Below are 144,179 nucleotides of genomic sequence, written 5' to 3'. Positions count from 1 at the left end.
AAAACATGATCTAACTACACCACGGAATACTACTCAGCCATAAGGAAGGATGAAATGCAGCCTTTTTCCACAAAATAATTGGAGTTTGAGAGAATTGTTTGCAGTAAAGCACAAAATAATTGGAGTTTGAGAGAACTGTTTGCAGTAAAGCAAGCAAGAATGATAAACCAAATAGTGAACTTTTATATAGCAGACAATTGGATACCAAAACACTTTTAAATACTAGTGGTCATAAATTAACATCCTGAGGACTCTGAGGTAAAGAGCGGAGGCGGGATAGGGAATGGAAACAGTCGATATAAGAAATGGTGGTGAAAAATAAAGAAAAATAAAAATAAAAAGAGGATGGTCTGTGAGATGACCCCTTTGCTCTAACTAAGCACATGCCAGGTACTTAAGCATGTAAGCACAGTAGCTAATCTTGAACTAATTTACAGGTGGAGCCCAGTGAGGGAGCAGATTACAGGGAAAAGAATGGTCCCAATTAGGAGGAGTTCACAATGAAGAGAAATTTTAGGCATTATTAGATGAGATGATTTTTGCTCCCATCATGAGTTTTTTCACAAGTCCCGAAGCAGTCACTTAACACTATAATTGCAGTTAGATTCAGCATAAGTTACAAAGCATGAAGTCTAGCCTTTTATTCAGTGCTAGAACATATACCCTGAACAATGGAATTATATTAAAAAGATATAACTCATAGAAAAATGAAGGTGGATTTTGCCAAAAAAAAAAAGGGTAAGTTTGTTCATTCTGCTTCTTTGCCTGCATATTGTATCTACAAAATGCAAAATTCCAAATGTATATTAGACTGGGAAATCTGTTTTCCTACAGTTTATAATCTTGAGGATTCTAAACTAGCATTGATAGATTATGATCTGCCATTAATAGACATTGCCTGGCCTACATAGCTTCCAGTTATTAAAACTATAAACTGGATCACCAAACATTTTTCCTTTTAAAGTGCATTTTTTGTAAAACATTTACTTATTACAACTAAATTCAGAACAGAAAACAGAAGACACAGTCAATAAATAATAAGCAAGAAACAATGTGTAATTAATGTAATATAACAAAATTAGGAAACTTTACAATTGGTCAAGACCTTATGCTACTTTTATTATTAAAAATAAAAATTACTGTTACTTATAATAGTGAAGGAAAAAATTCTGTCATAGGCAGTGTGATTGTACCCTAAGGATAAGTTCATTTTTAAGATAATGGGTACAGTTATAATTCAACACTAAATTTTTACGTTCTTGAAAAATTGCCCATTTCTCAGTTCAGGTGGTAGAAAGAATTGGGTGCTTATGAAATCATTAATAATGATGATGTAAAGTTAGAACGATTATAACATAGAAAACATTTATTCAGCCCTTGCTTTCAACAACTATATTTTTTGATACATCATTACAGAGTTTTATATAATACATAAAAACTTAATATATTGCATGAGAAACTTCATTATCAGCTAACGCCTATTATGCATGTGGTAAAAGCATTATTCATACAACCTGGCTTAACATTTATCTATAATTATTTGTAATTGATAGGAACAAATTTTCAATATGCATCCTTGAATACAAATCTAGATTCTCAGTTCCAAAGAGATAAATGGGAATAAACAAAGGTTGATGTATGATTAAAATATGTTAAATTCATCATATTGTAATCATATTTTATCTATTCTGCTTAATATTTCCATGTGAATATTCATTGAGGATTATTAACAAAGCTCTAGATGTAATCGAAGATTGATATAAAAAAAAAAAAATCAACCAATCCCTTCTCTGCAATGCTGCCTCCAATTTATAATACAGCTTTGAAAAAATCGGCCATTTAACCCAGTTAACCACAAATAGTTTTTAGTCTCAATATTTAAACAAAATAGGTTTAAGTTAAAAGGCAAGTTTTAAAGAATTAATACATACACATACACATGAGTGTGTACATCTTGAGGCTATAGGAATATAGTTAAGTGACTGAATTCATTGCTCCTTCAAATGTAAACTACATGCAAACACACACACACTCATACTCAAACACACACATACAACTTTCAGCATTCTTTATTTGTAAATTAGAGTCCATTAGCCCACATAAGAATATGATCATAATGGTTAAAAGCTCATACTTCTGAGTTGCTATAAGAAACATTAATGTTTAATATGTTTGCATGAATGTGTAGGTAGCATTACATCAATGTTTTTATCATTTGGAATATATACTCACAACATTTGCCCTTCTGGGATTTGCTCATCTCACTAAGAAGATGGTTTAAATTTCTCCTCCAATGTCATAGCACAACTGAAGTTCCATGCTTACAATAAGTCAATGGCAAAACCATCAAGAAAGAGAAGACAAAACAGTCAATAGAAGGAAACACATAAAGCAAACTTGACAAAACTTCAGCTCTAAGGAAATATGCTCATATTATTTATTTTATAAAATATATTGAATTAAATATAATAATTAAAATGATACTTAAATATAATAAGAGTAGAAATTGTCTGAAAACTTTTATGAGGATGCTTATATAAAAAGTATAGAAAGGATGGGCCTCCCCGGTGGCGCAGCGGTTGAGCGCTGGGTTGCGAAGCTGCCCACAGCTTCTGCAGCGCCAGTTCGATCCCTGGCTGCTCCCCGGCCACCGGAGGAGGGTCCCACAAGGCGCACAGACCTCTCCTGCCGCCCGCTGCTCCCCTCAGCAGTGTGCTTCAGTCCTTCTGCCTGCTCTGCTCCCCGCTCTGGCTCTGGTGAATTCTCTCACCCTCCCGCGCTTCTGACTGTACCCAGTGCTTGTATAAATAAATAAATAAATAAATAAATAAATAAATATTAAAAAAAAAGTATAGAAAGGAGCTATAAAAATGATCACAGAAAAATAGCGAAAGTTGAAGAACATGACAAAGAGCAATGCAAGTCTAATGAGAAAAGAGGTAAACTGAAATCATAACTATATTTGAGATTTTTTTATTAATCCTTGATATATATTTCTATCCCTCTCTTTTTATTTAATTACTCAATTACAATTAATTACATATTATATTTTAGAATTACAACTTACTAATGTTTGCCTTAAATTTATTCACTTATAATAGCTATGAGCTGTATCATAATGGGGAAGGCAGTCTGGCTCTATTTTTTTAACTAAACTTACTAGGCAATGACTAGCATTTCCAGTTACTGTTATTTACTGCAATAGATAGAGGACATGGTTATTCAAAATCTTAAGATTCCTTTCAGACTGTCCTATCTCTGTAAAAAACTGAGTCCAAAAAGCTGTTACTAGCTTTGTTTACAAAGCATTTGTGTGGGTCTCGGGAAATATTTTTCCTTTTTTGTTCTATAAAACATGTTGGTTGGAATAGCATATTTTTGCTCCTTTTGTTCTTGGGCCCATGATTCTTTGAAAATTTCATCATCATAAATAATTTGATTTTATCACCCCTTCCATCAAAGTCAAATTATTTTTTATGAGGTTCTCAGAAAGTTCTTACCTTTACAAACAATTTTTGTTTTATTTCTCGTTAATATCTTTCATATCCACTCCATTTAAGCCAAGTGAATTGGGTTTTAATCCATTGCCATCTATGACCATCTTTACCTTTTCTTATGCCCTGCCAGTTTCTGAGAACTAAACAACTTTCTCTTTGCCAATACATGTCAGTCATTTCATTAAAATTCAAGAGTAATCTAGATTTGCATGAAAAAACATCTTGCTGTTTCCTCACTCAGCTTTTATCATAGTGCTCTCTCCATTTCAAGGAAAAAACGAATGTCAGCTCAGTAGCATTTGCTATATCAATAAATTGTGATTAAAGTATTTTTTTTTAGATCCTTCCAATTTAAGCACGTACAGAGACATGTGCGAACTAAAATGCAGGCCCATGGAAGTAGTAATTTTCAGTTTTGTTCACTTATTTACCCCAAGTCTGTAGATCAGAGTCTGGGAACTGGTATAAAATCATGTTTTTTCTGTTTCTTTCCTGTCCCTCTCTCCCTCTCTTCCTCTTCTTTCTTGCCTTCCCTCTATTAAATAGCAACATATTATTATATTCTGTTTGGTACATTACATTTTGCCACAAAACAAAATCTTGAAATCTCTCCATATAGGTCAATACAACATTATTTTAATACTTTTAAAAAGTATATTGTATTGCACTGTTGTTATGTACCGTATCATTTACTAAATTTTGTATAAATTAATATTCTAAGCAATGGTAACGTACTGCATGACTGAATAAGTTCATAAAATGTATTCCTAGAAGGGCCTCCCCAGTGGTGCAGCAGTTGAGGGCTGGGTTGTGAAGCTGCCCGCAGCCTCTGCAGTTCTGGTTCGATCCCCGGCCACTGGGCCAGGGTCCCACATGGCACGCAGACCTCTCCTGCCGCCCGCTGCTCCCCTCAGCAGTGTACTTAATCGGTCTGCCTGTTCTATTCCCTGTTCTGGCTCTGGTGAATTCTCTCACCCTCCTGCACTTCTGACTGTACCCAGTGCTTGTATAAATAAATAAATAAATCTTTTAAAAAAATATTCCTAGAAGTGGAGTCCATAGGACAAACTATATATATACACACACACACACATATAAACACACACAAAGTGTGTATACACCCACACATATATACACACATGCATGTACACACTAAATTTCAGCCAGTGTAGCAATTTCAGTAAAGATTTACCCAGTTCATATACACCATCAATGTATTGATATGTCTTATTTTTAAATGTTTTCACCTATTCTGTTATCTGCAAACTTTCTAATTTTTACCAATACAAGTGGTAGAAAGGGGTTTTTATTAGGATTTTAGGCTTTATACTCTTATTACAGTTGAAGTTGAAATACATAATATGTTGAAGACTATTTCTGGTCCTTTTTATGTTTTGCCTTTATCTCCATTTTTCTACTGAATGTTTCAATGTTTTATTGATTTTAGTTCCTCTTTAGATAGGAAAAATAGTCCTTTGTGATTTAATAAATCATTTTTCCTCTGTTTGCCATTTATATTTTGAATTGTTTGCTTTTTTCCCTCCGGGGATTATATTTATGCAAAGTTTATACCAATAACTATTTTACACCCATTTCTACATCAGTAAAAATAATGTCCGGCATCTTCTTTGAGTGTATAGCTGGTATAGTTCTTCACAAATTTTAGATTAATTTTACAGAAATTCATTTTGAATGAAAATTATTTTGGAAAATCTTTGAAGGATGAGCAATTCATAATGAAATTTGCACTTTTGAGAAGTTTGTTGAGTGGCAGTATAATAATCAAGTCAATGTGAATAGTCAAGTAAAAGTAATTAAAATGGAACCCTAAGTTACCCTAATGAGAATAGACACACAATTTTGTCTGGGAATCTGTCATATTTGGGGAACTGTATTTCCTCATAGTAATCATATCCATGGTTATAGAAACAAATGAGTAAACAATAGTAGATATATCACAAAGTGAATTGAATCTTTTCCCTATTTGTTCTGCAATTTAAAAGAAAGAGGTCTGCTTTGTATTGACTACTTTCTGTATTAAAGACTACCAAGCTTGAGAGCATCTTGTGATGACCATTTCTCATAATCTCCCCATGGGGACTGGAAAACTAAAAAATCTAGTTATTTGTATGAACATAGAATTAAGTATAATTAAAAAGAGATAGATTGATTTAGAAACATTGTGGACTAAATTAGCAAAACTGCCCTACTCCACCACACAAATACAGATATTTTGAATAAATTATATAATTTTGTAAATAGGTAACTTTAAGATCTAGCATATGCATAAATACATAGCTTTTGATTCTCTATTTTTTCCTGAAGGTAGAAATTATTTTAAAATATTCTGTAGGAAAATTATCTCACAAAGATTTTATTTTAATTGATACAAAATATTCAGAAAATTTCTATATAGGAATTATATTCATTGCAGATGTACAAAATAATAGATCAAGGATCATCATAAAGAAAGAAGTTATTATCTATAAGAGGAGGGATTAGTTAGTAAAACAAATTTCTTAACTATCAGAGTCTACTTATTAAAAACAATCAACAACAATAAATATCACTTTAGTAGAAAACGTTCCAAAACTTAAAAACAGGAGAAAAAAGGTTATTAAGGCAAAATAAGTGCTGTTTAAAACATTCAAATGAGAAAAATGCAATATAAACTTATGGAAGTAAGCAACAAAATAAACATACAGTACAGAATGAATTACACATTAGGATCTTCAGACTCAAAATGAGAAATAACACTTTAATAGAAGAAAAATAATGTCAGTAGATATTCAATTTAAACAAAATTTTTGCTCTTTGATATCACCAATGATTTGGATGATGTTTATCAGCTAACCAAATTGCTAAAATTGGCTTGTGGGTATTCTATTTCTTTGGTTGACTTAGAACCAACTCTTCTAAATAAATAAATTTAACCAGTTGTATTTTCATTACTACAGCTAAATTTAGATAAATCATATTGAGAATATTCTTATATTTACATCCCTTAAAGTGGATCAAATATGAGAACATATTAGAAAGAACTCTAAACTTAATGAAATTAGCATCAAAAAATTTGTATTCAAATTGTAGAGCCATTATTTCACAGCTTAACTGAAACTGTAAAATACGCCATCTGTTCAGTCTACATTACATGTTTAAATGCATTATATATCTAAGATATCTGTGAATATTTAATGCATGCATAAACCTATGTATGTTTGAGAGTACAAGGGAGGCAATTGCAGGAACAATGATGGAATGAGAGAATTTGCATAAAGATTATCATTAACCAGATTTTGTTTTTTCTGAGGACATTGGAAAATAGCATGTGAACACAGTCAAAAGTTTCTGTATCCCAAAAGCTACAGATAAATTTGCTCTTGGCACTTAAAAATATACATGCTATAGTTAGGAGAAAGTTGTCAGTGTTCAAGTTAGAGCTAGGCAGTTCATATTTTCTAGATACAATCATCACATACCACATTATTTGTACTTGAAAATCTAGTTATAAATTCTGAAATAAATTTATAAACTTTGTTTTACTAACTTTTCATCTAAGAAAAAAAATACACTCCTAATCTTTCTTATAATTTCTACTGAAAGAAACATATAATAATTTCCTGAAAACAAAACACCACTTTAATCAATAAATATTCATTGAGCATCGAGCATTTGTTACCATATGAGAAACAAGAAATACAACACAATCTTACAGGTGAAAGTCCTTGCTCATATAGAATTTTCCTTATACCATGCTTGGAAGGAAGAAAAAACTTAGCAAATATTTCCTATGCCATTGTTTCACATATATTGTGAGTAAAATAAAATTGAAGTGAGGGGATAGAGGGTGATGAAGTAAGAAGTACTACTTTAGATGATATGGTTTTGGAAGTCCTTTCTGATGAGGTGATACTTTGTCAGAAGCAAAATGAGAAATTAGGCAAAACAGATATCTTGGGGAAAGAAGTTTGGGGATAAAGAATATTCCACAAATAATTATTGAACACCAACTGATTGTACCATCCCATTGATGGTAGTGTTACGGTGCTTGCCTGTAGTCCAGTTTTGGAGATAAGTTACACCATGGAAAGATATTCATTATCACAAATGGCTGGGTAACTCGCTGAGGAAAAGTTTTACAGTCTATGAGGTCTACATCATTTCTACAGAATAGAAACTTTTCCACATTATGGCTCAGGAAAAGTTTTGAAAGGAAACACATGTTCCTTTTTCACTTCTGAAACTCATGGCGAGTGCCTTTCACTTACCAAATATTCAAAGGAGCTTTCTCTATGGATGGATGAAAAAGAAAAATGTGATAATTTCTTTAAAAGTACATCATGGTAGCTGGTAAGAAAGTAATCAATTATTCCAATAGATGAAAAACAGCAAAGTGATGGAGGGCATAAGCAGGTGTCATCGATGTGAGAAACAGACAGACACATTGAGAAAAGACTTAATCCAGCATTCAGTGATATCCATGATGTGATCATTGGACATTATTAGTGGGCAGGAATATAATGAAGGTTAAAATAAATCAACACGGTTTAAATTTATCTTGCATTTATATGGGCATTAAAGTGGCAGCTACACAAGGGTGAGCATATAATTAGCTATAAATCTGAAATAAAGATATAGCACAACACAAGTGCTTATTGTAATAATCTAATTGTTATCAATTTTAGTTTGATTTAAAAGTAGTAAATAATCAAATAATTAAGACTCGAATTATCTTTGGCTATTCCAAATACTCTTGCCAAAATCACAGAATTTTTGAAATGAACGTATAATGAGTCAAAATTATTACTGATACATTATAATATACATTTATTATCATGGAATTTTCACAAATGAAATTCACCTTTCATTTAATTTATATTATCATTGTTATGAAGCTTGTTCTGTGTAAAGAGACATTACATAATGTATTTCCTTTACTGATTATAAGTACTTTGATAAAAATAAGTAAGTTAAGTATCTCCTTTATTAAATAATTTTTATTTCAAATAAATATTTTAAATGATTCAAATATCTTTGCTCACAGGTACTCTAATAGCTGAAATCAGATGTTCTTAATACACTGGCAGAAAACAAAACCTTAAAATGTATAAGCATTCAGAAAATTTCATCAGCTGGCTCTCAAAATGTATTCGATAAATACACTTGTGGTTACAATAATTTAAATTGTTTCCTAAACACTAGATAAGAATGATATTAAAATGTAACATTAACTATTCAGAATGCTTGTCTACTTAGAGGAGGGAAAACTTCACTATCCAAAAGTTAGATAATAGTTTAAGAGATTTGGCTAGAAGAGCACAGTGGGTAAATTCACATTTGTGAAATTCTCTGTGGTCACTGTTGTATAACTAAGCAGTTCTGTATTCTGGCTGATTCCAGTTCTGCCTTGCAAACAAGTGCACAACTGGGAATTACAGCTTATCTGGTACATTAGGGAAATTTCAAGAAAACTTCTTCCCCATATTTTAACTGACAATGGAAGATAAAGACTGTCATCTGGATGTCATGCTAGATTGGAAGTATCTATTGTTCCAAGCACAGACAAGACAAGTTAGTCCTAGTGTTAAAGAAACTAAATCTCTGCAGGAGACTGTGTTCTTTTTCTTCATGTTATAAACTGTTTTAAGATCCTGGCATCCATCAGCTCTAAAATGAACATCATAAAGTCTACACTATTTTTAGCTTGGAGAACTCTGAATAAATGAATAGAGCTTCGTGTGATTTTTGAACAGTATGCCTTTTAATGTAAAATATTTATAAGTGATTTTGACAAGGATTCTTTTAAAACAAAAAAATGTTAATTATGGCTTTAAATAAAGTTTCTTAGAATATGGTAGTCAAATGATATACATAAATCTTTTTATAATTAATTTAATGACATTAAAGAATAGAATCTAACAAACCTATACCAAAATTAAAACAAACAACAGAAACTTAAATAATGTAGTACAATCACTGCTGTAGAATGAGAGCTTTTATTTATTTGATTTGTGCCCAATGCAATACAAGAATATGGAATATTTTTCATGAGAATAACAAAAGTAATACCCCTTTCAAATATTTCTAATAATGAAATGATAGTACATCAGTCAAAAAATTAACTATATGACAACAAAAAAAAATAAAGATGATTTCGTTAAAAAAATTCAGTGTATAAAATTCTTAAACATTTTTCACCTAAAATATAGCCATCAAATAAAAAAAGTGTCATTTAACCTGAAAGAATAATATTCATTATTTTACTTTCCCCTGCATTTACATCATCACTTAAAAAAATCATTGGATTCTGATAATTTGAAATTTAGAAAATGTGCAAGATTTCCTTCATAAAAAATTAAAATATTCCTGATGATTTCATATTTTATTTTAATTGGATATAAAATCGCATGCCAAAAATAAAAGCAATAATACGAATATAATTGAAATAAGCTATTATTTTCTTTTTATGCACTGTTAGGTTATTACATTTCTTTTATTGGTTATAAAATGAGTGATTGATAAATAATATATAAATGCTTGTGATCATAGAAAAGATATGTCAAAATGTCATAGGTGCTGAAAAGGTAATGACAGAAAGCAGAAAAAATATATCAAATCTCAGTTTTGCTGCTTTACTTAAAGACTGAAATCCTAAAAGTTTTTGTTGAACATGAATCTGCCTCTCACAGTTTTGAAAGCATTTGACATTTCTTTTTTTTATAATTTCTTTGTTTTTAAAGATTTATTTATTTATATAAGAACTGGGATACAGGCTAGATGCACGGGAGGGTGAGAGGATTCACCAGAGACAGAGCGGAACAGAACAGGCAGACTGATGAAATACACTGCTGAGGCGAGCAGTGGGTGAGACAGGAGAGGTCTGCTGCGCTATGTGGGATTCTCACCGGCTGGCCAGGATTGAACCAGTGCTGCAGAGGCTGTGGATAGCTTCACAGTGTGGCGCTCAGCTCAACTGCCTGCTCCACCAGGGAGGCCCAGCATTTGACATTTCCTGTGACTTTTAGTACATCAACATTTTAAAAATATTGCTCCCTGAAGAAATTACATAGGTGATTTCTCAGTATAAAACAATATCTTCATGGATGACCCAAACATATTGCTATATAAACTTGTTACTTTCAATATAAATAAATTTATCATGAAGAAAGTCCAAAATCTACTCTTATAATATGTAAGCATGTCAACTATTTTATTGTTTCATTATAGAAAGAGATTTTCTAAAGTTTGAAATGGAAAACTAAGTTTTCTAAACATCAGTTAGATCATTTCGAACACTCAAATTGCTTTGAGACAGGATGTCTTTATTTTAGGATGTTATTTTTAATAGAACATTTAATTTCACACAGTAATTTCTAATTGAACTATAAACAAATAAATTAATCTCTTTATATCATTATGAAATATATTTTGTGGAACTGTTCAGTTTTAGTCATTTTTGTGTTTAGAATTTTAGAAAGTTTGGGGCATCCCTGGTGGTGCAAGGGGTTAAGATGCAACCTATGAGGCAATCCACAGCCTCCGCAGCACAAGTTCAATCCCTAGCCAGGGAGCTACCCACATGGCACAGCAGACCTCTCCTGACTCACCAGCTGCTCTTCTCAGCAGTGTATTTCAGTCAATCCATCTGTTCTGTTCCCTACTGTCTCTGGTGAATCCTCTCAACTCCCACACCTCTGGCCTGTACCCCAGTTCTTGTATGCATAAATAAATAAATCTTTTAAAAAATAATTTTAGAAAGTTTGACTTTATATTATTTTTTTGTTGAAATTACAAAAGTTGAAATAGTAAAGAGAAGAAACTTCAATATACACATAGACACACACGTACAAAACTATATCCTTTAAAATTCTGGTATTTAGAAATTATAGTGAAAACCAGAAATTTTCTTATGCTAAACATTTATTTTGTATGGAAATTGTTTTCAGATCAAGTAATCTGAGTACCAGGGCTGAAAAAAAATTGAGATATTTGAATACAGAAGTCAAATACCTTCCTACTTTCCTTCCGATCTTTCATTGTGGCCTGTCTCCCTGCTTTCCTGCCTTCTTCTACCCCTCATTCCTTCCTTTCTCTCTCCCTTCCTTCCTTCCCAGCTTCCTTCCCCTCCCCTTTCCTTTTCAACATATTCTCCATGAATATCTATGTGATCCTATCCTCTGAAATATTAGTACTGAAATAGTAAGGCACAGGTTTGATTCTAAAAAGGCAGTGATCTACAAGAAGAATATAAAAACAAATTATAGAGATACAATATAGATGTAAATAAACTACCTAATATACATAATCATGTTAAGGCTGTAAGAAGATTCTCAATGGACCAGAAAAAAAAAACTTCACATTCAGCCTGTGATATAATCCTATCTGAGAATAAGGAGTATGAGTAAAACCACTCTAAATGTCTCACATTAGTGGTAGCAATAAGATAGACTACAATCTATTTAGTGCTCACTATGTACTGAATCTGAGAGATTTTAAATATATCCTTAAAAGTGTATGAGTTAGGTACACTGCCCTTTTCCTGCTACAGCAAGAGCAGCAAAGAGAAATTTTATATTGTGATCATGATAACACAGTTAATAAAAGATAGAGCTGAGAACAAGAACTGAAACCAAGTAATCTGCTTAATTTCATTGACCATGTGCCTTACTAATACACAGCTCAGGATACTATTGCCTAGTTTCTATAGAAACAAACAAAAAAAATGAAAATTTTCTTTTGACATCCCAAATTCAGAAGAACATAACTTTTTACAAGGAGATTAATGTTTAATTTGCTAGTCTTATACTGAGAAAGTTATGTACCATATACATATAAAATCTCTTAGAGATAAAGTTCTCTGATCAAAATATATTTATTGAGCATGTGCTATATTCCAGGCATTGTTGTAGGTTTTCAGGATATACTAAGGAATGAAAACAGACATACTTGTCCTTGTGAAACTTACATTGTAAAAAAAAAATCACTTTCTAGTTAGCCTGTATTACAGATAAAAAGAAAGTGACTGATCATGATCAAAATGATACTTGCTTATTATATAAATATTCCAAAATTATGAGTCTTAAAACAAAAGGAGACATTAGCATATGTTCTTTGTTAGTAACAATCAATTATATTTGCTAATAGTTTCCCAGAACCTTAAGATAACTGTTAAATTGCATGAACTCAATTACTACTTAAGTAATTTTGAACAGATAAAAAGCATTTTCAAGCTTTGAAGCCACAAATCTGACTTTATCCCACAAATACATGCCCCACAACTTTTTAAAACCACCTCTTAGTTATCTGCACAAACAAATCAATCAGGTTTGTTTGTAGCTGTGTCTCCACATTTGTAACTTATCTCCTTGTTTCTACTTAGTGGTTGAGTCATCACCATAAGACAAGAACAAATAGCACATAGAACTGACGTAATGGTATTGGATGACAAGTTACATAAAAAGATTTATGTACTTTTCAAGCTAATTAGGTGACCAGATTTTGATAATTGAACAGTGATATGACTCACATACTGGAGGTTAAAATTAAGCTAGAGTGTTACAAATATTTTTTTTTTTTTAATTGCATTTTAAAAGCCCAAAGGACTCGTGTGAATTTGATTGATTCTGGGCTTTTGTTTTAAGCAACAAGGTATGCAAACTGCAGGTTGCCCTTCGATCACAGTGTTTATAATTTTCCAACCTAATTCATGCTACTCTATAGAGCCCTAAGGTGACAATTATTTCTGAATTCATTAGTAAATGGAAGTTTGGTATGATGACAAAACCCAAAGAACTGTGTGTGTGTTTTTTTTCCTGGCTGCCTGAAGAATCCCTCATGGCTGATAATAATATGTCACCTCTAATCCTATTTCCTATTTCTAAAATATATTTTCATTAACCCACATTGTATACTGCACCCTTCATCTAACATAGGGTTTACTTTGTTTCTGCTGTAATTTTGAATGACTTCATGATAAGCTAAAGTGATGGGATGGATTATGCTAATAGTTTGCAAAAAGAAGGGAAAACTCATTCTAGATAATTTTACTGAAAAAAAAATCCTATCTGATTTTAAGTGAATTTCCCTCAAATTTCCTAATATACCAGTATGTCATGGAGGAGGATGATCATGGTGTCATATGATATAACAATAATTTCCTCAACAAGATAGGAAAACAGATGAAAGATTCACCCAATTGTTACTTCATCAATCATTTCTGTTATAAATGACATTACTTAGATTGACATTTCACATTGGGTCCTAGCAGAAAAGAAATATCACAACATGGAAATTTTGTGTTTGTGTGTGTGTGTGTGTGTGTGTATACTGCAGCAGTTATTCAAGGGCATGCATATTCAGGAAGTACTGTCAGAAAACTTACCTAGTAAAGAAAGAAGGCTCAGTGTAGGAAGTTTGTGCCAAACTACCCAATTTAAATTCAGCCAGTCAGCAAACAGGAATACCTGTCAGACTGCAAGGGATTTTTTGCTTTCCCTGGACAAACAGTGCTATTCTTCTGTTATAAATGACATTACTTAGCTTGACATAACAAGAGCTTTAAACAAGGAAGTTAGAGGAAGAAGCATTTCTTTGATTAATGAGGAAATTGAAACAAGGTAAGATGGTTGAAAAGAGAGGAAAAAAACCACTAGAATAGCTCATTGATATGAGCAACAGATTGACATACACAGGAAACACTGTGATGGAGAAAGTGGAGAAATGCAGTGTGTAGCTATCTCAGTAACCCAAGTGTACACTTTTGTGGAGAAATCTCATTCTGGATGGAAAAAAAAAAAGAAAGAGAGAGAGAGAAAGGAACTAAAGCTGGTTTATTTAATAGCCCGATTGAAGTGCTTTAAAATTATCCATTTTTTAAAACTAATTAGGAATTGGTTTACACAACTGTTCAAGTTTCAGGAATTTAGTTTTACACCTCAATATATGTATACTTCATATTACACCCCCATCAATATTCCATTACCATACTCACAATCAATTTGACACTTTCTACCCATTCTGCCCACCTTTTGTCCTTACCCTCTGGGAATTATCATTTTGTTGTCAGAATTTAAGAGTTTATTTTTTCCTTTTTGTTTTTTTGTTAATTTTTTATTAATTGTAAACAACAAAAGATCATAGATCTCAACTATTTTAAGTTTTTCTTTATTAATACTGATGATATCAATGTTGGCCTTAATCAAGCATTTGTTATGTCCCATATATTGTACATATCTGTATGTACATAGGTGTCTATAATGTGGGCATTAAACTTATGATAGATGTATGGAATCTAAAACTTACAGAGGTTGTTACATCCCAAAATCATATAGCTAGCGACTTACACAAGTCTGGCAAATCTGTGTCTAGACTTCTCATTTTCAATCATCTTACTGGCAAATGTACATTTATATTATTGGGGTAATCCCATCATTTATCAGTATCATTACAAAACTAATATGCAAATCATCTGTTTCTGAAAATTTAATCTTTCAGCTTAAGATAAGTTTTCCCTTAGGGTTTTCTTCTCATACTTTAATAAACATTTCTCATTACCAAAAATCAGACAGCTAGTCACATTTGGGAGATTGCTCTGAAGGCCTTCACCTCCTATGATGGAAGCTCATTGTGCTTCACAATAGGTGGACATTATTTACTGCTAAATTACCATGGAATTGCTACAGCATCACGTATTATAGTCACATTAAAGTCAAATGAGCTCATCGTGATTAATATAACTACGTGAATGCCAAAGAAATTAATAGTGATTATCTACTCATTGTAAAGGGTGACTGATAATTAGTGTTATTACACAAAAAAGGTACATTTTAAGCAATCATCATCATGCATTCCTTTAGTACCATTACAATGTTGATCAGAATGAGCTCATTTGGCAATCATACAGTCAGAACATATAAGCCCGCCAAGAGTCTGTGGTCTCAGGTTTGAATAAAGAATAATTCTATTAAGTTTTTGGAATTATATTCCAAAATAGAATACATATATATGTGTGTTCTATAATGTGTACATATATATATATATGCACACATCCACACACAAATATGGATATAAACATAAATATATATAACAATTTTCTGAAAATAAAATTTTCAAAATGTATGATCACAAATGGCATACTTTGTTTTTTATTTACTACAAGACTTAGACACAGCTACAAATTCATAGTTTAAGATATAAAGGCTAAACATAAACTCTAAAATATAAACTCTCTAATATTTTGTGATTCATTTTGATGCCCATTTATTTATAGTTCTGTATCATATTAGACAGCAGTATCTGCATTAAAGATGTAAGAAGATATGAGTAAAATAAGCATGTGTGTGAGATGTAGAACAATGAGAATCTCCAAAATATAAGGAAATGGACTTCCAATGTTAGAATGAAATGTTTATTTTTTGTTGTTTATCTTGATCAAGATAATGAATGGGATATTTAACTTACCTCTCAGCTACTGTGACCTATTGGAAGAGACTAAGAGAATGACATTTACTTAGGAAAAAAAATGACACTTAAGTGAGTGGATCAGAAAAAAACAGTCTTTCAGATTATAAGTGTATCACCTTCTTGATCAAGTATGTATATATTTTTAATTGTGGTAAAGAACACACAATAGGAAATGTACTCTACTGATAAAAGTTTAAGTGTGCAATAAAGTATTGCTAACTATATGCATATTATTGTACAGCAGATATCTAAAACTGTGGTAAATTCCAAATGAACAAATTTTATATGTTCTTGGTTGTGTAATTTATGAAATTTTCCAAGGGTAATTATGTCAGTGAGACTGAGTTGACTGTAGTTTTTAATTAATTCAGTCACCTATGAATCATGAAAGCCAGGAAGTAAAACATGCACCTTGTTTAAGAGATAAAGTCCTAAGGTTTACAGAACTTAACACTCATCACAAAGTTCATTTCCGTGAGTCCTCACCACAAGTGAAATGTAGCTGTTCTACTTTGCTCTCCTCAAAATCATTATTGATAAAGGAAACTATTAAGGGGCACCAAAACAGACATGTATTTGCTGAATAACTGGACTCTTCAGGCAAAATATTATTTCTGAATGTGACATGATCTTCACTAGTCAATTTGAAAACTTCTGCTGTCTTTAAGAGAGGAATGTCCCTAAGAGAATATCTGTTGCATAATACAGAGTTAGCCCAGGCAGTGTCGGAGGAAGGGGCAGAGTCTTAAAATTTCAAGATATTGTTGTAACCACCAATGTACAAATCAACTATAATATATATTTATTTTTGAGGGGACTGAATTCAACTAATCAGTGTTAGTTTTCACCTATTTTATTTTTTATTTTATTTTTTTTATAATTTTTTAAAGATTTATTTATTTATTTATACAAGCACTGGGGTACAGTCAGAAGTACTGGAGGGTGAAAGAATTCACCAGAGCCAGAGTGGAGAGCAGAACAGGCAGACTGATGAAGTGCACTGCTGAGGGGAGCAGTGGGCAGCAGGAGAGGTCTGCATGACATGTGGGACCCTCTTCCGGTGGCCAGGGAGCAGCTGGGGATCAAACCGGCACTGCAGAGGCTGCAGGCAGCTTTGCAACCCAGCAGTCAACCGCTGCGCCATGGGGGAGGCCCAGTTTTCACCTAATTTAAATCATTCCATTCTAAGAATTACTTATGACAAATGACAAATACAATATGAAGTTCTGCAAAATTCTGGTTGGAAAATGAGTCCTGGAATATAAAAGGAGTCCAATGCATATCTAAAAGTCAGTTCTGCCTCTTTCACAGGACCTTTGGGAGACTACTCAATTTCTCTATGACTCAGTTTCTTCTCTCTAAAAATGGGCAGAGCATCAAGTAATTTTAACGACAGAGGTTTTTTTGTATGCTGAATATAAAGTTCTAGGAACATATGCTTGTTCTTATTACTCATGCAAACTTAATGTCAATCCTTTTATTGAATGGCCATCTAAACTGGGAGGGGGGAGGATCAGTGAATTATTCTTTAATGAAATCCAGTTTCACAGCCCCAATTACAATTTTATTAAAGGCAGTCATACCTGTTTTAGCTGTGAATGTCATCTATGGCTGTGTTCTTTCAAAGGCTCATTGAGATGTTCTTGCAGAGATCTTATGACCTACAAAACTGAAAACAAATACTTTCTGCATCTAGACAGAGAAACTTTGCTAGTCCCTAAACTTCTGTGGAGGTTGATATTGGGTGGGCCTTCATAAAAGCTTTATATTGGGTACTGCAGATATATTGTTATTAGTTCAAACTCTCAGGAAACCATAAAACAGAAGAAATCTAAGTGAAGGAAAATACATTACTTTAAGATGGAATGTTCCAAATAATATATTAATGTAAAAAATCATAGAAATAATCCTTCTAGTCTCCAATACTAATTATAGCTCTAGCTTCATCTAACCCTTCCTTTCATGTAATCAAGGATATGATATCACTAGAAAATCTGTCATTGCTTGAATAAAGCATATCACTTTCCTTCACTCTTTGAATCTATTTTTGAGGTTCTATCTACTCTTAATGTCCTCTGTCTTCCCCATCTGTCACATAACTAACAGGCAGAAGGACCAGGATTGGAGCTCTCATATGTGAGTCTTCAAGTCCTAAGATTTTTCCACTATACCAAGCTGCCCATCTTCTATACTGGACAATGGGCTTCATTCAATTATTGCACACATACACACAAAATAACTTTTTTTATGTGTGTGTTTTCTACAGTTCTACAAAGTGTTGCACAAACTTGTATATATACACAAACACATAGATATGCATGTATATATATCCTGAATATACATAAAATATTTACAATATAAATATATAATATATATTGCAAATATATAATGTGTGCCACTTATATGCACTTACTAGTATAAAAGTAAATGCATATATCACCTATTATGTGCCTTTATTATCCCAACATTATTCCAGGCATTGGGAATACAGCAATGGCAATTTTAGATATTAAGCAGTGCCAAAAATTCAGTGTTATGTGGAACATTAAGGAGCAACTGCCAATCTAAGCAAACTATCCCATTTAATGTCCCATTTAAAAGGTGACAGTGGACCAAAATCTGGCAGAGGGAAATCAATAATTTCAGGCTTTCTTTGAAGATTATGATCCAGGCAGAGTTAAGGGCAGGTGTGAGTGGGGCTGGAGTGTTATATGAACATGAAGGTTAGCATGGCTGGAGATTATTGAGTGAGGGGAGAAATTGGGGAACACGGACACAGAGCTATAATGGCCATTTGAAAGATTTGGGGCATTACTGTTAATGAAAAGAAAAATCATTGTAGGGGTATGAACTTAATTATGGTCACTGTTGTATGCACATGTAATAAATGTGCTTCTAATTTCTAATTATACTAATTAGAAATGTCTGTTACCCTTCACATGTAACATTTCAGACATGTTTCATAATTCTATTTTATCATGGTGGGCATGTCATATTTGCTATATACTATGCCTATTTGTCTTCACAAAGTTGTTGATACTTTTATGCTATAACTACCCATACTCTATTTTTTTCATTTGATGTTCATATTCACTCATGATACAATTTAAGTAGACAGACACTATTTTTCATATCTTCTTGACTGGTAAGCTTACTTTTGAAAATCTATAGGAAACAATATTTGAAAATGAATTTTTGTGGACATTAAGGATTTGGATATCTATTTTAATATCATGACATTTCTTCATAGGGAAGGTATATTCCTTTCATAAAGATTGCATTTGAACTTGTGAAGGATAGAAAGGAACAAAACATTCAGTGTATTCCATCTTTTCTATGTCAACACAGTTTTCAACATAGTTATGTTAATTTAACACAGAAATTTTATGATGATGGAGCATTGTTTGTTAAAATGCTTTTTGTTTCATTTTATGTCATTTTCCTGTTATTTCCCCTAATGAGATTTTTCAGCACATTTGGTTCAAAAATTTAAAATCTTGTTTCCTATGATTCAGCTTGCCTTATAGAATTTTCAATTGTGAATGCATTATGCCTATATATTTCTGCTTTGAATCTCACAAAGTAGTTTATTCTAACATTGGTCCAGACTTTATTTTCAAACTAATTTTTTGATCAAAATAAAAAGAATTATTTAAAACTCATGGTTGAAGTGTATTCTGGCTAGACATGTGGCATATTACATATTATCGATATTCTTCCATTGCTTCACTCACTATTAGTTTAATTGAACATAGTTATTAATATTCTAAAAGTGAAATATGAATTAAAAAGTTTAAATTATTATTGATAAAACTAAAAAAAGAGCAATCCTAGCAAAATTAGCAGTTAATCTGATCCAAGCAAAAATAGTTTCTATTGTGCATGATCATTAAATTAGAGATAATAGTAACAGTGATGATAGTAACAGTGACCATATTGGGCTACGATAAAGATTGAAATTAATTCATCATATTAATGCATAGCATTTTTCAAAACAAACAGTAGGTTCTCAGTTGTATCAATTATGTTGATGGCAATAATAATGATGATGAAAAGCATAGCAATGGAAGATGAGAACCCTTCTAATCAGAACCAGAGCTTGTCAGTAAGGCTACTGTTTATAGTCAGTGCTTTTCACAACTCTTCTATGAATTTACAATTCCTTAACTGTATGCTCAGGGTAATCCTGATAATTTTATTGAGAGCTGCCAAAAATTAGTTATTGTTCTTTTAATCATTGCTAATAAGAACAGAGAATTTTTCTGGTTGTCCCATGAAAATTATACTAATTAGAAATGTCTGAATTTGTGCATCTCCTTGGAGATTAATTTATTCATCATAATCAGTTAATCACTTTTCTTTACATAATTAGATAGCTTCTGTGGAGAGGAAGACCCTTTGGTTTTCTAGAATGAAGAAGACTGTTTTTGCTGACACTGGTGAAGATTGGAAGTCAGCTTAAGACCTTCTTAGCATGTAGCATCCATAGTTGCATACAGATGAGTTCTGATACCTCTGGGTACCAACTAAGTGAAGGCTTCAAAAATATTTGGGAAATTGACTCTGAAAAAGTGCAATGGTCTTATTGATAGACAGTGTGTTTTAATCTATGAGTCATGCAGTATTTAACATTAGTAAAATTATCTTTATAAATACTATCAGTCTCCACTACTTTCCTCATGCAAACTAATAAATTGGATCCCTTCAGTTCATCTCTGAATGGGTCACCATTACTACTGTATTATCTGTGTTGTCAGTAGAAAAGAAAAAGAAGGGATTGATACATTTTTAAGGTGGATCAATTCAATTTGTTGGGCAATATATAGTCAAATAAATATAGCAGGAATAATACAACTTATATGAGCAAAATGATGATTATTTAATGATTCCTTTTATCTAATTACTTGGTTGTTTGTATTATTTTTATAATTTATTCATGATAACATTTGGTTATATTTGCTATTTTCATAATATTCTATAGGTTTCAGATGTTTAATCTTATAAAGCAACATCCGATGGCCACCCAAAGTCGAGTTTCCATTCTACACCATACAACTGATTACTTTTACCAGAATTACCCATTCCCTTTATAACTTCTCTTCTGGTAATCATTATTTAGTTCTTATAGTCAAAACATTTGTTTGTCTCTTATATTATTAATTCATTTTACTTGTATCTTATGTATTCATAGGGTTGGTAGTGTTCTTAAATTCCAAATATCTTTTTTTCCAAATTAACTAAAATTTAAAAGAATATCCTTTCCTGCTAAAAACACTAAACACTAAAAGAAATGCATTTCAGGAAAAAGTAGATCTAATCCATAAATAAGTACTGATGGGCAAGGAGGAAAATTAAGAAAGGGAATTGGTAAAAAATTGTGTATACCTAAATATGCATCTACTAAACAAATAGGTGATAATTTTGGCTAGTGTAGATATGAAAGATTTGTGCCATTAAAATACTGGCAGATTAGTATACATAAATTTTGGCAATGTTAAAGATACACCTCTATGCGGGGCGACACTATTTTCTCCATGCTCACTCCATGCAGCCATCTTGAATTATAAGTCTCAGTATACTATGCTAGACTTCCTAAGCAGGACTGCTAAAGGGAATCAGGGGTGGAGCTGAGTGGTCAGGTAACTGATAACAAAATGGAAGGCAGATAGTACTGCTCTGGTACTTCTTTAGCTTTGTCTGGTAACTGGAAAAGTGAAGGAGACATCTGGAGGAGACAAATGTAGAGATATTTGGAAGAGGTAGTTGGAAGAGACAGCTGGGAGACTGCTCCCAGGACTTGACAGAGACAATGACATCCATTATCTTGATATGTACTTTGATTTTGAATGTTGAGTCTCTCCTTTGATCCCAGCTCACTGAGAACTGATTTCACTTGTTTTTGTTCCCTTCCAGAAGGTACCTTAAATGTGTTGCAAGCTTTCAGACTTCAGTGGCTTTACTTGGAGCTGAGTCTATTTTGCGGCACATTTGCCCACAAAGGGAGTGTGATTTTGGAGGTTTTGGGAAAGAACTATTAGGAATAGCCTTTCTTCTAAATTCTTCTAAGAGAACATCTTCTAATAGCACACTAAGTCTATTCATCATCTTTTGTACTGAGTTGGATTCCTGCAGCTGATGGCTGGACCCCTTTCAGAGTATTTCCCTCTTAACAGTTTGGGGTCCATGAATACCCCTTAGTCATGCACTATAAGCAATAGCAAGAAGGTACCGATGACTTTAAAGCATTTCATGTCAGTTTTTTATTTTAATTTAAAAATCGTATTGAGGGACCACTCTGGTGGCTCAAGGCTTTGTCTCAGTGCTATTACCACAATGGCCTGAGTTCAAAACCACATGGTACAGCAGACCTCTCCTGTCTCGCCCACTGCTCCCCTCAGCAGTGTATTTCAGTAGTTCTGCCAGTTCTGCTCCCCACTCTGTCTCTGGTGAACCCTCTCACCGCCTGCACTTCTGGCCTACACCCTAGTTCTTGTATGCATAAATAAATAAAAATAAAATCTTAAAAAATAAAATAAAAATCGTATTGAAATAAATTGGTTTATATTATTATTTCAGCTCATTTTAAAGTAGGAAGAATGCAGAATAACAGAATGTAATTGAATTAATTACAAACAATTTGAACTATCCTACTTATATCTCTATTAAATGATATTTCCTATGAATTTCAATCAAATAAAATATTAATAAAATATAATTAGTTAAAATGATGTTCTAGGTATTTGCATTCACAAATAAAATTAAACATAAATTTAAAAATAATTTTCAAATCTAATGATCGCTACCTGCATTTAAAGTATTGATTCTTACACACAATTTAACAAATTTGCAAATTTAGTAAATTTTTAAGAAAGCACATGAATATCTTTTCCTCTGTATCAATCTAATTACTTGTATTTTCTTGCTTCATGAGGAAGTTTTCAAATTTTAAATATATCGCTTTGTATTCTAGAAGATTAATCATTAAGAAATGTTTAGCAATTATAATTTTATAAAGATCATTATATTTATGTTCTGTTTCTCAAGGCACCAAAACAGTATATATAAACTGGAATATAATAATTATTTTCAAATTTAGTATCTGATCACTAGATTTGTAGATGATCATTTATCACCTAGGCACTTTGTTATAAACAAGCAGCCCATGTAAAAACAAGTCATAAAACTTATTCTAAGTGTTTTTAAAAGACCAACTTACTAAAATTACTTTTTTACATTAACTATATGCATTGATTTGCATAATGTGTAACTTAAGGGTACTTCAAATAAGTGATGATGCTAAATTTTGTCAATAATAGAATTTTCAGATTAACTGTGATCTGTAAAAATTTCATGAAATATTGAATAGAGGATTTCTGATGTGTGAGCCTGCATATTAGCATAATGCAGACAATGTTACAAATCAGATTAAAAACAATACATTGAAAATATTTGATATTTTAAATAAACTGTCATTGAGTGAACAGGCAAGTTTATAATATGATAGCAGTGGATCATGTTAATCAACATTGTCTAAACTGCGGGGAGAACCAAATCATTTTTTCTCTCAATATGAATTCCTGTCATTTCTGGTCACTGACATCATCAACTCTTAGACAAACCAGAACAAAAAATGTGTGTACTATGTGGAGCACAAGGGCCCACGTTCATAACCCGATGAGCATTCATATGCTGACACACCTGTCCCCATGTTTGTTCTATTTATTAAACATTTATGAGCACCTGCTTTATGATGGAAGGTATGACAGAAGAGTAAACTATCCTTAGCAACGTGGGAATTCATTATAATGGCAAGAATACATGTGAGCACATTCTGATGGTGTAATGTTAACATAAACTTGACTGCAGTGGAAGCCAAAGAATGGGATGTGGGTAATTTGGCATGAAAAATAGGATAAAAGGATTTTAACCAGATCCTAAAGGATATACTGGAGTCTGCCAGTAGGGCAAGGTGCTAGGAACATTAGGCCAAATTTCATCCACTCACCCCCTCCTCCCCCATCCAAGGACAGGGGATGTGGTTAGGGAAGGAATATTAAAAAGATAAATGTAAGTTGCACACAACTTGTGCATAGACTTGAATGCAGTGTAAGGACTTTGTTCTGTGAGTAATTTTTAGCCAGCAAAATTTTTATGCAGGAACTTCCATGACCAAAATTGTTTTAGAATGATTACTTTGGTAGTATTAAGGATGATGAATTGGGGACAGAAGAGTGGATATTGGGACCTCATCTCCCCTGCTATTTCCATCTCAGTGAATGATATCATTTCCAATGTCTTTAAACCAGTAAGAAACCTGGTCGGCATTTTGGTTCTTCTTTCTCTTTCAGTTCATTCCCATTTTTTTTTTTTAACCTTTGCCACAGTGTCCACATTTTGTATAAATATACTCAATAGAAAATGATTATTTCCCAAGTATGATACATTAAAGATCACCAAATTGAGCCCCATATTTGTATTCTGGACTTTGTCTTTCCCTGGAGAATCCAAACCTAAACAACCATAGATATGTTGTTAAAACATCTTGCTCAAATCATTAGCAAAAACAAAATGAAACTAACTCTCTAAATGAAGAGATACTTCTATAGAATTGTATTCTCCCAAACCTTAGAAAAATATATGGAATTAGCATTAAGTAGTAAGAAAAAGAAAAATGATGTTCTGAACTAATTTATATGTGCTGGAAATGAAAATTAGAATATTCACAAGTATTGTGGTTGAAATCTTGTTAATTATGATGATATTTACTTTCAAATCTCAATATAGTCTATCCTTTCCAAATTTCCATAATGATAACAGGAGAAATGCTGGATTTTTTCAGAGGTGGTACAGATGTTCAACAACAACAAAAAAAGAAACTCTTTGTTGTACATGGCTGCAACAACAACCAGTAAGCTGGATGAAGGGCAGTATGTACTGCCACTGCCAATATAATCACAGAAGTACTGACTTTGTGAGTGGAATTTTAATTGTCATTTGTGACTTCTACTTGAATATGTTTGGCAAGTCTGCCTTCCAACCTTCCAATATACTTGTCACAAGCCACACATGTTTTTTTTTAAATTAGAATTATATTAATTAAAATTAAAATCACAATTCATTACAATGGCCTCATAATAATGTGTTTCTAGTGTCAGTGTATCAGAGACATAGATATGTCATCATTGCAAAAAGTTTCGATAGTGTTGCTCTATCACATCCCATCAAATACTTTTAATGAGCATTTCTGTACATAGGAGACACTATCCACAGAAAGTTGCCTCACTTTTGAGTATAATAACGTCTCATCATTCACAAAGAAAAATCTGCTTCCTTCATTTTTATAATCCTCTAGTTCTAATTTGGTTCCTTAAGGACATATAAACTAAAATCATTTTTCATTTGTCAAGATTTCCTGTGATCATATTTAAAGTCTTTTACGATGTTCTTAGTTGGGGAATATCTTATATTGCCACTAATGAAATCTTCTTTAGACAACAAATATAAGGAGAGGAAGCAAAAACAAATAGTCCTGACAATTTTAGGATAAAAATCTAATGGAAACCAAGTGATAATTATCATTTCACCACAACAAATTATACATAGTTGACAATAAATGCCTTGGCACATGTTCTTCTTGAAAGTACTAGGTTTTAACTATAAAGATAATAGTTTGTATTAAATTATGATTATGGCTGCTTGTTAAATTTACAACATTGATAAGCCAGCACATATTTTGTTATAAGTGTCTAGCATAATGGCCAATATATAATGGACACTCAACAAATGTTGGATGAATTGAATTAACATGGTAATAATATAATATAAATGGTTGACTGATTATCATTTTGTCTGCATTTAGTATGCCTGGCAATCAAGACCTTAGAGTTCAAATACTAATTCATATTCCAATTGCAGCTACAGTGTTCTGTGAGTTCAAAACTTAAAGGGGTTTTAAAAGTGTGTTAAAAGATCTACTCCAAGATATTGACTTCACCAATTGGATTTAAAAAAAAAAAGCAATGCTGCCAGTTAAATATATTACCCCTGTAAACTCCTATACTATCAGTGATTCCTATGTCTGTGTTAAAAGATACTTTCTCTTGACTCAAAAATATGTTTTGCAAAAATCTACTTATTTCATAATGGATAAATTTACCCTTGGATATAGTTTTAATTTTTTTAATAAAATAAAATGCTACATTATATTTCAAGACAAATATTTGGGAGGTATTTTATATCCTCATGAAAAAATAAGCAATGATAAATTTTATATTATATTAAGTCTTTAGCTAATTGTATGACTCACCTACAATCAATCTAGATATTTTTTTAGAAAGCAAGTGGTTGAAGAAAAATTGTATAACTGACAGTTCATGTGTCCACAGAATATATGCAAGACAACTTGGCTAATTAATATAATACTTACAGCTATTCTGATTTATAGCTTCTTGTTGCTGTTGTTGCAACCATGTACAACAAAGAATTTCCTTTTGTTGTTGTTGTTGAATACCTATACCACCTCTGAATAAAACCCAGCATTTCTCTTGGTGTCATGATTATGGAAATTTGGACAGGATAGACTATATTGAGATTTGAAAGTAAATCTCCCAGTTTTACTACACCTGGCCATAATACAACAGCTCTAGGAGACTCTGTAAATTAAATGATTTGAAGTCATAAGGAGTAAGAGTATTTAACTTGGTGTTTGGGAATATAAATGTATATAAAGCACTTCAAGTTTTGCATGAATAAAATGCATGCTATGATTGTGTGGACAAAGCAGATACAAAAGATATTTTACACTATTGTTTCTCAAACATCGATACTCAAAAATCAAGACATACTGAAAAATCATGAAAAATTTGTATTGGATAATACAATTCTTAATTTTGAAACATTTGTTGGAAGTTATGGATAAAAAATGTCAATAAACATTCAGCTCCTCCATTGTATAAGTCTGGATTCATGGTTTTCTATATTATAAATTTCAAAATTTTAATTTAAACCTTCAAAAATAAGATTCCATTGTTTTTATATTTGCAATTTTAACTAAATATGGTTTACTCTATGGGGCAATGTTTCTTGATGTTAAGGCCATACAATAAACATTTACCCAGCAGAATACCAGGTATTTGATAGATACTTTTTGAATTGGGAAATATTAAATTTTAGAGATATAATTTTCTGTTGAGATATTTTGTCATGCAACAAAAAATCATACAGATACATATCTTCAAAGTTTGTATGCAGGTATGCGTTTATATACATAAGAATATATGTATATGCATATACATATGTGCATTTTCAAGACACATTTTTATTACCAACCCATTGTGCCTTAATAAGAATATGTTTGCTAAAATATTTCTATGAACTTTCATTTTCAAGAGACATTGTTAATTACTTTTATACCTAAAGGAAAGTTGATTTTTAAGGTGGCTTTCATAAAACAACATACTTTAGTGATTATAGTTTCAATAAGTTAACAGCTTTGATTTTCTATAGAACATGAACTGCTTGTGAAGATAAAATAGTGGAAAACATAGAATTCTCATTTGACTAATCATTTTCTCAAAACTATGTATTCATAATCACCCATGCTTTGTTTAGAATGATTTTAGTTGAATCACAGTTCTCTGGTGAAATCAAAACATTTTTAGTAAAAGATTTTGACAAGTTGAAATAAGAAGCAATCCTTGTACAAAATGCTCTACATGAAAACAACTATTGGCCCTTCTAGTCTTACAATGCTAAAACCATGAGGGTAGGCTGCCTTAGTTCTGGTATACCATACATTCAAAAAAAATGATTTTATTCTGATGAGTGACACAGAGTTACTGAATGTTAGGAAGTGATATATTTACATTCATAGTTTAGACCATTAACTTGTTGGTAAACATGGGTGGTAGACAGAAGAAGTATAAGAAACCATTCAAATAGGTAAACATTTTTGGAGAAGTTAAAATAAAGGTGTTAGATGCCTGGAGCAGGCAGGAAACAGACAAGAGAATATAGTGCATTTGTTTCATGCTGGGCCACAAATACCACTTACGATGTCTACTATAAGCAGAAGTAAAAGGTAAAAAAAAAAGTTTATTTCAATCCTTACCAGGCAGTTAACGAATACTACAAAAGCTTTTCAAATAGATATATTCTCTCTTATGTCATTTCATTCTTTTCCTTAAATTTCCTGAGGTGACCAGGAAAAAACTAATTATAATAAAGTAAAAATCAATATCAACAAGCAACTATAAACCAGAGACACACTCTGGGGGGATGCAGGGGAGAAGGGATTAGGGTCAAAATAAGGAGGGGTGGGAATTGTATGGGGAATATAACCGAGATGAAAATGCAAACATTGTGCAAAAATGAAAAATGATGTAAAAATACATAAAATTTTAAAAATAATAATAAATTCCGGAACCTGGATCTCTATGTAAAACAATAAACTACACCTGAGCTAAGGTGTGCCCAAGATGGTGAAATGATGGTGTCACATGAAAAGAAAAGTTTTATAACTTTCCGCAACACCTTTAAAATATAATTTTCATAACATCTGGGTTAGCTCCTTTTCCTAGGTTTCCTAAGATCTTTTTAGGACCATCAACTGTTGTGTAATGAAGAAACTTAAATTGAGCAGGAGTTGTTAACCTGCAATTTACAGGCCACAAATTCCACATCCTGAAACTGACATCACCCTTCATAGTAGTCCACCACTGAGACAAAGAAGCCACACCTTTCTTTCCAGATGTCTAGTTATTAAATGTGTGCCTCCTTTCACAAAGCTTGTTCTTTAGCAAGGTATATTGGGCAATACCCAATTGTGTCTCAGTGGACACAATTCGATCACCACCTACTCTCCCCACAGCCAGGATAATGAACACTTCAGTCCTGAACAGAGGTTCTGGGGCAAAACGTCAGAATATCCACTGAACAATCAAAGAAAGTCATTTAAGAATTTTCAAACTACTGTCACACACACACAGGCACAGAACAGAATCAACGGTGACAAGAAACCAAACCAGAAAGACAGTTAGTTTTATGGGAATTGCTTTCTCTTTTATTTATGTTTATATTATATTTTTGAAAGAGGAAAATAAAGATAAAGGTCATGATAGCTGCATTAGTATGGATTGATCTGGCTCAGTGAACTAAATCCTCTAAATGAGAATTTCTAGACTAGTTAAAATAGAACTTTTTAACAGGGACTTTGATTGATGACCATAACCTATACAAGCTTTTGCCTTAGTGATATGGTGAAGATGAAATGCTACAGCTTGTTTGAAATGAGGAATGGTGTTTTTAAAAGACATTTTCTTCTGTTCACTGGACAATGTAGAGACTTATGAGTCACGGCTACTTCTAGTTCTTTGTGCCTAGATTTATATCTGCTTACTGCTGTGAGAGCTCAAGTTTTAGTTGGGACAAATCTCAACTAAATCTCTTCTTCCTCCTAAGGTCATCAAGTTCAAAATTAATTAAAAAGGAGATTTAATTTATAATTTTCAAGCAGATGTTTTGCATCCCACTTTTTCCTTATTGAAATATTTAGGTATCTATGGATAATTGTATTAGTGTTTTAAATACTTAAGAAGACCTTTCAATATATTATATTTGAGAGAGAAATATTGAAAAATATAAAGAACAAAGAGTATAATGTAACAGCTTTGTAATTTATCTAAGAATTTTAGAAACTTGAGGCAATTTTGCCATGAAGAACCAAACCATTTTTGAATAAAAATGTGTGAATGAAGTAACAAAGGATAGAAAAATTTGATGCTGAACACATCCTTCTCACCAGTGTAACTGGGAACAAGCCAAGTGCTTCTCCCTTCCTTTGGAAAATAAAACTAGTCAAGAGAAAACTACAAAATAACAATACTTCTAAATCACAGATGGGAAAAGATTTTGTCTAACAAAGTGGCATAATTTAGTCATGGAAAATAGCTTCTGGATCCCATAAAACAACATTATGTTGGAATTGGAAGGAACTCTAGTCTTCAGAGTTCTACACTTAGCAAGCAAATAAATGGTGAGACCAAATGAGTGAAATTTCTCTATCAAGTTAACACACATACAAATGTTGGCACTCTTGTCTTTATCTTCCACTATGTATCTTCAAGAGGACAAGGTTGTAATCTCAGCATTTAGTATATATCTTTACTGACCCTCTGAGCTCTAGTATTTATTGCAAATTTCTAAATTTTCAAATAGTAATCCTTTACTTCCAGAACTACTTCTCCATCTATGCCTGAGAGCTATATGCATTTGGTGATCTTCTGTCAATTTCACTTATACATGCACTGTTTATTCTAGATTTTTAATCTAGTTAGTGTTGAGCATTGTCACCATTTTATAGATGAGATAAAGATAAAACTGAGTTATAGAGGTTAATTATCTTGTACTAAGTCACTTCATTTTTCTGGATACATTCTATTTTCAAACCCTAATTGTTCAGAATCTAAGTTCATTTCTTTATTTCAAATTCCAAGAGGAATTTCTAGTGCCAAACAAGAATACCATTAAAAAGCATACTGAACTGAATAAATAACAGTGAACTCATGGTAGAGTTGGCACTAGAACCAACGTCTCCAACTTGTAGTTTCCAAGTGTGTTCTTTTTTCTGCAGGTCATCATTTCCCCCTTTCTACTATCATTTTTATTTGAAATGTTCCCTCTATTTAACATTGTATTTAAGTAACACCTCCTATAACTTGTTAACTTAGATGAGGCAAAATTCCTAAACTCCTTATTTATTTATTTTTATTTATTTTTTAATTTAAATTTTATTTTTATATTCCCCATACAATTACAACCCCCTTATTTTTACCCCAAGCTCTCTTTTCCCCGCCCCCCACCCTCCATAGAGTGTCTCTTGTTCATAGTTGTTTGTTGATTTTGATATTTTCTTTCTTATAGTTATTCTTTTTCCTGGTGCCTTATTTAAATTTTCTAGATTCCTGCTATGAGTGAGACCATCCGGTATTTTTCTTTTTCTTTCTGGCTTATTTCGCTGAGCATGATCCCTTCCAGCACCATCCATGTTGCTGCAAATTGCATGTGTTTATCTTTTTTGAATGCTGAGTAATATTCCATGGTGTATATGTACCACATCTTCTTGATCCAGTCATCTATTTTTGGGCATTTGGGTTGTTTCCAAAGCTTAGCTATTGTAAATAGTGCTGCTATAAACATAGGGGTGTAGGTGCTCTTTGGAATTGATGTTTCTGTGTCCAATGTCCTTTGGGTAAATACCTAAGTAAATTCCTTATTTAAAGGTACAGCACAATGCACTAGGGTGGAGGACTATGGGCATTTTAGTGGTGACACTGCTATGGTGACTGTACATAAAGGGGGAACGTTTTACTGTCAACATTATCAAGGATGTAAAATAAAGGTACTTCAATAACAATTGATACATTTAAAAATCAAAACCACAATGATATATTTAAAAATCAAAATCAGAGCCTCCCTCATGGTGCAAGGGGTTAAGCACCATACTATAAAACGATAGGCAGCTTCTGCAGCACGAGTTCAATTGATGCCCACATGGCCCAGCAGACCTCTCCCGACTCGTATGCTGCTCCCTTCAGCAGTGTATTTCAGTCAATCTGTCTGTTCTGTTCCCCACTCTGTCTCTGTTGAATCCTCTCACCCCCACACCTCTGGCCTGTACCACAGTTCTTTTATGCATAAATAAATAAATCTTTAAAAAAAAGAAATCAGAAGGAAAAAGAAAAATATCAGATGGTTTCACTTATAGGACGAATATAGGAGAACCAAATAAGGCTTTAGGGAAAAAAATAATAACAAAAATCAACAGAAAACTATAAATCAGAGACATTCTGCAGGGGAGGGCCAGGGAGAGGGATCAAAACGAGAGAAGAAAGAGCACAAAGGACTATAGCGATGGTGCATGGGTGAACTGGTGATGGAAATTCTATGGGGACTACACTTGAGAAAAGAAAGCAAACATTGTAAAAATATGAAAAATGATCTAAAATATATATAAATAAAAAACATCTCAATAAAAACATAAATAAATGAGAAATATAGCAAAATCATGGATACTTTCCTCTGTTCTCTAAGCATATGGGTGAAAAAGAAATTCTCAGTAATTACTGATTAATAAGAAAACAAGATTTCATTTTTTCATAAAATAGAGATGTCAGTTTGGATATTACCAGGGCAACAAATTATTAGATTATAGCCAATCATAATCACAGATGTTATAGAGGTTAAGGTTTAATTTCATAGGATATACAAATGTCTCCATAGTCCAAAATTCTCAGACTTCTTAAAATAACTGCAACAACAGTGTATTATGAAGAATTATGAATGTTTGCTTTTATACAGCCATAAGGGACATCGAGATATTTTCTCCTTATCTTGCTGGGACTGCTCTCACTGCAGTTATGAGGGTTTGTAGTTTTCAAGACCAAGAAATATCATTAATTGGCTCCAAGAGAAGAAAAGGCAAGGCTAAGAAACTCAGAACACACTGAGTAGAAGAAATAGCACAGAATAAGATCATGAAAAAAAAAAAAAGAGATGGACTGAACATAATTTTGCATCTAAAAAGACTCCCCCAAATATTCTAGCTGCCCAAATCTTGCTCCCTGTTTTGATGATTTTGACTACACTTCCTTAAGACATACTTAACATTTGATTTTATACTATCTTTGCATTTTTCCAATCTCTATTTTAGTACTCATGTGATTTTTCTAGGTCAAGAGCCACGAAAAAGCACTATCAAACAATGGTCTCTCACAGTTGCAAATGTTGCTCTGTAAGCATGATCTATCATAACACCTATTTTACACAGGGACAGAATGATTGCTAAAAATTAAAACTAGGACTATTTTTTCAGAAGAAAAAAACCTATGAAATACCTTAACCCATGCACTCTATTTTAAAGGAAGCTTTATATAATTCAGTACATATGATTTATCACTGATGTATACCATTAAAATTATTGTTTATCTTACAATCTATTTTAAATCATTTTTGAATATTTTTGAAATTTATTCTCTGGAGTTTTCCCTTTAAAAACATTGTTTACACATGAATATATATTAAAAATTAACTATATAATAAAAGAACAAGCACTGAATAATAAAAAAGATATTCAGTAATGAGGCATTTACCATTATTCTTTGACTTTCTTTACAGAGTTGCAAAATAAAAGTTCTTTCCAAAGCAGTAGCACAGTAGAGTGATAAGAAAACTATGTCTGGGTTAACAGAAATCTGAATCCAAACATCATTCCAATATCTACCTAATATATCACCTTGGGAAAACCATCAGTCCTTACAGCTGTTACATGAAGGGAAAAAATACTTGTTTATAGTAGTCAAATTAATAGGTATTTTCCAACTAAAGGACTTGAGTAGCAAGGATAATTTTACTGTCTTTCAAAGTCAATGCAGAGAAAATTCAGAGTATATATTAATCCTAAAGTCTTATTATTGACAACTTCAATAAAAGTACATTTTACTGAAGATAGTGACAATTCATTTTGTTCTGCTGAGAAAGAAGAAATCAAGCCTAATGTTAGATAATGACTGATAAAAATCAAATTGAATTTCTTTTTCCTTTTCTTATTGTTCTTCATTTACCTTCTTTACTAATGAAAGTCTCACTGGTTGGTGGGCATTACCTTAAATATGAAATAAAATGGAGATCAGACTTTAAAATTCCCAAGCAGCCAAAATCATTTAAGCAATATAAACAAAACTATATCTAACTTATTCCCTAACTTATTTCATGAATATTAATGAAAATTAACTGAGATTATTTCTTTTAAATGCCTCTGATAGGGCCTCCCTGGTGATGCAAGGGGTTAAGCACCGCAATATGAGGTAAATTTGAAGACTCTGCAGCATGAATTCGATCCCCAGCCAGACAGGGAGCAACCCACATGGCAAAGCAGACCTCTCCTGTCTCGCCCGCTGCTCCCCTCAGCAGTGTGTTTCAGTCAGTCTGCCTGTTCTGTTTCCCACTCTGTCTCTGGTGAATCCTCTTACCCTCCCGCACATCTCGCCTGTACCCCAGTTCTTGTATGCATAAATAAATAAATCTTTAAAAAAATGCCTCTGATAATCATAAAAGAAACTTAAGACATCTTCATAAAATGGCATAAGATAATCATTTCAATCATTTTCCTGCCAGTCATCTGGTGACTTCCATTGTAATAACCAATCATTGTAAACAACTTTCCCATTTTCTCTTTATAAGCCATCCTATAATGTTTGCTTTCCCGCTTCATACTGATTTTGACTTTGAAGTACCCTGAATCAGGAAGAGTTTATTTCTCACTACATAGAGCATTGATAGGAAAAATGGTGTGGATTTTCTTTTAATATCATGTACAAGATAACCTCTAACAACAGAGAGGCATAGCTGAGTTAGCCTGTTTCATTTATTCTTTCCAAATTTGCCTTCCAGAAAAAATGTTCCAAAACAAATGGTGAGAAGAGAAAGAGATCTATGGTATATGCCATCCCAGTGGAAGAACATATTAGGAAGAGGAAGGATAACTTATTATAGAAAAGAATATTTCAAATGTAAATACAATAATGAAACAAACCACAAGGTAGCAAGACTCCTTATAATATGACTCTGCTATTGCTAATGTAAAGTTATCTCTAAGTATTTATAGAAATATGCATCATTTTCTATACACCTAGAATTGACATAATTCAATTTTAACATTCTGTTTCTATTAAAATATGTTATCTTATTTTCTTAAAGATTTATTTATTTATACAAGAGCCAGGGTACAGGCCAGAGGCACGGGATGGTGAGAGGATCCACCAGAGACAGAGAGGGGAACAGAACAGGCAGATTGACTGAAATACACTGCTGAGGGAAGCAGTGGGCAAGACAGGAGAAGTCTGTCACGCCATGTAGGTATCTCCACGGCCGGCCGGGATTGAATCGGCACTGCAGAAGCTGTGGACAGCTTCACAGTGTGCGCTCAACCGCCTGCACCACCAGGGAGGCCCAAAATATGTTATCTTATTAACGAATATGTTCAGAATTGATTTGGTTTCCTGATAGTTATTTACTTCTTAAGAAACTTTTTGAAAGATAGCATCAAACTTAACTCAAGTACTGAAATATGCCTGGCTGATTTTTTTTTTTTTTTAGATTTATTTATTTATTTATACAAGCACTGGGTACAGTCAGAAGCACGGGAGGGTGAGAGAATTCACCAGAGCCAGAGCAGGGAGCAGAGCAGGCAGAAGGACCAAAGTACACTGCTGAGGGGAGCAGCGGGCGGCAGGAGAGGTCTGCGCACCATGTGGGACCCTCGCCCGGTGGTCGGGGATTGAACCAGCACTGCAGAGGCTGCAGGCAGCTTCGCAACCCAGCACTCAACCGCTGCGCCACCAGGGAGGCCCATGCCTGGCTGAATTTTAATTGGAAGGTAGATATATGTATTTCGTCAGTAAATACATGTATGTGATATCTCTAGAAATATCAATATTTCATCAGAACCTATTTCTTCTTGTTTTTTCGATCAGGTCAAGAAAGAATGTTAATACATTTTGTGAATCAAAAAAAATGATCATTTGGAATGTTTTGGGAATTGAACATTTTATTTCTGTATGGTATTTTGCACATACATTTATAAGTTAGAATAAAATAAAATTCACTTACACTCAAAACTGGTAGTGATTTTTCAATAACCCCAAAGAACTTAAGATTTTTCTTTTGTCTTTAATGTAAATGTAGACAACAAATACATTTCAAAATCTAAATCAGAGAATCTTGACATTTGCAGGAAAGCATGCATTTCAAAAATAATATATTTCCTAATGTTTCTATATGTTTTTGGAAGTAATTAAATAAATGTCAGCATCTCAGACTTTCCTTTTTAAGATTTTAGTCAAGTTCAGGTTTCTGTGAAAAAGGGACTAACTTGACTAATCTATCTCCTCCATCAGCATTGGTCATCAATGATAATGATCTAGTTGTAATCAAATCAAACAATCTCCCAAAAAAATATGGATGGTTGAATTTTGTTATGAGGTCAAAAATCACATGCTCTGGGAAAATAGGTTTATGAAATTTCTAGGCAAATGTTCCCTCCAGGAGTGGATCCAGTGGGTAAATTAAGCAAGACACTCTGTATAAAAAATTACACTAATCATCCACTGAGATTCAGAATATATGAATGGAAAAAATAGATATGCAATAACTCAAAACTCTAGAATGCATAAATTCAAAAATACATATTTTATTTTTGCATGTTGGTATCTTTTTATTAGTAATATTTTATTTATTTTGGGCATTATAGGCTGAGGTGTACAGCATTATAAATCAATCCTATATATTTTACATTATGCTCTCTACCAATCCCTTTACTCATGATTGGCCTGTTGAGATTTTCTATTTCTTCCTCATTCAATCTTGGAGTGTTGCATAAAAAATCTTGGAGTGTTGTTAAAAATTTGTCCATTCTTCTGGTTGTCCAATTTTTTTCATGTAATTGTTCACAATATTCTGTTTTGATCCTTTGCATATCTGTTGCATCTGTTGTAAATTCTCTTTCACTTCTGATTTTGTTTGAATTTTCTGTTTTTCTTTGTGAATCTGGTTTTATCCATTTTGTTTATCCTTTCAAAGAAGCAGCTCTTGATTTCATGGGTCATTTATATATTTTTTTAATCTCTAAATCTGCTTTAATTTTTATTATTTCCTTTATTCTACTGACATTTGTCTTCATTTATTAATATCTTTTTTCTAGTTCCTTTAGGTATAAGGTTATATCTTATTTGTGATTTTTCTTATTTCCTGAGGTGTCTGCATTGCCAGCTTATGTTTTCTTTTCATCAATATACACACTCAAAACAAACCAGAACATTTTGCAACTGATGACTTTAATAAATCATGCAACCTCTCTGCGTTTCTTAACTGATAAATTGTGAAAAAAAAACTACTTTTTTTTTTCCAATATCTCCTCTAGATATTAAAGCTATGCAACAAAAGAATGTGTGAGAAATATGGAGGGAAAAGTACAAATCTCTGGGACTAAATCTGGGAAATGCATATTAGGAAATAGAATTAAACAAAACAAAATAATAACACTGACACAAACATGCTTTCCACCTAATGTCAAGATTCTATGATTTAGATGAAATATCAAAAACACTATTTCTCCTAAGATTACTTATAGAAGAGACTGACTTAAATAAAAATGAAAAAAAAATCACTTCACAAAGTCATTAATCAAGAATGTTTTTAACCTCTAAACATGAGCTGTTATTTCATAAAATATTCAAGGTATATGTTTCTGTGTTCAAGTAATTCTACATATTATGTAATTATTAGAGAAATTAAAATAATAAAACTATTTCTGATCAAAGACTTGGGTAGGTGAGGTATAGTTTTCCCCTTAAATGCTGTTTGGTCCATACAAGATCAAAATGCCATCTGGAATTTTAAGTGACTCAGTTACTTATAAATATTATATATACTGATTTTAAAGTTTTTCCTTTTACTTCTCCTACAGATTTTCTCTGTGATTTTGGTAATATCACTGAACCACCACTTTCCTAGTTCATCTTTTATATGACATTAGCTTTATTCATACACTTAACTTAAAAAAATCTTCTTGTCACTTCTAAGTACAAAACAAATAAGTTGATGCTAATGTCAGATATGTTGATACCTTTAGAAGTGAGCTCACTGGACTTATTATCTTGAGAGAGAAAGGAAAATAAAGTGTATAAATAATGTGTTCTTGTTGTTATATAGAAAACTACAGGGTTGAAAGTGACAAATTCATAAAGAAGTTCAAATAAAGTTCAATTTAAATTTAGAGCAAGGCAAGATTGTTCAACATAGATATAGACAGAAGGATTGTGGATGAGTTGACATTTTTATCTGGATATGGATTGTAAGAAGTGCTACAGTGAACATAGTGCATGCTACTCTTTAATTTAGTGGTTTTGCATTCTTCAGGTAGAAACAGAAGAGTAGAATTGCTGGGTCATATGGTAGATCCATTTTTAATATTTTGAGAAACCTCCATAATATTTTCCATAGGTGCAGGGCCAATCGTCATTCACAACAGTGCACAAGGTTTTCTTTTTTTCCACATCCTCCCTAACACTTGTTTCTGGATGTTCTGATATGGGACACATGAGGTGTGAAGTGGTATTTACTGTGGTTTTGATTCATTTCCTTGAAAATAAGTAAGTGATGATGAACATTTTTTTCATGGCCTGTTAGCTATCTATATGCCTTCTTTGGAGAATGTCTATGTAGTTCAAGAATGAAATGGTGTCACTTATATGTGGAATATAGAGAAACCAAACAAAGGGTCAAATAAAGCCAAACTAACAACAAACACTAGAAAACTCACAACAGAACTGGGCACACAATAGAACACGGGTGAGAGGCAGGGAGAGGAATAAGAACAATGTAGGGAGTGTGTATAATGGACTATTGGAATGGAATGTGGGTGCTTTTGTGAGGAGTGTAGGAATAATACTGAGGGGGAAATTCTGTACCTATAAAACACAAATGATTTAAAGCAACGTTACCTCAATCAAGCAAACAAACAACAAAAATCCCGATTTGAAAATATAGAAAATGGGCCTCCCTGGTAGAGCAAAAGATCAAGATACAACCTATGAAGCTATCCACAGCCACTGCAGTATGAGTTCGATTCCCGGGCAGGGAGCTACCCACATGGCACAGCAGACCTCTCCTGACTCACCCGCTGCTCCCCTCAGCAGTATATTTCAGTCAATCTGCCTGTTCTCTTCCCCATTCTGTCTCTGGTGAATCTCTCACTCTCCACACTTTTGGCCTGTACCACAGTTCTTGTATACACAAATAAATACATCTTAAAAAAAAAAAAAAAGAAAATATAGAAATAAGAAGCATATCACATATGCATGGGTAGCGACAAAGGGGCTCAGTTTGCCTGAACCTTGAGGTACAAACACACAAAAAAGCGTAGCATAATTAAATTTGGGTCAGATTTCAAGAGGTACTGATTACCAAATTAGGAGTACAAAATTATTCATTCTGTGAATTCCCAAAACATTCTCATAGAGACTGACAGAAGCATATTTCTTCTTTATCAGCAACCTTACATGCTATTGTTTGCACTAACAGTAAAAAAAAAAAAAAAAGATAATAATAAATATAATGGACTCTATTGTAGCTCATTTACTCTAATATAGAAACTGGGCTTTCTGTAATAAGTAAGTTCACTGAGAAGGAGAGGAATAGAAACACAGTGACAATAGAGTTTTCACAAATAAATTAGTTACTAAATATGTTGTGTAAGAGAAAATTAGTTTTAGGGTTTGAAACTTTGCATCACATAATAATAACATACTATTAATAGATGGGTAGAAAATCAAATGATACGGAGTCCAACTTGGTGTGAGCACTGTTAAGTGATTCTCAAGGAGAAAATATGTATAATTTCAAACAAGATAATTAATCCACAGTCATGTCAGTTGCTTTTGTATTCTGTGTTATGATTACATTCAGTGCAATATATTGACATTTTCCTGCCCACTTACTTTCCGTATGCCTATAGTTTTTCACACAAACATCATATATCTGAAAGAAGGTTTGTTAAAATATTTTTGTCTCTTTTCAATAATATTATATTTTATGCAGAAAAATTCACAGAGGCATTTCAATTTGGGTATTGAGTCTACCTAATTCCATACTCAGCCCATTACATATGGTCCCTCTTTGCTCCTTCCAATAGTGTCTGACCATGAATTGCATTCCCCGTAATCATATCCACTCATCTTTGCCTTAGTTTGTTTTGAGGTCTGGAACCATGCCTTAAGTATATTTGCATTTATCTTAACATTTTTGCACATGGTAGACACTGAAAAAATTAGAAAATAAATGAGTAAATAAATAAATGGCCCACTTGGGAATAAAACAACCTGAGAAAAAAATGTTATTTTTCAGCCCTTTCCCCAGTTGTGAGTATTTTGAAATCACACCATCTTCTCATTTTACATTGGAACAAAAACACTTCCAATCCTTCATGTGGTTAGGAATCTAAACACTGCCAAGGAAACATCTCTCATTTCACACTTCAGAAATGATGCAAAAGATCATTTTATTCCCCCTAGGGCTTGAAATAATGGGTAGTCTGTGCATGTGCTCTGGTTGGAAAAGACGATAGATTGCCTACTGTTCCTGTACTCATCCGGGCAACACGTCATCACCACTAAAAGCTTCATTTTTTAATAGGAAGGGAAAATGAATGAGCTCAAAACACTTGTAAATGTGTTAACTGCTAAGTAAAAGTTAATTATCTATTCAAGGTGGTAGACTGATCATTTGCAACCACCAAAGTGCTTGCCCTTTTGTGCAAGATTATCAACTTCCAAACCCAGGGTGATTTTGTAAATATCTCTTCCAAAGCATACCACACACATGATTTTATATAAACTCATCAGAATGAAGGCATGCATAAATCCAGCACATAAATAAATATATAATGTTTGCAGATAGGGCTCCGGGTCATATCTTTTTATCCCCTTCTGTTTTTGTTTTTTCAGGTTTAGAAATTAGTTTTGTTGATTTCCCCCTTTCACACACTTTATTAACATTGACACATTCTGATTGAGACTGTGTTTCCCAAATACAGGAGACACAATTTTCTGAATAGTACAGTTATCAGGTCACTTAGAGAGTTTATAATAGGTGAGTAACGGATGTAAGTATAAGATGAATTATTATTATTATTTATTTAAATGTTTATTTTTATTTATACAAGAGCTGGGGTACAGGTCAGAGTCACAGAGGGTACAGGTTAGAGTTGCAGAGGGTGAGAGGATTCACCAGAGACAGAGTGGGGAGCAGAACAGGCAGACAAACTGAAAGCACTGCTGAGGGGAGCAGTGGAGGAGACAAGAGAGGTCTGCCTCGCCATGTGGGATTCTCCCTTGCAGGCTGGGAATCAAAGCTGCACTGTGAAGGCTGTGGACAGCTTCACAGTGCTGCGCTCAACCCGCTGCACCACTGGGGAGGCCCAAGATGAATTATTTTTAACAGTTTTATATGACATGAATCTCCAGGATTGTGTTAGAACTAGTATATATACAGACTTAGAAACCTATTTGTTTCAGTGATCTTGGGCTGATACCATCCATTTTCTAAGCCTAACATGATGACCAATCCTAAAACACAGGATTGTCATAAAAACGTAATTCAACTTCCTGTTACATAGTAAATCTTATTAACTGTGCATTGTTACCCTTATCTAAATCAAACAGTTTAATGCAAATTAATCAGGTTCACTATTACAGGAATCCAAATAAGCTTTCAATTTAGTTGATTTTCCTGAAGCAAGTCCCATTATAAAGCCAAGAGTGAATTCTATGTGGGTACAATATAATTAGTATCTCTTAAAATTAATTTTCACTGAGCATTATAAATGAGTACAATTAGTAGTAAGAGAAAACTATTGATATTCTGTATTCACTCTTAAATGAAAGAGCATATTTAGGTCTCCTCTCTAACTTAACTGTCAAGTGCTCTCTCAGTCAATGACTTACTTCCATCGCTGCTATATTCAGTAGAAACCAATAATATTTATTTAATTTCTTCCAAATGTAAAGTCATTACGCACATGCATATCTCACACAAAACCTATTGAGGGTGATACTCCCTAAGTTACATGTCTGAGGATTTGGGGCAGGAAGGTAGCTTAATTTTCATTGTACACCCTTTTATACAACTTGCTGTTCAAAGCATATGCATAGATGGCATTCAAAAGATGCAAAAAGAAGCAAAACACACCTGCTTTCAAAGATTTTAAACTGGTCTAATAAAGATATGATGCATATAGACTGGGTTCTACATTTGGTTTAATGCTCTACAATAGCAATCTTGAAAATCTTATTAATCTTTGAACAAGGGGCTCCATATTTTCACTTTGCATTGGGTCTGCATTTTATGCAGCTGACCTTTCTGAGCAAAAAGGTGGCATCATCAAGTAGAATGTGTAAGAAAATTAAATAACACTCCAATCCCTGATATAGTGAATGGAAAGTCAAAGTACAGTATCTAACAAACAGGTTAAAGTAGGATAAAATGCATCATTTGTGGGGGATAAGGTTATGAGAAGCATCTTGTTATTGCTGCAAATGGTCCAGTCTCTTGTGTGTCTTTACTCATTTTTCAATAAAACTCACTCTCTAGTCCAACCAAAAGATGATTAAAATTCTATGACTATGATATTTTTCGACTTTGGTGAACTAACATTTCTGAGTAGCATCTGTTCATTCAGGCAAAATAGGCTCCAAGGTGCAAACTAATACCTATTAGTAATCAAAAGAGTGTAGACATTTATTAACTTAGTGAAAGTTAATTCCCCTCTCCTTTAAATTTAAATCTTCTATTGCTCTAATGTGTTACTGCTATTGCCCTTTTGAAGGACCCCACTGGGGATTGATCATGTCTATAATTCATGCAACAGGAGCAACTTGTTGTCAACTGACTGACACGATACTGTCAGATGGGTCACTTCATGACATATTTGAACTTAATTGGTGCGAATTGTCAAAATCTTGGCACCACTTCTGAATGCAAGAGTTTATCGATCCAGGCCATCAAATTAAGTTGCACCCTGAAAAGAGGCACCGGAAAATCTAACTTTGTTTAAAATCATTATAAAACAAGGATCTCTTGTAAAAGTTAGATTGTTTAGCATAAGTGTCCCCTTTGTTCATGGCCCTCTCCCAAATTATACACATATTGATATGAGCATGTGGACACGATGCGTTGTGCCTAGCTTTTCTTAAGAGAGAGACTGAAATCTGGGCCAAATGACTTTCAAAGCCAAGCTATGGCAGCTGACTGTTTCAGCAAACAGCTATGTAGAGATGCCACTGTGGCAAATGGCGCTGAAAGGCACGAGAAAAGTGGGACAGAAAAAGAGCTGGGCAAGACACAGGATGATTGATGGCATGCCTCTTTTGCTGGGTGCCATCTGTTAAAGAGTACAAGAAGATAAGTGAATAGAGTATAATTTTTAAATAGCTTGTTACTTTTATGAAATCAATCAATGTAATAGAACTTAAAAAGTACATGTCTACTTGCCCTCCCAGATCCCAGCCCTTTCCTTCTCCTGTCAAAAACATTTTTGGTAAGTAAAAAGAGGCTTTGTGCCATATGCGTTTTAATATGGTAATTTTTCAAGCTTATATTTTCTTTTCTTTCCCTAGTCGTGGAAAAAGAAAAAAAAAAAAAAAACTATTGAATAGATACTATTCCAACAATCACTTGAGTAAAGGTTTGCAAAACAAGTTATTTCCCACTCCGTGGCTGATTATTCATTCACTAACATTCCTTATTCTTCAAAACCATGCCTTAAATTTAGAGAGGACAACGAAGAGTCAAAATAGACTAATGCCATTTTGTGTTTGGGATATAAAAAAGCTTGTGAAAAACCTTGCTTTACCTATAATTGATGGGCCCTTCAGTTGAGTAAGTTTTGTAATAACTTGTATGTTTATTAAAACCTGATTCAATTTCTAACTCATGAAACACACCTCTTCTCATTTCTTCACACTCATAGAGAAAATAAAAATATTTTATGTCTACACCCAAATCTACTGTTTAAAAGTCCTAAAGTCATTTGAAAAATTAAACTAACTTGAGGATATTTTTTCAGTGAAATGTCACCAGTGCTTTTTATACAATGAATGCACTGGAGAAGTCTCATATATTGACGATGAGGTCCAGCCTATATTTCACAGGAAAATATGCATTATTATTGATGAAGGGAAAGTTGTGTCTACATTTCCATAAGGAATTTGCATAAATCTCCACAGCAATAGGACTTTAAAATATTCTATGTATTTTTTCTCTTGCAAGTCAAGCTCCTACAATGAATTTAAAATAAGGTAGGTTAGATCTGTGTTATAAAGTGAAAATTCAAATATTTTCAATTGCACGACTTGGAAAAGAAATGAGGAGATGGCTTCTTTTAATTTTTCATGCATATCTTGAGGCTGTGTATAGTGATTTCAAGTATTGTTTAGGATCACTATAACCATTAGGCCAGCATTTTAGTAGTATATGTATAAAGATGATTATCAAAGGAAAATTAAAATTTATTAAATTCAATGCAACCATTTATAATATTATAGCTCCTGTTACAAAGCAAAATTCCATTAACTAGGCAATTATTACTAGGAAAAAAAAATTGTTCTAGTGCCTTAAATGAGTTTTTAAAGGTATTGCTTTGGGACTTGAAATAACCGGATACTATCTTCTGTGACAGGTAAAATCTAGGTCTTCTGGGTTTCCTGTTCCCAGTGTCTCACCAATGAAACGGAAATCACTGAATTTAAAATCAATCCCAAAGCTCTTACCAGGGGAAAAAATTAAATCATCAAAAATATAAACCTGGCAATATATCAATATCTACCTAAATACTATCAAGTTGTTTTCTTTTCTTAATGCTCACGAAGTAAAGCAGAAGGATTTTTATGAGACTGACGCGCTGCCTACTGCGCTAAGAAGGCACTTAGCAGAAGGATTTTTAAAAGAAATTTTATGTGTGGCCCAAAAACAAGTTCAAAGCTTTACCTTGTAATATTAGTGAAATCCTTCCCCAAATGTTCTTGCTTTGGTTTATTCCAGTGTGTTGGGCTATGCTGAAATTAAGATCTATCAAGGCAGTTAATAATACATTAATATGAGAATCCAGAATTACCCATGATTATGGTAAATATTTAATTTTTATTAAGACCTTACTAGGGGGCCTCCCCTGGTAGCACAGTGGATGAGCGCTGGAATACGAAGCTGCCCACAGCCTCTGCAGTGCCAGTTCGATCCCGGCCACCGGGCGAGGGTCCCACATGGCACAGCAGACCTCTCCTGTCTCGCCCGCTGCTCCCCTCAGCAGTGAATTTCAGTCAGTCTGCCTGTTTTGCTCCCTGCTCTGGCTCTGGTGAATCCTCTCACCCTCCCATGCTTCTGACTGTATCCAGTGCTTGTATAAATAAATAAATAAATAAATAAATAAATAAATAAATAAATAAATAAATAAATAAATAAATAAATCTTAAACAAACAAACAAAAAAAGACCTTACTAGGTACTCTAGTCCGCAATGTTTATCAGTAGCTGGGTTTAGATTTAAAACATATAGCCCATGTGCAACATGGTAAAGATTTAAGGAAAATAAATCCATAAAATTCCACTCCAAATTCATGAAAATCATTTAACTCGATCCCTACCCTACTGGCTTTGCTGCTATTACTATAAATAGACTTCTGAATATATTTGTAAATAAATGTTATATATGTGAGAAGGGGAATGGCAGCATAATGTAGACAACAAACAAATGTGAGATCAATTCTAGTGATATGCACGTATTTGTAGTTGCACAGCAGGAATATTTCGTTAAAAATTTCATTCATCTGTTTGTTCTAAGTTGCTGAATTAGGTCTGCTTTATGTGCTGCTTAAAAGAATGAGCAAGGGATAATAATAATGAACTGAGCAGCTAGAAAGAAGAGAAAGTGAACAGAACCTGAGAGAGAAAAAACAGTACAGTTTTCTTTTTTTATTTTTTTAAGATTTATTTTTATTCATTTATATAAGCACTGGGTACAGTCAGAAGCACGGGAGGGTGAGAAAATTCACCAGAGCCAGAGTGGGGAGCAGAGCAGGCAGAAGGACCGAAGTATGCTGCTGAGGGGAGCAGCGGGCAGCAGGAGAGGTCTGCGCGCCGTGTGGGACCCTCCTCCGGTGGCCGGGGAGCAGCCGGGGATCGAACCGGCGCTGCAGAGGCTGTGGGCAGCTTCGCAACCCAGCGCTCAACCGCTGCGCCACCTGGGAGGCCCAGTACAGTTTTCTTAACAGAGGTGAGGGATATATTCCTTCTGAGTGCGGTGGAGGAAGAGTATAAAGCATATACAAAATTCTATAGAAATTGTCAGGAAACTAATTATGAACACATCTGCTAGGAGGAAGTCATCATCTGGACATGGCAAAGTTAGAGGAAAGAATGGCTTTCTGTTTGTCATTATTTTCTTCCCTTCTATAATGCTTGTGCTGTGCGTATATACACATGTGTGCACATATTATGAATCCAACTTCCATTCATAATCTAAATTTAAGAATCAATAAAGATGGGGAGCATTATTCTGTCCCATGCCATTTGCAAGTGCTCTGGGCAGTGCAATGCCATAATTGTGATACTGTGCTATCAACTTAGGCTCATACGAATAAGCAGTTCCTAGGAGTGTAAGAATAGACATAATAACAGACAAAGGGTCAGCCATGAAACAATGATGAAAAACAGGTAAGAAAGAAGTTCTCTAACAAGATGAGGTTGTGTTAATAAAAAAGAAAAGCACATGAATACAGGTTGATCTAAGTCACTCCTCAAAACACCTAGCAGAATACCTTAGTCATGGTAGATGCTCAGTAAATTGTGTATTCTCATATGGCCTCCCTTAGTATTGTTATAGTCCCATCATATCACATTATGTGGACATTTTCCAACCAATACATGTGGAGCTGGGGGCAATCAGACTTTAATGCCACCACAAAGAAAGGGAGATGGGAGGACCAAGTGGACAGACTCCACTGTCTTTATAATTAAGTGTTTTCTACCCTTTGATTAAAGTGCTAGAACAGTGATAAGATCTCAGAATTATATTGGGGATAATGGGAACCATATCTCTAATGGTTCAAGAAGACAGTAACAAATGGAAAGAAGATACACTAAAAACCCAAGAGGCTGACAATATTGAAATACTGGTATAGACTTGTGGGGTGTATTTTTCAACATGCCTATCTATAAATATACATACAGCTACCAAACTGATAGAGATGAATTGGTGGATATTAGATATAAGATTATACAAACACCTATCCTCAGGTTTTGCCTTGGAATCCCCGACAGCAATACTACTGCAATATCAACAAACAAATCTGTTACCTGTGTCCTGGATCCTAAATTCAATTCTCTCATAGAAGGACTTAGAGCTCTTGGGTAGAAATGACAGATTTCAGCATTGGGTCAAGTAAATTATAAGCTAATCTGAAGCACCTTTTTGTGTCTGAAGAAAAGCCATGATTAAAGAATGAGTGGCATCATCATGCCATTACAGTAAAAGGACACAGGAATCCAATTTAAGGTTGTTCCTGATGCAAAATCTGAGACAACTGTGAGATCTAAATGAATAGTGAAAATAACACCATAACCCATTGAAGTCTTAATTTCTAAAGGAAATAAGTGAATTGAATAAGTATGAATGAATCAATGGATTAGAGATTCAAGTATGCTATCAATGTTCATATTTTGATATTATTGCAATTGTAAAGGAAAATGCTCTTGTTTTAAGAAAATTCATACCATAATTCTTAAGAATAGTGGAGCATTAAGCTCATAAATGGTCAAGAAAAAAAATATATATCTATGCATATAGAAATAGAATAATGTAAGTGTAGCATAATATTTGAGAGTCTGGTAAAAAAACATAAAGACATTTTTATACTTTTCTTGCTATTTATTCTGCAAGTTTAAAATCATTTCAAAATCAAAAGGCTAGCAAATGAAAAACAAAAATAAAATATTGGTGTGATGTTCATATAAAATATTATTTTACTCTGGGTTTACCCATGATTGGTTTGTGAGCACACTGCTATTTTACATGCAACTAAATCTCTTTTTGTAAGATGTTTCAAAATTAATTTGCAAGGTATATTTGTGAAGGTTTGTGAAAGTATTTGTCCTTGGGACCAATCAAAATATTCTAATCCAGTTTTAACAAAAATAAAAATTTAAAAAGCTATTAATTTACTTTGAGGTATAATTATGACTAAGTAATGTGATATATATATGTTTTTGAAAAAGAACAGTGATGTCTTTTGATTCTTCATTCTACATAGTGTAAAAAAAAAAAAGACAACAGAGCAGATACACAAAATGAAGTGTCTGTGGTATAGTGGGAGTAGGGGTCAGCATTTAAAGATGCTCCAAATGACGCTAAGTCAGGCTTTAAATTTAACTGTAAAAAAAAAAAAAGAGTGTAAGATATTAATTTTTTTTCAAAAAAGTTGATATGAATTAACCACAACATCAAATACTGAGTTCTATACAATGTGCCATCTCCACCATCATCCCCAGGATGGCACGATAATAATTATACGCAGGCTGCTGCTGAGTTCTCAAGGGAGACCCCTGTTATTCACATAATTATTTCACAGACAGATGCATATTGGTGGTAGTTAGGACAACCTCCATGAAATAGTTTATATTTACACCTTCCAGAAATAGTACTATAACATTAATAAATCCATTTAAGCATGCTAATAGACAAGAAAGAGGGATGGTCATTAGATTTATTTATTTATGTTGGAGCACTAGACATTCTCTAAACCTTGTAACATAAAAATGCAAATCATAAAGCCTTGTAGAAATAAATACCTGATAGTTGCAAAGGGCACCATATGCACTAGAAGAGTTGGTAGCATGTATATTCATAAAGTGGAATTATAGGCTCTTTGTATTTTTTCATAATCGTCCTATTTTTAACATTGCTAATGTTTCAGTCTATGATTGAATAAAAGCTATTTTATATACCTTCCTAAGTCTATCTATCTATCATCTAGCTATCAATATTTTAATAAGAACTGTGCTTGGCTACCCAGAATATCTTCTAGCTAAAATCCTTATCCCTAAGCTTTCTAAAAAGCTAAGGTTTAAGGAAAATTATTGACTACTGAAATACACACTAAAACTGCATACTACCCAATCCATATAATTAAAGCTGAGAAAATAATTATTTAGGTAAACTCTCCAATGGAGACTTCTCAGTAATATGTTCAATATAGCGGATATAAAAATCAGGAATGTACTTGATGTGTGCAGACACAAGATTTTATGAATAGATGATCTGTGTAGACACAGAAAACACTTGATTAAAAAAATGTAAAGGCTCTTGAACTTAGCCCCATCATTAAGGAATACAGAATTGACATTATACAAATTTGAAATATGCTCTTCTTTTTATTATTTATACAATAGCTAGGGTACAGGCCAGAGACGTGGGAGGGTGAGAGGATTCACCAGAGACAGAGCGGGGAGCAGAACAGACAAACAGACTGAAAGCACTGCTGAGGGGAGCAGCGGGCAAGACAGGAGAGAGGTCTGCCACTACATGTGGGTTTCTTGCCTGCTGGCTGGGATGAAACCCACACTGCAGAGGCTGCAGACAGCTTCAAAGTGCGATGCTCAACCCTCTACCACCGTGGAGGTCTGAAATATGCTCTTAGAAAAAGCAAATCTAATTGACTAGTTTAAAGGTCTTCAGAACACTGTTCCTTAAGATGTTAAGGAACTGAATGTGACTTAATAATATGATTATTAATCATATTATTTATTAAAAATGATTATGCTAAGCGAAGTATATCAGAAGGAAAAAGAAATATTGGATGGTTTCACTTATATGTGACATATAGAGAAATGGAACCAAAAGTCAAAAAAAAAAATTGCAAGCTGAACATAGATCTGAGGCAGTTAGCAGGAGAGGGGGCGGGAGAGGAGTCAAAAGAGGAGGGAAGAGCACAAGGAAATATGGTGATGAATCATGGGTACTAGGATGGAAGAACTACAGGGATTACACCCAAGGGGAGAAATCAATTACTATACAAAAATAAACAATGATATATGAAATAAATAAATTTAGAATATACGAAAATAAATAAATTTAGAAAAAGAAATACATCATTTAAAATAGTATTGATGACCCAAATTAGGTCAGTATCTGTAATACATTCATTTCATGTCCAGATGTTTCATTTTCCAACCGAATTATTTCAAGCAAGGAGGCTATGAAGCTCCTGGTGTTACACATACACCTGTGTGTGTGTGTTTATGTATGTATATATAAATATATATTTGTACATATATAAATAAATGGTGTTCTATACATTCATTCATTTATATATCTATTCATTTATTTTAATTTTAGCTGACTAAATAGTTTTAACAATTATTTTTGGCAATCCATATAAAAACACTATGGGATATATATTTGCAAACATATATCACTAGATACAATTGTAGGACCGATGTTGGAATTGAGCAAGAAGTTATGTGTTTCACTGTGCCAGCTAAAGTTAAGACGACAGGCTTTATTTCAATTTAAATAAAACCTGAAGGTATTGCCGTGGAAAGCTGGCTCAAGCTGTCTGGCATTCTGCCTAGAAGAGAATCTTTGATAGTGTTCTTTAGACTATATTAACTTCACCAGTTTTTCCTAGTTAACATTAAAAATTTAATTTTCTAAACATTATAATTCATCAGGATTTTGCAATTGTTGTATCCACCTCCCTCTTTCCAACATTTTATAAAGCAGTTCATTTAGATCAAGATCCTTGAATTCACAAAACGAATAATCTACATTTTGCTGACAGTTTTCCTTTCTGAATTCAATATATTGTCATTCAGAGCTTGGATGTGACATTTAATTATACACAACTGCAGAAAATTGAGCTCAGGGTAGTAAATATTCCTAAAAAAAAAAAATTGACAGACTTCCTTCAGGTTGCTGGCTTCTTCATAAACATATTCTTAATTAATTAATTTTCAGCTAAGGTAATATAATACTGAGGTACCCCCATCAGTACCCCACCATAGTGCACTCACTACCAACTCACCCATAGTTTACAATCATTGACCATAGTGATGCCTTCCCTCTGTTCTTTTTTATTTATTTATTTATTTATACAAGCACTGGGTACAGTCAGAAGTGCCGGAGGGTGAGAGAATTCACCAGAGCCAGAGCGGGGAGCAGAGCAGGCAGAGGGACCAAAGCACACTGCTGAGGGGAGCAGCGGGCGGCAGGAGAGGTCTGCGCGCCAGGTGGTACCCTCCTCCGGTGGCCGGGGAGCAGCCCGGGATTGAGCTGGCTCTGCAGAGGCTGCGGGCAGCTTGGCAACCCAGCGCTCAACTGCTGCGCCACCAGGGAGGCCCCCTCTTTGCTCTTATCTCGCCTCACCTGAGTGCTTCAGTTCTGCAGTTAGTCTTTTTCTGACTATTAATTTAGTTATGTTATATTCCACAAATTACTAATTCCATCTGGTACATATCTTTCTCTCCTCCTGACTTATTTCACTTAGCATTAGTTACTAGCCATTTACTACTTTTAGGCTATTATGCTTAGGCACTGTGATAGCTGCACTTTTAGTTACTATGGTTTTTGTACCATGTGAAATAATAAAAATGTGAGAAATGTAAAGAAGCGATAGTTTAAATGTTAGAGAAGCCAAGGATTTTCCTGTGTTGCTCCATAGTTTCATTTAGTTTTTTTCCTGGCTGTGAGTGACCCCTCCTTTTTTCCCTTAATCTAATCTGAATGCCCAAGGCTATAAGTACTCTCTCCAACAAAAAAGCATTTCAGGTTGTTTGTGAAATATGGAATTTTCTTGCTGTTGTAAATATGGTAACATATTTACATGTTACCATAGACTTTTATACTCTATTTTGGCATCAACAAATGATAATATTTGTAACTAAGAGTTTAATTATTGAATGAAACCAAATGGCCTCTGAATTAAAATAAGATACTGAAATTCTCTCCGATGGAATATTCTTTACAAGATCACCTATCCATACAATTAAAAAGTAAATATCATATACCAGTTCCCTCAAAAGCATTGCTAGAGAAAAGGATTTCAGGAAAAGCAATTTATTTGAAAGTATGGTGGGGAATAAGAGAGAAAGAAAAAACTTATATTCTATAAATGATACCATCAAGAAATTGAAGAAACAATGTACTATACTGAAGAAAATATTTATAAATCAAATACCTGATAGGCAACTTTTATCCAGTATATTTAAAAGAACAATTACAACCCAGTTAAAAAAATAAAAAGGAAAAAGTATTTAAATAGACATTGTTTCAAAGTTTTATAAATTGCCTACAAACACATGAAAAGATGTTGATCATTATTCATTAGGAAAATGCAATCAAAACTCCAGCAAGATATCACTTCACATTTACTAGAATTGCTATAATAAAAAAGACAGACAATGACAAATGTTGGCAAGCATGTGGAGAAACTGACTCACTCACATATTGCTGGGGGAATACAAAATAGTTGCAACTTCTTTAGAAAACAGCTGTGTAATTCCTCAAAATTTTAAATATAAACCGACACAGGTATATTCCAAAGAGCAATAAAAATGTAAATACACACAAATGCATGTGTGGTAATGTTCACAGAAGCATTATTCACAAAACAAAAGGTAGAAACAACTCAAATGTCCAACAACAGATACGAGGATAAATATTTTTGGTAGATATAACAAAAGTGCCATGAAATATTGTTTCATGATAAAAAAGGAATGAAGTTCTGATATATGCTACAAAATGGCTGAACACTGAAAACATTATGTTGAGTCAAAGATGTCAGAAAAGGATCACATACTCTATCTTCACATTTTTATGAATCATTAGAAATCCATGGAGACAGAAATTTATAGATAATTATCTATTAGAAATCTATGCTAGCCTAGAACTGGAGACAATAAGGAGAATGGATAGTAACTGAATTTTGTGAAAACAAATGTTCCAGAATTATATTCTGTTGATGACTGCTTAACTTAGTAAGCATACTATAAAAAAAAAAAAAACACTTAGACAAGCAAATTATTGAGTCATAAAATCAAATTGGATAAATTGAAATTTATATAATTATATTCCTATGAGGCTGTTTTCATTGTCTTTAAGGTAACTAAAATAAATAATAGGAATTACTACCCTCAAACTTCACTGAGGCCTACATAAAACATTAGATAGCACTACAAAACCCACGTTGTTCCTATTATTTTGTCATTTTATAGCAATTTTTAATTTTACATATTTTTTACATCATTTTTCATTTTTGCACAATTTTCATCTTGGTTTTAGTCCCCATGCAATTCTTACCACCCTTGTTTCCTAGTATTTTGTAATTTAAAAACTTTTATCATTGTTTCCTTGTGTATAGAACCAAAGTTTAAAATAATATAAGTATATATTTAAGTATCTAAACAATTTTAATTAAAAGCTTCACCATTTGTGACCTGATCCTTTAATAAACTATCCTATCATGTGGAATAATGTAAATTCCAGCATATTCCAGGGAACTGTCAAGGAGAGTAGTTTGCTGGACCCTCAGCAATTTTTTAATAGACCCATGGAAAAGTCCAATAGTGCCAAGTACTATCACGTATTGTCACAATGTGCGTACAGAGAAGGCCAGGGGGACATCAAATGCTGCACTGCTTCTTGCTTTGGCAATGCATTCCCAGTATTTTCCTATGCTAGAGCCCTGGGCAAACAACTAGATTATTTATGGATTGCTATGTGACTGTCCTTCATTAAAGACTATATGCGAGTGCATAATGCATCGTAAGAAATGTAATACAAAACTCTGACAAATCTAACATTCTACCATTGTCTTAAAACTACGCACCTTCAGGCAAAGATCACTAATTTGGTTTCCCTCTAAATCTAGGCTTACATTTGACAGCTAAGGCTTTAGGACATGAAGAGATGGGTACTAGTTAAAAACCAAGACTGCCTAATACAGCTAATAATCTGAAGTCAGGAACCTAAAACTACATCATGGACAGTAGAAGAAAACACAAGCCTAACCTCTTTAGAAATTTTTCCTCTCCATTATTTTCAGGGACTTCTATATCTTACCTGCAATCAATGCAAATGAAGGGTGAATCAATATATGCAATACTGAAATTTTACTTTTAGAACCTAAAATCCTTAAAGATTGTAGCCTCTGCAGAAAAGAGAATTCAATGTTTTTTTTTTTAATCTTTTGTAACTAGTAAGCAATTGCATAATTAAATCAAATAAACCCAGACATGGAAGGACTAATTTTTTTATTAAAAACTATTTCCAATTAGAGTGGAATTGGATTCTCTGTAATAATTAGCATATGACTTTTCCAAGAAGTCACCATGCTTCAGTTAACTAAAAAAAAAACAAAAAACAAAAAACAAAAACCACTCTATTCAATAGATGGATTAATTCCAATACTGAAATTGTTTGAATTACCACTGAAATATCATGTTCAATGTCATTTATAAGTCTATGATTCTTACACAATTCAGTAGAATAAGAGAAAAAAAAACATTTATAGGCTTAATCATGTTTTTACTTATTTATATCTGTTCTTTTGCCTAGAAAGGAATTGTGATTAATTGTAAAAAAGTTGTGTGGCACAGGGAGGGTTGATGAAGAAATGTGAACACTTTAAATTTGGAAAGTAAACAAATATACAATAAAAATATAATGTTCAGGGAAGTTTGTCTGCTGAGCAGATTTCATTTCCACTGAAACCTTATTCAAATATTATTTATGCAAGTGATTAAATAATAATCAAGCATTTATTAGACAAAATCAGGTGTCAGTGAAAGCTTTCAACATCTTTGCAATTGCAGAAATATTTTTTTGTCTTGCTTGATAAAAATAGAATCTATTGGCACATACTACTCAGTTCTGTAACTGAAATAGTGTACCGCTGTAAAGAAACTTCAATTGGCCACATTGCTTTAAATATAATAGTGACAAGATTTTTCTTCTAAAAGTGCAGTCTCTTGACCTTGAATTTGGCAAACTTGCATTAACTTCAAGCTATGCTACAAAGTGTTTGAATAACTTTGAACAACTTTCTGATGTCTCAACTTCTTAGTTTTTTCTCCTAAAAATGGTGCAAATTACTGCACCATCCACAGCACAGTATAATAATGTGAATACAAAAAAAGTAACTATACAAACTTTCAGTGCAGGTTATGAGAATAATTTGCATTTATATAACAATTTGCTTTCTGCAAATTGGTTTCATGTACATCCTCAAAACAACTTCAGGAGCACTAAAGACCATAGAGATCATTGGAAGAATTTCTGTACCACATGGTCAGACAGCAAGAGATCAGATTACTATCTGATAGACTTAATGATAGATTAGCATTTGTGCACTTTAGATTATCTAAGGTTTGTACCTAGACTATCTCTTTTAATTACCTCAACTGTTCTGAAAGAACTTAATATCTCCATTTGTAGATAATAATAATAGTTGATGTGCCTTGAATATTTACAATGAGACATGGTTTTAAGTACTGTACATGTGCAAATATTAACTATTTTCAATTTTTGCAACTATCCTATGAGGCAGGTGCTATAACTCCTCCAAATCACAGATTAGGAATCAAAGTCAAGAGATACTAACCTGATTTAAAGTCATGGATTTAGTAAATGGCTGATATCAAAGACAGAACCAACACTCACAAGTACTATGCTGCTTCTGAACAGATGAAGCTAAGACTCAAGTTTCAGAATCTCATTTAGATTTCCTAGCTAGGTCAATAAATGCTACCTTGAAACATTTATCTTTCTTGAAAGTAAATTGTGTGTGTGTGTATGTGTGTGTGCATGCATGCACGTGTGTGGTTGATTAAAATGTGAATTTTGAAAAGGTGAAATGACATCATAGATATGATTATAATGAAAATTAAATGTAGTATTTACATTTGCTGAAACCACATATCCAGACTTTCTCAAATCTTATACAAGAGTGTATCGTCCTTTGAATGCAATACTAAATGATAATGCAAAATATCTAAAAATCTTTGTCTTCAGAAAACATAATGCTTTATATTTTGTTTATGCCCCTTCACCATTTTTTACATCTTTTTTTTTTTGCAGAAAATTATTCCTTTCTTTTAGTTCTTTTAGTTACTGATTCAGCAGCAATTGCTTTTTTGTTATATAGTTCTTTTCAATACTTAATTATTTTCCAAAAGTACAATCTTTAACATAAAGTTTTATCAAATCCTCAACACTCTTATATCAAAGCATTTGTTTTAAATGTTCAACAAGTACCTGATCCAAAATGCATACAAATATGAGAACATGATGATATTCATTTAAAAATAAATAAATATAGGCACTCTGGTTGGAAGCAATTTTAGTATATCACTTGAAGAATGTTCCCCTTAAAATTCTGTTTTACCAAGTTGGTTGATTTAATCCTGCTTTATATTCAGATAAACTAGCTGTTATTTACTGCCTGCACACTAGCTCTTCCATAAGCAAATACAATTCACTTTTTGGACTTTCCCCCTGCTTGGTTAGCCCATAGTTATTGAAAAGTTGGGAATGGAAATAGGCCATTCTGAATCATATAATATGGATTGAATTAAAATTTGTAAATTATTTGATAATACAATGAGGCAAAAATTTGCTGAGAAGATATTAGTTTCTGCTGAGAGTTGCTATTCTCTGTACTTAAAGTCAGAATCTGCTCATGCCATTTTCCTCCAGTGAAATAGGTGGCTAAGAGGTCAGAGGCCATTTTATCCACAAGGATGTTATTATCTTGCAGAATAAATGCATTGAGAAAGGCAATACTGTTTTTCAACAATTTAGGTTAAAGTGGCAGAAAAACTCAGTCACACCAGCCAAATCTTTGTAGAAAACTGGTGGTCATAGGGGGTTTCTTTCATAAGACCATTCAAATTTTGTACACATAAAGCTTGGTCGCCAGTGCTGCTGAATTTGGAAAACAAATGGATCTCTTTTCTGTACATTTCTAGAAATGTGAGAAAAGAAAATATTTAGTTGATTCTCTTGAAAATATTCAGCAGGCAGGAAAAGCAACTGAAGCGCACACATTTCTTTATATCATTGTTGATAGACAATACAGTTCTCTTTTACCTTCATCAAGTCCTCCCTCCCTTGAAGACAAATGTTGCTGTAAATGGTGAAAAGAGCAGACTGGTATCATCCTTGGTATTCATGATTTTGAAGAGGGACAGACACAAGTAGTTTAGAATAAGTTATGAAAACGTCTATGTTAAAAACCAGGTATCTTATTTCCTGGAGAAGAATTATAAACAAAATTTTAGCTTCTAGAAAGAAGTATTCATTAGTCTAGAAAGCAATGTGCTACTTTAAACCTACAATGCACAGAGGTTGGAGGTGTTATTGGTGTCCATACTCAAGCCAAAATCTGATTTTCAAAGTGGACTGGAATTATTATAACATCCGGGATTGAAAATAATATAGTGAATCCAAATAGGAAAAGTGGTTTTAACCAAGAATATCTGTATAGATAGTAATGACTATAAAGTAACAGAGTCTCTACATGGGTAGGCCACTAGCAATAATGAAATGTGCATCACATAATAGTTAATTTCCACCTTCTTACTTAAACTATATCATATAGTTCACAGTTCTGGATCAGATGTAATAAGTTGAATAGTATAACCCCAATCCATAACCACTGGAAGCCCAGAATGTGTCCTTATTTGGAAATAGGTCTTTGTAGATGTAATTCATTAAGATGAGGTCATAATGAATTGGGGGAAAGCTAAATACAATGATTTGTGGTCTTATAAAAAGAGGAAAGAGCACAAAGAGATACACACAGGAAGAAGGGCACAAGATTATGGGTGCATATGCAAAGGCAGGCCAAGAATGCTAAGAATCTCTGGGCAGCAACCTATAGCAGGAAGAGGCAAGGAAGAATTCTCTCAAGAGCCTGCCGAGAGTGTATAACTGTCAACACCTTAGTTTTGGACTTCTGGCCTCCACAACTGAGACAGTAGATAATAATCAACAGTCTTTGGAATCTAACTGACTTCTGACAGGCCAAATTGGTGATTTTAAATTCAGTTATGCTTTTGAGAAACACAGCTGCTAGAAGTCTAAAGGCATTCCTAAAAGAACATGTTATGCTTCTTTTCACTTACAAACTTTTGTTTATACCATTACCAAACTATGTGATGATCAAGTTTTCTCTACCAATAGTAAAAGATTTTTCTCAAATACATGTATAAATTCATGCACAAATTTACTTAACTATTTCACATTATATTTATTTCTGCTCTGACTACATAGTGCTTATAATTCAAATGCTGTTTTAGTCTATTTTTTTCATTTTTGCTATATTTTTACCTCCTTTCAAATGACGAAGCAACTTTTGATGCATGTATTTTATAATGTATAATGTACGTTAAATTAAAGTATATTCAAACCAATTTCAAGAGACCACATTTGTCACTAAGATTAGCAAATAAGTTTAACAAGCTATTTCTTGATAAATCAACTGTACAGGGACATTTTATTTTGTATCTACTTAGAGATAGTGGTTTCTAGAAGTTGTTCTAAAAGTATCTAAGATTTATAAAGCATTATAATCAGTACTTTACCTGTTTCAAAAATTTTTATGAAAAATTTAATATTCATACATATTATTTTGCCTGAGGAGACTATTAAGCCCAAGTAACAGATGCATGAGTTGAAAATACTTACAATTTCATATAAGTGTGTGTATGTGTGTGTGACCAAAGGCCTTAGTAAGTTACATTAGTTCATATTGTTATCACAGGTAAAAGAGAGTGCTTAAAATATGTTTGAGTTTGATTCCAATATAAATATACTTGAAAGTAAGTCCTTTTAAATTAATTACTAATAGCACAAAACACATAGTATATTACATCAGAAATGTGAAGCTCATTGATATTAATAAGTACCAAAGATAAAAAAATCTTCCTTATCCAAAAATTTATACTATTTTCTTACATATCTACCCTTCTATCAGTCAGTCTTCCTGAATCCTTGATTTAAAAAATTGATTTTGCTTTTGTACTTTTAAATACAAATAATGATCTCCTTTTGCTTTCCACCCACAGCTGCAGAATCCCACCTGGATTAATTTAGTGATTTATTGAAAATGAGCACATTGATCTTCCTTTACCCTTCCCTTCTTGGCTCTGTGGAGGTACTCCTGGACCAAACTTTTGCAGCAGTATTGGATATTTAAAACCCTATAGAGACTGAGCCTCCCTGGTTGAAAATAAATTGCTGTTCATTTTGGTCAAGCTCAATTGGTTTTCTAGAACAGGGCTAAATTTGATGGTGATGTCATGACCACTCAGTTCCTGGTGGAAGAAATTGATTGATTGATCTTTCTCAGAATGTCAGAGGAACAATGCTCAGAGTGCAAGACAGGAGCCACGGTGGGATTCCTGGGTTGACTTTGTGGTGAGATTTAGAATCCCTTGCAAAAAAAAAAGAAAATATGACAGTTGTGATGATAAGTGCCTCTGTAGGGTGGCTTCTCCAATTATAGCAGGTCATGTCACAGAAGTACTCTATACTGCATGTATCCAGTAAAATAATTGCTGCCAGGTCACTTACAGAAAATTCTGAAAGAGTTCTTCCAAACGCGTATCATTTTTTTTTTATTTTTGTAATACAATACATACCTGATTTTTAATGGTGTCTGTCCATCTTTGTAATTTCTAGCACATCATTCACTTACTAAACATATGTAAATAAGAACACTAAAATGAAATAACTCTTAATTGCCAAATATCTTATGCAGACTATTGAAATATTTAGAAGCATAAATTGAGTCTGAAAAAACAAAACAAAACAAAACATTTGGGATGCTTCTTCACAAATGCAGAGCAAAGATTTCAGAACTAAACACCGAGTCTAGTCTAATATTTGGTTTTGATTTTTCAATGTCAACTAAAGACATATACTAGGTCTTGGGACCACTTTATGGTGAATAAAAATCTTTCCCACAAGAATGTAAATAGCTCTTCTGCCCATTTTTTGACTGGATTATTTTCTTTGTTTTTGTTGAGTTTCATCAGCTCTTCGTAGATTTTTGTGATCAGTCCTTTATCATTAGTGTTGTGTGCAAAAATGTTCTCCCAGTCGGTGGGGTTTCTCTTTGTTTTTGTTATTGTCTCTTTTGCTGTGCAGAAGCATGCAATTGCAGCAACATGGATAGAGCTGGAAGGGATCATGCTCAGCGAAATAAGCCAGAAAGAAAAAGAAAAATACCGGATGGTCTCACTCATAGCAGGAATCTAGAAATCTTAAATAAGAGACCAGGAAAGAAGAATAACTATAAGAAAGTAAAAATCAAAATCAACAAACAACTATGAACCAGAGACACTCTATGGGGGGTGGGGAGGCGGGGAAAGGAGGAATTGGGTTCAAAATAAGGGTGATGCAATTAGTATGGGGAATATAAAAATTAAATTAAAATTTTAAAAAAGAATGTAAATAGGTGCAGCCTTGATGGAAAATAAGTATCAGGTTTTTTGGAAGTGTTTCAAAAATTAAAAATAGAAATAGCATATAATCCAGCAATCCTACTTTTATACATTACTAAAGAACATGAAAATACTAATTTAAAAATATAGATGCTATGGTGATGGCTCATGGGTGACTTGGTGGTGGGGACTCCACCTGAGAGGAGAAAGCAAACTGTATAAAAATGAAGAATGATATTATATATATATATAATGTATATTATATATATTATATACATATATGCATATATGTGTGTGTATATATATATATATATATAATATGCTGGATAAAGCACCCAAGATAATCCTAAAAATAATAAAAAGGTAGATGCACCTATTTGATCATTGCACTATAGTAAAGACATGGAAACAACCTAAAAGTCTATTGACAGATAACTGAATAAAGGAGATGTGGACAGTATACATGATGGAATTCTATGCAGCTAAAGAAAAATTAACATTTTTGACAACATTGATGGAACTGAAGAGGATTATGCTAAGCAAAGTACATCAGAAAACAGAATGTTAGATACTGAGTGGTTTCACTCATATAGAAAGATAAAGGAAAAAACAGTAAATGAACAAACAAATATAACAAAAGTCATAGACTCTGACATCTCAACGGTGTTTACTAAAGTGGAAGAGGAAGGGACCATAGAAATGGGTAACAAAACTCAATATGATAGTGCTGAATGGTACTAGAAATTTCGTGGTAGGTGCAATGTGGCATATACATATACCCGGCTGTTTTGACACAGTACAGTAAATCAATGGTACATCAACAAAAACAATATAAAATTTTTATATGGATCACATATTGTAATAATGTAGTATTTGGATAAATTACTTTAAATGACATGTCAATTTCTTTTAAAAAGTCATTTCCACTATCACAGTGAATACAGACTGATAATTGCTCTAAAATATTAGAGAGAGGCAAACTGTCTGGGGCAAATAAGAAAGTTCCAATATTATCTACCACTGACTATAAACCTATGATGAGCCTTCACAAAGTCTTGGAGGGTTGGGGCCAGAGAACTCTTTCTTTGGGGAAAGAAAATAACTGTTTAAATCTCATAATGCAATTTATTATGAGACATTTTATAATTCTTGTACAAATTCTACCCATTTCAGTTTGATGCCAGCAAAATACTTTCCTTAAAATTTCTTCCTTAAATAGATTTTTCTTTTCTGTTGAGACATGAGATGATTTGAACAGATCACAGTAAGAAAAATTAAGTATATATATTTTTTGTTAAATGTTTAACACGTCTCATAAGACGCTGATATAGTAATATCACATTCTATTCATGCCATACACTCATTTAAAGCATAGACGTGACTTCTTGTTATCGCAAAAAGCATCCCAAGCTGTTACGGTACACGTTAAGATCCTTCATCGTCATTCCACTATTATCCTTTTTAGACATTTTTTCACCTTTCTACATTGAACTTCACACAAGGATAACCAAGCTATTGTACTTTCTGAATATTTAGTTTTATAGTGACCTTAATATACTATTTTCCTTGACTAAGAGGCCTTCTCCCTCATTGACAGAAATCTGTAAATAAAATCATTTGTCATTTGTTCTACAAAACACAATGTTCTCCAACACCCTCAAGCACAGGTAATTTCTGTGCCCTCTGTGTTTCACTTTGGTTTTTGTCATTAATGATATAATACTTTTTCTCCATTTGTTTACAAACAGTTGAGTCTCATTATTTATGGATTGTCAAATCCGTGTATCTGTATTGTCAAATTTATGTACTTGCTAAAATATATTTGCAGTCCCAATAATGACAGCACTTTGTACTGTAGGCAGACACAGAGTGAAGAAAAATTTGAGTTGCTCAATGCAAGTGCTCTGAGCTCAATAAAGCCACAAAATCTATGTCTTCTTGTTTCACCTCTCATAATATAAGCAACAGCTCTTTTTGTGACCTATTCAGTAAAACATTTTTTTTTTTTGCAATTTTGGTTTGTTTTCTAAAATGACCTCCATGTACAGAGTTGAAGTTCTCTCTAGTGTTCCTGAGTGCAAGAAGTCTCTGATGGGGATTATATTGAAAAATACATGTGCTAATAAACTTCTTTGAGGCATAAATTATGATGTTGCTGGCCATGAGTTCAATGCCCAAGAATTAACAATATATATTGACTATGAGATCTTTAGACAGAAATATACAATAAATCCAATTTATGCATTGTTTGCTTGTCAAAAATATGACTAGGAATTAGCAGTAATCTAACCCTATACATGTTAATTGCTTGCCACAGTTACTTTATAAAACATACTCACTACAGATAAAGAAAACTGACTGCATATATCTTAACTCTTCCTCTGTTTTCCAAAGTCTAATGCTATGTTTTGTTCATCTTGGTGTGTCTGGGATTTTCATGCTTAATACTATAGGATCTAATAGGAAATATTTATCAAATGCTTGTTTAGTGGAAGGATGGATAAAATGTATTAATTAAATAATGAGTATAGATACTTTTTTAGTAGTCTAACAGAAACCACTGTAAGTTTCTGAGCTATTTATTTACATGAAAAACAATTTCATTCAATAAGACTAATTTAGAAACAGATTGGAGAAGGAAAACAAAAACAACAATTTATATTCTATTTAGAAGACTTTTCTAGGAGTCTAGATAGTGGTTATAGATACAGTATTAGAAATAATAGAAAGGCTAGTTGAAATTAAAAAGAATTCTAGTAAGAGAATTTTAAAATATCCATAATAGCCATATATTGTGTAGATTCCTTCCATGAAGTAGCATACCAAGATGTAGTGCCAAGAGAGAATCCCTGGTTTCCCACTTGGTAGTTCACTTTTTGCATCTCAAATCTTTTGTGCTGTCATTGAACACAGATCTAAAATTATCATGATATCAACTCTGCACAGTATATTTTACTATCTGAATCCAGAATAAGATCCCCCGGTAATACATGGTTTAAAGATAAAATTATGACAACAAGGAGGCATTTCTTTTTTTTTTTAATTTATTTATTTACGCATACAAGAACTGGGGGTACAAGCCAGAGGTTTGGGAGGTGAGAGGATTCACCAGAGAGAGAGTGGGGAACAGAACAGGCAGATCTTCTGAAATACACTGCTGAAGGGAGCTGCAGAAGAGGTCTGCTGCACCATGTGGATATCTCCCTGGCTGGGGATCAAACTCATGCTGCAGTGGCTGCAGCTAGCTTTATAGGTTGTGTCTCAATCCCTTGCGTCACCAGGGAAGCCCTCCAACATTTCTTTTTTGACATCCATATTCCTCTTGGTTTTCATCATGCTCACACAGCAGAGGCAGCAGTTTGGAAGGAAGTTCTGTGTGGACTCTGATTTCCAGGCATACATGCTGAGACAGAACAATGAAGTATATGGCATTCTTTTATTTGTCCTCTCAAGTTGGGAGGAATGGGAATATTCACTTTCCATTGTGAATTTTATTGTTATCTCCTGGTAATAGAACATTCTTTGAGCTTGGTTTGCCTTAGCTAGAGTTGGAAGCTTCTAGGTATTACTCCTAAATCAAAATATTGATAGCCCAGAATATAGTGACACTTCAGATAATTTTTCTCTTATATACTTTCCTAGGATTAAATTGTCCTGGGAATATAAAGCTCAGGTGAATTTTGAATGACAGAAGTTGTTTGAAGCCATAGTTTGGTAACCAGTGTTTGCCTTTTGTCACAAAAAAAATCATCAATTAATCCATCATTCATACAAACAGAATGGTATTCTGGATCTTGTACTATGTACTCAGCAAGGTATATAGAGCAGTATCAAGAAAATTAAATCATATATTTTTCATTCTCTGTTAAGTTCAGACAATTTAGTCATGTTAAACACATCTGGAAGATGCATAAAGAGAAAGACCTTTGTCTTGTAGAAGTGATATTCACATACATATTTGAAAGACATTTGTTCATTCATTCAATCAAATCACATGGTCAAAAATGTGATGGTCAAAAAATCAAATCACATGTAAAAGCTGAGAACATAAATGTTAACAAGATATTGTCCCTCATTTCTAGGAGGTCATTCACTAATATGGGAGCAAATCATTTCCAGATCACCTATTCCGTCAAGTTGCTCTTAAATTTGTGACTGCCATATCCCTGGCCTTTACTATAAGCACTCACAGATATCATAATATTGAAGTGGGTGCTCACTGAATTGGCTACTTTACCTTATCCTATTATCTTTAAGATATATCCTCTCTCACTCAAACCCATAGACACAAGAGTAGGGTTCTAGAAGCTGTGATATTTAAGTGTTGCCTTTGCCTCCAGCCCTATAATAGCTGTTTAGACTAAAGGTGTCTATTGGTCCATAATAAGTAGTAAACTTCTTTCCCCAATTTTGTATTGGAGACAATGTGAGTTCGATTTTAGATGACATATGTGATACTCGAAAATATGCATATCTTTACTCTCTCAGTCCTATAGGGTAATATCATATAAAAAACATGTAAGGAGAAATAGTGTATAGTCAGAATGAACTAAAACACAAAAGGAACAAGAGTTGGAGACATGTCTAACTCCGGCTCTACTCTTTTACTAAGACTGAGTTGCATTGAAAAATTCCTTTGTTTTTCCTTTTGCTTAAGCTGGTTTTAGAGATTGTCTTGAGAATTAGCATTAATTGCATAATTCTGAGCCATAACTCTTAGAGTCTTAATCATGCCCTACTGCTACTTGTGTAAAATTTTTCAAACACTTTTATTCCTCAGCATCTGGACATTAATAGAGACATAATAAAGTAACATAACTTAAACAATGATAAAGTTAAATGGGGAATATATATGTGCATATATATACACACACATACTCAAATATAATACAAATATTTGTGCATATATATATAATTTATATGTATACTATAAAACTGCCTAACTATATAAATTATGTATGTATATGTGTTAGATATGCATAAATTATAAACATATGTGCATATATATAATAAGTTCATTGAGGATATATAAGCACTTACAGATATATAACCAATCTATAAGGTAAGAATAAACAGACATACACATTTAGAAGAGTGATAGTGCCTGACATAGAGCATTCACTCAGTAAATATTAGCTTGCCAAAAAGAATACAGTAGAGAGATGAACAGTACTGTCTTCTAACGTTGGATGCTCTCCTGGTGATGAACAAGCCAGGACAAGTATCTTTCCCTTCAGGGAGAGGTTGTTCAACCGAATTCTAGTTTTTCTGTAAGTTGTTAGGTGCTATCAATTGGGCTTCCCAAATAATTACCCTAGAGAGCTGTTACTAGGCTCAGCGTATACACACTAGTCTGATTCACCAGACTTTTCTCACACCTTATAAACCACAGAACAGCAGGGTTAAGGTCTCTCTCCTGGATCAAACCATGCACGCAGGTGTGCTCTCTGTAATCCTCTCCAAGGGAACAAAAGAGAACAGCGGGAAAGGGTGATTTTTCTTGCTTACTTTCGGCATGAAAGTTTTCCCACTCAAATCTGTTTTAGATTCCTATGACTGTTGTAACAAAGTACCACAAGCTGAGTGACTTAAAGAACAGAAATTGATAGTCTCAAGAATGTGGAGGCTAGAAGAATAAGATGGAGGTCTTGTCAGACAGCCATGTTTCTTTTAGACAGTCATAAAGGATTTGTTCCAGGACTCTTTCCTGGCTTTCGGTAGGTTTCTGGGGGCATAACTCCAAATCTTCACATGGACTACTCCTAGTCTGCATATCTACCTCTGATTCCATATTTTCCCTTTTCATAAAGAAACCAGTCAAACTAGAACCCACTTTTGTGACCTTAATGGGATCACTTATCCCTGGATCTATTTCCAAATAAGATCACTGGTACTGGGGGTTAGGATTCCAGCTTCTTTTGGGGGAATATAATCTACCCCGTAACAGTGCCTATAGTCGGGCACAATTATTTTTGTCTTTGACTACCACTGACAAGCATTAATTATTAAGGGCAAATTCACCAAGAAAGATAATAAGCACCAAATCATGGCTAATTCTATTTCATATTATTTTCATTGCCACCTGGAAGAAATGAATGATTCAAGAATACAGGCACAGGGCCTCCCCAGTGGCGCAGCGGTTGAGCGCTGGGTTGCGAAGCTGCCTGCAGCCTCTGCAGCGCCGGTTCGATCCCCGGCTGCTCCCCGGCCACCACAGGAGGGTCCCACATGGCGCGCAGACCTCTCCTGCCGCCCGCTGCTCCCCTCAGCAGTGTACTTCGGTCCTTCTGCCTGCTCTGCTCCCCGCTCTGGCTCTGGTGAATTCTCTCACCCTCCCGTGCTTCTGACTGTACCCAGTGCATGTATAAACGAAACAAACAAACAAACAAATAAATAAATAAATAAAAAAAAGCATGCCTCTATAAAAAAAAAATTAAAAAAAAAAAAAAAAAAAAAAAGAATACAGGCACAGAAAACTATGGAACCAAGATAATTTTCCCAAAGTTTGACACACTTCTGTTCTACAGGGGATTTCACCAATGCCTAAAAGAAACTGGATGTAATTTCTATAAATATATACATATTGAGAAAATTATATTTCACTGAATCTCAGTGCTGAAAATACAAACAAGAGTAATATACATGACACGTGAACTTGAGGTATTCTCATTTTGACAAAGGGAAATAAACATTTATGAGATAAATTTTAGTAATTGTAAATAGTTGCTTAAGAAACTCATAGACAAAATCTTATTGGAGCAAAGCGGGGGCAAAATATTAAACCTGTCTGGGAAAGTAAGGAAGTTTTATAGGCACATAAGCATTACACATAATTATTGCTCATAAATATTAGATGGAAGTAAATAATCCTTGAGCACAAAAAAAAAACCACTATGATACAAAAGGATAATAGTGTTATGCATTTGAAGAACAAAATAATATTAGAAGTCATGATTATTAATATACTTTTTAAGAAAAAAATGACATTTTACCATCACAAATGTTACACACGCACACACAGACTCACAGACACACACACATTCCATGACACCCCATTTCTAATATTGTTTCCAAAAAAAGATTTCACTATAATTGTTACTATGCATAATGCGATTGGTGACTACAGCCTCTAAATATGTTTCTCGATTTATCAACATTAGCTATTTTCCCTTATTATTTTACTATGACAAATGAAAACATAATTCATTCATCCCACCATACCTCCCCTCCTATCTAAATAGAAAGATGTTTCTATTATCATTTTCACTTATAACATACAGCTATACAAAGTTTTTCATGACTTCTCACTAATTGGAATATTAGTAGTACTCCACACTTTCATCACCCCTCCCTCTTTCTATCATTTTCTGATAGTTGTATTTTTATTTTTATTTGGTTAAAGATGAAGATGGATATATTTGTATTTTTTCTTTTATAATTATAATCAGACTTTCAATGCTTTGTCTATAGGTTGATTCTAAATGCTAAAAATCAAAATGCATAATTTATATTAATACAAAAATTTAAGTATGGCTCATTGCAGATGTAAGTATTTTGCGATGGATGTATTAACCCCTCTAAATTTCTAATGCCATAATCCCTATGCTATTCAAATGGGAATTTTTAAATGGATTCTTTACACTTCACTAATTGCTCAAAACCATGCCAATTTAATTTGCTTCATATCTGGATCATGCTTTTCTTGCACTGCTTTAAATATTTTTATTTTGAAATAATTTCAGACTTGAAATATTGAAAAGAAGGTGTTAAGATTTAAAATATAAAGTTTAGTCAGCTTTCCTGTTAACACCTTATATAACCTTAGTACTGCTATCTAAAACAGGTAAATTAACACTGTTAAAATACTATTAACTATATGGACTTAATTTGAATCTTACATTTCTCCCCAAATGTCCTTTCTCTCTCCCAGGATCCCACATTGCATTTACATGCTATGACTTCTCCTTAGTCCTCTTAATCACTGAGAGTTAATTCATTTTTCCTTATCTTTCATGACCTTAAAACTTGTGGAGGCTACTGGTCAGTATTATATAAAACATCTTTTCCATTTGGGTTCATCTTATGATTACATTATAGTTTTGCATTTTTTGAAAAAAAAAATCAGAGGATTCGTGTATGTTTCCTTCACTGACTCTCATCCAAGTATACATTAAAGTCATTTTTATCAGTGATTTTAACCTAAATCACTCAATTAAGGTAATGCCTGATAAATTTCAGCACTGTAGAGTTACTTCTTTCCCCTTTGGCATTTTTTTTTTTTTTTTTTTTTTTTTTTTTTTTTTTTGGCGAGAGCTCTTGAGGCTGTGCAAATACTCCATTTCTGCTCTGATTTCAGATAACAATTACAACATAACATCTTGTAAAAATTATTAATGTGGTGCTTGTCTAATGGTGATTTTATAATTTGTTCCTTTTACATTAACTGGATTTCTTTTGGGGGGAATTATAGGAAATCTGTTTATTTTCTCTTTTAATTATTTGTTAAAATTATTATTTAGGGCCTCCCTGGTGGCGCAGCGGTTGAGCGCTGGGTTGCGAAGCTGCCCGCAGCCTCTGCAGCACCGGTTCGATCCCGGCCACAGGAGGAGGGTCCCACATGGCGCGCAGACCTCTCCCGCTGCCTGCTGCTCCCCTCAGCAGTGTACTTCGGTCCTTCTGCCTGCTCTGCTCCCTGCTCTGGCTCTGGTGAATTCTCTCACCCTCCCGCGCTTCTGACTGTACCCAGTGCTTGTATAAATAAATAAATAAATAATAAATAAATAAATAAATCTTTAAAAAAAATTATTATTTAACTTAGTATGGACTCAAAAACTACGTCTTTTATACTATGGCTCATAATGCCAAGTTATCACTATTTAATTCTTAATTTTTTTCTTCTTGGCTACCATCAGCTTCTTCAGTGAATCTTTTTTTTTTTTTTTTAAACTCAATTCTACCTTTTCTGAAGCATTTTTTTTTTTTTTGGCATAAGAAGATGTTCCAAATACATCTCACATCTTATATTCCCTTTGCCCTAGCATTAGAATCAACTTTTCTGCAAAGAAATTAGGTTGGCCTCCCTGGTGGCGCAGGCGGTTGAGCACCAAGCTGTGAAACTGTCCAAAGCCTCTGCAGTAGGGGTTCGATCCTGGCCAGCCAGCAAGAATCCCACATGGCGAGGCAGACCTCTCCTGTCTCGCCCACTGCTCCCTCAACAGTGTATTTCCTCAGTCTGCCTGTTCTGTTCCCCACTCTGTCTCTGGTGAATCCTCTCACCTTCCTGTGTATCCAGCCTGTATCCCAGTTCTTGTATAAATAAATAAATCTTTAAAAAAAAACTTAAAAAAAAAGAAATTAGATTTGATTTATTAAAGGAAGATACTTAGTAACTTAAGATCTGGACATCAAGTGCTCATTGCTCCAGAGCATCATGTTTCTTGGACTCTCTCAATGTCAAAACAGATAAAAGTAGAAAATGAAAGTGTGCAAACTAATCAGTCACACACACACATCTGCATTTATAATTTTGTCTATATTGACCTATCCTCCATCTCTCTCTCTCTCATCCAATAATTAAGACTGGTAACTATAATTCCAATCCCTTTGGCTCATTCTAGGCCCATCCTTTATTTATAGCAACTATGTCTGGAAAACCTGTCTCTTGTTATCTACATTTATTTACTTATATTTTCTGTCCTACCTAGCAGACACAAAATATGGTTTCTCACCCATGTTACTGTGAGAAACAGATTTATGAACTAGAGGACATATTTTGTGTATAGTACCTTTTGTTTTTATCATTATAATAGCAGCAGCTATAAGCAGCATATCAAAATACTCTTTCCAAAGTTACTCAGATTAGTTCTTTTATTTTCTCATGCTTTTAAAGGCTTATTTATTCTTTTATTTATAATATATTTAGGTGTATTTGTTACTGTTTGTATTGTGCTTTGGTTTCCCCCACATCCTGTTCGATATTACGTATATACGTGTGTATATATATATATATATATATATATGTGTGTGTGTGTGTGTGTGTATACATATATACATATACCCCCACACATGTATCTTTGTGTTGATATATGTGTGTGGATATATATGAATACATATATGGATATATGTATGGATATGTGTGGGGATATATATATATATATATATATATATATATATGGATATATGTGTGTATGTGGACTATTACTATGTTTCTAGGAGCTAAATGTAGACCCCTCACAAAACATACCCTTTATTGCCCATAATATCTATTCAAATTAACTTTCTTTTCGTTTCCTTTATCATTTGGTCTCTGTTAGTAACCATTTATTTGTCTCTAATTTATCATTCTTACATCTCCAAATACAAAAGTATACAAGTGTTCTTTTTTTAAAGATTTATTGTATTTATTTTTGCATAAAAGAGGTGGGGTGTAGGCCAGTGGTGCCACCAGGGAGGCCCCAATATACAAATATTCTTATGTTCCTATAAGAAAGCAAACATAGTATTATTAAGTCTTTGCAGTTTGCTTTCATCACTAAACATATGAAATCCTAGCAGGAGTGATATCTCCCACAATGAATAAATACTAGTTATGTTTGTTTGTTTGTTTGTTTGTTTTTAGGGGGTGAGAAAAACTTGCTATTAGAAAAAAAAGTCCTTTTTTACTATAAAGCAGAGATTTATAGACAGGACATAAACTATAGAGAGTATCAATAGCATTAAATTTTTATGGAATCAATTAGAAAAAAAAAGTCTAATGGCTCCTTGTGGGTGAAGTAATGAAAGGAAGGTCAAGAAACCTTTACTTAACTCTTTGTTATGTAAATCAAAAAATTAGTTCATAGAGAAGTTTCTCTTTTTTTTCTTACAGGTATATATATTATTTTTTGTGGTTATTTCATCATTTATTTAACCATTTTCAGATTTGGGGACATAGATTCATTCCAATATTTGGCAATGATCAACAGTTTTGCAATAAATAATCTCCTGCACGCATAGATTTGTATTATTGGCTGTGTATCCACAGGGCAGAACCTTAGAAATAGGATTGCTGCATAAAATGGTAAGCTATAAATGTTGTAATGTTAGAAACTGCTAACTTCATCTCCAAACTTCTATGAGCTATACACCTATCAGAAATGTATGAGACTTTATTTTCTCATGGCATCATGAACACAAGATATTCTCATATTTTTAAATTTTCAATTTTACAAATAAAACATGGAATTACAGTATTGTTTTAATTTGGAATTATGTGTTTGTGAGCAAGTTTGAATTTTTTTTTTATATGAGGTCGGTTTTTATGATTTTGACATGTCTGTCCATGATTTCCTCCTATTTTCTCTATTGGGTTTAATATTTTGTTTCTCAATTTTTAAGTTTCTTACATACTAAGCCCTTATGTCTAAAATACATTGCAAATATTTTCTCCCAGTTTTTCAACTAACTTTTTGCTATAATTTGCCATTTTTTCATGCACTCAAAATGATCAGTCATTCCCTTTATATTTGTCAGCATTAAAAAAGTTCATCTTTATCAATACTGATCTATTTTTTTAATGATTTATTTATGCATATAAGAACTGGGGTACAGACCAGAGGTGTGGGGTGAGAGGATCACCAGAGACAGAGTGGGGAACAGAACACGCAGATTGACTGAGATACACTGCTGAAGGGAGTAGCGCGCAAGACAGGAGAGGTCTGCTGTGCCATGTGGATATCTCCCTGCCCGGGGATCAAACTCATGCTTCAGTGGCTGAAGATAGCTTCATAGGCTGCATCCTAATCCTTTGTACCACCAGGGAGGCCCATCCATAATGATCTAAGATGTCACCTTATCATATAGTTAATTTCCCTTATCTTTGTGGGTCTACTTAAGGAAGTCCTTTTCTATTTTAGTGTTCTATTTGCCTATTCATGAACTGGACAGCAATACAGCTTTTATTACAAACATTTTAATGCTATAATGTTTTAATACAGTTATGCCTGGTTCTATTTTTTCTCTTTAAACATTTCTCTAGACCATTCTGGCATCAAGATAATTCCATAAAAGTATTTTATTGTGACCACAATGAATTTGCATATTAACTTAAGTGAAACTGACATCTTTATAATGTCTTAATTGTCCTTTCCAAATATGTATCTGTTACTTCATCTAACTTTTATTTTTTATGATTATGGATACAATTGTTTTTTGTAGATTTTGTATAATTTATGTTTACTTTAGTATTTAATCTTCATTGTTGCTACGGAGCGTTTCTACCAAGATGTCATCTATCTGCTTATATTTTGATTTTTGTATATGAATTTTATATCCCATTTTTTCTGAACTTTTATTGTTTTAGTTAGTTTTATTATTGATTATCTGGGTTTTATTATTGACTATCTGGAATAAATAGAGAAACACTGATATTTTTTCACGCATTGTTACTCCACTGACTTCTCCGGTCAATTTGTATTGATAATAGTACCCTAGAACAGGTTGAATCATAGATTTGTTGTCACATTTAATAATTTTCAACTTGAGTTCTACAGAGTCTGATATCAGATGCACTACATCTTCTTTCTTTCTATTTGCATTTTCCAGGTATACCTTTGTTCAACCTTTTTTGTATCACTTTCTCTTTAATGTACAGCATCTAGTTCGATCTTATTTTGTGAACCAAATTATTTTTTCTTAGCTAGGTGAGATAGTTCACAATTATTTGTATGATATATGTATTTAATCTCAATTTTTATTGTATTTTATAATTATGTCTATTTTGCTGTGTTTGAACATATTGACTATATTAGCACTGTTCCATTGATTTGTATACCTTCTTCAAGGATTCTAATAACAGAATTCCTTCTTTGCCTATCTTTCATCTTAACTACTTGCTCTCAGATCCACTTTACAAACTATCTTTATGCCAATTTCATTTTCTGAATAATTTTTCTGCCTTCCTTCTACATCTCTTAGTAAATTTACATTTGGGTTTATTCTTTCGGCTTCTGAAGTGTATTCTTAACAGATGAGCTTTTTTTCTATTTCTCCTATCTTCTCATAGAAGTCAATCTACTCATATTTTCACTTCTCTCCTATTTTTTCCATTTTATTTTTAAAATTTATGATTAAAATATTTGCTTGGGTATATATAAGTACATTGGAAATTACAGTTTAGAAATTTCTTCTGCTTTTTTTGAGAATTAAGGGATTTATTTTCAGTGTGATGTAAATTTTTTCAGTCACTTTGTATTTTATTTTGTTCATTTTTGTGATATCAATGTATAATGTATTAGGGATACTGAAAATTATATTATTAGTACAAGGATACTTTTATTTCAGCACAGTCCATATACTTTATAATTGGTGTTTTTGTTTTGATGAAGGAGAAGGGCTACAGTTATCTAATTTTATGATTCTTTATAGTCTTTCAGAAAACTACATCTTTTCTCATTTTCTATGTTTCCTTTCAGTAACCAATTTCCAAAGAATGCATCATTTTTGTCTTGTTTTATTTTTCTTCCCAGAAGCTAAGTGTTTGTAAGAGTATTCCATTGTGTTTGTCTCTTTAAGACTCTGAATCACTTGCTCTTGAAATCTTTTCCTTAGAGTATGTACTCTAAACTGCTCAAACATTTTTCAAGTATTTTAATATTTAATTTAATGTGTCTTTCAAAAATTATACTAAATGATCTTTGTTTGTCATCATCATTTGCCTTCCCTTCCCTTTGTTCACACAAAGCATTGAGACTGGCTGGGACTAGGGGCCTGGGCAGAGGTCACATGCTGGGCTTTCGTAATTATTTTTATTTAATTATTTTATTTAATTATTTTTACTCAAACTTATGTTGTGGCTTGGGTATTATATGCTTTCCAACTTACGATTATGTTTTTTTTTTTTTTCATAAAATTTACATTTTCTTTTTGTTTTCCATGACCTGAGAGGATATTTTTGGAGATACTTAGCTTATTACTGACATTGTTCTCTATATCTAGAAGTCTGGTGTATTGTACTGATTTTTGTTTTGTTTTAATATTTCAAATGTTTTTCTTCATTATTTGAAGAATTTAAAAAAAAATCTTTGACATGGCTATAAATTTTTCAGCTTATTCCACAAAATATTTATTGCTGATATTTTATTTTTTGAATCTTATCAAATTCCTATTTTATAAAGCCTGCTTCATATTTGTCTTGACTTTCTTCACCAGATTTTTGTTGTTGTTGTTATTTTTATTATTGGTCTGGATTTTCAGGAAATAATGATTATCATTTTCATTTTGTTTTATTTATTAAGAATTTCCAGTAAAGTTGGGCCTCCCTGGTGGTGCAAGGGTTAAAGACAAGGCACTCTAGTTCCATCCCTGGCCAAGGAGCTAATCACATGGTGCAGCAGACTTCTCCTTCCTCTCCTGCTGCTCCCCTCAGCAGTGTATTTCAGAAGATCTGCCTGTTCTGCTCCTCAATCTGTCTCTAGTGATTCCTCTCACCCCCACACTCTGGCCTCACCCCAGTTCTTGTATGCACAAATAAATAAATCTTTTAAAAAAAGAATTTCCAATAAATTCCTTATTGGAGATAGAATAGATAAAATTTATAGGATAAAGAATTTATCCTATAAATTCTTTAAATTGGAGGATGAGGAGAATATTCCAGTTAATGAGAACAGTCAGCATGTGTGAAAGCCTTCAGGACTTAGACAATTTAGTAGTGCATATACCTAAAATATTTAAGAACTTTTAAGATACAACTTGTCTACTAGCAACTTGTGCAAGATTCTCTTTGGCTCTTTCAGCATGAAGACCTGCATATTCTCTTAGGTGTTTTGAGCTCCAGGGTTGCTAATTTTAGCAGGCTCCACAAAATATGAACATTTCCATATTTAATATCACACAGCAAGAAGCCCCTTGAGCAAGATGTCTTGGAGTTTAGCCAAGCATCCAGCAGAAGGGCTCACTGAAAATTCACCAGGACACAATTTGTGATCAAAAAAGAACAGCATAAGAATAAGGATTCCCTAAATCAAATCTGCAAATATGAGGATACTGGAATGTCAAAACTTTGCAAAATTCACCATAAGAAAATTAACTATTAGAATTAACTTGTATTATTTCCATTAGCTAGTTCACTTTTATAATACTAAGATATTCCACATGATTCAATACACAAAGATATTTATCTTCAACTTCATATAGAAATATTTCAATTCACCTTAATTTTGCTTGGTACCAACATGTATAAAACTGTATGTTTGCTCATTCCTTTTAAATATTACATTCATAAGTTATATTCCATGCTACATGTTCTGCTTACAGTTCCTACACTATAAAAACTTTCATTCAAACTTAGTATCAAAATTGGTATCCGGCAAATGGCTAATTTTCCCTAACATGATCCTAATCCCTAACATGATCATAAATCCTAAATCCAAGACTCTAGATTTAGGAGGTAACTGTAATATATATAGTAAGGCAACTGCTATATATTATATATATATATATATATATATATATATATTATATAGCAGGTTATACAGTTATGGGTATATATATAGCAAGTAACTGTAATATATATAGCAACCCACAGAGGTAGGTGTATGATTTCAATAGTATAAAGTTCAAATGTATGCAGAATGACTTTGATGAAAGAGTTTTTGAAAATGTATCTTAAAAACTTCTACTATTAGAGAAACATATATTGGAATATAATAGAAAGCTATCTTTGTGTTCCCCAGAATATGCAGTCCTGAAGTCATAATATTAGTTATACTGTAACAGGGTGGTCCCCAGGGAAAGGGAGGTTCCAGGTTCCCTGCTCCACCTGAGGAAGGGTGGAGCTGAGCAGGGAGGAGAAGAAGCTAAAGAAGAGACGGATAAGGAAGGAAAAAGGATAGAGAACAAGGAGACCTGGAGGAGGCACATGGAGCAGAGATGCATGTGTATAAACTGTGCCTGTTTCCTGGCCTTGGACAGTTGAAACAGATATGGGTAAGTGACCCGTAGGGAGGTTAACAATGGCAGCTTTTTCCATTAAGATCTGGAACAAGACTAGGATGTCCACTCTCACCACTGCTTTTCAATATAATACTGGAAGTCATAGCCAGAGCACTAAGACAAGAGAAAGACATACAAGGAATCCAAATAGGAAAAGAAGAAGTCAAACTATCACTATTTGCAGATGATATGGTAATATACAAGAGAACCCCAAAAACTCCACAGAAAAACTAATTCAACTAATCAATTAGGTCAGTAAAGTGTCAGGATACAAAATCAACACACAAAAGTCAGCAGCCTTCCTATACACAAACAATAAATCTGATGAAGAAGAAATTAAAAAAAAATCCCTTTTATTATAGAAACAAAAAAAGTCAAATACTTGGGAATAAATCTAACAAAAGAGATAAAGGACCTATACAAAGAAAACTATAAAACACTGTTAAAAGAAATAGAAGAAAACACAAAGAAATGGAAAGACATGGATTGGAAGAATAAACATTATTAAAATGGTCATCCTACCAAAAGCAATGTACAAATCCAATGCTATTCCAAGAAAAATTTCAATGTCATTCTTCAAAGAAATAGATCAATTATTGATGAAATTCATATGGAATCACCAAAAACCCTGAATAGCCAAAGCTCTCCTGAAAAAAAAAAAAAAAAAGAAGGGAATGGAGGCTTCAAATTATACTACAAAGCCATATCATCAAAACAGCATGGTACTGGAACAAGAACAGACAAACAGACTAATGGAATCAAATAAAAAACCCAGAAATAAACCCACAGATTTATGGTCAACTAATCTTTGACAAAGGAGCAATATGCATTGGAGCAAAGAAAGTTTGTTCAATAAATGGTGCTGCGAAAACTGGGTCACTACATGCAAAAGAATGAAACTTGATTATGACCTAAAACCATGCACAAAATACAACTCAAAATGGATTAAAGAACTAGACATAAGACCTGAAACCATAAAATTCATAGAAGGAAATATAGGCGAAACACTCCATGATATGCACATCAAAGACATCTTTACAGACACATCACCCAAAGCAGTAATAGTGAAGGCAAAGATAAACAGCTGGGACTATATCAAATTAAAGAGCTTCTGCACAGCAAATGAGACAATAACCAAAACAAAAAGAAACCCCACCAACTGGGAGATCATTTTTGCACACAACACTAATGATAAAGGACTGATCACAAAAATCTACAAAGAGCTGGTGAGACTCAACAAAAACAAAGAAAATAATGCAGTCAAAAAATGGGCAGAAGAGCTAAAAAGAAACTTCTCTGAAGAGGAAATGCAAATGGCCAACAGGCATATGAAAAAATGTTCAACATCACTTGTCATCAGGGAAATGCAAATCAAAACTACAATGAGATACCATCTTACACCAGTGAGAATGGCACATATTAAAAGAAAACTAGCAACAACAAATGTTGGTGAGGATGTGGAGAAAAAGGAACTCTCCTGCACTGTTGGTGGGAGTACAAACTGGTCCAACCACTATGGAGAGCTGTGTGGAGATTTCTGGATCTACTAAACATAGAACTTCCATATGATCCAGCAATTCCACTCCTAGGTATTTACCCAAAGGACAAAGAAACATCAATTCCAAAGAGCACCTGCACCCTATGTTTATAGCAGCACTATTTACAATAGTTAAGCTTTGGAAACAACCCAAATGCCCAAAAATAGATGACTGGATCAAGAAGATGTGGTATATATACACCATGGAATATTACTCAGCATTATAAAAGATAAACACATGCAATTTTGCAGCAACATGGATGTAGCTGGAAGGGATCATGTTCAGCAAAATAAGCCAGAAAGAAAAAGAAAAATACTGGATGGTCTCACTCATACCAGGAATCTAGAAAACTTAAATAAGGGACCAGGAAAAAGAATAACTATAGGAAAGAAAATATCAAAATCAACAAACAACTATGAACCAGAGACACTCTATGGGGGGTGGGGGGCAGGGAAAGGAGGGCTTGGGGTCAAAATAAGGGGGTTGTAATTGTATGGGGAATATAAAATAAAATTTAAATTAAAAACACACACACACACACACACACACAAAAAAAAAAACAAAGGCAGCTTTTATCTTGATTTTGATTCTGCTCCTATTCTCCCAGACGTGCTGAGTTCTGGTTAACTCTCATCCACTACTTATTTTAATGGGGGAGGGATGGAAGAGGGGTAAAACAAAGAGGGACAGAAGTCCAATGGACTTGATGTTATGGTACAGGACTATGGGTAGTGGGTATACTATGGTGGCAATATCTGAAAGGGGTATTCAACTATTACCTCAATTACAAATAAAGAATAATAATAATTAAAAAAAAAACTCTCAAACACTTTCATCTTGGGCCAATAATTCCATTTCTGATCCTCTGATCTTTTATGTAGACAATAACCTCTTGGCTCTCAGGACGCAAAGGCCAAGTGACTTTGTCTAAATACCATACCTTACACTCAACCTCAGATATGCCTAATAGTCTGAAATCCATGGAAAAGATTTCCACTTTTCCACCTGTTTTTGAATGAGACAAAGCCCTCTCCCCCAAAAAAAAAGTACAAAACAATCCGAGATGCTCATTGATTAATTTCAAATAAGCCTAATTTTAACAATTCTCTTTATCCTGCAGCTGAAAATATGTGGTTTGTTTTGTTTCTCAAATCTGAAATCTTGGGGACATTCTGTGGCATGATTCTGTTATTGTCTTCTAATACATGATTCAATTTTCTTAGGTCTAATAAATTATTACTTTACCACTGATTCTCAGGTTCTAATTTTGTTAAATTACTGTCTCCCAATTACCTTGTTTTTGAATATAAACACTTTATTATTATTAAAATGATCTATGGGGAGGAAGAAAAATATGTTCAATATTCAGTATTTCCCCTTTGTTAAGAAATCTAATTGTTGTCTATTTCTTTAATTTTTATGCATTAGAGCCAAGGATCAATTTTTCAAAAATTATTAGATAATCTTACAGTTCTATAAAGAACATTATTAAATTTAAGTTTATAAATAAAAACTTCTGAATACTTTTCTTTCATGGCCCTCTATCATCTAACATTCTCTTCAGAACTTTTTTCGCCAGGTATTTTTTTCTTCAGTTCTCTGTTTTCTGAATCCAATGACTTGCTTTCTTTGTTTTGTGTGTGTGTGTGTGTGTGTGTGTTTATTTCCCCTTTAAGGGACAAACACATTTCTATAAAAGATGTCATGAGAGACTAATTCTTTGAGTTTGAGCATAGTTGGAAATAATATTTGTTTTGTATTGTTACTGCTTATCTGCATTGAGAATTCTAGGTCAAAAATCCTATTCCTTCAGGTTTTGAAAGAACTGCCCCACTATCTTTATTTTTTTTTTTTTACCTGTACAAGTGACTTTTTGTTCCTTTATGAAAACTCTTAGCATGTTCTTACCTGTGGTATTTGAACATTTGATTGTTATTGCTGTAGTGTGTGTGTGTGTGTGTGTGTGTGTTTCAGTGAACTGTATTTCTGATAAAATTTTGGTTTAAAAAATTCTGTCCTTAGCCCTGAAAAATGTTTTTGTATCCTTTATTCGGTAATTTACTTAGTTAACCCTTGCTTCAATTTCCAAAGCCACTATTAGTGGGAAGTTGTTCCTCTTAGACTCATTTTAATACATTTATGTTTCCTTTTAGTTTCTATTTTGTGGAGATTACATACCCTGTTAACCTATAATTCAATTTTGTTATTCTGTAAATGAAAACTTTCATTTTGAAGGGCCACTTCATATTCTTTAATTATTCTGTTTTCATGTCCTATTCTTGATTATGCACATACAATTTCCTCTCATCTCTCTAACATATTAATGAAATGATGATTGAGTTTGGTTCCTGGCATTGTATCTTTCCACTGAATTCCTTTTGAAAGGAGATTGTTCATATTCATTTTTTTGTTATTGTCAGAGATTTTCTGAATAAAATATTGAGTTGTGCTTGACTATTTAAGACACTAAAAATCTGTTTGCTCTCTGTGTTTGGGTTTGAAGCTTATAAATTTCATTATATAATGATCAGTTCAGTTGCTCCGGGACCTCTGAGGTATTCTAGAGACAATTAATTGAATCTCCTATTGAGAGGAAAAGTTTTGCTTTCTAACATTTTAGAAGAAGGGAAGGATAAGGTGACTTAGCATGTAGATTTAGCTTCATTCAGCATATAGATTTTGCTTAACTCATTTTATTATTTATTTAACCCAATCTTCAACCTTGCCCTTAGACTGTGCATGGGATCCCAGTTATATGAATTGGGGGCAGGACCTTGATGTGTTCCATCCCTTCTATACAAACTCCTAACAAATTCCCTGCTATTAGCATAAGCTTCACTCCCACCTCCCTGTGACCTGTGCTTTCAAGCATGGAGGTTCTCAGAAGTTCACCAAGGGGAATTGCTTTTCTTGGCCGTACACTCTTTTAGCATTTAGGTTGTGACTTTCCTACTCTTCAAGTTATCATTAATCCATTTGCCTCATCTCTTCCGAAGATAGGTTGAACGAGTTTCTTTATTATTATCTCTTCTCCCCTCTCTTTATCATTTTGTATTCTCTATATCTTTTTTGAGGTTGCATATTTTATAAATATGTAAGCAATTTGAAGAAATTCATCATATTTTGTTTACTTTTCTTTTCACCAGTACCAAGGGTAGTGTGTAGCATAAGCTACTGATGTTAAAATCAGTGTTTATTAAAGCACTACCAAATTTGGAACATACATTTTATAGGCAAAATTTATAACAAGATATAAAATACTTCTTGGAATTCAATGGCCATTCAATGACCTCTTGGTCATTATGTCCAACTATAGTTTACCTTCCTCTACAAATTTCTTGTTTATGCTTTAAGATGCTACCCAGTGGGGATATCAATTATAATAAGACTTCTCTGATACACAGGAAATTACTCCCTAGTCTGTATTATTTTATATATTGCATATAAAGTTATTATCAAATACATCAATTTTTATTTGTTCAATGAGAACAGAAATTAAATCTTACTTGCATTTTTATTCCTATATATAAGAGCATATATTCCTATATATAAGAGCATATATTCTTGACACTGAATCAGAACTCCACAAATATTTCCTTTCAAGAATTATACAGATAAACACAAAGCAGATACTGGTGTCACTGGTGGTTTTAGCCATTTTAATGTAACCTCAAAGCCTAGATTTAGTTTAGATTCCCCAGAAGTGCTTTGCTTTTTTTATTTTATTTTTTTTTTAATTTTTGGTTTCATTGTACTGAAGGGAAAGAGTGTTTTCCTATAAAAGGAATGAGAATAAATAGGACATAGGTTGTATTCCCATACAGCTTTGAAGCATAACCAAGTCAAAATTGGCTCCTTTATTGAATTTATTCTATTAGTTTAAGACCGTCCAATTGGCCATTGAGATGACTGGCCATGTGGAAAGTCACAGTAGATTATTTGGTCAGCCTCTTTTTAATATCAATATTTTTTTTGTTAGATACTACAACAATAGAGACCCATCCATTTTCCTAGTACATTTCTATCCTGAATATTTGTATATGTCAGAATGTGTTCCAAGGTCAAACGCAGCAGTGTATTTTAAAACAGGGTGGATTCATCATTTCATAGAGGCCAGGAAGAATTTTTCTCTCTATGGTTAGCTGATTTTTAGGTTTTCACTGTTGTTGTGAAAACTTACTTTTTCTAGAAAAAAGTAACACCTATCCATTGTGGAAAATGTCTTTTGGTTTGTGGATAGAGGGAAAAATGAGGTGGTGAATGAAAAATGATTTGCTCTTCTGTCAACCTTCAAAGAGGTGATTTTTTTCCGGTCTGCTAGGCAATGAGATTTATTTTGATTCAGCTCTATCAGCAACAGGCCAAAGTGCAGCATTTCCTTTTCTTTTTTGTTTTGTTCTTTTTTAATTTGAAATTAATCAAATCAAACATTGCATGCTGTACATTGTAACTGATATGAAATGAGAAAGACAACTTGCAGTTGTGGTCTGGATTACTATGCTTCATTACTATTGATTGGGGCAGTTGTAGTCTTGCTGTTTGAATTTTAAATGTGGCTTGATGCACCCAGGCATGTGTGATCATCTAAATACAACTCAGACATTTTAGCAATTAGGAAAAAAGGAATATCTCTGAAGCTAGGGGCAAAAACAAATTGCTTGCTCAATAAATAGTTTATTTTCTCTTGGCCAGGGAGAGTAAGACAGAGAAAGGTTGGGGTTGTAGGAAAAGAGATTCTAGTAGTTAGACAATTAGCATTTTTACATTAAAAAACTAATCTTTGTCCCACGATTATTGAAATAATATAAGGTTATTTAATTGATAATAGTTTGGCTGGGAAACGGCTGGCATTTTACATAAATGTATGATGGCAAAAGAAAATCCTGGGACTGAGACAATTATATCTGTATTTCTGCATTTCAGAAACTATAGTTAATATCCAGTGTAACTGACAATTTATCCATTATATCCTCTCTACAGAGATTCCTGACACCCAACTGAATGACTAGAAAGTAATATGTATCTTTTAAACATACCCTAGTTTAGCCTAAACAGAAAGAGCAGGAATGTGGTCACTAGAGGGCAGCCATAATCTGCTACAACCCATGAAGATCTTGGATATCCAAGTCCAACTGAGGATGTGGAGGCAGAATTTAGAAGTATGTTTTTCAGCTGTACTTCCTCTAAAAAGCGGACACTAACAACCTTGTTTAGACAACCTATCAGAAATGATCTGATTAAAAAGCAGAGCAAACAGACGATTGCAACACTATACAAATTTCATGTAAATATATATTCCAGTTATTACAGAAAATAAAAAAGTGAACATAATAAATAAGAAAATATGTGACTTTTCATGTGGAGGGACTGGCCTCATTCACATGTCTATAGGTTTGCAATTGTTACCAGGAACAAAGTTTCAAGCACAGAAAAGGAAACTACTGAAGAAGTAACTATGGAATGCCTATGAGATTGCTCATTTCTTCAAAATTCAGTCAGATTTAGAATTATTTGTAGTACCACTGGAAAGACTTGGAAATGAAAAGCAAATGAACACTTCCTATCAACAGATGTTACTAGGATTTTCTAACTGGGATAAATGCACTCCATGCCAATTTAAAAAAACACTGCCAAGTAAGCCTTACACATGGTAAAGTTTAAGTCTCTTGCCTTTAAAGAGATCTCCAAGTATGGACAATTTGAATTAAAGATAAGTGCCAATTAGCATTATAAGGACATTTCAGCTTCTGTCCTTTCCCTTACAACCACACACCAGATATAAACTTATTTCCAGGATCTTTTGAGCCAGTAGAGGTCAGTAATGAGCACACATGGTGGTGTATGGTTGACTGTCTCTCACATTGGTAGGATACTTGCTGTAGACAGTCTACCTTGCCTTCTATGAAATACCCAAGGAAACCCAAGTAGGTGAGAGTATCCTACTAGAGAAATTATGTTGTTTTGTTTCATATTTCTGCTTTGTTTCATCCCACAGACACTCTCTATTCCACTGTCCAAAAGAAGTTCATTTGAAAGACTATATATATAGGGAGACAAACTACTATTTGTATAATAGAAACATAACTCTAACTACCTGCCTTATGGCTATTATGTATCAAACTGCAATAAGATCAATTTTCCTTGCATCAATGAATGATGAATTAATAAATGGACAGGTTAACATCATCTTCATGTAGGTAGCATTTTAAAGGAATATATAAGGCTGGATACACATATGCCCTTTACTTTTTATAAGCATCATATAGATGCTGTTTCATAATTTAAAATTGCTGCAGAATTCATATTCGTTCCGTGCTATTTTATATATAGCCCAATCAACAATCACTGAGAGTAAAATCACAATCATGTAAATGTCCACATAATTTTAAAGAGACTGGCAAGCACTGCTCTCATGAATCCAAGTTAAATTTTGGATCACTGGATAACAAAAATAGTTCTTTTGTCATGACAATCCTGTGGGTGTTTGTTGCTCTGTTCCACTGACAATTATGAATTTAACAACACTGTACAATCTGGTACAGTGTATCAGACATATGAATAATTGTTATAGAAAGTTGAATAATGATATTTACTTTGCTAAGTCTAATTTTAATTCATTCGACATTTTTACAGTATCCAGAAAGATTTTTGGTATAATTTTACACTGGTATTAAAATTAAACATGCCAAAGTCCAAGAACAATTAAAGTTAGTTAAGTTCCTCAAAAGTTGTAGGGTCATTTAAATGCTAAAAAGAAAAAAAAAAAGTCTTTTCTTTGATGTTAAGACTGGGTTTCTAGTTCTAATGTGTGCCATGTCCTTAAGTAAAACACTTAACCTTGACCTTATTCCCTCATCTCTAAAATGAGGTTGATTAAACAAATCAGGTTTGTAGATTCGTTCCTAACCTCATAATTGAACTAGTTATTTTGTTAGCCACTTGATTCCACCACGTATAAACAGTTTTGTAGACTTTTCAAATCCCCCTTCTAGGCCATAAGCTCTGTCCTTGAAAGCAAGGAACACTTCAGTAAGCTTGTTTCCTGCAAAGTAGATGGCAAAGGAACCAGAAGACAGCAGATGAGAGCACAGTATGTATTTGTGGAAATAAAAGTTGGACATAGTAGTACTGTCCTACTCCAGAGACAGAAGTGCATTTTTCTGATTCTCTTACTATTACCCATCAACACAGCAATGAAACCAATTTCTTGTGGTGACTTCCTATTTCATCAGTGTGGAAAGCAAGATAGCCAATAGAAAAATGTACAGTTACTCCAGATACGAGTTTAAAAACATTCAGAACTTGATTGAAACGTTATACATTCTGTCTTGTGATAATTTTTAAGTCACCATAAGTCCAAAGATCCTTTCCCTTAAGAGTTAAATAATCTGGTCTTCCCCGGTGGCGCAGCGGTTGAGCGCTGGGTGGCGAAGCCGCCCACAGCTTCTTCAGCGAAGGTTCGATACCCGGCTGCTCCCAGGCCCCTGGACAAGGGTCCCACATGGCGCGCAGACCTCTCCTGCCGCCCGCTGCTCCCCTCATCAGCGTACCTCGTCACTCTGCCTGTTCTACTCTCTGCTCTGGCTCTGGTGAATTCTCTCATCCTCCAGCGTCTCTGACTGTACACCAGTGCTTGTATAAATAAATAAATAAATCTTTAAAAAAAAAGGAGTTAAATAATCTACTTGAGCCCAGCAAAACTGTACTTTATTTTCTAGCTTTCCACTTTGCAAGCTTTCTACTTATATCTTATGGACAGTGAGATTTTGTAACAGATTTATCTGTACCCAATAATGTCAGGCTGTCTGAGTCAATCATTTAACATTTTAAATATATGAAAAGTAATAGTATCTGGATATTTTATACATTTTCGTGTTGTCTAAGTATCAGAGATAAAAAAAATCTGAGGAAAAACAAGCCCATCCATATATCTACATGTTTTCTAGCATTTCTCCTTAAAATATAAATTTGAGAAGTTAATTTAGATATAAAGAAAGGGATATCCCATATACTGCAGTATATCATGCTTGCGGTCATTGCTTCTACTACTTCATAGATTGAAAAGAACTATCAAAATAAAATGAAGGTCAAAAGTTTAAATTGCTCTAATCCTGACACAAGTCCAAATAAAAACAGTTTATTATAAAAGTCACTCAAGCTACACTAATAAATAGAAATAGGCATGTAGAAAAAATTATGACAGATCTTAAATCTTAATCTGTTTCTGTGTTTCTCAGGCGCCTGAGATGTTTATGTAAGGAATGAAGTTTAGGGCTTTAGTTTTATCACTTCATTGTGTGCAAATGGGTAACAAAAGCACCATTTATTCAATCTTTGAAATCATAAATATCTGTCTGAAAAAATGACCTTCCCAAAGCCATTTTCTTTTTCTTGAAACTCTTTCCTGCTCTGGCCATAAGGTTGAAGAAACTGCTCAAGATTCTGACAACCAACCACAGTGTCCCATCTGTCTGCTAAAGCAGCCCTACTACCCTCCTTTCTATTATTATTCCTTTATTTATGATGACACTCTCGAGGCCCTTTCATAACTCTCAAAGCGTACACACATGGGACATAGGGGGCTGTCCCTCGTCTGCCCTTATTTGATGTGGTTGCTTAGCTTGTCCCGGAGTAAGTTTCTTTTCCCTGGGGATAACCACCTGATAAGACCCTGCTGGGTCCTGTCTCAAAGGGGAGAACAAATCTGCGTAGTCTTAAATCGACTGTCCTAGGGGTTAAATGCTGAAGTGACCCTGACACCTGGAGATACTACATGCCTGACCTTCAAGCTGCTGGGCCTGTGAATGACTGCTGAGCTGTTGGAGGTGTCGCAGGAAGACTCAGTGGGGATGAGAATTTTTAATGATTTATGGAACTTCACTTAGTACTAGAGAAATATACCTTTAAGCTATAGGACATTTTAGAAATTATTATAAGATGGAAATTCTGTTAACTGCTTTATAAAACATATGCACAATGTTATTATTACCAAGATTGGCAAAGTGTGTGTGTGTGCTCACATGCACTGTTTCCTGTGTATCTGAAGAACAGCGCATTATACTGACAGATGTCATCATTTCCATCACCACAAGAATAGCTAACATTTATCTTGCATTTACCACGTGTCAATTACAATGCTAAGGAGTTTCCTTAAGTCATCCTCACAATGACTCTATATTAGTCAAGCTACAATATAACAATATGTTGTTACTATTATGATTCCTGTTATATAGGTGAGGAAAATTATGTCCAAGTAGGTTAAGGGTCCAAAGCCACATAGTTTACAGTTGGCAATAAACAATTTCAAACCATTCCAAATTTCATAGCCTCTATTTCAAAGTCTAACTGAGCATGCTAGAACTCCCTCTTAACTTGCTGAACTACTACAATGGCTAAGTCACAGATAGAAAGAACTTATTTAACGTGGGAAGTGAACTTTCCAGAACCAGGCTATGGGGTCAAAGAGACTACTGGGGTCTCTAACACGACAGTACCGGCAACTGTTACTCTAAGAACACCTGATACTATGCAGACACTTAATAAGCAGAATAAAACAAAAATAGCACTGGGGCTTATTAGAGGACAAGGCAATCACTAACATTCACTCTGATGAACCTGTTAAAAAGTCATTCATCACTAAAATGTGTGTTCAAAATAATATATGTTCCATTTGTTGGAGGATGGTATATCATACAGCTTAAAAGCAGTTAACACAGAATGAAGCAGCCACGTATGGTTGCAAAACTAGGGTCAAAATATATGATATTTCTAAGCCCAGGGATGATAATCATGTTACCTACCACATAATGTTATTGTTAGGATTAAATCAAAATGTTTCATACGGTAGATTTAAAGAGTTTCTGACAGACACATCATAAGGTCTCCATAAACATCAGCTATTGTGGTTGCTTTCCATTTTATAAAAGTCTCAGATGAAAGTATTTTTATAAGTCACTGTAGGGTAAGTGAATTAATCAGGTTTTTTATGCCACTAGCCTCTGTGGCTGTCACCTGTGGCCTTGATCATGTTGACGCAGAAGGCGCTTGGGAGCGTAGGCTCAGGGCATGTGTGCCTGATTGTGGAAACCTGGAGCATGGGTGTGGGCACGTGTGAGTGTGCACACCTGAGCCTAGAGGCTGGGCTAAAAGCAGAGGCATCTGTGTGACTACAGAGGAGGCAAGATAAGGAGAATCTGTGAGAGAACGCCGGAGAGCCCAGAAAAAGAGCATTGCAGGGTTAAACAAAAAGTATCAAGGCTTTTCTGCCCTCCTTCCATTAGGATTGATGATGGCTCCTTGCAGTCCTGAATGCATGCCTGATGGTGGGCACCTGGAATGGGGTGTGGACATGAGTATGTGGGTATATCTGGGCTGAGAGACTGGGCTTATAAGGGCAGCATCACGGGGATGCCAGCAGAAGCAGCAGAGAACAGAACCACGAGAAGAGAAGAGAAGCAGAGAGAACACGGAAGAACGCCGGAGAGCCCAGAAAGAGTGAAGACTTGCTGGGGGCTGGGAGGTCTGCCAGCATCCCGGCCCCCCAGCACCCCTACCTGCCATGTACCCAGTAAATCCCCATAAAAACCTGATAAGCAAAACTGAGGCTCTAGGATTCTCTTCTCCTTTACCCGGTCTGGTTTGCTGGGATCCTAGAAAACCTGCTCAGTGCACTGTCCTCCTGCCCCTACAAGCGTATAGAGATTAATTGGGGGGGGGGGGGAAGCTTGGTTGCTTGCTTGTTTGCTTGCCTGCCTGCCAGCACCCCTGCCTGGCTGGCGTCTGCCTCCTTGCATGCCAGCCCCCCTGCCCGGTGTGCCTGTTGTAGGGGTAAATGAAGATTGCTCAGGCTTTTATGCTGCTGGCCTCTGTGGCTATCACCTGAGGCCTTGAATGCAGGAGGCGCTTGGGAGTGGGGGCTTGGGGCACGCGTGCCTGACAAAGGACACTTGGAGTATGGTGTGGGCATGTGGGAGTGGGCACACCAGAGCCTGGAGGCTGAGGCTATAAGGGTGGTGTTACTCAGAGAATGGCTACAAAAGGATGAGTGACTACAGAGAGGCAGGACCCCGAAAAGATGGCAGAGATAGCCCAAAGAGAAAGAGTAAAGATTTGCCAGGGCCTGGAAGATCTACAAGCTTCTTGTGGTCCCTGATCCCTGCCCGCTAGGCCCCTGGTTGCCATATTACACTGTGTAACTGGTTCCCCAGGAGAGCATTAAAGCCTGAAATATCCCCTGGGAGCTCCTGGACTCTTTTTATTGGTCTGCCTGAATCCACAGTGAACCTGCCCAGTGCTTGCTGGCGCAAGTCACCTGACCCAAATTAATATCAACACAGGAAATCCAACTACAAAATCCTAGATGGAGAGTACTAGTCTTGTTAGAGAAGAACATAACTCACAAATTCACACTATCTTTTTTTTTTTCTTACTCATTTTAGGAAACTTACTAAATTTCTTTCATACGTTGACTTAAAATCTGTCTATAATTTCTATCTAGAGCTTTATAGAGTACATCAATTTTTCTCCTTAAAGACAGATTTTCAAATATTCAAAACACTCTGAATTATTTGTGTATATTCACTCTTCCCAAAAAGAAGTTCCCCATTTAACTTCTCCACCTATGTTATCAATTTGAGAACCTGTGTCTTAGAAGACATTCTCTGAATACTTTTCAGTTTGAAAATGTGCATCATAAAATGTGATAAGTGGGAGAGACAGTGGTTCAGGTGGATTATTCATCTAGAAGAATCATGAAATCTGAAGCATTTACGTTCTAGACACTAATACCAACATAATCTAAAATGTTATTACATGTTATTACATATTACATGTTGATGATGGACTAAAATTTAGCCTGTTGAAATTCCTGATCATTTTTCCACTAAACTGTAAAAAGAATTTTTAATCTGTCCATATTTTTATTGCTTTGTATATTTTTTGTTGGTTTTATCATTCAAAGTTATCTATGGCTATCATATTGCTATTTTTATCAGAGAAATAGCTTCATCTTGATATTTTTACTACCTATTTATTCAATAAATATGGTTTTACATTTTGAAATAAGTGTTGAGAAAATGAAAAATGATATGACTGAAATGCAAATTTAGGCATTTTAGGTGAGTGTTCATATATTTGATTAATAAATATGTAATTATGATGATGCAATCAGTTCTTATTCTTCCCAAATCAGAAACTTCAATGTGTATATATCTTGACTCAGCAATCCCATTTTTTGAAGTCCCATTTTTTTTAGAATATTTGTAAAAATAAATATATAAGTGTATATACACACCCATATAAAATGTTTATAACAGAAAAATGTGTACATATACGTACATGCATATAGTGGAGTTGCATATATTATGGAATCCTTACAATCTTTATTTTTATTTTTTTAATTTAATTTTTTTAGAGATTTATTTTTATTTATTTATACAAGTATTGGGTACAGTCAGAAGCGCGGGAAGGTGAGAGAATTCACCAGAGCCAGATCGGGGAGCAGAGCAGGCAGACTGTAGTACACTGCTGAGGGGAGCAGCGGGCAGCAGGAGAGGTCTGTGCGCCTTTACAATCTATAAATATTAGAATCACTCTCATCAGAGATAAGCCTAAAAAGTTTCCTAAATATTGAGAGTCTCTTTTTTTTTTATTTTAAATATACTCTTTTTTTTTTAAGATTTATTTATTTATACAAGCACTGGGTACAGTCAGAAGCGCAGGAGGGTGAGAGAATTCACCAGAGCCAGAGCGGGGAGCAGAGCAGGCAGAAGGACCGAAGTACACTGCTGAGGGGAGCAGCGGGCGGCAGGAGAGGTCTGTGCGCCATGTGGGACCCTCCTGTGGTGGCCAGGGAGCAGCCAGGAATCGAACCAGTGCTGCAGAGGTTGCGGGCAGCTTCGCAACCCAGCGCTCAACCGCTGCGCCACTGGGAGGCCCAAATATTGAGATTCTCTTATAGCATTCTTCTATTTCCACTCACTCTTAATATATAAATCAGAACCAAGTGATAAGATCTGCACTGCATAAATAATAACCTTGTCTCCTTGTTCTCTCTATATCATATAATAATAAAACTGCATTTACAGCTAACATATTAAGTAGATCTACATAGTTTGATGTACCGACTTATGTGAACACATACATAGACACTCACAATTGTCTACCTCCAGTTATAGGGATGGGTACATGGAGAAGACATGTGGCAGACAGTGGAGAGCAAGACTACTAATATGTACCCCAATGAAGTATTATCTTTATTTTTAAAATCAAAAATAATGTTGCCTTGTCTCATGATTTCCCAGACATTTTAAAAATGGTTGTATAATAACATTTACATTCAACTCAGCAAACTACATTTGTCCTGCAGCATTTCAATAAAGACAAATTGTATCTTTAGACAGAAAGGTACAGAATTTACTCTATTTTGATATCTAAAGTAAACGATCAGGAGCATTACCATTAACCTGCACCCTGAAGAATCCAAAGGGTTCGGTGGAACAGATAAGATATTTAAGGCATAGGAAATACCATGCCCCAAGATAAAGAAGCATATGTGAACAGAACCAACTATGAATATGAAAGGGAGAGAAATCTGACATCTTCACTCTGCCACCATCTTGGCTGGACTCCTCTGACAATGACTAATTAAAACATAGTGCAGTTTGGCCAAGTCATGGGCTAGTTGGTGTGATGAGCACTGACATTAAATAACAAGCTGGGACTACAATGGGGAAGGCCCATGTAATGTGAGTTGCAATTATACTAAGAAGTGCAGAAAGCGGAGAGACACAAGTTTTAGGTAAGAGAGGGACATGACTATACGTGTGTTTTTTGGAAGGTCATTTTGGAGGCATTGGAAGGGATTAATCTCAGTGAAAGGAGGCTGGGTAGTCTGCATAGAAAGACTTAAAATAATTAAGGGATGAGGAGTGCATAGGCTATAGAGTGGCAGCAGAGATACAGAAGAGCAGACAAATTCATGAGATAAGTCAGTGTCCAAGTACAAGTTATTCTAGTCCTTGGGGATGTAATCAACCTGGGCTTGGTAATGTGAACTCATTTAAGAAGCTAAGTGCTCTCTTACTATCTTCTCACTTATCTCAGGATTCAATTCCCTTGTTTGTCCTACCCTTTTGAGTTTGAAGATCATTTTTTTCCTAATTGACAAAACAGAAGCAAAATAGGGGTTTAGTCCTTCCAATGTCATCTGCTAATATTACACCATCTGGTTCACAAAGCAGGCCTTTCCCTTGCTCAGTAGTTCTTAGAAATGATATTTAAATTATCTTTAGTGCCTTCCAAAGGCTCTACTCACCCTGTGGCTCAGTCTTCTTGATACTATTTTTGTAAGTTCCTGCCACTCTACCTTTTGTCCTTGTCTCATCTGGCTTCCATTTTCCTCAAGATTCTAGAAAAAGAAATATTTATGTATGGCCTGTGGTAAATTTCTTAGGCTCAAATTTTAGCTTTTCTCATAATAAGAACATATTAACTACATATCCATTTTATATTATGGAACATTATAAAGTGGCAGAATTAGTGATATTTTCTATATTTGAATTCTTTCCATCTCAATTTAGAAAGTCCTTCACATACATTTTGTTCTTTACATCTTTTTTTTTTCTTTTAATTTTCTTTGCTATGATTTGAAATTATCTTCTTATGCAGAAAAAAAACATACAAATATAAACTATTCTTGACGTTTTCCTTTGTGAAACTAGACATATTATAAACATCATTTTCAAAGACTAAATATTTATTTTCCAGACTTTAAATTATCTTTGCACACAAATGTATAGTCATAATGGTACTTGCAATCATTTACAATTTCAACAACTGGGAAATATAGACGTAAGCATGCTTTTATGGAGTACTGATGATTCCCAAATTTATCCCCTTTAACTCATCAGGTCGACATAACCTTCACTGGAATTAAAGAAGAGATTTATATATGGAATGTATTTGGGGATTAAGAAATTCAAAGAGAATGGTAGGAACACCTTGAATAAGTAATTTGGTCTTTTTTGATGAAACTTCACAGAGACCTGATGTAATGTGAGTTGCAATTACCATGCATGTCCTGAGGTTAATCAGGCTCAGGATTGCAGATTCAAGCTTAGACACAAAGTAAGGAAGGGCATCAACTCAGGACCTTGTGCATGTTCAGTCTGTATGGGATGAGCATATATTTCTTCACTGATTTAGTACAAATCCCTTTGTATTTTAAGTGAAAGTTCATTTCAAGGTGCTGCTGACCCTATTAGAAAAGAAACAGCAAATTTCTGCTACTGAAAGAAGGAAAGACTGGCAACCTGAAACAACTTAGCTGGGTTAAGTAGAGTGAGCTTCAATGATTAATTGGAAGGCATGAATATCTGTGTGGGTGAAATGTTGGGGTATAGTTATAGAAGTAACTGAAATTGTCTACATTTGGCTTAGGGGGAAGAAAAACATAAAGCAGTGGGAACAGAAAACCTCAGTTAAGATCTGCCAGTTACATATTTTAAATAAAAGCTGCTTGTTTCCAGAAGTCCATCATGCATTTCCTGCAAATTAACCAACAGTGGATGTTGTTACAAACCTAGTTCAACTGACAGCTCAGGCTGTATCTTTCATTCCCCCTTTCTCTGTTTTCTTCCTTCCTAACATTCTCCTATATACTTAGAAAAAAGACAGAAAGAGGAGAGCCCCACCCACACTGGGGCCTCACTCTCTTGAAACACCAAGGGCTAAGCTTTAGAGGTCCCCTGAAATCTTCATCCAAGGGTTCTTTTTTTTTTTTTTTTTGTGGGACCCTCGACAGCGGCCTGGGAACAAACCGGCGCTGCAGAGGCTACCGGCAGCCACGCAGCCCAGTGCTCAACTGCTGTGCCACCAGGGGAGGCCCCATCCAAGGGTTCTCGACTGACTTTATGTTTCTATAACCCAAGGTATAATTGCTATACTATCAGCAAAGTGAAATGAGGATTATATCACATTATCTTGTGGATTCCTTGACTTTTAAAATGGTCAGAAATACAACTGTAACATTAATAGCTATTACAGATGTAAATGGGACTCTGAATGTAACTGATTGACAAGATCAATAATTTCAAGATCAAATAGTAACAGTGGTTTAGCTTTTTTTTCTTCTTTAATCGGGCCCTCTTTGTTTCATACATATGCCTACAGCTAGATCTTGTTTTCTGTCTGTAGACAATGATTCCTGCTGTGAACTGTTGAGAAAATGAGAAGACAAAATGGAGAATCAATGTAAGAAAAAATGTAGATCAATGGAATCTAGCTAGTTGAGGTATCTTTAGTGGCTGGGATAAGATTATATAATTAATATAAATACTTTACACTTTTATGTCTCCCTTATTTTGAATTTCAGTACTTGGAGAAAATCTTCATAGATATGCAAAATTTTCTCATGTGACTTTTGAGTGATTATTTCCTTTCTTATATTATATGTAACCAACTTCATGCAGCAATAATTTAATGATAGACTAACTCTATATACATCCCACACATTTACTGGGAATTTATCCACTTAATAACAAGCTTCTCCAAAAACTGAAAAAAAAAAAAAAACCACCAACGACAAAACTTTAAGTGTAATTTCAAGGTGGATGTAATTGTTTTGTTTCATTATTTAGTACTTAAGGGAATTATTATTTTATAGTTTTTCTTTTATCTCTTGTTTGTTTAAACAGGTTCCTGCCATAAACACAGGATGTGTAAGACTGATATAAAGTAGAAACATTTGTTTAATAGGTTGATCCATAGATCCCATATTTATTTAATTAGGTTTTACTAAATTTGCATACCAGAATAATTAGTTGTTTAAAATTCCTAATAGCATTCAGTGAAATATTGTTTGAACTATTTTAGCACACCTTTGTTTATTAAAAAAATAAACAAACATTAATGAACATTCTGCTAACACTCTTACTCACGAGAAGAAAATACCCCAGCAATGTTGCTTAAATATGAAATGGAGAAGTAAATTATTTAGATACTAATTTAACACCTGCAGCTAGTTTACGAATAAATAATATGATTCATATTTTCCTCAACTTTGACCTAAAAATACTATTGACTGAAATTCTTGCTTTTGAAGTAGAACTATTTTTATTATACTGACATCATTTTAGACTAAATCATAGCTATTATAATAGAGGCTTTAGTAATCATGGAACATAACTATTCAGTACTCTAAGCAGTAACACTGCACCTTTGAAACATTCTGATTGCCAAACCCAGTGACACTTAAAATGGAATACTTAAGTATGCATTGGTTCCAAATTGAATTGCGTGGTATGTGTAAATTTTCACATGGTAATTCATTATTAAAGTGCAGTTTAAAGACTTGGGCAAATATAGGCATACATGTATTTTCTAAATGCATCCATCTAAACAACAGGAAAATATAGATAACATGAAATCTATAAAGTTCACTATAATTTGAGATATTTCAGTATGATAATTATTATATTTATTTTCTCTTTAAGACACTATTTTAGGGGGCCTCCTTGGTGGCACAAGGAGTTAAGCACTGCACTATGAAGCAATCTGCAGTCTCTGTAGCATGAATTATCTCCCAGCCGGCCAGGGAGAAACCCACATGGCGAGGCAGACCTCTCCTGCCTCGCCAGCTGCTCCCCTCAGCAGTGTATTTCAGTCAGTGTCTGTTCTGTTCCCTACACCGTCTCTGGTGAGTCCTCTCACCCCCTCCCCCCCACATCTCTGGCCTGTACCCCAGCTCTTGTATGCATAAATAAATATTTTTTTTTTAAAAAGACACTATATTAGATTTTTTAAGACAAAATATCATACTGTATACAGTGGACTGTGACTGCCAATAAGAGAATTTAGCAAATATAGGTATCAAATGAAATCACTTTTGTCATCATATTCCCATTTTCTTCTAGAAGAGTCAAATTTTCTTTGATGCTTAGGATAACATATTTATTTAACAATTAATTTGAAAAAGTTATTGAGATTTTGAAACAGGGCTGTAGGGGTGCTATAGCAGATCAAAGGGCAGTGCCCAACAGAGGACAGGTCATTGTGGGTTTACATACATACATACACACACACACACACACACACACACAGAGAGAACTCTAAGACCACTGAGGCTCAGGGAACAATGGGTTTTATTTAATAAGAGAAACAAAGAGTCTCTAAGGTCACAGGTGGCCAGCTATCTCACCCCAGATAGTGTCCACAGTGTCTAGAAGCCCCAAACAAAGGCCACTCATCCAAGATGTCACCATCCCACCAAAGAAGGCCTGGAGCTTGTGGAATCCAGCAAGCAGCAGACCAGGATCCAATTCACCACAGCTGGAGGCACTCACAGGTGGTGCCATGACATGACACTGCAGCAGCTCTAGTAACAGTCTGAGTTCAGATGGGCAGCACCCGACACTGTACTGGACAGCAACTTTGGTAGTAGCACCAGGAGGCAGTGTTGGATGTTACACTGTGTTAGAAATGGCCAGCAGAGCTGTGAATGACTCACTCACACCATTGGCTGTCTTTTTGAGACACCAGGGCCATGGCCTTTGGTGCACTTTATAAGCAGTGGCAGTGGCAGGACTGAGTCAGGTGCAACTGTCTAGTTGCTGCAAAGCTCTTTGACTTCTCTCTTTGCAGGTCAGCTCCCAGATGCTTCTACTTTTTTCTTTTCTCTTCAGAGGTCAGGCACAAAACGGAAGTCTGGAAGTCCAGAGCTGGCCATGCCCTGCCATACAACCACTTTCAGGGCCTCCCCACCAACCCAGCTAATACCTGCCTGATTGGATGACTTTCAATGCTAGGTGACCCATTGAATGGTTGTAGGACCAATCAGCCCATCTGGTGCTGAATCATTAAATAATAAGCTGATGGACATGATTGGTTCATTTAGCTCGCACTTCATTGGTCCCTTCTACCATCCAGACACCAAAACATAAAAAGTCCAGTGCAGGGCCTCCATGTACCCTTCTGCAGCTTTTTACTGCAGGGAATCCTGGGTGCTGCCCAGAGGCAGCACTTTTGGGCAGCCAGTGAGAAACTCCTGCTGGGGTTCCATGCTCTAAACCCCACTGGCACCCAGGGAGGGGCTGCCATAGGCCTTGGATGGGGGTGGGGCAGGGAAAACTCCCATGTTTTTCCAACAGCTCCTGCTGCTTAAGAGGTGATGGGAAAATACCAGTCTTGCCCTGCAGCCCATGCTGTGGGGTCCATGTTTCATTTTTAGTGCAATTCTCGTAATTGTTGGAATTGCTTGAGGCAGATCTGTCAGTTTTGTCTGTTGAAAGAACTTGAAAATTGTGTGTTAAAAGGACACCAAACATGTGAATTTACACTTTTCTTTTAGTGATTAAGAAATCAAGGCTAACATATAAATTAAATTGCCTTGGATAACTCATAAAGGTTATGCTGGAATGTCTAAATTTCACTGTATTTTTCTTTTCAATATGTCAATATTCAATTCTCAACAAGTGCCTAAGCCTTAATGACTCTCTTCTTGGCAAAACGTCCACAAAGTTTTCCCAAATTGGTGTAAGTTTGGAAAGATAATGCAAAGTAAAGGAGGCTAATAATCAGATCTTATCTTGAAAATGAAAAGACCAAGCAGGTAATCAGAGAGCCAGTTGTTAATGGATGCAAGAAGGAAAGTATGTGATGTTCTGGATAAGCACTAAAGTAAATTTTTAGTACTGTGTCTGGATTTTCTGCTTCATATTAGACAAAATGCAGAGAACATACAACAGGATGGAGATAATCACACAGAATCTCTTCTGAGATGACATGGTTAGTGCAGTCTGAATATCGAAGGATTTAAATTGTTAAGTGTCTTTCCAGGGGAAAGAAAGTAATAGGAATTTACAATGTTATGAGGTTTTTCCATAAGAAATCAGTTTCAGAACTCATAGGGAACATTATTCCCTATTCAGAACATTTAGTTCTTTGTAGAATGCGGAAAGTCACTATTAAGTTACAAGACACCATTATTTTTAGTTGAATGGAACAGAATTGTCTCCACCTAACTCTCAGATGTAGGAAAAACAACTATAGCCTCATTACATTAGCTTCTTCCAGATAAGTCCATCAGAAGGTTTTGGCTAGACGGAATAGATAATAACCTATGTCATATGATAATAATCTGCATCATCTATATCATATGTCATATGCTTTTGGAATTCCCAGAGGATCCAGGAGAATAAATATACTATTACTCTTGTGACAGCACTGATAACAGTTTGATAACATGGATGGAACAATAATGAAGACGTAGACCAATAAGAGGATTGACCAAATAGTCTTGGCTGTGATCATCCCTGCAAGGATTGCAAGAATGGAGGTACTTTTTTAGCTATCCTTTCTTGGATGCTTTTATTCCATAAGCTTGATCCTAGGAAAAACTTACTGCAAACACAAACTGATGGAAGCATTACTTCCAGGGTCAGGTAAAGTCCAGTCTTCAAAGTAATCTGACTTTATCCTTTAGGACTGATAGTTTACAGTTCCATTAACCATGGCCACAAAGGGAAGCTGTAGTCTTGGAAGTCCTTAAAGGTAATGTCCTACTTACCTGGGATGTTTATGTGATGGACAGTGAGTATTTACAAGACAGTCTTTGATCATTCTGGCATGCACTTACAACAGTGTCATGGTACTCATGAAAAAGTAAATTCATTGTTCAACTTAAGATCATTTTGATTGGTGTCTGGTTTTGTTCAGCATTTTTTTCCTGTGGTAGAGAAAGATGATTTATACTATGGAAATTATACAACATGCAGTGAGTCCAATTTGCATGTTCTGAAGATATTTAGTTTGTGGTTTGGTTGGGGTTTACATTCTTCCTTTGCCATTTGTGCTTTGGGTGGTACTGGGTAGACTTCTTAACCTAAAATTCTACTTCTCAATGTAGCAGAGACATTGCCACAAAATAAGGGAAGCTCTGCGGGCCCTGTCTCAGCTAAGAGGGGAAGAATACAGAAAAGAGACAGAGAGGGGAGACACTTGGAGAGAGACAGTGACACATGGAGAAGGGAGACCAGCTTGCTTCTCAGCTTTGGACTTGCACCAGGAACTTGGGGAACATGGAAGCAGAAACATGGAGTAGAGACTTGTAGAAACACTTGAAAGAGATGGGGATTAGAGACACTGGGGAAGGCTGATGATGGCAGCTTTTATCTTCATTTTCACCTTGGTTTTGTTCTTTATGTCCCAGACTTGCCTGGTCTCTTTTACCTCTTTCCTGTGGTTCCCTGTCCCTGTTATTTGTTCAGTGTGAGAAGGTTTGGCCTGTCAATGAGTGTACTAAATTTAGTTTTGGTCTAATTGAAAATTTCGAATCATTTTCTATCATTTTATTAATAATGAGTTTGGGTATGAATAGGTCAACATTTTTGTTACCATCATATACAGCACCAGATAGCTCTAACCAAGATGATAATGCTTGGCATTAATGTGAATGTTTAAATTTTTTGTGCTTATACTTTTATGGGCAGCCACTACATTTATCTATTTTTAAAATATTTCAATTTACTTATTGCTTTTTAAATACAAAATAATAGCTATAGGGCTTCCCCTGGTGGTGCAGCGGTTGAACACTGGGCTGCAAGGCTGCCCACAGCCTCTGCAGCGCGGGTTCAATCCCCGGCCACCGGTGACTGTCCCACATGGCGCGCAGACCTCTCTTGCCGCCTGCTGCTCCCCTCAGCAGTGTACTTCGTCAGTCTGCCTGCTCTGCTCTCCCCTCTGACTCTGGTGAATTCTCTCACCCTCCCGCGCTTCTGACTGTACCCAGTGCTTGTATAAATAAATAAATAAATCTTAAAAAAAATAACAGCTATAGATTGTAACTGATTTGTGTCAGGTCACAGAGGTAATAAATGATGACACTGATGTTAAGAGTCTAAGTCATTTGTCTTAAAATTTTCTCATTATGCCATGCTGCCTCCTGTGATAAGACACACTTTGTTTCTCATTCTGAAGATAAAAACAATGAAAATTCCCCACTGAAGCCATCTTCCACACACATATATTAAGTGAGTAATTTGGCAACATGTTTTAATAGAAATAGTACAGAAATGGTATCACGGCTCCAGGTCAACCACCAAATGTGAATTTACTGCATAGAAGGATTAAATTATTTTTCTATAGCACAGACAGTAATCTAGTAATTTTTCAGAGATATTGTACATTAAATTGGCTTTTATGAGATAAAAATGAAGACAAATAACTATGTTGTTTCTCTCAGTAACATATTTCATGCTGTGAGAAGAGTACATGGTATCTCAGCAATCCAACCCTTTAGCCCTATTAACCTTATTGCCATAACAAAGAACAGATTGGTTGGGGGGGTCAGTGTTAGGAACAGCCTGGTCTCTTTCTCTTTTCTGTTACAGGTGAACAATGACAGCCTAATTAGACAACAGAAGCAACAATAGTTGTGGGAAGATATTAGCTCTGCACAGTATAGTAAGAACTGTAGACACTGTCACCCTAATAATTATATACCCATAAATTAAAACATAGCATGTATAACTCTGTATTCTTCATGTTGGAAGTGTTGGCACCAACTCAGGTATAATTCAGCATTAACCACCAATTTTTTTAAGTCTATGCATGTATGCCCCATAACAATGTGATTATGGTACCCTCACCCCCAAACACCCATTAAGATTAAGAGTCTATTATTTCTCAATCTCTTAATTCTGAACTTCACCAATTTACTTGCTTTGACCAATGGGACTGTAGCAAATACAGAAACTTGGTAAATGCAGTGTTCAACAAATTTTGTTGCTGGGAATTCTTTTGTGAAAAAGTCCAAGCTAGCTTCCTAGAGGATGTTTGACTATGTGGAGACAACGGGCAATTAAAATGTTTGCCTAGGGGGCCTCTCTTGGTGGCGCAGGCGGTTGAGCGAAGCGCTGTGAAGCTGTCCGCAGCCTCTGCATCACCGGTTCGATTCCAACCGGCTGGTGAGGGTCCTACATGGTGTGACAGACCCCTCCTGTCATGCCCACTGCTCCCCTCAGCAGTGTATCTTGTCAGTCTGCCTGTTCTGTTTCCAGCTCTGTCTCTGGTGAATTCTCTCACCCTCCAGTGCATTCGGCCTGTACCCTGGTTCTTGTATAAATAAATAAATAAATCTTAAAAAAAAAAGTTTGCCTATGTATTTTTTTTCTTTTTTTCATTCTGGTTTTTCATTTCTATTTTTAATAGGGCCCTCAACAATTCTTGCTTTGTGTACTGCTATTATATAGTTGTTTTTGTTTTTCAGTCTCCTTCTTCAAATATAAATTTTAATCACTAAATAACTTGCTCAAATATATCCATAGTTCCTCCCTTGCAATCTCAATTGAAATCTTGCAGTCTCCCTTGAAATCTCAATCTGTGTTTTTGATCTTTAAGCTTTTGCAGTCTTAAAGTCAACCAATTGTTCTGGGCTTCCACTCTACTTTCTATACCCTCAGCTTCAGACCAACCACGCTTGTATAAACTCCATGCAACCTGTGCCATGCTGATGCCATAATTCTGCATGAAAGATCTTCCTCATGTTAAACCTTTCCCTATCTTTCTAAGCTTGATATATTATTTTGCATACACATTTTAGAAGTCATGCTCCAGAATCTCTATGCCTCATTGAACAAACATATCATATTTAAATAGTTTTAATAGTACTTATACTTTTCTACCATGTATTATGATCATTATATTCATGTATTATGAGCACTACACAATTTTATGCTTTTTCAATACCTATATTTATATCAATTCTATATACAGATCAGATCACCTAGGATACCTCCTGGGATATATTTTGACTCAGTAACGGGTTATTTAAATAAACTTTGTGAAGGAATATATAGTGTTAAGTGGAAAAATAACATAGTTGCAAAATAATTCATAAATGGTCTTGTAATTTACTTATTTCCATTTAATTAAAAGCAAATGTGCACACGTGGGCACACATACACACACACACACACAATTCTAACCCACTTCCTATATCCACAAATTCCTTTCTCAGCAGCATTTCTTATGAGATCAGTCAGGGAAACAATTACGTAAACTCAGAGGGCGAATGTATCTATTTCACAAAGCCTTCTCTATGCTTTTCTAAGGCAGTTGTCATTCATGCCGTGACAGTAATTCAGGCTGCCTCCCTTCTCATTAGGAAAAAAAAAAAATGAAGAAAAGAATGGGAAAGAAATGCAGAGACTTTTCATTATGTTATTCACAATTATTCATCTTTTAGACCTCTTTGGACAGAACTAGATCTAGAATATTGGAACTAGAAGCTACTCAACTATAAGATGTTAAAGAGTTGTTTTCCATGACCCCTCAAAAGGAAGGTAACTGGACATTCATAAGTAGCATTTCATTGAAAGACATCATTATCCATTAAATTGGAGAAATTAGGAACATTATTTCATTTGCTTTACTAGCCATCACACATCAAATGATCAGGGATTTTTTTTTTTAAAGATCCATTTATCTATGCACACAATTGCTGAGCACAGGCCAGAGATGCGGGTGAGCGAGAGGATTCACCAGAGACAAAGCAGGGAACAGAACAGGCAGACTGACGAAATACACTGCTAAGGGGAGCAGCAGTCGAGTCAGGAGAGGTCTGCTGCGCCATGTGTGTTGCTCCCTGGCTGGCCAGGGATCGAACTCCTGCTGCAGAAGCTGTGGATTGCTTCATAAAGTGGTGCTTAACCCCTTGCCCCACCAGGGAGGCCCCAAATGATCAGTGAATTTTTATATTTTATCTTGTCACACACCTCTGCTTCTTTTCATCTTCACTATTGTTAATTGGGAAGAAGATAAAATACATGCTAAACTGCACCTGTAAAACCATCTCATAACTGGGGTATTCCAGTTACTATTATTGTATAACCCAACATTTCAAAGATTAATGTCATAAAACAATTTGTGAGGTTTTTTTTTAATTAATTTATTTATTTATACAAGCACTGGGTACAGTCAGCAGTGTGGGAGGGTGAGAGAATTCACCAGAGCCAGAGTGGGGAGCAGAGCAGGCAGAAGGACCGAAGTACACTGCTGAGGGGAGCAGCGGGCAGCAGGAGAGGTCTGCGCGCCATGCGGGGCCCTCCTCCGGGGGCTGGGGAGCAGCTGGGGATCGAACCAGCTCCGCAGAGGCTGCGGGCAGCTTCACAACCCAGCGCTCAACCGCTGCGCCACTGGGGAGGCCCACTTTGTGAGTTTTTGATGTTAACAATGGGAATAATTTTTCTCTGCTCAAAGATGTTTGGAGTCATGACTTGGGAGACTGAAATGGTGGGAAAGGAGTGGTGATTAAGTGATTCGGGGTGATTTCCATGGCTGGCTCTAAGGCAACTACGGCTGGATGATCTATGCCCAAGATTGTTCACTTGCTTGAGTTGGGATAACTTGAAGCCTGGAGAGAAATGGAAGTGTTGACTAAAACAACACGTGATGGCTGCGCTTCTGAAAGGAAACAGTTGGAGAGCAAACAATTTGGGAAAATGAGGCAAAAACTTTTAAGTTTTCTTTTTATCTAGCTGTAGGGTAAAGAAAATATCAGGCTTTTCTGCCCTCCTGCCATCAGGACAGATGATGGATCCTTGTCCTGAATGCATGCCTGATGGCGGGCACCTGGAATAGGGTGTAGGCATAGGTAGATGGGATTCAGCTGAGCTAAGACTGTGCTTTTAAGGGCGGCATCACGGGGACGCCAGCAGCAGCAGTAGAAGCTGAAGCCAAAGCTGAAAGAGAAGCCGAGAAGCAGCAGAACGAACGCTAGAGAGCCCAGATAGAGTGAAGACTTGCTGGGGGCCTGGGAGGCCTGCCAGCCTCCCAGCCCCCCTGCCAGCCCCCCTGCCTGCCATATGCCTGGTGAACCCCAATAAAAGACCTGCAAAAGCACACTAAGGACTCTGACTCCTCCTTTACTCAGTCTGCATGGGATCAGAAAACCTGCACTGTGTCCTGGCCTGACTCTACAATTGGCGTAGTCGGCAGGATCCATATAGACGGGTATTGGAGCCCTCCGAAGACCTGGAGGGGCTAAGGAGAATAGACTGTTTGCCTGTGATGACGCTAGAGGCGCCATGGGGGCACAGAAGGTGGATAATGTCCATGAGCTGCAGGACAAGACCTGGCATGAAGCAGACACCAGAAAGGACCAGCCAATGACTCCTGAGGCAGCAGGCCGTTGCTGAAGCAGGGAAAGGCCAATGGACTTGAACTCATGGACTGATAAACTTGGACTGACAATCCCGCCAGAAGGCGGAGGACCTTGGCAGGTTATGTTTTTTTGTTTTTGAGAATCTGGGGGTGGCCAGTGGGCCTTGATGGCCAAAAGCAGCCTGTGCATGCCCAGCAGCCAGGTGGAGGAAAAAAGCCAACTGAGAAGGCAAAAGCTGGTACTGATGCTAAGTTGAGAAGCCCTAAGTGGCTGTTAAGCAGCCTGGGTATGCTGAAGCCCTATGAGTCTCATAAAATCACCTGTGGGTGATGCCCTGGTCATACTTGAGTGAGGGTGAGGAGCTGAGGAACCTGTCCTTGGGGGATGGGTGGGGAACGTGGCTTGGGGTGGAGCCCAAGCCGAATGCAGAGTTTGGATCCCCGACCCATGTGCTTGTGCAGTGGGTTGGCTTGAGTGCAGGGGTCTGCGAGTCGCATTGGTTGCTATGAAGGCCAAGTGTTGGAGCGACTGCAGACAGAAACCCTGAGGGTTGGTGATTACCCCCAACAGAATAAAATTGCCAATCCCAGAGCTAGTGCATCCTGGGGGTTGATGTTGTGTGTGGCTTGTAGCCAAGACTACAGCCAGAGAAGGCCAGGAAGCCTGCCTGCTCCTGGCTTGTTGCAGTAGATGTCGTCAGTGGTTCCCCTCCCTCATATGAGCAGTGCCTTTGGCAGCAGTTTTGGTGGCTCATCTGCTGGTACCAATAATTGTCTTTTGCACTAGGTTGGTGCCCTGCCTGGACTTATTTGTGTTCTGTTGTATTTTATTATATTGTATTTTGTTATATTTGATGTATTTGCTTTTGTGGGCCATGGCTGCATTGTTTGTTTGCTTAGAAAACTGTATATATATGTATAGACTGTATGGCAGAAAACCCTGAGGGGGTGGACTGTAGGGTAAAGAAAATATCAGGCTTTTCTGGCCTCCCGCCATCAGGATAGATGATGGATCCTTGTCCTGAATGCATGCCTGATGGCGGGCACCTGGAATAGGGTGTAGGCATAGGTAGATGGGATTCAGCTGAGCTAAGACTGTGCTTTTAAGGGCGGCGTCACGGGGAGGCCAGCAGCAGCAGTAGAAGCTGAAGCCGAAGCCAAAAGAGAAGCCCAGAAGCAGCAGAACGAACACTAGAGAGTCCAGATAGAGTGAAGACTTGCTGGGGGCTGGGAGGCCTGCCAGCCTCCCAGCTCCCCAGCCCCCCAGCCAGCACCCCTGCCTGCCATATGCCTGGTGAACCCCAATAAAAGACCTGCAAAAACCCACTAAGGACTCTGACTCCTCCTTTACCCAGTCTGCATGGGATCAGAAAACCTGCACTGTGTCCTGTCCTGACTCTACACTAGCCCTAGAGGATATGCCACATCAATGATGCCCCATTCTACTTATAACAAGCCAGTCATTAAGGTCGCCCAAACTCAGGGAAAGGGAATTACCCTGTACCTTTTGATTAGGGGATGAAAAATCTCACTTTAAAGAAGAAAGGTGAGGAGGGATATATCACTGAAGTAATTTTTAACAGATTTTCACTCAAGTACCACTGCCTCAGGTGGCCACATTATTAATCTTTTAACTCATAGCACACATGATTCTGTGCTATGCTGATTCTCAGCATTCTCAATTTAACTCACTTTTAAAATAACGTTCTTTCTTAATTATCAGTAACTATTTTCCCCAATAGTACTAAAGCTTAGAGAGAGCAGGAACCTTCACTCTACTCCACCCCAATGTAGCTCTGCTGGATTATGTTATAGCCATTCAGCTCTGGCTGGGAACCATACAGAAACCTACATAAGTGAATAGTCTCCTCAGAACAGTTTTTTTTTTCCCTTTTTTAACACTTTTTTTAAAAGATTTATTTATTTATGCATACAAGAACAGGGGTACAGGCCAGAGGTGTGGGGGATGAGAGGAATCACCAGAGACAGAGTGGGGGAACAGAACAGGCAGACTGACTGAAATACACTGCTGAGGGGAGCAGCGTGTGTCAGGGGAGGTCTACTGCGCCATGTGGAAAGCTCCCTTGCTGGCAATCGAACTCACCCTGCAGCAGCTGCAGACAGCTTCATAGGTTGTGTCTTAACCCATTGCACCACCAGGGAGGCCCCCTCCTAAGAACAGTTTCTATGGACTTTTCCACAAGCCTTGCCTTGGTGTTCCTACTTCAGCAGCTCAGTTTCTTAGATTTACTTGTGAGTTCTAATTTATCTCCTTTTTTTTTTTTTAAAGATTTATTTATTTATTTATACAAGAACCGGGGTACAGGCCAGATGCATGGGAGGGTGAGATGATTCACCAGAGACAGAGCAGGGAGCAGAACAGGCAGACTGAAGAAATACACTGCTGATCTCCTATCCAGAATTTCTAGGTGGAAGGGTTCATGATTTTTCCTCTGATCCCCTACTATCTCTTTCCATATCTCAAGACCTTAATTTTTAGGACATTTTGTTTGTTTAAGGTCTATTTCTCATAATAAATGTCATATTCCTTTTAGACTTTATATCTTCATAATACTAAACAGTGGCCGTTTTGTTGACTGATAGAGTATCTCTACAATTTTGCCAAAGTTAGGCAAGCAGTAGGTTCTAAATAAATATTTTTAAATGAGAAGATTTATTTTATTTTGTTCACAGTCAAGGTAATAATAGTTTCAGACAATAATTATCAAAGGGTACTAAAACTGAGGATGAAATGTGAGAAGTAACAATGTATAGTTTCAATTCATGCTACATGAAATATTTATTACTAAATGGTAAAGATAACTTTTTGATTAAAAGCCTAGCAGAAACTGAGGAGGGTCCCACATGGTGCGCGGACCTCTCCTGCCGCCCGCTGCTCCCCTCAGCAGTGTACTTCGGTCCTTCTGCCTGCTCTGCTCCCCGCTCTGGTGAGTTCTCTCACCCTCCCGCGCTTCTGACTGTACCCAGTGCTTGTATAAACAACACAAACAAACAAATAAATAAAAAAAAAAAAATGCCTCTATAAAAAAAAAAAAAAAAAGCCTAGCAGAAACTAACTCAACCAAGGGACCAAAGATACCATCACCAATAACAGGGCAAATAGATAATACATACTCTGATGATACACAGAGAGATATAGTTATCTTTTCTGGGCTAATTTCTGCCAAATGTGCATATTTAAATCTAATCACAAGAAAACATCAAACAAATCCAAACCAAGATATAGTTTTCACAATTGTCCAAATGTGAAAGGTAGAGGAAGACTGAAAATCACTTCCATAGTGAAAGAGGTATGTCAACTCATGGAAAAAGAGATTGACAATTGGATCCTTTTTTGTTTTGTTTTGTAAAAACTGGAATAATTGGTGAACTCTAAATAAAGAGAATGTGAAAATTTAATAGCTTAACCTGTAAGTTTTTTTTTTTTTTTCCTTTTCTTTTTTTAGCTTGGCAAGTAGAATTTATTTTATGTTGGAGTGCATTTTTGTTTTCTTGGGCAAGCATGAACATATATTGGAATAATAGAGCATCCATTTACCTCAACTGACTCAAAGAGTTTTGAAAAAGGGCCTCCCTGGTGGCGTAAAGGGTTAAGCACAGCACTGTGAAGCTATCCACAGCCTCTGCAGCATGACTTCGATACCACATGTTGCAGCAGACCTCTCCTGTCTTGCCAGCTGCTCCCCTCAACAGTTTATTTCAGTCAGTCTGCCTGTTCTGTTCCCCAATCTGTCTCTGGTGAATTCTCTCAATCCCGCACCTCTGGCCTGTACCCCAGTCTTGTATGCATAAATAAATAAATCTTTTTTTTTTTTTCAAGAAGAGTTATGAAAAAATAGGGAAAAAGAAAGTACAGATGAGAGATGTCAAAATCTTCACATTTGGGGAATATTAGTGGAGTTAAATAGCACTTTGAACATCTGTTGAAACCATAATTTTGAAATTATCTGAAATGAAAAGTTAAAAGAGTCAGAGGTATTAGGAGTAATATGCTTTTCTCTCCACAAAGTTACCATTACAATTATGTGCTAGAATTGAAATTCAGGAGAAGATATTACCATGATATCTCTGAAAGTATATATAATCTCCAAATGTCTAAAGGATTAACCCTCTAGTGGTTATCCCCACTGGAAATAGGATGTATGGATGCACTGTTTTGTTATCTTGCACTATCCAGGATTGCTCTGACATAACCAACACCTTCCATCTCCCAAGCCCATCATTTTCTGATATGTTTCATCTGTTATATTCATCCATGAAGTGATTTTTCTGACATATCTAGTGTGATGAGTGAGGCTGAATGTTGTTATCTCAGAATGAATCCTCTATCTCTTCTCACCTTTAGCAATAAAGGAGGGCTTTATTTCCAATGTGATTGGGCTTCTACCTCAGATAACTCATCTTTATTCCATTCGCCAATGAAAATGTAAAAACAAAAATGTGGCATCAAAGCAGGTATTATTTATTATCTGTCACATGTATGCGCTTAGTTAAACTTTTATCATGTATTTTATTGTGATAGAAGAGAGACTTTTTGTAACTGATAAAACAATAAAAAGGGAATGTAGGTGCATTGGTGGCGGATGTGGTGTGGCAACATACATCTGAAGAGGTGTGATACTATACTTCTGAATCATATACACTGCTGTAAACCAACATTACTTCCATGAAAGTAAAAATTCCATATGAATATTTAAAAATGTGATTATTATTTCTATTTTTTCTGAAATTAAAAAAAAATAATATGTGCATGCACAGGGCACTGTGAGTTGCATGAGTTGATGACATCGCATCCAGGGTAATAACTGTCTCGTGTCACAGACAGAATTGATGGTCAAAATTTTTCTCCTGGAAAATACTTTCTTTGAGTTCTTCATTGTCTTGGTTTAACATGTCTACACAACAATATATATTGTGCCTATACCCAAAATGATCCAACCTGTATATGGTTGCTCTTTATCAACATGCTCTCCTGGATCATAGTCATTCACTCCTCATCCAACAAACAGATTATCAGGCAGTGTACTAGGTTCAGAGGATAACAGAGTTAGAAAAATCTTTACAAGGTACCATAATAGCAAAGCATTTCTGCAGCAGACACCTCTAAGTATGAAGGTATACATACAACCATTTTCTTTGACTTCGAAAAAATAATGCCCCATCTTTGGCTTCACACTTACATTAAGATTAAAAATTTATCCAAGCTCTACCATGAAGATTCTCTTTTAATGAATTTGGAATTAGAATTTAAAGGCTCTACTTCCATTGGACATTTTTTTTTTTTTAAGTGATATGCTCTAGAGAGGCATGGGGAGTGAAGACAGAAAAACTACCAAACAGAAGAGTAAAGTCCATGTTCAGAGATAGCAGAAACCACACAGAAGGAAAATAATTATGTCTTAAAGAATAACAATTTGGGGGCCTCCCCTGGTGGCACAGTGGTTGAGCGCTGGGCTGTGAAGACGCCTGCAGCCTTTGCAACGCCAGTTCGATTCCTGGTCCTCAGCGAGGGTCCCACATGGAGCGACAGACCTCTCCTGCCACGCTCGCTGTTCCCCTCAGCAGTATACTCTGTCACTCTGCCTGTTCTGTTCCCCGCTCTGGCTCTGGTGAGTCCTCTCACCCTCCTGCGCTTCTGACTGTACCCAGTGCTTGTATAAATACATAAAATAAATCTTTAAAAAAAAAAAAAGAATAACAATTTGGCTTTCTAGTAGTGTTCCAATCCCTGTTCCTACATGTTCATCAACCTTGTTAGCAAAGTGGTGATCTAATTATATCTGTTTTTAGAAAGACCACCTATGAAGAGAGTTAAGAGTAGGTATAATATTGTTGGTACAGGGGGGTCAGGTCATAGAAAGAAATAGCATAATCAATATTTCTGCAAGGACTCAGTAAACATAACATTTATTCAACTTTCATCTTTCCTTTCTACAACACATTTCTCAAAAGAATGAACTACTTGTGTAGAGATATATTCCCCTATATTTCCAATTTCTCAGATTGTCTTCTCTATCTGACATTCTGAATTTTTCTTCTGGCTCAGAGCATTACTAAGAACTACCTAGAGAAATAAATAATATGTCACATATTAGGAAATCCTACTAGTTGAATATAACAAACTTATTCATTTACTAATCTAGCAAAAATTTGCCTCCTTTCCCAAATGTGGAAAATAAACAAATATGAAAGAGCAAGTAGTAAGTCCTCCCTGGTGGCGCAGGGGTTAAGTGCAACCTATGACACTATCCAAAGGCACTGCGGCACAAGTTCAATCCCTGGACAGGGAGCTACCCACATGGCACAGCAGACCTTTCCTGTTTCCCCCACTGCTCCCCTCAGCAGTGTATTTCAGTCAATCTGCCTGTTCTGCTCCCCACTCTGTCTCTGGTGAATCCTCTCACACTCCACACATCTAGCCTGTACCCCAGTTCTTGTATACATAAATAAATCTTTTTTAAAAAATCAACAAATCAAGCACTACAGTCTCTAGCTACATAACTAAAGATATAACTTCTTAACTAATAGTATAAACTATAACTATATTTTTCTGATTATTTTTCATAATCAGAATAATAAAATAATTATTTTTCATAATAATCTTTATACTCAACTGCATATATTTCTCCAATTACCCTATTTTTTTTTGATAACCTCTTTGTGTCAATCAGTATTCTAAGCACTTGGGATATGGCTGTGATTGGGAAAACTAAAATCACTTCTCTTTATTTGCAGTGTTAAATACAGTACCAGTATTTGTGTGTTAATAGGAGCCTCATTGAACATATTTTCTCCCAGTAGTCACTGGATATATTATACAAAAGACTATACAAATGGGATTATTACAATCTTCATTCTTTATTGATGAATTAAAAAATATATACCATCAGCCCTCCTTATTCATGGGTTACGTGTCTGCAAATTCAAACATGGATCAAAAACCTGTACTATATAGTTAGTTAGGTCCCAATGGTTGAGTATATATGAATAAGTACAGACTTATTTTCTTTTTCTTTTTTTTTTTTAAAGATTTATTTATTTATTTATATAAGAACTAGGGTACAGGTCAGATGCATGGGAGGGTGAGAGGATTCACTAGAGACAGAGCAGGGAACAGAACAGGCAGACTGATGAAATACACTGCTGAGGGGAGCAGCGGGTGAGACAGGAGAGGTCTGCCACACCATGTGGGTTGCTCCGTGGCTGGCAGGGATAAAACCGGCACTGCAGAGGCTGTAGTCAGCTTCACAGTGCTGTGCTCAACTGCCTGCGCCACCAGGGGAGGTCTTAGACTTATTTTCTTGACATTATTTCCTAAACAATATAGAATAACAACTATTTATACAGCATGAATAGCATTTATATTGTATTAGGTATTGTAAGTCATCTAGAGATGAATTAAAATATATGGGATATTGTGCTGCTATATAAATATGATACCATTCATTCAAGGGATTCAAACATCAGAGTATTCTGCAGGGGAGGGTAGAAAGTTCTGGAACCAATTCAGTGCAGATACCAAGGTATGGCTGTTAACTTTTTTTTTTTTTTTTTTTTTTTTTTTTTGCTGCTTACAATATACCAAGTAGTCTACCGGCTCCTACAACTACAATCATAAATAATTCATTATCTTTGCCCTCAAGAGACTTCAAGTCTTGTGTTTCCTAATAAGAAGAAAATAATATATTTAAAAGTGAATAAAGATTCAAAGTACATATTTGTACTTTACAGAAACATTCTTTCAATCCATTGCCACAACTGTCCCAGTTTGGGAGGCAAAATGGGTAAATAAGAAGTGTTTATTGGGCCTCCCCGGTGGCGCAGCAGTTGAGCACTGGGTTTCGAAGCCGACTGCAGCCTCTGCAGCGCCGGTTCAAACCCCAGCTGCTCCCCGGCCACCGGAGGAGGGTCCCACATGGTGCGCAGACCTCTCCTGCCGCCCGCTGCTCCCCTCAGCAGTGTACCTTGGTCCTTCTACCTGCTCTGCTCCCCGCTCTGGCTCTGGTGAATTCTCTCACCCTCCCGCGCTTCTGACTGTACCCAGTGCTTGTATAAATAAACAAATAAATAAATCTTTAAAAAAAAAGAAGTATTTATTGATCACTGATGTTTTCATTTATTTAACAAGCAATTATAGAATGAAACTGCATTCCAGGTACTGGAAAAACCCTCACTAACAAAGTAAAAAAAAAAACAAAAAAAATCTTGTCCTTATATGCTTACACTTTATATTCAGTGCATTTTCTGAGAATTTTCCAATCTTACACAATCCTTTGCAACAGGCATATATGTTTCTTTGAGCTTTACACTGTCTTCTTATGCTAGACACCATCATACCTAATAGCTGTTTCTTCTTGTTCTAGCATATTCACGCTCCTTCAGCAATTGCAGCCCTCTCCTTGAACAGGAAGTCACATCCAATCACTCCTGTGTCCCAAACCCTAGTTTGATTCTCATTTCACTCAGAGGAAAAACAAGTATTTGTACAATAGTCTCTAAAACTCTGTGACCTAATTTCCTGTCTCTGATTTTATCTCCTAATTTCCTCCTTGTCCACTAGCTGCATTACTCTTCTTGTTAAACATGTTCAAATCTAGAGGCTTTTTTTCCCCCTTCCTAGATCCTGCTTACCCCAGATATCTACATGGATAGTTTTCTTATCCCATAAAAATTTTATTTTATTTATTTATTTTTTAAAATTTATTTATTTATGCACACAAGAGCTGGGGTACAGGCCAGAGGTGTGGGGGGTGAGAGGATTCACCAGAGACAGAGTGGGGAACAGAATAGGCAGACTGACTGAAATAAACTGCTGAGGGGAGCAGTGGGCAAGTCAGGAGAGTTCTGCTGTACCATGCGGGTTGCTCCCTGGCCGGGGATCGAACTCGTGCTGCAGAGGCTGCACACAGCTTCATAGGTTGTGTCTAAACCTCTTGCACCACCAGGGAGGCCCTCATAAAAAAATTAATTTAAATATCAACATCTCAATGTGATGCCCTTTGTTCAGTTTCTCTAAAATTGCAACATTCCTCTAGTTCCACTTCTGTTTCACAATCACCTCCCTCCCCAATGGCACATAAGAATCTTATTTTTTGGTTACTCCTCTCCTCACTGGATTCTAGGTTCTATGTGTTGCCAGTGGGTGGGTGTCTCTTTTCACATATATTTCTTTTCTATTGTTATGCAACAATTTACCACAATTACTCCTCATTGTCTTTCAACATTGTAATTTAGAAGTCTGTAGATGTGGCTACATTCTCTGCTAGGATCTTACCAAAATCAAAATCAAGGTGTTGTCAGTCAGACCTGGAGGTTCTGGAAAAAAAAAAATGTGCTTCTAATCTCATTCAGATTGTTGACAAAGTCCTGCTCCATGTAGTCATAGGATAGAGGTCACCATTTTTTTTTTTTTTGGCTGGATGCCAAGAGAGGCCACTCAGCTTCCAGAGACAGACCACATTGCTTGTGTGTGACACCCTCCATCTTCAGGCCAGGGATGTTATGTCAAGTCCTTCTCATGCTTCGAATATCTATTCTTAAACTGTTTTTAAACTCTCATGTGATTCGGTTAGACCCATCCATGTAATCTACTTATGCCATAAAAATGTGACTTAGTGTCATCATATTCACAGTTTCCCTGTACTCAAAAGGGAGTGTTATGGCCAAGGGTCACTGAGGGCCATTGTAGAATTCTGCCAACCACAATGCATATAGTCTAAGTTCCCAGAAGAGCTTCTGGCACATTAATTGGATGAATGGATGAATGACTCATGTCACACTAGTGTATGTCCATATAAATGCCAAAATTTCATTAAGAGCTGGCCTGCCTTGTCTGGTTAGCACAACACATGACCATTGTTTATCAGGGGTTGCTACACAGGACCAGAGCTCCACCTGGGCAAGGCACACAGCGGCAGTTTCCCTTGACTTTCCAACCACAGGCACATATCTGGACAATCTCTCTACTGACCTTTTATTCCAGGGTATCAGTCTTCATAGAGATTTAAAAAAAAAAAAAAGAACCCATTTACAAGCATCCACCACCTTCTCATCTTATCATTCCTTTGCAGTTGTCTTCTTCCTCTCCTTTATTCAGAAAGTTATTTTCTAGGTAGGTTCTGATCCTTTTTATCTGGTTACTCCCAGTCCTTTGTAAAGCCCTTGGTCCTTTTCCTCTGTCCCTTCTCTTGAGAATCTATATACCAGTATCCTATATTCCTTCTCTCTAGACCTCAAAAATCAGGAAGAAAACAGTTCATAAAATGAGGGGAATGGAAGAGAGTAGGAAAAGAAAGTGCCAACAGGAATTGAAAATGAGAAAAGGAAATAATATCCATTAATATTGTAACATATTATTTCCAAGTACATTTTAAATTCTTATTTCACTTTATTATAATTATATGTTTGCATGCCTGTCTTTCCCTCTTATACAGTGAGATCCTAAAGGGTAGAAACAGACATCATTGATTGATCTCTTTATTTCCATTCCCTGGTACAATTCACAGCAATTGCCCAATAATTGCTTTCTGAATAAATGAAAGATGAATGCATGAATTAGAAAGATTGAATGTGTACACATTTATTATTCAATTTAATGTAAAAGTATGCAGCCCAACAAAAAATACCAAGATCTCAAATATCTAGCAGATAAGATGTTCAGAAGAGAATTTCAGACAATTTTACCACAACGGAATAAAAATCTTAAAGTAATATTGATGATAAATGTTATATTTTCTACTAATGTATTTTTGAATATAATCAAAATATTTAAGTACTGTTTTACTATACATTTTCATGTGCCATTTACCAATATGAATCAGATTATTAAATGCAAACATTCTCTCTTGGATTTCCACTGCATGTATAATACACTCCAAAAGTTATAAATCTGCCTTGGTTTGTTTTTGATATCTGCTAGAGGATGTTCACATTAAGATAAATGAATTGTCATGTTTCGAAAACTGTTTAGTTTCACTTTTAGGGTACCATCTGTTCTCTGATGAATGGTTCTGTGTATAAGAGTGGGCATGTTGATTTAGCTCTTTTTTAAATGAATGCCATGGCTAATTATTTTTTTAAGAATGTAGTTCTTAACCCCTCTTACATCCATAGTTTCTTTTGAAAACCACTATGTAAAATAGAGGTTCGTGTCCACTTGAATATTTCTCCTAGGATGCAAATACATTTATCATAAACTGTAAGAAAAAATAATCTTACAGGTGGGACTACATGTACTCTTGATTGAATAATGCCTTTCCCTATCTGAGAAACTCACCTCTGAATGAGAATATAGACTGAATGAGGGAGAAAAGAAGGCTAACCCACTATGCTTTGAATCAACCTTATTCATCAGTAAGTCAAGAGATACCCCAGTATTATGACCTTTATATTAAATTACTCTGTATAAACACAAAAATAAAGATAATACAAATATTAAACTTAAAACAGATATAATTACTATGTAGTAATCCACATGATTTGTTAAATTGGTCAGTACTAGTTAATTTAAGGTTTTGAGAATGTATTCAAACCATTCAAAATGTAATGCATGGTTATACAATAAAAATAAAATTCATTAAGCATTTTCAGCTATAATTTGCATTAAACATGATCAAATAACCTATATAATAGTGTAACCCATAAAGAATAGTTATTTGCATAATACTATGTTAACATTTGCAAAATACATAAACATGTAGATAATGATAGATATAGATTTATTTTACTATATAGTTCCAAAATTTTCCAAGTTGTATTCTACAGTAAAGCCCTTGTTTATGGAGACTACAGGTAGCATTGAGAGAAAAAGTCTGACTAAAGCTGGACTTATAGACAACCATCCATAATTCAAGCAAATTTGCTCTACTTTTAATTTTTAAAATGTTTTTGTATGTTTTTATTCATTAAATTAGTTCCCAGCTAAAGTACATAGATAAATTCACCACTCTGACATTTTCCTACTTTGAAACATCAGCCATGATCACATAAAATATTTTTCTACACAAAATAGCATTTATTCTTGTCAAAATAGACCACATAAAAGGTGGCAATGGAGGTGGAGAAAGGAAGTGATAAACATTCACTGCTTCCTATAAGGACATCTGACACTGTCTCTTACACTGTGTACCAAAGATTGGACTCTCTGCAATCATAGAGTCTTAAAACCATGATGAATATTCTCTACTACTGGAATCCCTGTACTATATGGAGAAACTTGAGAGAATATTTTAGGATAGAAGCTTTTAAATTTGGGAAACATGTGCCATATTTTCCTGAGGACTGATATTTTCACATAGAACTGACAAATTTTATCAGGTGGGTTTTCTGTACTAAGCCAAAGGAAATCACTTTAACTAAAGCTAAAGGGAATTTATTGGAAGGAAGTGGGTGATCCCCAGATTTGCTCTGTTATGGAAGGAACTGGAGAGCAGCTTCCTGAATCTGGGTAGTAGAAACTGCAGAAATATCTGTCTAGGTCATCCTATTTGGTCAAATCATTACTAAATTATTTTTTTCCTCCTGTTACACTGGAGTGAATGTCCTGTTCCCCCAAAGTCAAACTCCTCATTTTCACTCTGGAAATCATCCACTCTCACTTCTTGAGAAATGAACTCTGACAAATTTATGCTCCCCAGTGTATCTGCCCCCAACTTTCTACCTTCCTGCATACAAGAATTCTACCTCCTTCTGTATACAAGAATGACTTAGAAGACACATCTTACCAAAAAAAAAAAAAGTAAATGAAATTGAATTTAAAAAGTTTTTGTCTTATTCCACAACCATCTACCACTTTCTTATTATCCTTTACATCCATACTTAAAGGGAGAGGTTTTTTGCTGCTATTTATACTTCTCCATTGGGCATTCTCTCCTATCCCACCCCCTTGTTTTAGTACCAAACACTGAAGAAACCACATTAGTGAAGAGCAACTACGGTCCTATCCTTGGCAAAACTGACAGCCACTTCCCTGATTTTTGCATTACATGTCATCTGAGCAGCATTTAACCTTGTTGGCCATGCCTTCATTCTAGAAGCATATTTTTTTCTTGTTTCTGCCATAAGAAATTTCTTCCAGACTTGCTAGTTGGTTCTTTTCAAGCTCATTTGCCAGCTTGTCATCTTCCTCTGGTGCCTAAGTGTTGAAGTGCCTCCTGGGCTTTGTCCCTGTCACCTCTTCACTCTCTGCACACTTTCTATCCATGACCCCATTCACTTCTCTCATCAGTTACTACATATGTCAGTGAATCCCAAATATCTCTCTGTAGTCCTGTCTTCTCTTCAGTTCAAGATGCTTACATCTAGTTTTCTACATGGCGACTTTACATGAATGAAAAATAAGCTACTAAAACTTACCATGTGAATAACATGACATTTAAATTACTCCCTTTCCCTACCAGGTCTTTGTTCAGTATTCTCTCTCATAATCACATTTCTATATAATCAGATAGTTAAGCCAAACATCTATGACATATATCAAATTAATTAGCAAATCCCATTGATCAGCATTTGAAAATTTATATAAAATCCATCTACATTTTTTAAATCTCTACTAAGGTCACCCAGACTAAATCATTCATTTTTTTTTTTTTTAAGATTTATTTATTTATTTATGCAAGCACTGGGTACAGTCAGAAGCGCGGGAGGGTGAGAGAATTCACTAGAGCCAGAGCCCGGGGCAGAACAGGCAGAAGGACCGAAGTACACTGCTGAGGGGAGCAGCGGGCGGCAGGAGAGGTCTGCGTACCATGTGGGACCCTCGCCAGCGGCCGGGGATTGAACCGGTGCTGCAGAGGCTGCAGGCAACTTCGCAGCCCAGCGCTCAACCACTGCACCATGGGGGAGGCCCCAGACTAAATCATTCTTATCCCTCCTTGGAGTATTAACCTTACACTTCTAGTTTCACATATTGTATCTTAGCCATTCCTTTCTATCAAATAAGAGAAAAAAAGATGTTTTAGAAATATTATTTAGTGTGTCACTCTCAATTAAAACTCTCCAATAATTTCTCATTATATTTCTAATAAAACCATCCTTATTCTACTTTGTCCAGTAATATAATCCTGCTACTTCTCTGATGTTCCTTACATTGATTGTACTAGATGCTGCTTCCCCTCCTGGAAGACTCTTATCCATGATTGGTACACAGATGGTTCCTTTTTGTGATTATTTAAATTTACATACTTATATAGCCATCTGTCATAACAAACAAGTCTTGGACTACTTACAAACACACAAACATTTATTTCCTAATCATACACAGGTCATTTTCACTCAATGTATAGGTGTTGTGTGTGTGTGATGTTGTGTGTGGGACTTACTTTGCTACATGTTTTCAATGGCTTTCTTCTACTTAATGGCTCTAATGCATACTAGGGCTTGGATGCTCTCCTTTGTGGCCTCTGCATCTGGCTTATATCACCTTTAAGGACAAGAGTTTATGGAGATTTGTATAGGATTCGCTTTTGGATTAAATTTTAAATAGATTTCATATAGAACTGGGCAACATTCAGTCACATGGCTACACTGAAGCAAGAGACTGAGAAATCTGGCTTGGTGGTTTCCCTAAAATGAAGAGGGAAAACATGAATATTGGTAATTATCAATCAGCAGTATTTCACAAACCTCTTAACCAAGCAGTTAGCAACATTTTTTCACATTGCCTAATTTTAATAATGTGCAAAGCAATTTTTACATTATATTTAATAGCTTACAAATTATTATTTTAATCATGTATCAATTAATGTTCTTGTTTGTTCCCTTCAGGAGAACATAAGCTACATGGCAGGGACCTTGTCTGTCTTATTTCTTGCTGTATATTTAGTTCTTATGTACAGTCCAGAGCTGGCACGTACTAAGAACTTAGTGAATATTTTATAAGCTTAGAGGGTCTTTCTCAATTTATATCCCAAACTAGAACAGTACAGCTTGTCTGGCAAGTCCATGGACACTACCTTAAGAGAGACAAATACAATAGGACTTGTTACCTTCATCCACTTTCAGTGACTTTACTAGAAGTACATTTAAAGTCAAATAAGCAGTTCTGATTGTGTTAAATGGAAAAATAGGCCAATATCAGAGACCAAATTCTGAATGGCTTCTTATTTCTAACAAGGCAGCTATTTCCACCGTGGGATCCTCTATTGTTACACAACTTTATAGATTCCCTTTGCTCCTGCCCTAACCCTATTTTCTAAAATAGGTAGATCATTTTAGAGCTGAAGATTTTCTTTATTATACTGCTACTCACATTGTATAGTCCAGCTAGCCCCAATACAGGCACAATTAACATTGGGCTAATAAAAATGCAAGATATTAGGCACTTTACTAATTTTATTCTACATTTTTGGCCAATAAATTCTTATTTTTATTTTTTCCCGCTTATACTGTGAAGCATTAGTGTCCATGAATCCTTATGTATGACAATATGCAGAGGAGGAACAGTAACTGATCAGGTCAAATCTGAGAATACTTATTAAAAACAGAGGGTAGATGGAATTTAAATTTAAACTGAAAAAGAAAATAAGATTTGCCATCCTAATAGCTAGAGCTGCTATGACAAATTTAAAAGAAAATGCCATGTAGCTCAAGAAATATTTAATTGCAACATATTGAAAGTATAGCAATTGGTAAAGCAGCTAATAATAAGCAGAAAGTAAATAAGTACTTAATAATTAAATAAGGATAAGAAGTTGCTTTGTACATGTAAGAGTTCATGACTCTTTATATTGAAAAAATATAGTATAGATTTTTCTTTATTTGCAAATTTTTCCTTGTAAGTCTTTATATTTCTTCCTCACATCTCTATTATAGATGGTCTATACTTTTCAATGAAATTATTTAAATTATAGTTCTCTGTTGTTTGTAAAGGATTGCATTCCCATCCTAATAATTGCTATGCATAAAAGATTTTGCTGTTTTTAGTATGTATATTCATTTATTCCGTAAGACAACTTTTAAAGCAAGGTGACGCAATGAAGTGATTTTTGCAATGTTTCTCCATTATTTTTCATAATTTTATATCCTTAGGAAAGACATATTTTCACTTGGATCCAGTATTAAGCCAATGTATGTGTAAACTGGTATGCATTTTGCAAACATTGTTTCAGTGCTTTATTCTTAGAAAACACTCATTTAGTGCTACAATTCATATGTTTTAGGTATTACTCATTTTCTTAAGTATGCAGTGAGAGGTGAGACATTGTATCTTACCTCAGTGAGTTTATAGATCTTTCAGAAAGCCAAATAAATGAGGCAAATAAATGAAGCAAAGAAAAAGTCTAAAAGTATAGAAGTGCATACAGGTTATTAGGAAGATTGTATAGTTTAGACAGAAGAGTCAAGTCACGCTGTCCGGAAGAAACAATGCTTGAGTTAATCTTACCTGATGAGTGGGATTTATTGGGTAAAATCTAGAAATGAATTCCAGAATGGAGAGCAGCGTGTGGGAAGGCAGTGATTTGTGAAGTAGGTTAATGAAGTTAGGTGTAATGAATAGTTAAATATGTCAGTGGGGAAAATTGAGTTACTTGGGAAGAAAGGGCTACAAGAGTTAAGGAAGGCTCCTCTATGTTTTTGATTCTATGAAATGGAATTTTGATTTTAACCAATTCTTAAATTTCTTAAGTAATTTATACCTAGGAATTATATACTAAGAGTATTAAAACAATTACTATTAAGAACTGAGAGAGGGAGCCTGATGAGCAAGTGGAGAGCAATTAGAATAAACTATAGCTATATGGTTCTATAAAAGTATTGGCTAAACCTGCCTTTAATACTAAAAGATCAGGGCCTCCCCTGATGGCGCAGGTGGTTGAGCGCCGCTCTGTGAAGCTGTCTGAAGCCTCTGCAGCACCGATTCAATCCCAGCCGGCCGGCGAGGGTCCCACATGGCATGGCAGATTGCTCCTGTCATGCCCGCTGCTCCCCTCAGCAGTGTATTTTGTCAGTCTGCCTGTTCTGTTCCCCGCTCTGTCTCTGGTGAATTCTCTCACCCTACCGCACATCTGGTCTGTACCTGGGCTCTTGTATAAATAAATAAATAAATCTTTAAAATAAAGATATCTTTAAAAAATACTAAAAGAGCAATAACACATACTAAAAGTATTACAATGAAAAACAATAATCAAAATAAAATATTATTTCAATGGATCACTATTTTAAAAATTCCAGCAATTTTACTACTGGGTATTTATTTAAAAGAAATAAAACTAGTACAACAAAGACTCCTATGTTCATTGCAGCATTATTTACAATAACCAAGTCATAGAAATAAACTATCCACAGACAGATTAATGGATAAAGAAAATATTATATTTTTATATTATATATATGAATTGCATGCTATTTTATACTATATAGACATATTTTCTTTATACATATGCATACAATTTTCTATATTCATATACATACAATGTTATATATAATATATATTATAGAATACTATTTAGCCATAAAGTATGCATAAAGTATAAATTTATAAACATCCAAGTTTGCAACAACATGGATGGTTCTTGTTGTCATTATGCTAAGGGAATTAAGTCAGACAGAGAAAGACAACTACTGAATTCTCTCACTTCTTTGTATAAATTAAAAAAAAAAAAAAATCACAGAAATAGAGCTCAGATTTGTGTTTACCATAGTTGGGAGGTAGAGAAAGAGGAGACTGAGAAATTTGAAAACTTCAAAGTCAAGAAGCATTATCATTTCTTCCAGAAAACAATACCATACACTAAAAAGTAATATGAGTTTAATCTTAAATTTCTTGAAATGAGGTCTTCCTAGTGTCACAGGGGTTAAAGTCTCAGCACTACCAAGCTATTATCATCAGCCATTGCAGCACGAGTTGATCCCTGTCAAGGGTGCTAACCCACAGCAGCAGACCTCTCATGTCTAACCACTGCTCCCTGCAGTGTATTTCAGTAGATCAGCCTGTTCTGCTCCCCACTTTGCTCTGGTGATTCCTCTTACCCCCTGCACCTCTAGATCCCAGTTCTTATATGTATAAATAAAAAATAATCTTAAAAATAAAGAAATTTCTTGAAATAAGTGAGAGATGGGAGAAGAAAGATATGTAAGTACAATAAAAACAATAAGCAATTTCTCAATAAGCTGGTGAGTCAGCATCAGTTGCTGGTTCTATTCCCTAAAGAACCCTGAGATGTAACACACATGATGCCCGGAAAGCACCCATATGTAGTCAAAGAAAATATATACTATTATAGGCAAACAAAAACTGAGCCACTTAATCACACCAGGGATGTTTTTGAAAGAAAAAAAAAATATATATATATATATAAGCATATATTCTAGTAATAAAAAGGTAAAAAATGAATCTAACAGAAATAAAAAGAAATTATAAGAAAAGATGGAACAGAGAACAGGATAACTGATTTCAAAAACAGCAGTGACAAACAGGTGCATCCATAACCACTCAAAACATAATTCTAGATGGTTGTACCATGGCCATGGAAGATGAGATCAGAGGCAGATGGCTATAGATTGTTCAAACAGTCTTTATAGAAAAATTCACACATGACAAGAAAATAAGAATATTGTGCTATCTAACCAGAAGGATATTCCTTCTATAGAATTAAAGACATAAAGAGAGGACAAAATGCACTACAAATAAACAATATAAAATGATATGATAGAAATAATTCCTGATTGGATTGCTATTATAATAAACATAAAATGTTGGACAGATCAAAGAAAATAAAGCTCTCAAAACTGAATTCTAACTATATATGTATATTAGCAAGTTTTGTCAAATGGCCACATTAAAACAAAAAGTTGAAGACTTCAGATAATGAATGGCTGATAAAAGATTCATGAGAACTTTCTTTTAGAAGATAACTGGAGAATTAAAATTAAGTTACAAATCACACAAGGGAAACTGTTGGATACTGGAAAAAGAGTCAAATGAACAATAAAATATGATGACACATATGAACTTAACAAGAGATTCACAGTATATGCAGCAGCTGATAGACCTGAAGAGAATTTCAGAACGCAAAAATTTTTCTGGAGCTTTAATGTCACTGTCTCAAAAACTGATAAAATAAATAGAAATACAGCCAAGGTATTGGATATAAAATATAATAAATTTTCATAAACAAGTAGTCATAGAAAGAACTATAAACCTGTCCGCTGAAAATACAAATTTTTCAGAACAAACAATACATTCATTAAAATCAAATATGCATCAAACCAACAAGACAAATATATTTTCATTCTCAATATAAAAAAACTATATATTTTTCACTGCAAGGTGATAAAATTAGAAAGCAGTAAGTAACAAAACATGGCTTAAAACTTCTCACATGTCTGGAAATTTAAATAATACCTAAGAATTGGAGGCCTCCCTGGTGGCACAAGAGGTTAAGCACAGTGCTGTGAAGCTATCCACTCCCACTGCAGCATGAGTTTGATCCCCGGCTAGCCAGGGAGCTGACCCACATGGCAAAGCTGACCTCTCTTGTCTAGCCCGCTGCTCCCCTCAGCAGTGTATTTCAGTGGCTCTGCCTGTTCTGTTCCCCACTGTCTCTGTGAATCCTCTCATCCCCCCACCCCGTACCTCTGGCCTGTACCCCAGTTCTTGTACACATAAATCTTTAAAAAATACTTAAGAATTACATAAAATTTACTGTGATATTTAGCAATTAATAACAATGAAGAATTTACTGTTTGATACAGTGAACCAAGCAATAGTTCACATTTTTAGAAAATATAAAAGTTTAAAAATCATTAATAAATCAATTAAAGAATGTAGATAAGCAAAGAAGCAAAGTAAACTTAAGAACAGCATGATAAAAATAGAAAAAAAAAAAAGCAGAAAACCATGGAGTAATGACAAGGGATTCAAATGTTTAGCAAGTATTGATTCTTTGAACAGAGTACTAAGACGAACCTCTCATAAACTGATAAAAGAAAATGGTGGAAGATTCAAATAAACAACCAAATATAAAATAAGGTGAACTACTATACCTATTACAGATGTAATATAAAAGGACATGAAAAAACTAAAAATAATAATATGAAAAACTAAAATAAATTATTGTGTTTGCCTGTTTGGTCTACTACCACCAAATATTACAGAATAGATAGTTTACAACAGAAATTTATTCCCCACAGATCTGGAGATTGGGAAGTGCAAGATGAAGACACCAGTTAATAGGCTGTCTGATGAGAACCCAATTACAGACGGCACAAGGGGCAGAGAATCTTTCCTGGTTCTTTCCTAAAGATCCCATTCATCAGATTCTCATGCTGATAACTTGATCACTTCCAGAAGGCCCACTTCCTAATATCATTCCATTGAGGATTAGGATTTCAGCATATTACTATTGGGAGATACATTTAATCTAGTGTACAAACCTTTCTAGAAAAAAAAGATATCAAATTGGAAAGAATAGACATTGGAAAAGAAATAAACCAATAAAAATTCAGAAAGTGGATGCTGCAAATCTCCTACAATAAGCTTGTTATTTAATTAATTAATTTATTTTAAATCCGGTTCAGGTGTTTTTTGTGGGGCTAAAAACTTCTTAAGAGTGGCAAATACTTTTTAAGTTAAAATTCTTCCATGAAATAATCAGAAAAAAATAAGTTAAAAAATTCATTATTTATTAAATACTATACAATAAAAAGAGCCAATACCTCCAGCAACTTAAAATACTGTCATAACAAAATATTAGCTATTAAAGGAATTCCACTTCTATGAATAAAGGATTCTTGTGTCCATACTTCGATACCAGTATGACTAGAGATCTTCCAGCACTGGGAAATTGAAAGGATGAGGGATGAGGAAGTCTTGTACAAATATATTACAAGTCCAAGAGAGAATTTGGCTGCCATGAAGAGTTTTCAGAATGCAAAGAAAGTCCTACCCACTTTGTCTAGGCACACAGAACCCACCTAAGTTTGTGACTAGAACAGGAAAACAGAGAAATTCACTGTCCCAGTCCTCACAGCAGTGACAAAGAGAAGACCACTGTTGGGGACAGAGAAATCACAGAGTGACCCTCTGAAGTTGGAATGGGTATAAAGAAAAGTTGAAAGATGAGTATGGGGTATGGAAATTGAAAAAAACAAAAAAACAAAACAAAACAGAAAACTAGCTCCAAGCTCCAATGCAGATGGGTTACACTGGTGTGAAAAAGGTAACCGCAGCAATACCAAACCCACTTACATCACCTTCCAGTCAGATAAATGCAAACACAATGTTTTGGCAGGAAAGTGAGTAATTGTGGCTGCCTTAGTCTCTTCTACCTATATCCATGGTATCTGTCATAAAATAAAACCAAAAAAAAAAAAATGAGACAGACAAAAAAAGTAAGGAGAGGGTCTCCCTGGTGGTACAGCAGTTGAGCACTGGGCTGCAAAGCTGGCTGCAGCCTCTGCAGCTCCGGTTCGATCCCTACCCAGCTAGGGTCCCACATGGCGCACAGAACTCTCCTGCCATGCCCGCCGCTCCCCTCAGCAGTGTCCTCCATCTGTCTGCCTGTTCTGCTCCCCGCTCTGGCTCTGGTGAATTATCTCACCTTCCCACGTTTCTGACTGTACCCAGTGCTTATATAAATAAATAAATAAATAAATCTTTAAAAAAAAAAGTAAGGAGGAAAAATAGGCATCATTGTTAAGAGAAAACCATAATTTTGTTGTCAAATTAATAAATTTTCCCCTAACTTTTACTTTTTTTTTTTTTTTTTTTTTTGCATAGAAGAACTGAGATGTAGGCCAGAGGGGTAGGAGTAGGGATGAGAGGATTCACCAGAGACAGAGTGGGGAGCAGAACAGGTGGATTTACTGAAATACACTGCTGAGGGGAGCACTGGGAGAGACAGGTCTGCTGAGCCATATGTGGATTAACTCCCTGGTCTAGGACCGAACTCAGGCTTCAGTGGTGATAGTGCTGTCTTTACCTGTAGGCCACTAGGGAGGCCCTATTTTTTTTATTCGTTAATAAAGTTGTTGCAAAGTATAGTTTCTGTAGGAGCAACATGAGCATTAAACTTGCAGCTTGTTAAAAATGGAAATTATCAGGTCTCACCTCAGGCTTATTGAATCAGAAGGCTAAGGCTGGGAACCATTCAATTGTTTTAACAATCCCTCTAGGTGATTTAGATGCAATCACAAGTTTGAGAAACATTGTAGTAGTACAAGAATCATTAAGCTTATTTTCTTGAAAATGTAAACTTTTAAAGGAAAGGGGAAGGCTGTGTTAATATTGGCATATACTAAACTACACAAATTCTTGTGGAATCTAAATTAAGAGGATTTTTTTTCCTCTTTTCTTTTGGATTATTCTTAGCCAAGCTGAGAATCCTATTAGCTGTATAGAAAGCTGGCTTATGTCGCTGCTGATTCTCCACCTACAAGTGTAACAGATTTTTGGTCTATCACAAGTGACTTATTCGAGAACTCTGATACAATTTTCCAATAAAACTTATTGCAAAGAAAATACTAGCTATGTAATTTCTTTACAATACAATTTACTAATGGACAATAGTATACTTTAAATATGAAACAAATATTAAACAAATCTGCCCTCAGTTTTGGATTTCCTCTCTAAAATATAACAATGGTCTCTTTCCAAGACACTTACTGGTGTTATAAGTACTAGAGATTGCCCATAATATTTAACATCTGGAACATATGCTAGGAGACGAGCAGCATTTTAAAGTAATTCATCAATCATAATATAAAAGGGCTTACTGTACCATTTCATGAACTCAAGTGGAGTATATTTCATTTTGATACTTAAAGAGATAAAATAACCCAAAACAGTGGCTTATATATAAAAATGTTTCCCATTAAATGTACTAACTATTCAATAATATAATGGTTAGCATTCTACACCACAGACTATTTCCACTTTTATATTAGAAGAAGCACATGATACAAAGTTATGCTGTTAGGACCTAGAACAATCTCATTTCTAATTTTTTGAAATACATAAAGTCAGTGGAACTTCTGTTAATTTTACCCAAATGTTAATTATTTCTTCTAATAAAACATGCTACTGTAGAAATGCTTAGGGTTCTAGCTCAGAAGTGTTACATGCAATGTAAAACATGGATTTTGTTAATGAAGTAATGGGCATGGAATGTAACTTGAAGAGATAAATGCCAGTTTAATATTGCTTTACCCTTAGCCTATTATGCTGATATCAAAAAACAACACCTTCCCATTTAAGCCCCTGGTGCTTGACTTTACCATTTCCTTTTCTTTTTCACCTGCCAAGTTGTTCTGGGACTTAAACAGATGTACAACCTCAGTGGATCAACACTTATTTGTTGTTTTTTTTTTTTTAATCTGACTTTAAAGACCAATACTCTTCATAATCAAACAATGATTGCCATTATTTCTATTATTGCATTCCCATGTTAACAAAACATTTCAAAATTAACAACATGTTATATTCTCTTATACTATAGATTTTCTCAGATCCTTTAGGGCTCATGTCTTACAAATGTATGATAATGTAAAAGACTGCTTTCTGTACTATCCATTCAGAGAAATCAACAATGTTATTACAAAACAGCTGGTTTAACTACAGGAGAGAACTACAAATTGGCCTCAGGTATGAAACTACTGAGACGGGAGCAGCAAAACAAGGTGAGATGCTGAGGGAAAACACTGCAGCAGCTGCACTAGTGGGAAGGTGCCTTAGGATATAATGAGAGGAAGTGCTTAAAAAAAAATCCTGCCAATAGAAAAAATCAACACTACTCTCAGTATTAAGGAGTCATCCTCAAAATGAAAATACAGCAGTCTAGTGTCCTGGTAAATTTTGATATTTTTTTCTTCTTTTAACACAGTTGTGGATTATGGATTATAAATAACTAAAGAGTACTATTTTAATTAATATTTTCTGAAACCCAAATTTAATCCATACTCTTCAGCATCAAACCTCATCACAGGGTAAGGGCATGTCTCCCTGGTAGATGTTAGAAAGTGCTTAACCTCTTAATTTTTTATTTTTCCTATTCCACAAAGAAAACAGGGAAGGAGTTGTGTTATGGAAACGACATTGACTTCTTCATATTAAAAGTCTTCAGGGCCTTGCCATTAAATCTAGGATAAAATGCAAAATTCTGCATGGTTTCTAAATACTATTGATCATAGGAAGTTTGCCTAAACTCTAGCATCACTGCTCTGCTGATATTTACAGTGTAATAGTCATATTAAATATTTATAATTAAAAAAAAAATCATTGTTTTATAGCTACCTTAGCACTCCTGTCCACTTTTCCTTCAACTAAGAAAGTCTTTACTGCTCTTCAATTGCTGTCAAACTTCTGCCCAAACGAAAGGTCTAATGCAAGAATCTCAACTGTGATTCCTCATCCATCCAGGACATGCTGGATAATTCCCAGGGAACCCCAAGTTTAGGATAAAGGACTCCTATTGTAGTTAATCACACAATGTTTTTACATTTTCGTCTTTGTTGTCTTTAACCAGATCTTAGGCCCTTTAATGGAAGGGGTCTTTCTTTCTATATGTATTCTGAGCACATATAAAAAAGCTTGTCTCAGAATGAGTACTCAACAATATTTTTTGAAAGAGTGGATACTCAAGTTCCTTCTTAAGAATAATCCAAAAGAGATTGAATATACAAAGATAGAATAGATGGGTATACATCTGTAATAATATGCAGATGAAATTTATTTCAACAATAATGTTACTGTTTCATAGTATATAACCTGCCTTTCATTTAAGGAAATCAATGCTATTGAGGAAAAAGTACAGCCACACAGATAGGTAGATAAATAAATATATATATATATATATATATATATGTAGATATAGACAGTATGTAGAGAATCACATAATCATTATATAATTATAATAGGATTAGCTATAACAAGTGATTACATTACAAAGTACTACAATTAGGAATAATAATAAAAAAAAAGAGTTCTTATCCTGGCTTTTGTATTTGTATTAACAGTGATTTTGGAAAGATGTTTAATTTGCTAGGCTTTATTCCTCAGTCATACAAATAATATTTAAAAAAGCAAAATGACTATTTTAGAATAATCTCTTAGTACACATTGGTTGCTATTTCAATTGTTAAGTTATACTATCTGGTTTGTCATTAAAAAAATCTGTTTAGCTTATTTCCATCTCATATGGCCATCTTTAAGATTTTAAAATAATATTTGTAGCACTTTTTTGTTTTTCATATTTTTTCAACTGTAAGCAAAAAGAGATGATGTCAAATATATAGGTTTCAAAGATCATTTTTATTCTCTAATAGGACTGAATTCCAGTGATAAATCATGTAGGAGGAATTTAAAAAGAAATGAGAATGTGATAGTGTTGCTTTATTAAGTTGCACACTCCTTTGGTGTTCACCCATTTTTAAAGTTAATGAAAAAAAATCCAAATGCCAGTCTTAATTCTCTTCCTCTTATTTTCTACAAATATCCTATATTTTTCCTCTTTGACTATTTTTATTTTCTTATTTTTTTCCCGATTCAATAGCAGAAGGATTGCAAGTACATTTTGAAAATGGGGTAGCAATATGAGGATTCATTTCAAGAAACCATTAATGTCATTTATTTCCATTGATAAAAAATTAATCTACTAACAAATTAATTGCATTTCTCACTGTTAAATTTGACATGGATGCAAACATATTTGTACAGATCTGTTGGGTTAAATAAGTAGTTATTGTGCCGTACTCACTTTTACAGTCTTTTTTTCTTTCTAACCTCATATAGAATAAAGAAAAAAGTACACTTGATATGAAAGGTAGTTAGTTTGGCAACCATAAATAGATATGTCAGTGTTAGCCTTTTTATAGAAAAATGACAAATAACATCATAGGGTGGCCTCAGGAAAAATTATTCTGTCAAAATCCCAAGCAGCTGAAATAAAAGAACTACCCCCAAAAAAGACAGATGTAAATTAAATTCAACTTCTTTTGTTTTTTGTCTAATGGTATTTTGTTTAATGAATGAGAGCTCATAAGAAGGAAATAAACTAAAATTGAAAATGACATTTAAAAAAGCACTCAAAATAGAATCTTATAAACTCAGAGCAAAATTTTTCTTAAACACTCAATATATCCATTATTTTCACTAAATATTATAATAAAATATCATTTTAATAAGTACAATACTAAGACACCAATGAAATAAATTTGTGTTTTGAACTGATCATGGAGTGATTTTATATCAATATGTTCTGCTCGATTTATAGTTTGAAAAACAAGTATGTAATGTAGATATCTGGATTTTATGCAGGACAATCTGTCCCATATGTCCAGTTGGTAAGATAATGGATGCTATTTTACAGATCAGATATAATAGTATGGATTAGACTATAATACAATGACATAACTTTGCTTTTATAAATGAATGACCACACACAAAGAAAATACCAAAAAATTATAATAAAATTATCATTTTAAGTTATAAAATGGAGTTTTCTAGTCACACCATTGGGCTATCATCAGTCTACACATTCAGCATTTAAATGAAGACACTGGCTATACACTGACCATTTTAGTACATAGAATAGAAGTGATGACTAAGTAAGATGAATGAAAGAATCATAATTTGGAAAGAATTCACCAGGCATGAAAAATGAGCCACATTTAACAACATTAAATCTAAAAATATAAAATGGTAAATTCTACATACATTCTGGGTTGGATATAATCATATGACCTTCCTTGTAAAAGTGATAGTTTCAAAGATAAGACTAAGAAGAGTCCTTTCACTTAGTGTCTGCAAACACCCTTGACTTGCATTTTCTGCTATTACCCTCTGAGAGGCTGTCACTGACATGAGAATAAATCTCCTTTCTCTGAATCCTCTGAACACAAATTATTCTTGAGAATTTGCAAACAAATTTAACAAAAAGCAAGAATCATTAAAAAGTATAAAAAGGACACCCAAAAGTCAAGTTTAAATTCCTCTCATAATAATTTTACAAGGAAATAGCTTTCCCCCTGGCTTAAGGCACCTACTTCTGTCCAACAGAGGTATTTTTCTTTCCTTCAAGAGATTGTAGAAATCTGATGAACATACTGTCTCTCTCTCTTTCTGTCTCAATCAATCAAACTCTCCTTCCTCTCTCTCTCTCTCTCTCTCTCTCTCTCTCTCTCTCTCTCTCTCTCTCTCTCTATTTCTCTCTCCATTCAATTATTTATTTGCTACTCTGTTGTGCATCAGTAGCCAAAGTAGAAAAATTCCCCAAGTGACATAAGTGTGTAGAGGATTCACCAGAGACAGAGTGGGGAGCAGAACAGGCAGATCTACTGATAAACATTGCTGAGGGGAGCAGTGGGCATGACAAGAGAGGTCTGCTGTGCCATGTAGGTTAGCTCCCTAACCAGGGATCAAACTCAGGCTTCAGAAGTTATCTTAATCTCTATGCCACGGAGGAGACCCAAACCATGCACTTTTAGTAATACTAATCTTCATTGATGTGGAGACCTAATCAATATGCTTGCAAAATGCTAATTTTGTGAACTTTCTCACAAGTCTGCTAGTAAGGCTACTTCATGGTAAATTTAGATCTTCAGCAGTCTCTTCAGCTGTGTGGTATAGCCTAGGTATATTAATAAATTAATTAAAATATAGTTCACTCTACAACTCATAAATTGTTACTACCAAAATTCAATGAATATATTCTTGAAATATTTTATCAAGATAATTATTTATATAAAGTTTATCTCAATTTGAGCAAATAATGCTAAAAATTGTACATTTTGTTGACTTGAGAAAGTTTGCAATATTATCTAGTGCTTCAGAAATCAAAACATTTCAGATGTTAAAAAGCTAATAAGCTTAAGACAAAATCCTCTATGTTAAAAAATAATAAAGATCTTTAGGATAAGAACATCAAATTGATTTAATCATGAATGCAATTGACTTTCTAATGGATATATTTAGAAGATTATTAGGTTGGAATTGATTTTTAAGTTGAAAATTGTCAGTAGAAGATTCTCTTTAAGGTTAAAAAGAAGGCATTTTAATCTGCATTCAAAAATTAACACAGTGAAATATATGCAGGGCAATATGGTACTAACTGAATCTTTAAAAAAAACACAATATGTGTTTTTTTAACTGAAGCTATCATTTCTTTAATTTAAGGAAAGGAATCTCACTTTGTGTTCCATGGAGAAATCAGCTGTTTTAAAAGTTTGTGCTCAATCCCACCATTACAACAGAACTTCTTATAGAGTGAAAAGAAAAATAATTGTTTGTTCACTGGAGTGAAGAAGTGTCTGACCCAAACTGCAGTCCTTTGTCTTCTGGTATGGGTCGCATGCAGATGAAATAACTTAGTATTATTATTTCAGAATAAAGACTGAGGGAGAGCTTTGCAATTCTTTACTTTTTGTTCAACATTTGGCTCCTTCCTCCCTTATAGAACACAAGATTTTTGAGGGCAAGTATTTAAATTTTACACACACACACACACACACACACACACATCTGCACCTTAGAAAATGTCTCCGAATAGTAGGGGACTAATAAATATTCATTGCATAGAGAAGGGACATATGAAGGATAGATTGCAAAAATACAGGCTCATACTGAAGAAATATGTGTACAACTATAGAGATTTTCAGGAAAAAAATGATAGACCGTGGAATTTATCTTTCTTTGTTTTTAATTTTATTGGGGAATCATTAGCTTATAGCATTGTGTGTGATTCACAGGTATAAGATCACACCTTTTCATCACACCATATCTACCACCAAGGCACCCATAGTCTCCCACCAGAGTGCACTTTGCCCCCTACCAACTTTATTTCTTAATAGGATTTTGGAAGTTTTCATTGTTGTAGATCATGAAGATAATGCAATTAAGTAGCTTTTAGATTTAGTTGGTTTTTTTTTTTTGTTTGTTTTGTTTTTCAGATTTATAGTATGTTGTATCCTAATTTTTTTGAGATTCTCATTAATAATTTTGAAATCTGAAAATCAGGAAATATTCTATTATTTTTCAGATTTAGTAAGTGTAATTAGTACTATCTGTCCCAGTTTAATCAGCAAAGAATTAAAAAAGGATAGCATACTCAAAGGCAGAATAATACGCTTTTGTTTTCTTGATGTTGGAGTCTGAAAAACTCAAAGGGGAAATATTTTCATTCATCCAACAAATATTTTTATTAAACTTCTCCTAATTTCTACACAGACAATTTCTTTTCCTTTGATAGTCATCTAGGGTTTGGTCTATTTGAAAGTCAATTTAGTTTGAAAAATACAACAGACACATGTATTATAACCAGATAACAAAAGCAAATAAACAATTTACTTTAAAATAATATGTAAACTGAGAAACGTTTCAATATATGAAATTGTTGAAATCCAAATTGTTCAATAGAATATAAACCTAAAATTTTCAAGAACATTAAAAGAAAATCTTACTCTGCACTAACATACTTAAAATATCTATAAAGCACTTAAAATTATAGAGATAATTGTGTCAGTACAATGAACACTCTAAATTCTATTATGTGCTTTAACACATTCAAAGCTTCTTAAAAAATTAATAGGCACCCACCTCGTATGGTGTTTGAGAGGTATATACAACAAAACAAGACACGGTTTTTCTCAAGGATCAGGTCCTAATAAGGCAGATGACTGCATAATAAAATACCTACTCAACATCATTACTAACATAAGAGGGAATCTGCTTTAATGTGTTAGGAGAGCATAGGAAAAATATAATTCTTAATTTGTCTGCAAACATAAGAGAAAAGGGGGAGGTTAAATGAAGACTTATTGCAGTTGGTAGAAGATTAGCAAATGATTGAAATGTAAGAGATGATATGCAGGGTGTGCATGTGAGTAGATAGTCCAAAATCAAGGAATAAAGGTCTTAGGTTTATTTTATTCTGTAACAGGTACTAATGGAAATTAAAGTAGGAGACCAAAGCATGAAGAATTTCATGCCAGACTGAAAAGTGTTGTTTATACTAATATGTTAGAAGCCAATATAAGCTATTGTATTAGTAAAAATTACGTTTTAGAAAGATTACTAACAGACATGTGGATAGACAGAATGGAAGTAGTTAACTTTAAAGTCACAAAATTCAAGCTGCTCTAAAACTTTTATGTATAGGCAAGAGGGTAAGAACAAGTCACTGAAGAGGTAGATGGAGGTATCAGAGCAGGAACAGACCCAGAGCAGAAGGGACTGAAGATGACTCCTATTTTTCTCACCTGGTTAAATAAATGCATGGTGGTGCCACTCCCTAAAGACCGTCTTTTGAAGAACTATGGAGGCATAAGTAATTAACAAACATCATTTATGTTGACATAGGTCTCCGATGGTATAACTTGGGTGACTAAAGTTCTTTCCCAATCCATTCTGGTTCCCAACAGAATATTGAAGTGTAAGCTAATGGGGTTTTTGATGTCACTTTCAATGCTGGAACTTGAGTAATGTTTTTCCATGTAGTAGAGCATGTTAACTTTTGCTGCTGCTCTTGCTACCACTAATAATGAGTATTATTTTTCTCTATTCTTTCACCACATAATATTATAGAAGAACAGAGCAAAATAAATTGGGAAAATGTTTCCACAGCTTTATAGTGGGCATTTCTAAAGCCCATATCTAACTTGATGCTTTACTATCTATATAGGGGACATTGGTGAAAACTCTTAGGAGGTGAAACCACCTCTGCTTCTTTCTTTAATAGTCACTAGAAAAAGGGTTCTTTCTGCCTTTCATTGTGTCTTTTCCCTGTCAGTCCAACAAGGGAGAATCATATCCAGGTGGCCTAGCTTGATGTAGGACTGTTGTAGAAAACGCTTAGAGAAATCTGGCATGCTTTACCCCACCACCTAGCACAACTGTGGACCCTCTCTCTACTCCCTGCTAGAGATGAGGTTGTTTCCCAGAAGTTCTTTTGCCATCACCTATCTTTTGTTGTTTGTTTCTCCTGTACTAGGTAAAACCCAACAGCAGTATGATTGTTGATTTAGCCTTTTCCCCTTTATGGAAATACTGTTTTGGGTAAAGGTCAGTAAAAACTGGAAGTTTATTTGCAGGTTACTTTGGCCCATCAAGGCTGACATTTTTAGAAGCATTGGGTATCATTTGTTTGGATTTTGAAAGAAATCTTGATTGAAATTATAGATTTCAGAGTCACGTGCAGAGAGCAAGTAGTTGAAATGATGGGGATAAACATATTTCCTCAAGATAAGTATGCAAAAGCTGAATAGTAAAAGGAGAATACACATACACCATAAAGAATGGGTGTTTTAGGAGGTTGTTGTGAATATGAGAAATAAGGGGTGGCTTATGGCTTAAAAACTGATAGGAAAATTATAAAATAATAATATGGCAGAAACCAACAAAGCAGATACAAAAAAAAAAAAAAGGCCAGATAGTAGAAGGAATATATTCAGTGTTGTCTAACTCTCAAAATAACAATAAAAAATGTTAGACTTGATTTTTGTAATTATACATATATCTTGAATTAATTTCACAATCATCTAATTCTAAAACATCTTTTTGATTCATTTGGAGCTTTAAATCCAGATTAGTTCAATAAAGCACAAAAGACAAAATGAAAAATGATCACCAAGAAAAGGTATTGTTGTGCTTCTTCATTGTTTTCATATTTAACATTGATCTATGATGTTTCAATAACAGATTTTCCTGGTCCAGAAAGCTCAGCATTATTTAAGCATTAGGATTTATGTCATCAAACCTGTCCTACTTTTATAAGAATATCATTTATGTATCATCAGAAACATAGAAAGTTAATACTTACACACAAATATAGTATATTAATGACATCCCAGGCTTATCAGTGTGTCATATATTCATATATATAGAAACTTCTGGCATTAGCCAATCATTCATCTTTATTCCCTGCATTCTCCTTACACATAAGTACAAAGAAATTGGTGCAATTTTAATACAGCAAAACCTCTGTAAACATTTTCCCATGGCAATCAAGGAGCATATTCTAGCAAATCAAATTTCCCTGCATTAAGTAAGAGTTTAAATGCTGGTTTTATGAAGGACCATTAAGGATACATATCAGGTATGCATGACTATGGTGTAAAATTGATTTACTTAAAAAATTCTGCATTTTAAACAAAATGAAAACATATCTTCATATAAATGTTCTTATGATACAAGACTATATTGTATTACAGAAATGCAAATAACAGATTTTATGAGCTGTCATGAAATATTTATTGTATATATTTCTTATGCATCATAATAAAATGCTTATTCCAAATACAATGTGTACAATTCACACTATATGATTCAGGTGACTTACATACTTCCTATCTTTAACTTTTTAAGCACTTCGTTGACTTCTTTATTTGTTAGTACCTCCATAAACTATAATACTTTCAGGGGCATTTAAAAACTGATATGATTAACAAGTATGTGTGATAATATGTATATGCTTGGATTAATTTGCTGAAGACAGATAATATGATACTGCATGAGAAAATTTGTTTAAATCTATGTATTCAAAATGTCATTGGGGAGTTTATAACTCAAACAATATTCTCTTTTAAACCTTTGATGAAACAAATGCTGTGTTCATTAAACTGTGTAATTTCTTATCAACTACAGTGACAGTCCAATATATTACATAGATGTAGATTGAACAGAAATCATTAAAAGTCATCCATGCCACCCCTGCTTTGTCCCTTTAGGTTTATTCAACAATAACAGCTGGAAGGAACAGGTCTATCATTATGCTAAGGAGTTTTGTTGTCTCGATAACTGTATTTAATTGTTATATCAAGTGAAAAACAAAGAATCGAGATAATAAAAATAATTTCACTGCAGCTGCATTTGGGAATTAATTTTAATATATTAACTATTTTGATCTGTGCTCACTGGAGAATAAATTTTCCAAATTGTTTTCAGTATGGTCAAATCAATAACCACATTTAAAATCATCCTATCAATTTTTAGTTGAAATCAATTAAGTGTTCAAATAAAGAAAGCATTTATGGAAACATAATCCAAATTTTACATAGGAGTAATAAAGTTGAATTGATTCAAACTACTTACTACTTCTTTTGAAATTAGTTTCTCTAAGGCTTTCTTGCCAAACCAAGTTTCTCACTCTCCAGCATACAAAACAGACATATGATTTCCTATCAACCCCCTAAGTATAGTGAAATATGTCTAAGACCTCTTAAATTATTTTATAACTCAGCTTAAGTTTAGCTGACTTCTCTAAAATCTTTTCTAGAACCCAAATATGTGAGCATTGAATTAAATCATAACTACTATTTATATCAAGCCTCCCATGTTTTACACACTTTCTCTTAATTATTCAGTATGTTTCCAAAGCCTGAGAATGTAGTTATTATCATCTGAAAGTCCCATATGAAAGATTATTGGTACTGTGGTGGTGTCCACAGTGTGAGAATGTACATTTGTAGAGGTGTGGACCTATACTCTTGAAACAGTATTGTAAATCAATGTTATCTCAATAATCACAATTTTAAATAATTAAATAACTTCAATATGAGAAAATGCATAAGACAAACTAAATAATCAGTTCATTTTCTTTGGCTAATAAATTGTAGGATTTTAACAGAATGCAAATAATTTATCTAAAAAAGTTTATTTTTAAGTGTCTGAAGCAATCTCAGGCTTATAAAGATTCATATGAGGGCCTCCCCGGTGGCGCAGCGCTTGAGTGCTGGGTTGCGAAGCTGCCCGCTCTGCCTCTGCGGCGCTGGTTCGATCCCCGGCTGCTCCCCGGCCACCGGAGGAGGGTCCCACATGGCGCGCAGACCTCTCCTGCCGCCCGCTGCTCCCCTCAGCAGTGTATTTCGGTCCTTCTGCCTGCTCTGCTCCCCGCTCTGGCTCTGGTGAATTCTCTCACCCTCCCTTGCTTCTGACTGTGCCCAGTGTTTGTATAAGTAAATAAAAATAAATCTTTAAAAAAAAAAAAAGCAAGGAAATTTGCCTATGCTTTAAAAAAAAAAAAAAATCATATGACAGGTCCTAGCTATCAAGAAGTCAAGAAAGGATGTTTGATGCTGAAGTTCCTACCCTTTAAATGAGTTCATATTGCCAACACAAGGCACGTTTGACCTGATTCTCTGATTCATAATTTTATAACCCTTTATTCAATCCAAAGAAATGGATTCTTATTCAATAAATTTAAAATACAGCTAAATTTAAAATACAGCTAAGGGAGTTAGATGTATGCTCCAGGGACACACATCCAGACCACTTAAAATAAATGCTTTTGTTCCTTTCTAATTACAAAGTGATGGCAACATGAAGGAAAAATAAGTTCCTGTATCTATTTAAAGAAATATCTCTCAGTATGACATCAATAAAAGTATGATAGATTTGGATACTTAAATATTTTGATGACTCAAAAAAGACAAAATATAATGTAGTAATATTTCCACAAAACTGATAATTAAAAGTTTAACACTATTAATATATAAAGCATTAACTTTGGTCTTAAATATTCAATAGAATCATGCATTGCAATTTTTATCTTCTGTTAACTCATTTCATTTCTTGGGACATTCGTTTTCTGATTTTTCTTGTATATCTCTGATATTTTCTTTGTTTTCTTTCATTTCCTTTATTTCTGTGTCATGTCAATTTTGAATTCTGTCTCTATTAGGAAGAAAGTATCTTCCAAGACTTTGTGGTTGGGTTGTGATGGTTTCTTCTCTCTCTGTGGTGTGGTGCTATCCTGAGGACTTGGGTTACTAATTGTTCTGTTCTTTTCCCCCCTCGCTATTTACTTTCTGAATATTAAGGGTACAGAGCTTCCACGTTACAATAGTTGGAGCTATATGACAGAGAGAACTAATCTGAAGCTGGATCTTCAGTGAGTGGAGCATGTTCTGGAGGGGTTCATAAATAGTGAGAGTGTTGTATGTGGGCTTGGCTCATGCCTGTCAGCACCGTCTGGTCCTCAGATGTGCATCTCTGCAGTTTGCAGGCTAAGCTCCTGTACAACCCTCAAACATTGAAAAATTGCTTCACTGTATCTTTCTCAGTCCTCCCCGACTCTCTGCTCTCAGGGAAATGAGTGTGGTGAGCCACACCTTTCTGAGTTCTGTCTTTCTCATTTGGTGTTACCTCTGCCTGGTGCCATAGTACTCACACTGGTATCTTCTGTGACTGGATCCCCAACAATCAGCATTGCCTTCCCTGGATGCAGGTATGAACTGCAGCTTCTGCCCCATAGTGGTCATCTCCTATTCCACTCACCCATCTGTTCCTTTCAGTTGAATTTTCTCCAAATATCTTCTCAGGCACTCAGACAATGTTGGTCCTTGGTGACAGTGAGGAACTCTGGCTCTGCCTCAGACTGCAGAATCCTCCCAGATCATGGCCAACGCGAATGTCCCAGTTAATTCTCCCTGGGATTAAGCAGGGAATATTCTCTGATGCCATCTTCACAGAGAACTCCCAATTTTTAGCATTATAATCTTAATTGCATCATAGTTCTGAGTCTCTTCTAAGGAATTGATTCTAAGGGATCAACCCAGGGATGACCTTTGGAGAAAAAAAGAATGCCATCGAAAGGAAAATCACAGTGTCCATCAATAGTAAGGATTTGTCACTCATTTGTAATAACAAGATTGGAAGAGGCCCAGTCTAAAAGAAGTGAATCTTGATGATCAACTCTGTGATGCAGGTTATGTTTTCTAGGAAGCAAATTGGCTGTTTCCTCCATATCAGAACAACCTGCGGAAGGGAAGGGGAAAAGCAGCATTGTGCAGGGGGAGAAGCTGAACTGCAGTACAGGTCAGATGAGCTCAATATTCCCCATTTTGGGAATTGGGCAGGAAATAAGGGGGACTACTTTGGGATTTTTTTAAGATTTATTTATTTATGCATACAAGAACTGGGGTGTAAGCCAGAGGTGCGGAGGCTAAGAGGATACACCAGAGACAGAGTGAGGAGCAGAACAGGCAGATCTACTGAAATACACTGCTGAGGGGTGCAGTGTGAGAGACAGGAGAGGTCTGCTGTGCCATGTGGGTTGCCTCCTGAGAGGCCGGGGTCAAACTCATGCTGCAGTGGCTGGCAATAGCTTTAAAGTGCTGTCTTTAACCCCTGCGCCACCAGGGAGGCCCTTCCCTTAGGATTGTTTCTACCACACAGGATGTGTACTTTCTGTCACAACTACTCATATATGCCAACTATAGTGTGAAAGCAGGCCAAAGAATGTAAATAAGTGAATGGAAATGACTGATTTTCAATACAACTTTATTTATACAAATAAGCATTAAGCTGGATTTAGCCCATAGGTTAGTTTGTGAATCCTTGGATTAGTCAAACACTGAGAGCAGAAATGGTAGAGAGAAATTCAAATTAAATGCATACTGAATGGAATCCAGCTGAACAAACCACGGTCAAAAGAATTCAGGCTTCAGGGCCTCTGTGGTGGTGCAGCAGGTTGAGTGCAGCACTGTAAAGCTATCTGAGGCCTCTGCAGCACGGGTTTGATTCCCAGCCGGCAGGGGAGATCCCCACATGGAGCAGCAGACCTCTCCTGTCTTGCCCGCTGCTCCCCTGAGCAGTGTTTTCAGTTGTCTGCCTGTTCTGCTCCCCACTCTGTCTCTGTTAAATTCTTTAACCCTCCTGCACCTCTGGCCTTTACCCCAGTTCCTGTGCTAATAAATAAATCTTTATTGAGTTGTGTGAGTTCTTTGTATAACTTTGTGATCAGTCCTTTATCAGTTGACTGGAGTTTAAAGATTTTTTCCAATCAGGGGGATGTCTCTCTGTTTTAGTTAATGTCTCTTTTGCTGTGCAGAAGCTTTTTAGTTTGATGTAATCCCAGGTGTTTATCTTTTCCTTGACTTTCTTTGCTTTGGATGATGAGCCTTTAAAGATGTTATTGCAATATATGTCTTGTAGTGTTTTACGTATATTTTCTTCTATATATTTTATGGTTTCAGGTCTTATGTCCAGTTCTTTTATCCATTTTGAGTTGATTTTTTTTTAAGATTTATTTATTTATTTATACAAGCACTGGGTACAGTCAGAAGCACGGGAGGGTGAGATAATTCACCAAAGCCAAAGCGGGGAACAGAACAGGCAGACTGATGAAATACACTGCTGAGGGGAGCAGCGGGCTGCAGGAGAAGTCTGTCGCACCATGTGGGACCCTCACCGGCGGCTGGGGATTGAACCAGTGCTGACAAGGCTGCGGGCAGCTTCGCAGCTCAGTGCTCTCAACCACTGCGCCACCAGGGGAGGCCCATTTTGAGTTGATTTTTGTGCATGGTGAAAGGTAGTGGTCTAGTTTCATGTTTTTTTGCATGCAGTGGTCCAGTTTTCCCAGCACCATTTATTGAACAACCTGTCTATGTTCCATTGCATATTCTTTGCTCCTTTGCCAAAGATCAGTTGTCCATATAAGTGTGGTTTTATTTCTGGGTTCTCTATTAGGTTTCATTGGTCTGTATGTCTGTTTTTGTTCCAATAACAAACTGTTTTAATTATTATGGCTTTGTAGTGTAGCTTGAAGTTTGGAAGTGTGATACCTCCTTTCTCCTTTGTTTTCATCAGTAGGACTTTGGCTATTCGTGTTTTTATTTTGTGGTTCCATATGAATTTTATCAGTATTTGTTCTATTTTTTTTAAGAATGTCATTGAGATTTTTTATTGGAATAGCATTGACTCTGTATATTTCTTTTAGTAGGATGGACATTTTAATAATGTTAATTCTTCCAGTCCATGAACAGGGGATGTCTCTCCATTTCTTTGTGTCTTCTTCTATTTCTTTTAACAGTGTTTTATAATTTTCTTTGTATAGGTCTTCCACAATCCAGTCAAGAAATGGGCAGAAGAACTTAAAAGACGTTTCTCCAAAGAGGAAATGCAAATGGCCAACAGGCATATGAAAAAATGTTCAACATACTTTATCATCAGGGAAATGCAAATTAAAACAACACTGAGATACCACCTTACACCAGTAAGAATGGCACATATCAAAAAACAAGCAACACCAAATGTTGGCAAGGATGTGGTGAAAAAGGAACTCTCCTACATTGCTGGCGGGAGTGCAAACTGGTCCAACCACTATGGAAAGCTGTCTGGAGGTTCTTCAGTCTACAAAAAATGGAGCTACCATACAACCTGGCAATTCCATTACTAGGGATCTACCCAAAGGACACAAAAACTTTGATTCAAAAGAACACCTATACACCTATGTTTATTGCAGCACTATTTACAGTAGATAAAACCTGGAAACAACCCAAATGCCCAAAAATAGATTACTGGATCAAGAATATGTGGAATATGGGCCTTCCCTGGTGGCACAGCAGTTGAGTGCTGGGCTGCAAAGCTGCCCACAGCTTCTGCAGCGCTGGTTCGATCCCTGGCCACTGGGCGAGGGTCCCACTGGCGTGACAGACCTCTCTGCGCACCCACTGCTCCCCTCAGCAGTGTATTTCATCAGTCTACTTGTTCTATTCAGTCTGCCTGTTCTTTTCCCTGCTTTGGTGAATTGTCTCATCCTCCCATGCTTCTGACTGTACCCAGTGCTTGTATAACTAACTAACTAACTAAATAAATACATAAATAAATAAATCTTTAAAAAAAAAGTGGAATATATGAACAATGGAATATTATTCAGCAATCAAAAAAGATAAACTCATGCCATTCACAGCAATGTGGTTAAACTAGAAGGAATCAGGCTCACTGAAACAAGCCAGAAGGAAAAAGAAAAATATTGGATGGTTTCACTTATAGCAGGGATATAGGGGAACCAAATAAGACATCAGTGCAAAAAAATAATAACAGTACAAACACAACAAATCAAAAACTGACAATTATAAATCAGAGATATCCTGCAGGGGAGGAGGAGGGAAAAGGACCAGAGGGAGGGAGGGAGGAGCAAAGGGGACTGAGGTGATGGTGGATGGGTGCACTGGTGAAGGAAACTGTATGGGACTATACCTGAAGGGGTGGGGGAAGCAAATATTATTTTAAAACGAACAATGATGTAACAAATAAAACATATTGAAATTTAAAAAATAAATTAAATAAATAATTCAGACATCAGAATCAACACATCATGTATTTACAACATTGCAGATGATTCACTTGAAAGCAAATATTAGCCAGTGTGACTAATTCCATCACCAGCAAGATGATGGAATTGTGAAATGTTGAGCCCTAGAATGTTTTAGCTATTACTATATAGATAGATTTTTACAAAAGCTGATAATGATGCATAATCATTTGCAAGTGCTGTGCTCAAGTTTTATACAATGAAGGATCAAGAGCTTTTGAAAATATATGGGATTCAAAAATACTATGAATATTAGATATTAGTTAAGTAATTATGGAATGAAAAAAGAACAAATAAAGTTCCTGATCCATCAAGAATTACATGTCTAGTCAAGTGTTAATTAATATGAAATTCTAGTAAATGCCAGACATTTAGTTATTACTGTGTTACGACATATATTATAAACCCACTTCTAATAAGAATCTCTTCTTTGATCTAAATTCATGTTTATTTTATTTACTAAAATATAAGTGCCTTAAAACATGACTGTGCTATTCCCCTTTATTTTTTAATAAATTACATAAAATAAGATAAATAATGTTTATTATTAACTAGAATCTTCAGATTTTCTGGACTTGTGAATGAGAAATACAGCTTTAGATTATGCTTTACTCAAAATGAAGTTCCTACCAATGGAGATTTTCATATACACATATTTTATGATGATTACAAAACTAGGAATATTGTAGTATTTAATTGAATTTAGTCCATTTCTATGATACAGAGGTCACTAATTACAAGAAAACTAACTAGTAATTTGGTCTCACATCTCTGGCCTTTACCCCTCCTTTAATTAACTATGGATCGTTTCAAGAAGGAGAAACACAAATCAAATTTTCCCTCCACTTTTCTAATTGAAAATTTCATTTTTATTGTATCCTATGAATTCTCTATGGGGTAATCAGTATAACTGTGTCATTGGCCTAAATTACTTTCTGAAAAACATAATTTGGCTTAGTAGCAGGTGATTACCTATAGCAAAAATATTATTAATCTGAACATACTGCAATCCCAATTCTGATGCAAGGACTATCAAAGCATTAGTATTAGGGAAAAAATTGTCTAAGAATATTGTTTAGTCAACTCATTTACTTATGTTTTTCAAATTCCCAAATTAATTTTACTTCTTAAAAACTGATTATAACTACAACTAAATACTTGTCAAAATTCATATATTTTACCTGTATTCTGATAAGACATCCTGTATAAAGTGAATGATTCTAAATTAATATTCTTAGTGCTTAAATTTTAACATAACAATGTATTATTGTAATGTGATCTGATATATAATCCATATTAATATATAGGGCATGCATTTTAAGATGGTTTTATATATATATATAACATAATATGCACATATTTATGATGTAGGTATTTTAACAGCAATATATGCTAGAAATTTCAGTT

This window comes from Talpa occidentalis, unplaced genomic scaffold, assembly GCF_014898055.3.
Source record: "Talpa occidentalis isolate TD23 unplaced genomic scaffold, MPIMG_talOcc4v2.1 talOcc4.9, whole genome shotgun sequence".
In the NCBI taxonomy this organism is placed as follows: domain Eukaryota; kingdom Metazoa; phylum Chordata; class Mammalia; order Eulipotyphla; family Talpidae; genus Talpa; species Talpa occidentalis.
Note: the sequence above shows the minus strand (reverse complement) of the source record.